Source organism: Sinohyriopsis cumingii, chromosome 9 (assembly GCF_028554795.1).
Source record: "Sinohyriopsis cumingii isolate HCF-2022 chromosome 9, ASM2855479v2, whole genome shotgun sequence".
NCBI lineage: Eukaryota > Metazoa > Mollusca > Bivalvia > Unionida > Unionidae > Sinohyriopsis > Sinohyriopsis cumingii.
Window position 1 is genome coordinate 44853648 of NC_142969.1, and position 144179 is coordinate 44997826.

Consider the following 144179-nt stretch of genomic DNA (forward strand, 5'->3'; position numbering starts at 1 on the left):
GAAAGTGCACCCTCAAGAAGTGCGCGGACCTCTGTTGTTTCGAGGCCAAGATTTTAAGGATGGAAAATACATTCACCTTTATCATCACGATGAACATTTCGATACCATTACCAGTATCACTGGATTCCTGGGATATGTTTATTATTGTGAGAAATGTGACCGTGGTTATAACAATCGAGAGCAACACAAGCATTGTGGATCGAAATGCCCAGGATGTTTGGCCTCTTCACCCTGTCTGAGCGAAGAACCAGTGCCTTGTTCAACTTGTCTGCGCACGTTTGTCAGCCCTACCTGTTACCAACAACATCTGAAGACGCAAGGTTCACAGAGGAAATGTGCTTGTCAACTCCTGAGATTGTGCCCTACGTGTGAACAAGTCATACGTACCAATAATACCAAGACACACGTATGTTCAGGAAAGAAAAAATGTCACATTTGTCACCACATCGTGGACTTGGAACACCAATGTTACATGCAAAAATACCAACCCCCACCAGAGAAAGAGGACGGTCACAAGAAGAAAGGCAATTTCATCTTTTTCGATTTCGAATGCATGCAAGAGACTGGCATTCACATTCCCAATTTCTGCGTGGCTCATCGAGCGTGCGAGAAGTGTATTCAAGAACCTATCTTCAGTCATTGCCCTCACTGCAGCAAGATTCCTGGAGGGCGTGAAAAAATCTTTCGGGGACCGAACACGTTAGCCGATTTTGCCCAATGGGTCTTAGACCCCGTCGACAAGACGTGGAGCAAAGAGGACATCGAACGTTACCGAGATTGTCATCGCCATGCCACGGTGATGGCTCACAATTTCTCCGGATACGATGGACAGTTTCTTTTGAGGTACTATACGGAACAAGGCACCGAGCGTCCTAAAGTGACTTTGAACGGAGCCAAAATCATTTTCATGCAAGTGGGACAAGTACAGTTTAAAGATTCGATGAGTTACTTGGCCATGCCTTTGAGTCGAATGCCTAAAACGTTTGGAATGACAGAAATGGCTAAAGGGTACTTTCCACACTTTTTCAATACGGAAGCCAACCAACATGCTGTTCTACCCCATTTACCAGAGGCTCACTATCACGACCCCGACAACATGCGTACCGAACAACGAGAAGCTTTCTACGCTTGGTACCAGGCTCACGCCTCGGACCCCTTCAACTTTCAGGAAGAAATGCTAAAGTATTGTCGTTCCGACGTGGACATTTTACGGCGTTGCTGTGGAAAATTTCGAGAACTGTTCATGGAACACGGAGGGGTCGATCCTTTGAAAGAAGCTTGCACCATTGCCAAAGCGTGTTCCTTAGTGTACCGCCAACGATTCATGCCTGAAAACACCGTGGCTGTCATCAGTCCTCAAACGACCCACTATGTCAAACGTCAATACTCGGTCAAAGCCCCACGTTGGTTACATTACTTGTGCGACAAGGAAGACAAGTGGATTCAGCATGCCCGCAACGGAGGGGGCGAAAAGACCATCGGAACGTATTCGGTCGATGGCTGGGACTTAGAAAACCCCAAGATCGTGTACGAGTTTAACGGTTGCTTATTTCACGGATGTCCCGTCTGTTACCCTGACCGTGACACTAAAAATCAGTTTTTACAACGGACCATGGAAGACCTGTACCAGGACACTTGTCAGCGGCGCCTAAAGTTAGAACAGCAAGGATACCAAGTGGTGGAAATGTGGGAACACGAATACGATCACCGTTTGAAAATCGATCCCGAGTTTAAACGTGCCGTGGAAAGTTACAAGCTGATGGACCCCCTAAACCCGAGGGATAGTTTGTACGGAGGAAGGACCAATGCCACCTGTTTGCTGTACCAAGCCGACGAAGAGAAAGGAGAAGAAATCAAATACTTGGACGTGTGTTCGCTGTATCCCTACGTGTGCAAATATTGTCGCTTTCCTGTAGGGCACCCGCAATTGCTGACGGAACACATCGACCTGAAAAACATTCGACAATACGAAGGCTTGATCAAGTGTAAAGTTTTGCCTCCCACGAACCTATACCATCCCGTCTTACCTCACCATTGTCAAGGCAAACTGATGTTTCCCTTGTGCCGTACTTGTGCCGAAACGTGCAACCAGGACCAACCTTGCCATCACAGCCAGGAAGAACGGGCCTTGACGGGAACCTGGGTCAGCGTAGAATTGTTCAAAGCTCTGGACATGGGATACCAACTGTTAGAAGTGTACGAAATTTGCCACTTTCCTAAGACACAACAATACCGCAAGGGTGACCCTACTCAGAAAGGCATTTTCGCCGAATACGTGGATGCCTTTTTGAAACTGAAACAAGAAGCCAGCGGCTATCCGTCCTGGTGTCACACTCCCGAAGACCAAATAAAATTCAAAGAGAAATACTACGAACAAGAAGACATCACTTTAGACCACATCGAGAAAAACGAAGGTAGGCGATCGTTTGCCAAAGTGATGTTAAATTGCTTGTGGGGTAAAATGGCACAACGACCGTGTTTACCCAAGACGGAATATTTGACAGAACCTTCCCGCTACTTCCAAATGATTCACGACAAAACCAAATACATGAAATACGTGGACGTCGTTCGCGAGAATTTGATCTTGGTCAATTACGAAGAAGATCTGGACTTTGTACAAGACGACCCTTTTGGAAATGTCATCATTGCGGCTTACGTGACAGCTCATGCTCGCTTAAAATTGTACGAAGCTTTAGAACTGTTAGAAGAACGCGTCCTGTACTTTGACACGGACAGTTGCATTTACATCCATCACCCGATTCAACAGCACCCTGACATCGAAGGAGACCGTTTAGGAGCCTGGACAGACGAGCATCCCGACGACAAGATTCTAAGTTTCGTCAGTGGTGGTCCCAAAAATTACGGCTACGAATACCGGGACAAACAAGGAGAAGTGCACACGACGTGCAAAGTGAAAGGATTGACTCTGAATCATCGTACCAGTCGAGTGGTCAATTTTGGGGTATTGAAAGAAGCCTTGCAATCGGGAGAGGATGGAAACTTTAAAGTGACCACCTATCAACCGAACAAGATTGTACGTTTACCCACTCACTACATCGTCAGTCGGCCCTTGGAAAAAGTCTATCAATCGTGTACCAGAAGCGAGTGCGACTTCCCAATCACTTTACGTTGCCGTACGGTCACGTCGGTATTGGTCTGTATATAAAAAAGGAACCCTAGGCAAGATCGATAGTTCATTGTGACTACCAAGACCGAGCGAACAAGATGAATACTTTGAAAGAGGCATCGTTCCAGTTTGGGGATTGTAAAAAAGTTGTATCTTCCTCTAGTGTGACTAATATTGGATGGATAAGACCCATGCATTGCGACGGAAAATGTCCGGAAGGAAACTGCGATTGTCCATGTGGTTACCATTGTAATTGCGTAACGGAGTTTGCAGATGAGTGCGATTGTGAGCCTTGCGATGGATACGATGCTGTACCTTGTGACCTGAGCGATGCCGTAAAGCATCATGGGAACTTTAGTGTCCCTACCCCTATCATGGAAAGTGATGCTGTGCGTGTCAAACCTGTGGGATGCGAAAGCGATGCCGCTCGTCCTCTTGGACATTTTACTGGGTTTCGTTTTAAAGGGGAATGTTCACCTTCACGTCTACCCCCCTACGGATGTCATCCAGCCCTGAGCAAACTCCTGCCCATGTCACTCAACCCTCATCGAAACGAACCTGTGAAAAACGAATATTCGTTTCCTGTGCGTTTGTCGGAATACTGCGACTTTGAAAATCGTCTTCAATCGTTCAAAGGAAAATGGCCTAAGTATCTGGGAGGACCGACCCCCGAAGAATTAGCCAGAGCCGGATTTTTCTACTTGGGCGAAGGAGATAAAGTCAAGTGCTTCAGTTGCGGTGTGTCACTTCACCACTGGGAACCGCAAGATTCGGCCTACGTTGAACATGCTCGATGGTCACCGAATTGTCATTACTTACCCTTAGTGGGACCGAGACATTGAAGTAACTTCTTACCATAATAATCTGTTCATGGATACTTTACAAGAGAACATTCGTGCTTTGCCTGTGGAGTTGAGAGAACGCATTTACCGAGAGCTGGTCAAAATACAAGTGAAACGTAAAGAACAATTGCATCCGTTACGTCACCGGTGTTTGAACCACTGGTACCTGAAGGCTATACAAGGATTGATTCAATTGAAAGTGTTCCATCGGACAGACATTGATCAACGATCCTCTAGTTTTAAAAAGGATTGGTTTGGTATGGACGATTGTAGTTACATCATTGTAAACGTACTGCATCGAATTCCAGAGGAAGAGTTAACGAATTACCAACATCTTGAACACAATGTCAACTTAGTGAAAGAGGAAACTTCTGAACGAATTGTAATGTGTAGATTAGTGACTCAACGATTTAAATTCGACACTGAAGTGAAACCATGTTTGTGCAAAGAGTACATTTCTTGTGTCAGACCAAAGAGGATTTAGTATGACCTATTCATGGATACTTTGCTAGAGAACATTCGTGCTTTGCCTGTGGAGTTGAGAGAACGCATTTACCGAGAGCTGGTGAAAATACAAGTGAAACGTAAAGAACAACTGCATCCGTTACGTCACCAGATCTTTAACCACTGGTACCTGAATGGTATAAGAGAACTGATTCGTCAGAAATTGTTTCAGTGGTCAGACCTTGTTCAATACTTCCAGGCCCCCGATGATTCACGTGTTGATCATTTTGGTTACTTCGAGATTCACCTAGAGCAACCCATTGAGGAAGACAAGGTAAAGGATTACCAACATTTGTTACGTGGAATCTACTTAACGGAAGAGGAAACTTCTAATCGAACTCTAACGTTTCGGTTACAGTATGCAAGATTTACATTCCCAACTGGAGAACGAAGATCTCTGGCTAGAAAGTACGTGTATTCTTTTCGAAACAAAGAGACTATAAAAACAGGCTGTTATGCCACGACTTATGTCGTATGTCATCCAACAGATTCCGTGGAAGGAACTCAATGACCATATTCAAACCGTGGATCATTACCATCAATTATTACAACAACTGTATCCATTCAATTTGGGACGACAAGTGGTGTGTGTCTTAGTGACTTGTTTTCTGGGATTTCGTTTACCAGCCGATTCTTTGTGGACTCTTTACGATCAGTACTTACCACCTCAATGGCCTTAAATGGTCACGAAAAACTCCTTTTGCTCAAAGCCTTGCGTTTTCATCTGGATACTTCTCGACCTCAACCGGAAAAAAAGATTCGTCAACTTTTAGCTACCCAAGACGTGTATGACGATGTGTGTGTAGCTTGTGACTTACATCCCCATTGGACAGATGTCCGTGCCTGGAAAGAATGGGGTTTTGAGGCTTGGACCCAAGAAGTGGCCCAGTATGCACGAGAGTTGTTCAAGGAAAAAAGTTACTTTTCAACCCGTGTTAGTGACGGTGCCAGAAGAACCCGTCACCCAGGACAGGACTGTCGTGGACAGGCCTGAAAGACCCTTTCGGGAGGACACTTGTGTGACCTTACCCCCTACTATAGAACTGGTTAGAACATTACCCAAAACATGTGATTCTTGTACAGACACTTGTGTTTATTCCACGTTCATAGTTATCATGTGCCTTTTATTGTTGTACTTAAGCCATTGGCTTTTATGTATTTTTGTCTTTCGTATTCATGTTTGAAAAAAACCTTCAATAAACGTGTTCTGAAAAAATATATAAACTCTTGTCTTGTTTGTTTTCGTGTCACAAGTGACATTTCTCACACCATGGCTACCTCTGCTGTCTCTGCTCCCTCTTCCTCTACTGTCAAAGTCATCGACGAACACTTAGATCGTGCCAGTTGGGAGGCTTTGTATCTTCGCCATCCCTTTAACATGCTCATTGCTGGACCTAGCGGTTCTGGCAAAACCGAATTCGTCAAACGTTTGATCGAACATAAACATCATTTGATCGATCGGCCACCTCAACGGATCGTGTGGTGTTACAAAGAGTGGCAATCGGCGTACAGCCTCTTGCGAGAAAGTCAAGGCGATTCCATTGTGTTTGTGGAAGGCATTCCTAAAGAAGACGACGGCATCGTCTCTGACTCCCGTCAAACCCATTTGGTCATCTTCGACGACATGTTAGGAGAAGACGAAGAAGAAATTAAATTGTGGTTCACGCGCAAAGGGCATCACCGTAATGCCAGTGTCGTTTACATCACCCAAAATTTGTTTCAACAAAGTAAAGCCCATCGCACCATCAGTCTCAATGCGCATTACGTGGTCTTGTTTAAAAGCCCTCGAGATAAATCGCAAGTGCAAGTCTTAGCCAAACAGTTAGGAACGCCTTGGCTGACTCAGGCGTACGACGATGCCACTCAAACGCCACACGCCTATTTACTCGTCGATTTGAAACCTACGACCCCCGAGGATTTGCGATTTCGTACCCACTTGTTTCACCACTGGTGCCAAGACGGAGGGCCTGTCCTGTACACGTCTTCGTCCTCGACTTCATTTCACTCCCCATGAAAAAAATCTATAAAAACCTCAGACCCTTTCCCGTTTGCCTCACACAGTGCGAACATGACGTCACTTCATTCGCATCTTCCCGTCAAATTGATTCGTGCCTTGTATGGCATCAGTCGAGAAAAAGATCCACAAACACGAGCCCGTGTCTTAGAAGCTAGTCTCAAAGAAGTCTTACGATGGTTCACGGTGACGGCACGTAAATTACTCCAAGGAATCATTCAGATTCCTCATCAAACCCAACGCTTTTTCGATCGAAACAAAGTCGCTTTGGTCCAACTGGCCGATCCCCGCATCGACACTCAAACCAAAAAACAAATCATTTTGAAACCTGGAGGGAGCGGTACTCTAGGAGGGGTCATCATTCGCTCACTCTTAAGATGGGATCCTAATGCCCCCAAAGTTATCCCCAAGACAAAAGTCCAACGAAGCCCTAAGAAGAAAAAGAAAAAGTCCCCAAGAAGAACTTCTCCAGTGGCAGGACCCTCCTCTTACCAGACACCACCCCGGAAAAAGAAAAGAAGCCCCCAGAAAAAGAAACAGAGAAAAAGTCCTCAGAAAAAGAAAAGTCCACAGAAGAAAACTAGTCGCAAGAGAGGCACTTCGGCCAGGACGCAACCTTACACTCGCAAACCACGACCTGCCACAGCGTCTCCGGCAGCCTCACGTTTGTCCACTTCTCCGTTGATGTCACCAGGAACTGAAGAGTACTTGGAGACGTTGATCACACCAAGAACTTCTCCGTTGATGACCCCCAAAAGAACTTCCCCAGTGGCAGGACCTTCCAATTTAGTGGCAGTGGCTGCTGCTCACAAAGTACCTTCTCCCAAAATCAAAGTCCATGAAAGATCGGGCATGTTACAAAGTTTGCTGGATTTGTCCAAGCAAGAACTGGCTCGATTTAGTCCGTTACGTACCCCTGCACGACGTGTCATGCCTGTCCTCAAACTGATAAAACGTAAAGACAATCAGTGGCGACGCGTTCCAGTATAAAAAAGGCCTGTGACCGAGTAGGGTATCAGTGTTTTTAGGTGCTCCTAAAGACTCAAAGATGTCACCCTCCAGAAAACCCCAAGGAAAGAAAAGGAAAGGACTGCCACCACGTTTAGCCAAACATGGGGACCTGTTATCTGTCCTGTCCAAAGCTTCTCCACCCCTACGAAAAAAACTCATTCAAACGGCCTCCAAAGAGGTCATCGATACCGTGTGCGAATGTTGTTTGAACGTTTTGAAAGGCACGATCCCTTTGTCCAAACACCAGAAACAATGCTTAGGCAAACATCGTCACGTTCTTCGGAAAATGGTTCAAAAGAAAGTTCCCATTCGTCAGAAAAAGAAGATGTTGGTCCAACGTGGAGGTATTTTCCCTCTCTTGTTAGGCCCCATACTGAAAGGAGTCTTGGGAACCATGTTGGGAGGACTGATGGGAGCAAGATAAAAAGGCCTTCGGAAGTCCCAAGATCTCAGAATCGACCGCTGACAACCCCATGGAAGGACGAAAACTAGCTTTAGTGCCTTACAAACGATGGATGGAATACCATCGGTGGCAAGAACAACGCACCCCGCATTTACCTCCCAATCCCAATTTGAGCGAGATGTCCCAGTTACAACACGAATTGCAGTCCTTGATGGATCGCCAAGATTTGTCCGAAACAGAAAAATCGCAAAAGTACGGTCAACTCTTGCAACGACTACAACTCTTTCACCAGAAAGCTTTAGACGAAACAGCTCTACCCACTTTGAAAGATTTTAAGACCTTGATGAAAAGTCCAGCACCATCACCAGTACCAGTACCAGTACCAGTACCACCGGTACCCGTGACCAAGACAGAAAAAGGAAAAGAAGAAGAAGAAGAAGGGTTTCAAACTCCACCAGAAAAAGTACGCAAGTTAACAACACCACCTACCTCCAGAATTGGATGGATTAAAAAGATGATGGCCACCCCTTCTTCCTCACAAGAGAAAAAGAAGGTGAAGACAGAAGTGAAACAAGAACCGATATCCCCCGCTCAGACATCCTCCTCCTCTTCGACACCTATTGCCGGCCGCACACGCAAAGCCTTGCAATCCAAGAAAATACCCCAAGAGAAAAAGAGTAGCCTCTTCCAAGAGTGGGTACCTTATTAACACACAAACACAAAAAATGGAAAAAGTCTTAGCTAGCATTTACTACGATCCCTCGCATCCTGCAGGTTACGCAGGAGTTCAAAAATTGTATCGTGCTGCCAAAACGCGACTGAAAAGTCTCCGTTTACCTCAAGTGCAACGATGGTTACAAGAACAAGCTACCTACACTTTGCACAAACCCATTCGACGCAAGTTTGCCAGAAGTCGCACCCGAGTGGAAGGCATCAATCATCAATGGCAAGCCGATTTAGCCGATGTCTCTCATTTGGCCAGCTACAATCGTGGCTACAAATATTTGTTTTGTGTCATCGACGTCTTTTCCAAATTTGCCTGGGTCGTGCCCTTGACTTCCAAATCGAGCAGCGAGTTAGTGCGAGCCCTGCAACGGGTGTTGAAACAAAGCGGTCGTCACCCTCTTCGATGGCAAACGGACAAAGGCACCGAATTTCTGAACCAAGCTCTCCAAAAAGAATTAAAGAAACGTGACATTCATTTTTTTACCACCGAGAATCCCGAAACCAAAGCCAGCATCGTGGAACGTTTTCAACGCACTTTGAAACAACGCATGTGGAAATATTTTACGCATCACCACACTCTGAAGTACATCGACATCTTACCGCATTTGGTGCAAGCGTACAACCAATCTTACCATCGAAGCATCGGACGTGCCCCGCAAGACGTGACCCCCGAGAACGAAGTGTTGGTGTTTGAGCGCCTGTTTGGTACGTCCCCGACGAGGGCTGTCCCCAAGAAAAGTGGAGAGTTGACCGTAGGAGATTGGGTGCGCATTGGCAAAACCAAACGCACTTTCGACAAAGGTTACTTACCTAACTGGACGACCGAATTGTTTCGCGTCACTGGACGAGTGCATGGCCGTCATCCTGCCGTCTATAAATTGGAAGACATGAACGGAGAAGTGCTCAAAGGAACGTTTTATTTGCCCGAGTTACAACGTGTCACCAAAAAAGAAGACGACGTGTACGACATCGAAAGCATTCTCGAACGCAGAACCCGTAAAGTGGGCAAACGACGTGTCAAAGAAGTCAAAGTACGTTGGAAAGGATATCCACCCAGTTTCGATTCTTGGATCGACGCTTCGCAAGTCATCGACTATAAAAAGAAGAAGTGACCATCATGCCCTTTCACACAGCAGACGCAGCTACGTCGACCACTCCTTCTTCCCCTAGTTCTTCTGTGCAAGATTTACAAAAACAACCCTTGTGGGTGTGGTGTGGAGAACGTGTGCCTAAAACGCAAATCGTCTTTTTCTGCCAAATCTTCGTGGTGTATTGTGTCATCGGGGCAGCCATCGCCAATTTGAGTTTGCAACAAGGAGACAAACAATTGTGGACCATTTTATTGAGCAGTTGCATCGGTTACCTGCTTCCCAATCCCTCCCTGAAATTCTCCTCGAACGGGAACCCCGGGAACCTTGTGTCCAGTGCCAGTGTCAGTCACAACCAGAACCCCATTTTGGGTGGAGACACGCCTCTGACGTCCAGTAATATCCCCTCGGACAGCCACAGAACTCTAGAATTATGAGTCACCAAAACCAATTTTACTTGACCTTACCCAGTGACAGTTCCATGGAGGTGTTTCCCAATAACACGTTGTGCTGTTACACGGCCAAATTACCTCAAGCCATCCCCTTAGATCACGAAGCCCATTGGGAAGTGGCTTTAGTGGAAATGATTCACCCAACCCAAGTCCTCAATGTCCTTCCCAATCAAAATTTTTTTGATGTGGAAGTTCATGACGAGCAAATGCAACAGTGGATGGATAGCAATGTCAAATATGACAAGAAAACCCGTGCACAAAAGTACACCATCTATCACTTGTTCATTCCCCCAGGCTATTATTTTAGTGGTCAACATTTGGTCAGCACCATAACCTCCAGGTTTAATGTCGTGTTTCTGAAAGCTTTAGAGCATGTCAACAAAAGTGTCACCATGGAGTACCACAAAGCAGCTCGTCGCTTCTTGATGAAATTTGAAAGAAGTAAAATCCTGTCCATTTTATTTTGTCCTGAATTGTTTGACATGTTGGGCGGAGACATGGACATGAGAAAGGCCATGCTCAAGAAAAACGAATTACCCATCGTTTACGACAACGAGTCTTTTAGCAAGTTATTTCGTGCCCCGGTAGAACTGAACCAAGGACTGAATTTGATGTTCGTGTATTCCGATGTGGTGGAGTACAACGTGGTGGGACACACATCCGTACCGTTACTGCGTGTCATTCCTTTCAAAGTGGATTCTGCCACGAACGCTGACGAAGAAGGTGGAAACACTTACCACGTCCACCGCGAATTTGTCCATCCTCACTATTTGCCTGTCAGCAAGTCGTATTTGGACACGGTCAACATTGCTATAAAAGGAGATTTGGGACAAAATATTCCATTCACCAAAGGAAAAGTCACGGTGAAACTCCATTTTCGAAAACGGTTCTCTCACGACTCTTAAGTCATGTATCCAGTGTACCGAGGAGTTGCTCGACAGCGAGGACACGGCTTAGGAGATATGTTAAAATCGGCCTTTCGTTCGGTGGCTCCGGTGTTGAAACCGATGGTGACACGCGGATTGCACGCCTTGAAAGATGCGGCACTGACGCAAGGCAAAGAATTTCTCCAAAATGTCATCATCGACAAACAAAACCCTAAAGAAGCCTTCATGAGGGCAGGCAAAAATGTCTTGCTGCAAACGGGCAAAGACATTTTGGGCCGACGAGACACACCTATAAATGCCCTGCACGCTACCGAGTCAGGCATTCAGCAAGGACAAGGCAGAAAGAGACGACGAAGAAAACACCCTTTCACCAGACTTCAAGCGAGAAAGGCCAAGAAAAGAAGAACCGTTCGAGACTTAGACGTTTTCGATTATTGAGAAAGAACAGAACAAAAAAATGATGCACCGAGAGTCATGCGCCTGTTCCAAGACGGAACTGGATCTGTTTGCCATGCCCCCCACCATGATGACGATGCAAGAATCCCAGTGGGTGGAATTTCACCCCGTCTCCTCATTGACAGCCTCAGCTCCCATCGAGTTTGAAATCAAAGGACAGCCCGAAGATTACATCGATCTGAATAGCAGTTACTTGTACTTGAAAGTCAAAGTTGTCGATGAGGACAATTCGACCCTAGATGGCGATGAGGTAATAGCTCCCGTCAACAATTTCATGCATTCCTTGTTTAGCGGAGTGGACTTGTACTTGAACAACAAACTGGTCAGCAGCAGCATGGATACTTACCCTTATCGAGCGTACCTGGAAAATCTCTTGACGTACGGAATAGATGCCAAGAACACTCATCTCAATGCCTGTGTGCTATGAGAAGCTGACGAAGCAGGCCAGTTTGAAAGATTCGAAACTGATGCAAGCAAAACACCAAACAATGACGGATTTGTAGAACGAAGAGACAAAATCAAAAACGGACAAAGTTTAGAACTGATGGATCGTTTACATCTGGACATGTGGTTGCAAGAGAAATATTTGCTAAACGGGGTGAATGTTCGCCTGAGACTGAATCGTAGCAGTGCCGCTTTCCATTTGATAGGTACTACTGTTTGCAAAACTGTCATCGAGGAAGCCAGGCTCTACGTACGCCGTGTGGAAGTGTTACCTAAAGTGGGAAACGACATCAGTCAGACGTTGAGCAGAACGACCGCCAAGTATCCCATACGACGCGTGGAAGTGAAAACGTTCACCATTCCCAAGGGACAGCGATCCATGATCGAAGATCATCTGTTCCAAGGACAGCTACCCAAACGTTTAATCGTTGGTATCGTCGAGAATACAGCCTTCAACGGAGCTGTCGAAAAAAATCCTTTCTACTTTCAACACTTTGGCGTGTCCAAGATCGAAGTCAGTCGCGATGGCAAGACCTTGTGTACCCGACCTTTCGAACCTGACTTTGAGAAGAAGAATTACTTGAGATCGTACTTGTCCCTGTACGAAGCCACCGGCCAGTTAGGAACCAACACCAGTCACGGCATTACGTACGAGGATTACGCAGGAGGTTATGCTTTGTGGGCTTTCGATTTCACTCCAGACCAAGGCAGCGACGAGGGACATTTCCACCCTATAAAATCCGGCCAGATTCGTGTGGAAATTCAGTTTGCAAACCGAGACCCTGATGTAACGGTGAACGTCATCCTGTATGCCGAATTTGATAATACCATAGAAATCAATAGTTTGAGAGAAGTCATTCTAGATTACTAGAAGCCATGGAAGACTGTTATCCCTCTTTACCTAGTGGAGAAACTTTGGACATGGAATGTAAGGAGACCGTGGAAAAAGAAGAAGAAGTGATCATGATGAAGTCCCGATGGCCAGAACAAGAAGCGCATTTAGTCTCCTGTTTTGCCAAACACTTGGTCGATAAAATGACGGAATTGATCAAGAAAAATTGTTATGGATGTCAAAACGATCATCCCAGTCAAATTCAACACGATAAATGCCTGATGTTGAGTCAAGAAGAAAAATTGGACGAGTATCTGGACGAAGCTTGGAGTCTCATCTCGAACAAAGACGTGTTGCACCAGTGGTATAAAGACTTGCGTGAACATTCTTGTCCACCATTAACCACTCAAGAGATCCATCGTATCGAAGCTCTCCTGAATCAGAGTGAGGAAACAGAACGAATAACCGTTTATTCGTCAGACATTTTCAAGCAAAAAGTCAGGATCGAATTGACGACTTATTATTACCTGTGAAGAAGAAAACAACACAAATGGATACCTGGGAACTTTATTACCTTTTGAACCACAGTTCGTATACGGCTTCTTGGAATCCTGTCGTCTGTGCTAAAGATGAACTCCCTCATCGCAAACCTAAAGACCATCAAGCTTACGTGATCAACACGGACGACAGTCATCTCCCAGGAACCCACTGGGTAGCCGTCTACTTTCCTCAAGAAGGATGTGTGGAATATTTCGATTCGTACGGATTGCCCCCTTTGGAAGACGATATCATTGACTTTATGAGAAGAAATGCTCAAACCACCCGATTCAATAATGTGAAATTACAAGGCACAGATTCCTTGGTGTGTGGACAATATTGTGTGTATTTTCTGCATCATCGCAGCCTGGGCTATTCCTTAGAACATTTAGTGACTCATTTCGATCCTCGTTCTTCTGCTAGAAATGATGTGAAAGTAGATAGATGGTTTTGTGACCATTATGCTTATCTTTTGTCTCAAGCTAGGAAACGTAGTGTCCATCAATGGCCTAATGATTTCCAACAGTGGAAATCACAATTTCATTCACAACGTTGTCAGCCCTGTTTAAAGTAGATGGTCCATTGAGAAAAAAAATGTTTGTGATTTGAAAAAAATTGTTTGATGTTATAGTGTTGGATTATTGTTAAAAATGTTAGAAATGTTGTTGTTTAGTGTTAAGTGATTTTTGAATAAAAAATGTTGTGTTTTGAAAAAAAATGCCTTTGTCTTTTGTTTAGCTATAAGAATGTTGGATTGATGCTCTTTCATTTCTTACTATCCCTCTCATGAACGTTGCGGCTCGAAAACCGTGTGGGATGTTTTCCTTCACGTCCGCGCTTTGACTTTAAGAACCGGGGTTGTTTCCAGTCTAACCATCCATTGTTGACTCATCCTCCTACGAAGATGTGCTCCAAACTAGCTAAGCTCAACGAAGCCTACGTGAATTTGCATAGGGTCAGACACAGTCTGATACCGAAGCCAGAAGAAATAGAGAATGTGAGAATGTTAAAAATCACTGAAGACCTGATAGAAGAGCTCTTCAGAGAAGAAATGAACAGGGAGAAAGAAGAATGGACAGAGAAGTACAGACTTCAGAGACAGCAGCAACAGCAGCAACAACAGCAACAGCAGCAGCAACAACCTGAAGCTGACAGAGGCTTTGTCGATTGTCGTATCGACACCAAAGAGTTCTTCTTCTCTTTCCGAAGAAGCAGACCTATCGCCAGAAAGTCAATCCTCAGAGGACATCGCATTCTTAGAAACTAAAAAAAGAATGCCATAGCAAAACAAAAAAACAGCCCTTTTCAGGGCTACCCAATACTCTAGAAAAGAAATAACGATCGATTTGCCAATGTGTGTAGGTAGAGTAGTGTGAAAATAAACACTAACTCTTTTTTAAAAAATTGTGAGGGTATGTGTTAGTGTGTTTGTGTTTGTAAGTGATAAAGTAGGTTGGTGTGGATAGTAGATTAAAATGATGTTTGTTTTTTTGGGGGCTGTTTGAGGTGTATATTTGGGGTTAGATTGGATTGCTTTGCGTATGTGGATAGTCTATTGAAGTGATTTATAAAAAATTTTAAAATAGTGATGGGTAGCATAAAAAGTGAGTGAGTGTTTCTTTTAGGTCCGCGCGTTGTTGTTGTTGTGTTTTGGTCACGATCTAGGTAAGATCAATTTTATGTTATTAGGGGGATGTTTTCCATCACGTCCGCGCTTTCACTATAAATTGAAACTCGCTGGGCAGTCTAGCTACCCTTGTTGATTGATCAACACAGCCAGAAGAATGAATAGCAGAATAGTGAAACTGTTAGAACTCCAGATGCACCTGGAATATGCCAGGCGCATAGTAAACGAACTATCAGCGGAAGCTATAGTAGAAGAAGCAAGAGTAAAGAAGGAAGAGGAGGAGAGAAGAGAGAGGGAAGAAGAGGAAAAGAAAAGAGAAGAGAGGATGTCGTTCAATATTCCCGAGACAGAGGATTGGGGTGTTGAAGCGAATCATCCTCCCTCTGCGCTCCCCAGAAGAAAGGTGAAAGAAGACTGGGGAAGAAGATGCGTGTGTGGCGCCAGGCCAGGAAGGTGCAACCATTAGATAGGTGCATCAGGAGTTCAAAAAAACAGCCCTTTTCAGGGCTACCCAATACTCTAGAAAAGAAATAACTATTAATTTGCCAATGCGTGTAGGTAGAGTAGTTTAAATATAAACACTAACTCTTTTTTAAAAAATTGTGAGGGTATGTGTTAGTGTGTTTGTGTTAGTAAGAGTAAAGGTATGTTTGTGAGAATAGTAGATTATGGGTTTCTTTATTGTTTCTTAGCAAATGTGGAGAGTATAGTTTGGGTTATATTATATGAAATGAAAAAAGTTGGGGGATGTTTTCCTTCACGTCCGCGCGTTGTTTGGTCATGATCTAGGTAAGATAGATTTTATGTTTTTTAGGGGGATGTTTTCCTTCACGTACGCGCTTTAAGTATAAGAACCCACAGTATTCGTCGTTCAAACCATTCTACATAGAAGATGGCTTCAAACCACCTGGATAAATTTCAATCATTGCAAGACGTCCTTGACAATTTGGGCATGATAGAACAAATGCTCGTACGACTCGTTGAAGACCACTATTCTTATAGTCCGCATAGAGTAAAAATGGAAATTAACAACTTAAGAAAAGCAAAGGACATGATCAGTGGTGTGATGAAGGAAATAAAGGAGGAGAAGGAGGATGAAGAGGAAAAGATAAGAATAAGAACATGGAACGAAAAAGTTGAAAAAGAAGAAGAAAATGAGAAGAGGAAGAAAGAAGAGGAGGAAGAGAAGAAAGAAGAGGAGGAGAAAAAAAGGAAGAGAAAGAGTGTTGGAGATAAAATAAGAAGTTGGTGGAGGAAAAGAAGAACTTAGAAGCAGAAGAAGAAAACCCAAAGGCCCTTTTCAGGGCCAGCCATATATCTCGAAAAGAGATAGCCTTTCAATTGCCTACCCCCCTTTTTTTTTTTAAAAAAAAAAATCCCATGTTCAATTTCCCTTGACGCTAATCAGACCCACGATTTTTTCCCCATGTTAATTTCCCTTGACGCTAATCCTACCCACGATTTTTCTCCATGTTAAATTTCCCTTGACGCTAAAGTGACCCAAGGGTGTTTTTAATGCTAATTCCCATTGACGCTAATCCTACCCCCCTTACTACTACCACCGGTTTTAATCATGTCCTTGACGACCTTTGGAGCGAAATAAAGTCGAGCTCCAGTTTTTGCTTGTTTTGCTTTATTGAAATGATTAAGTTGTGTTTTAGTCAACAATAGCTTATTTGGACCACCATAGCGATTTGATCACTTTTTAGTGTTATCGTTTCCCCACATGTGTTCGCGTTTTTCGATTGTAATTTTTTCGCCTGACCAGGAGTCAGAGTGACATTAACGTGACTGTATGACATTTTATTTAATACGAGATTGATCTAATTGTCTACACATTGCTTTGAGCAATGCTACATGTTTTCGGAAAACTACATGTTTTCCACTGGTGCATCAACGATCCTCATTCGGCCACTAATGCCTTCAAGTAACATTGCTTTATCACTGATGATGACCGCGACTGCTCTATAGGGGTCATATTCAATTGGCGGCCCATCTGCAATTTTAGGTAAGGCACCTACGCGAGCTCGGAAGTGTATATCAACAACAGACTGCTTGGATAAATCAAGATGCTCCAGCGAAAAGTAATAAATCGGGTACAAATTTGTAAAATCAAACTGTGATATTTGCTTTCCAGTATCTATATTTGTGTTACGCGACAAGAACGTCAGCCAGCGGTGATATGCGCGCGCCACATGATTATTTGTAAAACTTAATGATATATCTTCGGATGGTTCTTGTTGTCCGTTTATTCTCAACGAAACCTCGGTAACGTCAAGTTTGTCAAATATCATATGAGACCATTCCTGTTTACCCACCCGACGATAATCCTGCAGCGCAATAAAAAATATATCGTGGCGCAGAAACACCTTGCTGTGATGCTATATGCCAAGTAAACACATCTCTGACGGAACTTTGAATGGTGTCTGTGGTTACTGTAAACCACGATAACAATGATTTACCGCCATGATTCATAAAAGAGAGCAATCGCGGCTCTTCTGTGACCGATGGAGTTAATACCGGCATCCACAGTGAAAGTTTCGTTATTCTTACCATACCAGCATTGCCACCTCTTCGCCAAATCGCATCATTGTCATCAGTTTTTCTATGAAGCAAACTGTGTGTTTAGCTCCAAAGATAACCTTTCTAACATCTCTGCAAAATCCGAAGATGTGAGAGAATGGAATCGCACATGAAAAACTTCTATTATCTCCTGACAACATTGTTCGGCGTGTTGCAAATCCTAAGTTGTAAGTCGCGCTAGTACCAAAAACTACCGGCTCCACATCTGCGTCATCAGCAGCGGCAGTGACCTTTTTTGTTCGTCTTATAACATACTGAATATGATCAGCGTTGTCGGTAATATCTTTGGCAAACATCATTGATGGACCAGCCGATCTTGTGTAATCGTCAGAATATCTTTCTAGACCAATTATTGTTGTAGCAACATCGACATCATTCTGAATCGATTCGATGTTTTTTCCATCAATCATGTAGGTGGCGCTACTAAACAATGTCATGATCCCGTTGTTGACAAAACCAACTCGGTCATTGACATCGTAGTTACTACCATCCGCCTTTACAAGTTCGCCTTCTACTTCAATAAGCGCCTCAGATGGCAATAAATATCTACTTGTATCATGAACTTGAAGTTCGATACGCCCTCGTTGATCTGGTTTAACTGCATCATAAGAATAAAATTGATAATCACGCACTGATTTATCTTTATGGACCGGCACATCTATGTCAAATACTGAGTCGGATATGCGTTTGAACATTTTATACTATTGCGTATTTTTTCCAAATGGTGATTATCTTCGTCGCACACGAAGTCCACTTCCTGCTATCAAATTTGCTGTGATATTTCTTTGTGCGTCAGATTCCTGATCTATCAACACCGCTAGTTTCTGATTTGCAGCCTGATTTATCACCTTACTGACATCCGCGGGCATAATTTCGGTACTCGGTAATTTCACCGGTGAACCTCTTTGAGGTTTGCGCATTAGTCGCGCTAGTCTTTGTTTGATTGCAGAGAGCGCCTTACCAGCAGCACCAACAATTGCACCAGGAGCTTTCTCACCAACAACATTAATGGCTTTCATTGATAACTGTTTTGCAAGAGGACCCACTTTTGGCGCTATCCCCGCAAATAAACTCTGAACCACATCGCCAAGTCCGTCTCCGTAAGTTGCGCTATAAACTGGTAATCGTGAGTTTATTGCTCTGACCTGCACGGGTGTGTAGCGTCTGTTGTACATAACCATATTATGTTATTTGTTGTTATGTATCTAATCGCTGTAATAATCAACAAGCTCATCGACGAGTTCTTGATATATGTTAGCATCCATAACACCACCTTGAAATAATCGCCGACAAATATCAGCGGCTTCATTAATTATCTCTGGTGAGTTATTTCCAGCGCGTTTTCCTCCGATGAGAACTTCTAACCGTGACACGTCATTGAAAATATTTTCAGGGCAAGTAATTCCAAAACCACTGCCAGTTTTTTTAGATTCTTCCATTTTATTTATTTCCTGCTTTACATCTTGCTTAAATTTTTGATATCCAGGATCACTAGCATTAATCGGCGTTCCTCGGATATCAAAATACAACGCAGCAGTCCATAAATTAGGACCCATGAATTTCATATATTTGGGATGTATATATTTTTTTCTCCCTGTATAATTTTTCGCAGCAAATTCCACTAAATTATCCAGACTTGTAATTTGTTTAAGAGCCTCATCGGTATAAACTAACGCACGTGATTTTAAAATCTCTTGTTCTATCTGTTGGTCTGTTTCTGTCTGTTTGCAGCGGTGGAGGATGTGAAAAATCTATGTCCACATGTGGCACTATTATTTCTTTGGGTTTTGGTGGTCTTCCTCGTTTTTTCTTTTGCGGCGGCGGCGGAGATTCCTCAACTTCTTGCAGCGGCGAGGGGTCTTCCTGATGTTTTTTCCTCGTCGTTTTTTTTTTCATCCCTTTCTTTTTCTTTTTGTTCTCGTATTATATTTTGCCGTTCCTGTTTTTCCGCCAGTTGCTGTTGTCGTTGTGTTTTTATATCATCGCTATATTGTTTTACCGCCCGCAAATATATTGGATAATCAAAACTTTTTTTGTCTATAGAATCAACATTTTTATTTATTTTATACAACCAATCACTCCAAGTACTACTATTTATTTTTTTAGAATATCCGGGTTTTAAAAATTGATCTTTGCGACGATAACTATCGGCAGCAAATTTACCAAAGTCAATTGCATCGGGGGCAGATTCCGTGTTATATTTTTCAATTTCTTCTATACCCTCTTCAGTAAATCTTTCTCTGAGTTTTTTTTTGCAAAATATTTTTTACCAACAGCGCCTTCAGGTTGTGCGGCAGCTATTTTTTCAGCGGTTTGGTTTAATACTTGAATAAGACTTTCTTCCTTTTCCACTGGCTCTTTTTCAGGTCCCTTAATAGCATTTAAGACTTTTCCAGTAACCGCAGTGACCGGTCTAAATAATTGTTCCGCTTCAGCTGCGTACTCAACTTGTGCTTCCTGTTGTGATTGCACATCTTTTTTAAACTTCTCCTTTATAGGGATATATTTCTTAAGTGCTTCTTCTCGCTCTCTAGCTAGTGTAGCTGTGTAAGATTCTGAGTGTACCATTCTTTGGTATAGTAATTTTTAACTTATTTCCTCGGTCGGGTTAGATAAGATTTTTGGATAATTTTTCGCACATCGGTTTTCGAAAAGGGACGCAGGAAGCAGCAGAGAGGGCAACGACATCAAAGGGCAGCAACGACGGCGACAATTGCGTTTACATAAAGCGTTATTTCGGCATTTGGAACCTTTAGGATTCGCCCTCCATAAAGGGCTTATTTCGGTATTTGGAACCTTCTAAAAGTTGTAGGATTCGCCCTCCCTGCTAGGCCTCCACTTCCTTGTCAAATTCACCCATCTTTGAATGATTGATCGGCTCTTGCTACTCATGCGTTCAAAAATGTGTGAATTTGTGCTACTTAACGAAGGGCACAGCGACACTACGTAGAGAACGGCACAGCAACACTTGCAGGTTGCATCGTGCAGAAGCAAGTGGAATAAAGCACCTTGTATAATACACCACGGTTGCCGATCCAGGCTAATCCGATGGTGGGAATCGGACTGGCACCCTGCAGGTCATGAGATTAGCGCCTTATCCCCTGAGTGAAGGCGGATGTACAACCGGGGAGAGTGTGCAACCTACATACATTATCACGCGAATGAAGGAGGTTGACGAAAAGGACATTTGTTTTTAGTCAAACAAAAAACTGTTCAGTTGAAGTCGTTTTCTATTTTCACATGTACTCATCAAATAAAAGATTTTGCGAGTGACCGATTGAGTGGTTATGCGATTGTGACTTTAGAGGGGTGGGACGTGAGCAGGGCGGGATTTATCTGACTATATATAATGCTTTACATACAACAGATCTCATACTATTCTTTTCATAATGGCATTTAAAATAATAAAAATAATAATTGTATCATATACATAGATATGCATCTGTGCACATTCTTATATACTTGTGTAGACATACATGTTTGAGTAAAATGTTTTGTTTTCGGGGAAAAATATGATGTTCAAGCATATTCGCAACTTAAATTCCAAGCACAGTTCTTGAATTTATGTAATTAGAAGTTTAAAGCAAAATATCCGCATACAAAAGCCCTGTGCATCTTAAGAAATTAAACGATTCACAACACGTTTATGAAACGTACATAAAAATGTCTGACCTCATAATCAAAATGAGAAGGAAAATGACAAAACCAAGTTATCGAAGTATCACTATTTGGGACGGGTGTTTTAAATTTCGTAGATGGGTGGTGAAGGGGTGTGCACGTGCATTATTCTTTGAACTTATGGTTTTTAATTCTTTTTGGTTTTTTTTCTTTTTTTCTTGTTTCAAGATTTTCTAATGCATATAATTAGTTTGTGTCATAAACCAATGTGAGCAAGATTTTTTTTTCTCAAGTTATTTCAGGTTCAGAAATTTACAAACAAAATAACAAACAAAAATCCCAGTTGCATGGGTGAGTACAATGTCGTTACAAAAATTGTAATTGTGGGGGGCGTGTGAGCGACATTATCCATTCTCAAAGATAAATCAAAGGGAATCTGGCGTCTGATCAGAAATGTGTCGGCAAATCCTGATTGATGGCGTTTTAGATGCCCTGTTTGCCCATCATGATAACTCGGTGTAACTGATTGCAGCAACACCTAAGACTATGACAGACACGTGGCTTACAAGTCCATTTTACTTTTTACTTTGTCATTTCATGCCGTTGGTTATAACTCCAACTTCCGTCGCATTTTCCAGAGAGAATTAAACTGGCAACATTCTGACTGCTAGCTGACACTTATGCTATTAACACATTAACCCTTGGTGACGAGTTTAAGTGGCAGGAGGTAGTAGCCTACTGCCAAGCTCTGTAGCGTCAAAGTCATGTATGATACACTACAGTGGGTGGCATTATAGAAAGGTAGACAGATATAGCTCTACAATGATACCAACAAATATGGAATTTCAAGTTGCACTACAAAATACAGAGGGAAAAACCTCATTTTTTGGACCCGAATTTTTTCTACCCAAAATTTGCCGGTGGTAATAATCCGATTTTGTGTCCGGATTTTAGACGTTTTGGTCTCAGATCTAAAGCAGACCGGTATGAACTGCAAACAGACAGATGAACCTTTGCAAAAAGTAGAATAAGATGGGCATTTGGAATAAAGAGTGGTCTCGATACAAAAATAATGGGTCCGTTAAGCACCAAAACAAAAGAACTCCAACTTTTACCCTTCTGCTTATGCGCGAGCCAAAATAGCCAATGAAAAACGATGTTTCTAACACAACTAGGCAGTATGTGATTGGAAGATCACCTGGAAGTTGGTGTTTTATGATGTATTCAGAAATAACTTTCAAAATGTGATTCCTACTCGAATTTCAGACGAAAACGACAAAAACCTCCAGGGGTTACTGTGTTAAAACACTTAAAATGCTGCAGATTCGACGCCAGAACCCCAACATACCCATTTCCTACTTGTTTACGCTCCTCCTAAACGATGTTGAGAGAGAGAGAGAGAGAGATGGGGCTACCGTAGCCTTAAATTGGGCTGTTTGAGCCTTACTGTGAATTTATCATTGAGGCTATCTATGAAATTTGGTCTCAAATGGGTAGTTATGGAATAAGTGGGAATATAACCATAGTCCTTACGCTTAACAGTATAGGTCTGTATAGCCTCAAGAGTATCATATTGGATTGGATACGGCCACATCTTACATATATTGTTATGTATATTTGATTCAATTAATATTTGATTTGATTTAAGTTTTAAAATATTTTTATTTTTATTTCATTACATGTCAAAGTAATGTAATTTTGTTTACTGTGAATTTGAAATTAATTTGACCTGACTGTTTAGCTGAAAACACGTAAAAATAGAACTTTATCTTTTTGCTGACCTAGTTCCTGATCTTGATTGAGAATCAAATAAACAACTTATTTAAATTCATTCTTAATGTGTGATTGATAATAGTGAAATCGAGGCTGACTAGGACTACTGACTTTAGACGTAAATACTTCCACGCTGTTCTCGAAATTCTGGAGGGTCGATCCTCATCTGGGAATATGTTTTGCGTCTCAAGTTACTTATAACCTTTGTCAATAGAGAAATTAGTCAGTTTTTCCAGGGAAATAAATTATTTCTTAAATTTTTCAAAGCTTGTTTTCACACTTTCTTTGCTACTGTTTATTAGAGCCTAAACACATAACATTATACTAATAAGCAAACACACTTAATGACAAGCACATCATCTTACCGATAAGCACTCACATCAGCAAGCCAACACCAACATCTACTAACGAAAACAGTCCTACTGACCAGCACCCAAACATATTAACCAACTGTAAGGGGTGGTGGGAACTGATATATGACTTGTTATGGTGCTTTGGTTATCGTTATCTAGGAGATTATCGACCACGGTGCCATTGGCAGGATCGAGTAATTAATAAAATAACATATGAAAGTAATGAATGGAATAACAGGGATCTGAGCGAAGATGTAGAATAAAACAAGACAAGCCACCATATATAATATATAATTATTTTATCTATTACGTATTCAGAAGAAATTTAACACGACATTTGAAAGATACACATTCCCTTAGAGATAAAATTAGAAAGTTTATGTGAAACGCAGTCAGCCATTTTTATGCCTGTAAAACAAATTTCATCATGGTATCGAGTACTGATCGAACGACTCAAATTGTCAGCATGTCAGCATAACCTGATTGTTTCCGGTCCTTTCCAAATTACTGTTGGCAACAGGTAGCGTTGCCGTATTTCTTTCGCCCCCCCCCCCCCATATCTTCGGGACATCAACCATAATTTGATGTAGTCTGTACTCCTTCCCATTGTGTACTCCTTCCCTATGTTCGCGAGAGAGATTACTTAACACCTTGAATTTCGTATTGGAACACATACCCCTTTCATTTAGCATAGCCAACCAGGATTAACTTTATCTTACTGCAAAAATGGTAACACTTCTATAGAAGTCAGAATATCTCTCTCTAGTCCGCCTTTATTAATAACTATTTGTGGACAATTTCATTTTATGACACTTATGGCATAAATTGTCTCTGGATTGTCTCTACTTTGTCGTTTCCTCTACTTGATCCTACGTTAATATGTCCATCGGACCGTTATACTAGTGTGTCCTAATTAAAATCCAATCGTGCCACCAAACAGAGCATATAATATCTTTTACAGGCAGTAGTTTATTGCAAGCTTTGTTTATACGCCAACGTTAGAGGTTACGTGTAATGTTATGCATGAAAAAATGTACTTCGACATTACATGTACAAAAATTTTGCACCATTACATCAATATACCATCTTCCAAACCAGTAACCACAACTATTGATCAAGATAGTGTTACCGAAGGCCATTTATCCTTTGACATCCTTCGCAAGATCCACATCGCATACACTGACATGTCCTAAGGATTATCAGATTCATATTATGTCAAATTGTGTCAGACTCATATTTTATGTCAAATTGTGTCCTGCTAAACATACATTTACCAGAATTTTTGCTTTGTACTTATTTTCAAGGAAAGGAAACCAACAATGAACAGGATAAATTACAAACTGACACCTTCATGCAAACTGTAAGGAATATTTTCTTTCCTGAAGTTTGTAATGATGGATAAGTGGGACATTGTGAGTCAGATGTGGTAGAATACTTCAAAGTTTTGTAGTGATGGTGAATAGGAAAATACTTGAAAGTTGACCTAACAAACCATGGACATATGTGTAGTGAAAGTAATCGAAGTAATGCAACAGGACCCAGCTTAGTATCACTTCGATTACTTTTGGTGATTGAGCCTCCTGAAACATGACAAAAGCTTACAGGAGATAATAATAATAATAATAATAATAATAATAATAATAATAATAATAATAATACAAATTGTAACAAGGTGAAGCTTACTTGAGCCTGGATTAAGCTAACAAACTGAGAGCAACTTCGCCTGCTTATCGAATTTTGAAGCAGAATTACAGTTCACCATCACAAACACCGTATTCCAGCAGAAAGACAGCCTGAAAACTAATTTGACGCATCCTAGATCAAAACACTGGCACCTGATCGATTACATCATAGTACGTCAGAGGGACTTAAAAGATGTCCTTCATACCAGAGTGATGCCCAGTGCAGAGTGCCACACAGACCATCGACTTTCACTTCATGCCCAGGCCCAGCCAACAAGGAGGTACCCCGAAAAGGAAGCTCCAGATCAAAAACCTTTTGTGTGCAGACGTCAAGGCAGATTTTCAAGAGAGCCTGCAGTCTAGACTTGAAGAACTTAATTTTCCGCCAGATCTACCTCCGGAAGATATGTGGAATCACATCAAGGCTGCCATTCTGCAAACCTCAGAAGAAATCTTTTGATTCACCACTAAGAAAAACAAAGACTGGTTTGATAAAACTGCTTGCCAAAAATAGATCAAGGTACCAAGCCCATCTCGCACAGCCATCCTGTCCGCAGAAGAAAGCAGCATTCCGCCTTATGTGCAGCTCCCTCCAGTGCAGTCTCCGAGATATACAAAATGAATGGTGGACAAAGCTTGCAAAAAGAACCCAGCTGTACGGTGACACTGGTGACTACAGGGGGTTCAATGAAGCGCTGAAATCAGTGTATGGTCCTTCCTTCCAAATACAGAGATCTCTACGGAGTGCAGATGGTCAAGAGCTAGTCACTGACAGGGAATCTGTCCTGAACCGCTGGTCAGAGCACTTCCACACCCTCTTCAGCACTATCCATACAGTCCAGGAGGCAGCTATTGGTCACAGCCACCCAAGATGGAACTTGATGAGGCACCCACACTGCAAGAGACTGTAAAAGTCATACAACAGGTGAAGACAGGAAAGGCTGCAGGAAAAGATGGTATCCATCCAGAGATATGGAAGAGAGGAGGCCTAGCATTGCACACCAAACTCCAGGAATTCTTCGTTTGCTGCTGAGAGCGAGGGAAACTTCCACAAGACCTCTGAGATGCAGTCATCTTCACCTTGTACAAAAACAAGGGGAAAATTCTGACTGCTCAAACTACCGTGGGATAACTCTGCTCTCCATTGCAGGCAAAATCTTTGCTAGAATGTTGCTAAACAGAGTGGTGCCCACCATTGCAGAAGAACATGCTCCAGAGAGTCAATGTGGCTTCAGAGCCAATAATGGCACAACTGACATGGTGTTCGTCCTGAGACAGATTCAGGAAAAATGCCGAGAACAAAGCAAAGAACTGTACATCACATTTGTAGACCTGACGAAGGCATTTGGTACGGTGAGCAGAAATGGACTGTAGAAAATCCTTGAAAAGCTCGGCTGTCCTCCTAAATTCATTATCATGGTCATCCAACTACATGAAGACCAGCTTGCTTTGTCAAGTCAGAAACAATAGCGACCTGTCACAGACCTTCCCCGTTGCAAATGGCGTGAAACAGGACTGCGTTTTAGCCCCCAAACTGTTCTCAATCTTCTTCAGCATGATGCTCCAAAAAGCAACAGAAGACCTTGATGACGAAGATGGCATCAATATCCGATTTCGGACTTATGGCAACCTCTTCAACTTAACGCTACTTCATGCCTACACCAAGACCTTGAACAAAATGATTAGAGAACTTCTCTTTGCAGACGATGACGCCCTTGCTGCCCTCATGGAAGCTGCCTTACAGCGCGCAACATCCTGCTTTGCAGAAGCCGAATCCTGGGTCACCTACAGAAGCCACCTCCGCTTCCTTGAACGCTTCCATCAGAGCTGCCTCTGCACCATCCGCAACATCCACAGGAGTGACTTCGTCACCAACACTGAAGTCCTCAAACAAGCAGAGATCACCAGCATTGAGGTCAAACTCATAAAGATACAGCTTCGCTGTGCAGGGCACGTGTCCAGGATGGAGGATCATTGCCTGCCAAAGATCGCACTGTATGGTGAGCTCTCACCTGACCACCTTGATAGAGATATCAAGACACATTGATAAAGACCCTCACCACCTGTGGCATCGATCACCGCCAATGGGCATCACAAGCTGCTGACCGTGAAAGCTGGGGACTTAAAGTTCACCAGGCCGCTGCCACTTTTGAACAAACAGACGGGCCATCTTGGATGAAAAACGATGGCGAAGAAAAAGCCGGGAACCATCAGCAGCACCCACCACAACCCAGATATTTCCCTGCAGCCTCTGTGGACGGACGTGTCTGTCACGTATAGGGGTCGTCAGTCACCAGCGCGCGTGCAATAGACATAGACATACTCCTTCCTAATCTTCGCAAGCGAAGTCAAGCCAACATTTATCTGTCAGTACGGATGGTCAATGTGTAGAATTTATATATAAATATATTGATGTATGTATCTGTCAATACGGATGATCAATGTGCAGAATCTATACACAAATATGATTGATGTATGTATCTGTCAGTACGGATGATCAATGTGTAGAATTTGTACACAAATATCATTCATGTACGTATCAGTCACTATAGATGATCATTGTGTAGAATTTATACACAAATATCATTAATGTATGTATCTGTCAGTACCGATAATCAGTGTGTAGAATTTATACACAAACATGAGCAAATTATGATTTTATCACAAATAAGTAAACAAAGTGTAGGATTTATAAACAAATATAACCGGGTCCAGGGTGGTCGAGTGGTCTAAAGCGTTTACATTTTCTAATATTTGCCATATCACCTCTGTCCCCCTTGGAAGAATGCTTCCGTATGGTGGACAGCGTACAGACAAAACTTGTTGTTTGGGTTTTTTTTAAATAAGACAACCAGAATTTACACTGCCAGGGAACTCGATGTAATCGAGTTTCTTACTACAGGCAGCAAAGAGTAAACCGAACTCAATGTTTTGAAATACCTAAGAATAAAAATTAAACCACCTTCGGGCAACGATGCACTCAGCAAGAACCATCAACATTTTCGTTCACATATCCTTTGACTTATTAAGTAAACATAATTCCACGATAATAATAATAATAATAATAATAATAATAATAATAATAATAAACAAAATGAAGAATGTGTTCACTTACTTGCTTCTCGTGAATAAGAATCACAATCAAACATTTAACTTAAGTCCACTTTTTTGCGAGTGTCTCACTTTGAACTTTTTTGGAGAGAATGGATTTTTACTACTTCTATTTCTTCTTCTCTTGAAATCGCTTTTTTGTGCCCTCTATGCTTTCTTTCTTCAATTTACTTTTGTATGGAGGATATCTTGAAGGTCAATAGCCTTGCTAGTGACACAAAACATTTGGACTTGGCTCTTGTCTCGGGACATCTTCTCTCGGGACATCTTTTCTAGGGACATTTTGTCGAAGGACATGTATTTTCTATTCTTATGATAATAAGTTCTTTTTCTTTGACGCTGTGAAAATTCCGGACTCCAATTTCTTTTCTCTTCATACATATAATAGGTGTCTTTCATTTTAACTCGAGAGGAACTGTGGGTTTATTGAGGGTCCAAATAGCATTTCTAGGTTAGGATCAACACATTGTCCAGAACTCGCTTGTTTGTGACTGTTTATCTATAAGCATTCTTGTAAAACATGCTGTCCTTGGGAGACAATAGGTTTCACAATGAGTACCACAGTACGATAAACCTATATCAACTTACTCCCAAAATAAAGTCCTTTTATCTTAACTACTACCCGATACACGCTATAGATAATGTACACGTATTTTAGAATCGTCTTCAAAAATGCAGCATCCCTATGATTTTCTTTGGAGAACATAACAATTTGTCTGAGATCTCTTTTATACCAATATTCACAATGTCAAAATACTATATACAAGCAGGAAGATGAATGCAAAAATTTTGGTAAACGTGATAGATGCTTCCTTCTTCAACGTAAGCAACTAATGCAGAATTCATTTTAAAGTAAAAGACTCTAAGCAATAGAGCGCCTGTTTAATACTATACTCTTCTCAACAACATCGGTGTTGCAGAAACATAAATTTAAATCCGTCGTTCAGTTCGATGGTTAATTGTTGTTAATGTCTTCTCTTGAACTTTCCACAAAATTAGTAAATACACTTGGAGAAAATATGATTGACAGCGTTTTTCTGCAGAACAAAAAATTTTAACACGACGGGAAGATGGATGGTACACTATCAGTACACGTATGTTGGTCTTCTCGAGTGCCTTGCGAAAGGTACCATTCTTCAAGATATTCTAAATCGTGTAACGATAGGTAGCGCATTGAAATAATATTCAACAGGAATTCACCCACATTTAACTTACGGACTGGCTGTCGTTAGTATTTTATTTTCGTAACAGACATAATTAGTTTTTGTCCAAGTGTTATTGTACTTAGTATTTCGACGACAAAAATGGTTAGATCTTCTGCAGTGTTTAAGACTTGAGTAGGAAAAATTACTCTGCCAAAGCTGCGTCCCAATAGGCTTTGTTTTCCAGTTTCATAACATGTTATATCTTTGCCGTATAACAATGCAACTTACTGGGAAACGAATCCCGATAGCTGTAAGTAGGTAAATAAAATAAAATTGATTATCAACAGGTCAATCATTCTTGTCTCCATTGGTGATAAGATAATTTTCCAACGGTTCCAAGTGGTTGCTGTGATTTTAACTTTTCTGGTTGTGGATACTGCTACTGCCTTTCGCGCTATCCTTGTTAATGTCAGTTTATCTCATCGGGGGTTTGGAAGGAAGGTAACCAATACGAGTACTCAGTAAATAGTCCACATTTGCTTATCCACTCAAGCTTACATTAGCTGTTCCAATGTCATAACACACCACAAAGATCTGACAGAAAAATTATGGTGCAACTCGGGAAAGTAAAAGGCTCCTTTGAACACTTTTCTGTGCTTACCCTTCAGTTTAGTTGTTGTTGTTGTTGTTGTAGGGTTTAACGCCATTTTTCAGCACAAGATAGGCTATACATGGCGGCCAGTATAAATGGTGGAGGAAGAACCCTGGAAAACTCAGGGAAGAACCACCGACCCACGAGAAGCTACTGGCAGGCTTTCCCACATACCCACGCTAGCCGAGCCTTGGACTCGAACCCACGCAGACAGAGGTGAGATGGCAATGATCCGGAACGGTGAGCGCTTTAGACCACTCGGCCACTTCCATCAATGCGACACAATACATTTATGTCATCAAGTTTGGTAAATATTCTTTGTCAATAGTGTTTTGTTTTTCCAAAGTGAACCAATTGCGAAATGTGTTATGTAAAATTAATGTCTTAAAAATTTAATTTTGTAGCAAATATTTACAATTTTATTTTTTAAACAGTTTTTACAATCTGTAAAAATTTATAAGGAATTTTATATCTCTCTATTCATGTTAAATTTATTTTAGTACTAGTTTTAGCCTCCATCATATCTTCTTATTTTTAACGAACTGTCCTAGTCTCTGCTAAGTTCAATATTAGTGTCAAATGTTATTGTTACTACTAGTATCGAAGTATTTTTACATTTTCCAGATTTTTGAAGTCTCATCTTAATTCCGCATTTGCTTGTTGATTTTAGTCTATGCAATAATTATATCTTTCCGACTCTTTTTTAGTACACTGAGACAGTTTCGGAATTTCAATAATATGTTCTGTGTCAGCCATTTGGATTCAATGTTCTGTTGTTTGGTTATTTTAAACTTAAAAAAAATCTATACTCAATTCCGTGGCAAATTTACAATTTCAGCATTGATTTTATTAACGGAATACAGCTTTTATAACATCCGCATAATATTTGCACATTTAACAACATTACGAACATAATCTGAGGTAATGCTTTATATAACAATCTTTAACGTATGCATGTAGCCACAAACAGCGTTCTGTCCAAGGGACTTCCCTTCCTCTGTTTGTAAAAGGAGCATTGTTGAATGGTGATTGTTTAAAATTAGGTGTTAATCCTTATTATCATACCCCTCATTATACAAACAACCTTTACGTGTTTGTTTGACCGCTCTGGTGGCTAGTGGTTAGAACGTCCGTCTCGGAAGCGGGAGGTTGTGGGTTCGATCCCTGGCCGAGTCATACCAAAGACTTGCAAAAATGGTGCTAACAGTTGCCTCGCTTTGCGCTCAGCATTAAGAGGTTAGTGTTAGGACTGGTCGGCCTGGTGTCAGGATAATGTGAATGGGTGGGACATCATGCTACATGTCTGCAGCACGATGCCCCAGTGCTAGACATCACTATAAACTACCACACTGCAGACAGCGAAACGATATGACTGCAAAATTGTTAAAGCTACGTTAAAAATCCTAAGCACACACATACACACACCTGTTTGTTTGCAAGTGCGAGTGTTGGTCAATAGGTGTAGGTGCTGGTCAGTAAAAGTGTTGGTCAGTAGGTGTGGACCCTAGCCAGTAACTCTATGTATTAGTTATTATGTATGGGTGCTTGTTAGTAGAAGTTGGTGCTGGTGTGTTGAGGCCATATCCAAGTCGTATGCAGTTTATTTTGGGACCATATCCTGTCGACGATGATACTCTTGAAACTAAACAGACCCATAATGGACCAATGGACTTATATTCAATTCAAATAGAGACCAATACATCCCATTTAAACCTAATTTTCAGGCTACAGTAGCAACCTATACTACTAATGTTACTATATATGCCCTGTTTTCCACGATTTTTTCTGTTTTAGTAATTGTGTTATTTCTCAATAAAAAAGAGTAAACTATTTCAATTTTATGATTGAGCTACTTTTAAAATATTTTACTATTAAAACTGGCAATCCAAGATAAACAGTCTTACACTGCTTCATTCAATGTCCATCATCTCATGAAAAACTTGGAACAACTCAGCAAACCTTGAAAATACTTAGACACATTTTAAATGTAATGGTATTAGCCCCCAACATGGTCTGTACAGACCTGCTCTGATTCAGCTATAGTCTGAATTTGCCGGCAACCATCTTTCTGATGACTTCAGTGATGACACAGAAGAATAAAATGTGCATTATTCAAGACAACTGACTAGAATAACCGGACACATGAACCCTTCCTTTAAATTAATAATTCATGCACATTGCCATTTTATGTCTTAAAAACCGTTGTTTTATTGGTTTCTATTCTACTCTCTGATTTCTTCATTATTTTAACAATTAATACTTTCAGACTTTTTCTTTCATCATTTGGCTTTTCCACTTTCTTCTCTTACTAACATATGCATATGTGCAACTGCATATAATCCAAAAGAAAGGGTGCTGCATTGTGCTAATGTAGAAAGTATTGGAGGTAGTGATAGACGTAATACGAAAGGAAGGAATATTCATGATGCGCAATATTATGAAGCCAATAAAAATCAAGATGACAGAAAATGAAAGCCATATTTAAATCATTTAAACATTTTTCCTCTTGCATGGCATAAAGGGGTCTGTTCTTTTCCAGATCCCTCTCTCAATGACCTGTAGGATATGACATAAAGGGGTCCGTTCTTTTCCAGATCCCAATTTCAATGACCTGTAGGATAAACAAGAGAGTTTTTATTTTTAAAAAGCAAACTTTGAAATGATTCTTCATTCATCCGAAGTGGAAATTTGGTCCTAATCACTCATTGAAATCATGAAGATTTCAACTTCTTTGGCCGTGCAGACTGTCTGGTGCACAAAAGTAGTGACGTAAAGGTATTATTGATGGACTTTTCATTAAAAAAAAATGTAAAGATGCTCAAAGAGATTAAAAACGTATAGTGATGAACGTTTCTGTCAAAATATACCATATACACTCACAAGTCAAGTCAATCTGCAAACAATAAAGATCCTGATCCACTGTAGCATAATGCACCTGCAAACCAGGGTCTATGTTGTTTGTTCTACTTATTACTCCTAACAAACTGCACAGACCCAAATCTGCCAGCGCATTATGCAACGGCACATCTAGGTCTGTGCAGTCTGCAGACGGACTCGATTTACAAGCCAGTATATATGATATCAATAACATACCTGCCATATTTGCAGTGTTGGGGGCATTTAAGGACTCAAAAAATATGTTGAGGTCCCATGGGGGGGTCAGAACATGTGACCAAAACGAGCAGTATTGTTCAACTGAACCAGTTATCTTTCATATAAGCCTATAAAAAATTTACTCGAAATTCAAATTTGATTTTAAAACAAAGAATATAACATGGTTTACTTGAGAAATTTAACACATTGACAAAATCAAAAGTAGTTGGTAGCCTTTGTACTGTCCATTATCATCACCACACACAAGCACTGTCCAATATCACCACATACAATATGTGCCAACACTCACATAAACACAACTGCAGAGACATTAAATAAATTCTTTACAAATATTTGACATGTCTGTCATTAAATCCATTCAACATTGGAATATTTTCTTAATTAAATACAGTATTTGCTGATCTCAATAGTTCAGTGACGGCGGCGGTGATCAGGGAGAGGGTGTCGAATGTTGTGGAAATGTCATCGGTGCTCGTCTTGGCATTCATTTGAAACTGGATGGTACTGCTGCTCAAACTTGAATTTTTCTCATCATAAAAAATCATCTGCAGACATTATGATTTGTACAAGAATAGTGGTGGTCCAAAAATGTCTTTCTTTCCTAAAAGCATTAAAAACTGTATGTTTTGAAACAATGAGTCATGGGGTTTGGAAGTTTAAAAAAATCACATTTTTTAATGTGTTATGGTGGGTATGCAATAAAAACAAAATCGCCAACAGCACCGAATGAGGCCATTCTTAAGAGGGAGACAACAAATAATGGTTCTTGACAACGTGAAAAACCTGCCTACTGTAATAAAGAAATGAGTGGAAATAAATACAAAAGAAAACAAAGACCACTGCCAAAAATGTTAATTTATTCAGCTCCATTATACAAAACATATATTGGTGAAATGAACCTGTCAACAGTAAGATGTAATAAAATATAAATAAATACAACCCCATATCCTTAAGATCAAACGAATTCTTCAGTACTGTTGACATATGCATGAGCTGCTGGACGGATTCAATAACAAATAATGCACAGATTGTTTTTGTATATTGCAAACATCATATAGAGATAAAAATAATATTTCTCTCCTACACGGTGTTACTACATACATGTGGTTCTGGATGGAATCAAGTATAAATAATGCTGAATGTGCTTTTCACTACTACATCTTTTACAAGTTGAGCAAAAAATCAAGAATGCATAATCAAAAACTTTGCCCACTGATGTTGTTATGTCTTCAGCTGGATGGTCACCCGCATCATGTGCATTGCATTTATCTATGTGACATGAATGTTACAATAAATATGGTTTAAAATATATATTTGTGAATGATCGACGGTTTCAAATTTAAAAATGCATGTAATACAGTTTCTCGTCAAAAACTACATTAATAGAATTTTAAAATGAATTTAAAGTACTCATCTATAACTAAGCTGTCATTTACGTTTTTTTTTTAAAAATCAGCACTCGAAAGTCAAACTCCTAATAGCTCCTAACAGTTACAAAGTCATAACATTAAAAAAATTCTAACTTTTGTATCAACTTGTCTAATAAATGGCATAATTATAAAAAAATATTTGGTCATTTCTAAAGAAAGGCTATTTTGGTGCTACTTGAGTTTAATTGGACTAAACTACATACATGTGTTGTTCCATGACAGCATAAAGAACAAGTCTAATATTACATAGAAACACTTTAAGGCTGTCATGTTGAGACATTCATAAGCCATATAAAACAGTTTTTTTTTTCCCCAACTCAGAACCAACACAAATGTGGATTTGTATTTATTACATATCCCTCTTATACTGTTCATGTACATTTTTAGTTATACTATGTCAATGGATTTCATTTGCTATGATCAATGAAAACAATTACATAGTTCCATGTCTGGGCATACAATACCAAAGTTTTAACTGAACATCCATAACGCATGCCAAATTAACCACATAATATTAAGTAGGTATGTAATAAAAGTAGATAAAATTTTAACAAGATATGTTTATGAACAGTTTAAACAGGACGCCTATTAAAGTGCACGGTATACCTTAGTGCGTAACAAAGCCATGAGCTTAAATTGATTTCATCAGACATATAATTTAATTATGATATATGAATCGCTGTGTGCATGCAAATCTTCCAAGCAACTCCTTTCTCTAGGAATGGAAATTCATAATACTGCCGGGCTTAAAAATGGTTAGCTAATTACACAATTACAGATTATATGAAGGATGGATTACCATATACACTTGCTTATAAGACGAGCCAACAGCAAACTGCACAAACCCAGATCTGTCATTGCATAATGCAATGGCAGATCTGGATCTGTACAGTTTGTTAGGAGTAATCAGTAGAACAAACAACAAGGACCCTGATCTGCTGGCACACTATGCTACAGCAGATCAGGATGCATGTTGCTAGCAGCTGGTTTCACCTTATAACCTAGTACATACGGTACCACAGATGACATATCCCTTGATAAAAGAGTATCATAAAGTAAATAACTTGCTTACAATATGAGCAATAATGTTTTCCTGAAAAAACATATTTCATACACAAGATGAAGAAATAGATATCTCTCTGTAAAGAATGACAGCTATAGTTCATTCAGAGATGTAATAAATTCAAAATTATGGATTTCAAGAAACAGAGCCTTGTGGAGAACTTTATTATAAAATCAATACAGTAAACTGGTCATTATTAAGATGCTGATTATCTGCATTATTCATTCATATGGAATATTACAGTGGTTTCACATATTTTTACTTATTACAACAAACATTTATCAATAACAATAAACTAATTTGGCAATTATGACATCAGCATATAATAGAGAAACAGAAATCAGAAACAACACAACTGAATAAACAAAGTCGGTAAATCTAGGTGTAATATTACCCTTGATGTCTGTATTAAGTACAAAATACTGTCAATTACATTTTTTTTACATTTTAGGTCACTGTTCCCATCTATAGTGATTTAATAAGCAATAAAAGTTAATCACCTATCAGCACATGTGTGAAGAGAATCCCATATCAGCTTAGTTTAACTTGATCAATGCCCTTTAACACGTATCTTTACAATTGAAGCATCTTAATTCTATTTGTGTAAACCACACTACTATTTCTGCCCTTAAATATGTCAAAGGAGAAAAAAAAACAACTGATATTTACTTAACAGCTACTAAATATACAGCCATATATACAATTAATGGATCCAATTAATCCAGATACTCCCATTCACTTTTGTATGTTTTGAGAAACACTGAAGTATCTGGAAAATTAATTATCCAGACAAAATCAGACTCTTAATAGGTCCAGATAAACAATATTTTACAAAAATTTTAAAAAGTGAAGAAAAAACTTTTAGATTATTAATATACCTTGTAATAAAAACTTGCCTTAATGTATGTCATAATCCTCTGTACAATGGACACTTGTTGATGAACAAAAAAATGTAAAACCCCTTACATAAAGATTATCTAGATATTTCACTTGAATATTATGAACACCTCTCTATAAAGGACATAGTTTTATGGTCCATTATGTGTCCTTCATTGACGTGCTTCAATGTATTGTAATCTACACAATGGTAAATTCAGTAAAACCAGCTGCAAAATACATCTCTATACAAGGTACACATGTCTATCAAAGGCACGATTTTATGATGCCAATGCATTCTTCATTGACAGGTTGTACTGCACTGGATTCTAAAAAGAGCAAATTCAGTAAAAACCTGCTGGAATGGATGTCTTTAAACAAGGGACACCTGTCAATAAAGGACACAATTTTGTGACCCCTATGGATTCTTCACTGACAGGTTTTACTGCACTGGATTCTAAATGGTGCAGATTCAGTAAAAACTGCTGGAATAGTTGTCTTCAAACAAGGGACACCTGTCAATAAAGGACACAATTTTGTGACCCCTATGGATTCTTCACTGACAGGTTTTACTGCACTGGATTCTAAATAGTGCAGATTCAGTAAAAACTGCTGGAATGGATATCTTCATACAAGGGACACCTGTCCCATAGCAAGAATTTTATATGTGATGAACATCTTCATATGATTAACTGTCCTTTGCTCAAGAACACTTGCCTAACATGGACAAATGACTTAGGATAGCTAAGTTTTGTCTAAAGCAATTATGTGTACTGCACAGAAAGGACACTGCTCCTGGTCAAAAATTGGCAACTTGTACTGTCTCATATAAAATGAACTGTTTCTTTTCTTTTTGTAACAAGTTAGAAATCACCAAAAAATTAGTGTTGGTCTTAATATTCAAAGTTCTTATTTTTTTTTAAAAGTTCTTAGAAGAACAAAACATATTTTAAATACAGTATGATTTTTTTTGTGATCCATTGAAAAAAGGACACTTACATATGCTGGACGTTATTGTTTCTTCCATGATTTTTTGGGGTTTTTTTACACAGATTTTATTGCGCTTCATTTCACATTGTTTCACTGCACATGAGCAAACTTTACTGAAAGGATAGACCAAAGCAAGCCAGTACAACATCAGTAATGTCAAAAGGAAAAAAACAAATTGAAAATACACATAACTATGTGCGCAGTATGTGAGCAGATTGGATCACACATGACTTAAACAACTGGGTTTGAAACATCAAATACCTTAAAAATGGACACTTTCCTGTTTTGTTTACCTATTGTTGTGACGATTCCTTTTATTAAACAATAAAAAATTAAATTTCTCTATATTTTCCTTTCAGAATAGAAATACCATTTAAATGTATACAATTTTATTTTAAAAATGCTGTATTACTTCACACAGGGACATGCTGTACAAAGGATGTTAAGGTATGAAATAACTGACACTTAGCCATGCCATTTTCAGCAGGAACAGGCCAAAACATCTATAGGACAACACAAACATCAAACATGTAACAGCCCAAGTAAGCATCACAGAAAATGTTCTTACCAAGAAAAGCTGACTCTTTTCCAAATGAAAAGCAGAGTCATGAGCAAAACTGATCTTTGAACAAACTGTTTGAGATCCATGACATTTTATTTTCTGATCGTAAAAGCAATTACACAGTAGGTCCTTGCCATGAAACCCTGCAGTATACTGCTTTCTCTTTTACAATGTGGGTATGGTTATGGAATCCCATTAAATTTAGGTTACAAAAATTGTTTCATTATTGCTTCTTAATACATATCAATGAATTTTAGTTTTTTACATAGGAGAATCAATTACAGTGTTGCTTCACATCATTAAATGTTCAAGTTTTATTGTTTTTATGCACTAGTATGACACAGGCTTGGTATAATCAGGCCTCCAGATTTATGGGAGTGGACCATTCACTTTCATGGGTAATGAGGTATTTCCATCAAATATAATAAGGTCATTTTCAAAAAAGGCAATGGAAAGAAAAACTGAAATATTCCCATTTCAAATTATAATGTATGCTGACATTTACAGTTTTGTAGTAATGTACAGCCCAAGCTGGGAATAGAAAATTTGATTAAAACTGTCAACTGCTTCACCCCTACAACACAAATGGTTTTCTTCCAAAGCCACTGTCCAGGTGCAATATAGATATATGTAACCTAACAGAGCAGTACAATTTCACCCTGCCCATGTAAATCTTAGTGATATTCAGCAAACATCTGCATTTCTAGCCACATTTACCCCCCCCCAAAAAAAAAAAAAGGGAGGTAGTGGGATTGTCTGCAATTGCCTCGGATGGAACAAATATTGAACAGCAGACGACAAATTTTCCAAATCTCTAGTTGATTATCTCTCAGTACAGGTAGCCTCATATTAACAGATGGACTTTTATGTGTCTCATGAATAGGATTTACTAGGGTGTACTGTATTAGGACCAGTCATTAAATATGCAGAAAGAGGAATACATATTGCCCTTACTGACAATGAAAACACATTTTGATCTGGATAAGAGCAAGTTAAAGCAATAGGGATAAGGCTGCTGAAGATGGCTGAATGAATTGAAATCATATTGCACTCTTTATGAAAGAAAAATGAAATAGTTCTACAAGAAAATGAATTCTGGTAAGGTACTTTTCTATGTCAAGAATAACACAAATACAGAAATTTCCATGAAAATGAATGAAATTTTGGGTACAATGAAATAACTGAAGAGTTTCATATCACATTACTGAGTTGCCATGGTGAGATTACCATGTCAACATGATAGCATGGAAATTGATGTTACCATGACAATAATTTGTTTTTATTTACACAATATCACAGTCTTTGCTTTGATAAGCCTGAAACCACCTTGGTCATATAACCTTTATAGCATGGATAAATTTTGGCAGTGTTCAAATATCACAGTCATCGCCCATTGCAAAATCTATACATTTATATCTACCTACCCAACCTTATCCACAAAACATAAAAACAAAACTTTAAAAAAAGACCTTTCTTTTTATTTAATAAAAATAAATTGTGGGACAAAATACCAAAAAAAAAAAAATTCAAACTTTAAAAATTAAATAAAACAGTACAGTCAAGCTTGCAAGAATTGTTTTTTCCTTCAAGCAAGATTCTGTGGTATGTCATTACAACTCTACACTCCTTCTATTCATCTTTGATCCCATAATCATTTGACTCAACATTTCCATTTGCCATTTGTACTCACTCAACTGCAAACATAGATCCTGATCTGCCATCACATACTGTGTCAACATATCAGGGTCTGTATTGCTTGTTCTATTGATTAATCTTAACCCACTGCACAGATCCAGATCTGCTGGTGCATTATGCAATGACAGATCTTGCTTTATGCAGTTTGCAGATGGATCTGGCCTTTACACAGGTACATATGGTAGTCTTCCTCATACAAACACCAATCTCTGGCCAATGACATTCTGGGATGTTTCTGCATTATACAAATAATTTTATCATAAGAGGAGATAAAGATGGATGACACAAAAGCACAGATTTTCACCAAGATAAAGCTTATATTGTGAAACCGACTTCTTTTCAATTCCAGCATGTATATTTTACAAGCCATTCTTCACTTTTTAACTAAACACAACAGGTATTAAAAATTCTAATTCAATCAGTGAAGAATAGTCTAAAAAGGTTCTCATTGATGTAGAGAGCTATAAGTTCAAGGGAGATGAATCTGCAAAACACATTGTGCCAAATCCATTTTACAACAGAGAATATGTTGTCTATAATCAAACCAACAGAATGCATTTCAGAAAATTACTAATATAATATCCTCATTGTAGAGTAATGATTGGCATGTCTCAAGTCTTACGTCAACAATAATTAGCAATTTATGACTTAATTGATTTTCAGAATAAAATAATACAACCTGATCTCATCAAAGCTGAATGATACCATCTTCTGCTTACAATAATATCTGCACAGAAAAACATGACCCTTCAATTTTGAATTTTTATGCACATCCTAAGTTTACCAAGGTCATCTGACATTTTCAAAGGAATTCAACCATTCATTAAATCTTTCTGCATTTTGTAAGTCACACCTGTCCTGTCTTGCTTAAAACACGCTTGACTGTTTGAGAACTTGATCCATAAAACCAGTAAAAGGTCCAATATTAATATTTTGTGGATAAAAATGGGTGTCTTTCCTAAATCTCTCCTACAGTTGCCCTGTCATCCAAGACTTCTACTATGGGGATTCAAAGTTATTAAATCATCCATTGGTAGGGTTTAAAAAAAAGTTGGAATTCACATTTCCGAGTGGCAGGGCAAAACATTAAGCAAGATACAGATTATGGTTATTACAGAAGGAAACAAAATACATTAAGCACAGTGCAAGCAGAATTCACACTTTGTGGGTACACACTATCTACATCTGAGTCACATTTACAATTGGGGTAGTTAATATTTTAGTGATTTAAGAAGTAATGCTGAAAATATATTGTGCTCCCAACTAAATTATGGTAATCAATAACTAGAACCTGGATAATATAAATGTCATTAGTCTTATCTCCTTTTCCAGCAAATGCTAAAACAACATTACTGTTTTTATATTAATGACAACCGTTTGGTCTGGTTTGGTTTTCATGGTGCAGCAATAATTTGAAAGTTATATCAAGACAAGGCAATCAGAGTTAACTACCCTTCCCATGAACATGCCACAGTAGCTGATCCAGACTGACCTGGTGGTAGGAATTGAACCTACAAGATTATGGTCGAGTGCCATGCCTTAACCAGTGAGTTACTGTGGCCCCTACCACAAACAGTCATTAGTCATGTGAAATTGTCCAATCGTTTGCTATTTATTATATAATTTGAGCATTATGTGTATTTCATCAACTCTTAGACAAAAAAATAACTGTTCCTAAGATGAAAAGGTAAATCTTGATCTGACAAAGTTATTGAAAGCAATAGTTTCTGTTCACTAAATGCCAGCAAACAGAATTATTCACTTTTAAATAGCACACACCAAATTTATCATTAAAAATTCCAGAAAACGTTTATTAAAAATAACCTTATCCCAATTATACTAGTAACTCAATTAAACCAACCTCTATTATATCTAAAGCAAAACAAAAGCAAAACTCAAATAATACATGACTACATGAAAAGAACTGAAAGTGATAGGTTGAAATGACAACAATGGAAAATGAAAACAAAGATGAAAGCAAAGGTAAACAGAAAAGTGGGGAAATAAAGCAAAGTAGGAAGTCAACACAATATTTGTATCATCTACCAACTAGCAAGAATCAATTAAATGAAATGAAAATAATCTGCAGCTACTGACATAGAACAATACAGTCTGAATTACCTCCCTTTGTACAGCATATCGATTTCTATGTAATTACAGGCAAGTACAATTGTTACAAACACTCCTTAGACAAAATGGCCTGGCCTTTTAACCTTAATGAAAAACTTACCATTCACAAAATTGGACATAAAACAACACACTTATTTGTATCAAATTAACACCAATTTTCCACAGAAACTTACAGGTGTTAATTTTAAGGTGGCATTATTGGCTGAACTGACTTGCTTTGACCACAAATGAAAAACACTGCACGAGATGCTTTTTATCAAAAATGAAGTGAGCATCAGAATTTTGTCGCTTTAGTTCTTGTAGAAAGAAAAATAAATGCAAAATTTGCTCTTCTGTCCTATGCCATTACAATCATAACTTTGTACTAAAGTAGATATGAAATAATGGAGTAGAAAATGTTTTAAAAATGCAAAATGCAAAACAATTTTATAAAATTCAAACGAAATTCTGCCTTTCAAATTATTTAACCATATGCACAAATTCATACTATATACAATGTAATAACAATGTATACAACAAAATTTGAAGTAAATTTGTTTTTGAAAAAAAAACAGTCATGATCATTGCTTGAAATGAATACTTGTACAATGAATATGATTACATTTTTTAGCAACACAAATTTGACAATATATGCTTGCACATATATGAGCTTAATTTAGTCAGTTATGTAATTTACACATAAAGCCACTAATGGAAACAATACTGACTGTGAAAATAATTATATTCTCCAACCAAATGTTTAATAAAATAATTTGAAAAATATGTTGACTTTGCTAAACATTAAGCTTCTTAGACATAACATTTGAATTTGAGAAAATAATAATCATCATCATCATCACGGCTGTTACAAGTAAAAATGAGAAAAATGGCCTTTAGAAGACGTGAGGTTTATTTCTTCAATATCTTGATTTATTTAGACTCTGAAGCACATTTCTTTTAAGACAGATAATTGCCTAATACAGGTGACCTTTAAAGCATGTTAGATTGTACTATGTACCCATATGATATATAAAACGAATTTTTACAATTGACAGATTTGACTTAATAACATTATGCACACACATTAAGCCACAAGTTTTTTAAAATGAAAAATGAAGATAAATTCAACATATTTCTATTTCATTCCTAATAAGTCTAAAATGTAATTAAAATAAAACTGAAAAGAAAAACGATTGAGATAATCTACCCTAAATATGTAGGGTTTGTCTTCTGCAGAAAATACTAAAAATAGTAGTTGTCTGAGATTGCCCAACTCACAGAAGTATAATTATATGAGAAAAGCAGGTAAATTTATTTGTATATTTACAAAAGGTGAACCGCTTTCCAAAATACAATATTCAAACTAGTTCATTTATTTTATAGCTACATCATCTATTCATGCATATACTGAAAAAAGGACATAATGGCAATCTACTTTTTTTATCCTGAATACTAAAGTTTACTGTTTTCAAATGTCATGCAATTCTTTTGGTGATTTAATTTTGTAGATTTGTTACCATTCATCTAATTTTTTAGAAATACATATATTTTTTACCCTCCTGAAAAATTCCACAAAGATAAACAAAACATGTAAAGTAAGTCTACAGTAGTGAAGTTTAAGTTTAACATGGGGGTTAGCGCATGGTTACTTACTTGGTGGCTGTGTAGTGCAATATAATTTTCGAAGTTTCAAACTGTATCACATTAATATACTATCAACACAATAATATTCATTTATTTATAAACTGTTTTCACCCCATTTCAAAAAAAGGTTAGGTAATACAAAAACCTAAATAAATCTGACATATTCACTTCAACAAAAAATACATGCAAGTTAAGATTATTTTTCTTTGTTTTTCATACAAGATATCAGTCTTTAACACTGATGCTAAAAACAACTGATTCAAGATGAAAACTTTAATTTCAGTATACAATTTGTGTCCACTTTAAAAAATGTTTCAAACACATCATTATTTCAACACTGAAATAATCAATTTGCTAATGTTCTGACTCAAGTTCAAGAACCTTTTTTTTAAAATTAAATTCTGACTCACAGGAGCTAAATAAAGTCCTGATGTAATGTGCATGTTTTGTCATGAACCATCTTTAGTATACCATATATATAAAACAATAAATTATGCATTAATAACTGACATAGGAACGTCAAGAAAAATATGTACAAAATATAACCATACAGAGAATAATTCATTACCACTACATAAAATCAATTATATTCATGTCATTTACATCTGATTGTTGTGACAAAAATTTTCTACATCCAATATTGACAGTGATGTTGAGCCAACTTTAAAATGATATCCGTACAACTGGGCCAGCCAGTTATACCAAACTCCCAATGTTCTAGCATCAACCTTAGATTTGCATGTAAACATATAGTAAAGCAAGAGTATCTGAACTTATGCATCAACCTGAGGTCTTAGTACAAAGAAAAATGAAAGTAATAAAAGAGCAACCAGTCAATTTTCTCTTATCCAAGCTATAAGTGCTAAAACATGGATCTGAAGCAAAACAATATTTTCCATTCTGTAGTTTTAACCTTTTCCATTGTTTTCCTTAATATGCAATATAACATTAGACTGGCCTGCAAGCAATAGTTTCATCTAATCAAAGAAAAAATTAAAATTGAAGAAGATGTATAATTATATAGAATATCTCACAAGGTCTATTGATAAACATATATATAATCCCATATAAATTACATATATAATTAGCTTGCAGGTTACAGTAAAATACATGAAGAGGATTTTTGAGTCTTTTTAGAAGCTGACTCCTTTTTAGCAGCTTCTTCTTTGTGTTTCTTCTCCTCTTCCTTTCTTTTCCTCTCCTCCTCTTTCTTCTTTGTCTCTTGCTCCTTTTTATTTTTCTCCTGTTGCTCCTTTATCTTTTTCTCCTCTTGCTCCTTTTTATTTTTCTCCTCTTGCTCCTTTTTCTTTTTCTCCTCATTCTCCTTTTTCTTATCATCTTTATTCTTTTTGTCTTTTTCTTCTAAATCTGAGCTGCTGGAGCTTGAAGATTTTTGCCGTTCCTTTTGAGGCTGGGGTGAAATGATTGCAATTTTTTTCTTCTCCTCATCACTGTCGCTATCAGATTCATCATCATCATCTAGCAAATATACAGATATACACATGTGAATTAAGGTGAGCACATATATACACATCATTACTGACCCCAACAAATAACCACATTGGTTTTACTAATCACTCAGACTTCATGCCATATTTGACTATCACATGAAACTGACTGAAAACAAAAAAAAAACCTTGTGTTTTGATTGGTTAAAACTCTTATGTAAATGGGACAGTAATAAAAACATATCTATGAGCACTTATCACACATCAAAGAGTTGAGTCAAGCAGTCTAAGACCATACCCATGAGCACTTATCACACATCAAAGAGTTGAGTCAAGCAGTCTAAAACCATACCCATGAGCACTTATCACACATCAAAGAGTTGAGTCAAGCAGTCTAAGACCATACCCATGAGCACTTATCACACATTAAAGAGTTGAGTCACACAGTAATTCTGAAGATCCCTCAAATCACAATTGCTTTTGTTTCTTTCCAACTCATTTCAGTTTGATTTGTGAGTATGTATTCATTTTAGAACCATTACATTTATAAGGTAAATCCTCTTGGTTCATAACTAATTGGATATCTATGATGTTGTCTGTCAGATTGTTGATGAATTTCACCATTGTTTCCTTTTATGTTATGGTAAGAATCAGGCTGGAGTAATTTCAAGTATATTTTTGATGTATTTGTCAAACAATTCTTTAACTTTTAATGCACTGAATAAATCTGTATAATTACTACATACATTAACTTGCCACAAGTTGTAGAATTTTGTCTTTATTATGCAATTCTGAGTTAACAGTCATTTTGTAATTGCTGTTCTCTAATTAAATCTCAGGCAATGACATTTGAATTCCAATACAATCTGAATGCTCACTACTTCTTTTTGCTGTAATTTAATTTTTATTCTCAGCATATCACAAAGCTTTCAAACATGCCTTCTGTATTAATTATTATTGTAGTTATATTGTATTCTCTCAAACAGCTTTCTATCTTTTGTGAAAGACTTGATTTATTCTGCATAAACTTATGCAGTAAATTTTGAGTTGCCTTTCCAAAGATTAAACTGAAAGTTGTAAATATGTGTAGTTGTAATGCAGTGTATTTTTGTTTCCACCATTGTAATGACGCTCTTAACACTAGAATGTCTGTTCCAAAGCTGAATCTTACCAAAAAGGAATCTGAATTACTTTTTACAAAATATAGTCACACCTTGTCTTAAGCAACCACCCAAGGGGAAGGGTCAAACTGTCCCTGTGACACATGTTACTTCTAAGCAGAGGTTCAACTATTAGACTTGGTTGTCAATAAATATTGTGCACCAAATAAAATTATAATACCACTGTCCATGAAGACCAGAGAGTGTACGTTATGTATAATTACACTACTACATAATGAAATGGGATTGATGACAATACCCACCTTATAACAGGAACAATGTTATAATGATGGGCCTTATGGTGAGACTGTCATCAGCACATCCAAACAAAATGTGGGATATAAGACAACATTTGTACAAACAATTCATTTTCTACGCAATCTTGTGGCTAAATTCCAAATTTTAAAACAAAAATGGACAGATATTTTCTTAAATAAACTTTTATAAGCAAAAACAACCTTTTGACCTGGTAGGGGCCCTTGGGCCATATTTTCTTATTTTTGGAATGAATACTATTAATATAAATAATACGACCAGTTTACAGCAGTTCAGGGGCATGTGATTTGGAAAAAGTAATCAGCACAGCTGTTTCCAGGCATGTGATTTGATACAGTAATCAGCACAGCTGTTCTGAGTCATGTGATTTGATATAGTAATCAGCACAGCTGTTCCGAGTCATGTGATTTGATACAGTAATCAGCACAGCTGTTCTGAGTCATGTGATTTGATACAGAAATCAGCACAGCTGTTCTGAGTCATGTGATTTGATACAGTAATCAGCACAGCTGTTCTGCATCATGTGATTTGATATAGTAATCAGCACAGCTGTTTTGAGTCATGTGTTTTGATATAGGAAATCAACACAGCTGTTTTCAGGCATTTGACTTGATACAGTAATCAGCACAGCTGTTCTGCATCATGTGATTTGATATAGTAATCAACACAGCTGTTTTGAGTCATGTGATTTGATACAGGAATCAGCACAGCTCTTTCCAGGCATGTGATTTGATACAGTTATCAACACAGCTGTTTCCAGACATATAATCTGTTACAATAATCAGCACACAAAAATTGCCAACTGATCATATCAATTTGTTTTAAATTCATTTTATGAAGACAATGTTACATTTGATGATTTATAGTGTGACTAAGGGTCATATCATATATGCTCTCTTGTAATGCAAGTCCAGCTGCCAACTGTACAGATCAAGATCTGTTGTTGCATAATGTGCCTGCAGATCTGGGTCTATGCAGTTTGTTAGGAGTAATCAGTAGAACAAACAATAAAGACCCTGATCCAATGGTGCATTATGAGATGGAAGATCTGAGTCTATGTTGTTTGCAGTTGGTCTCAGCTTGCAAGCAAGTATATAAGGTGCACAGTTTGTGAATTTCATACATAGAACCTGAAAAGGTGAGGACTGAATATTACATTCTCACCCAATTTGAACCTCACTAACTACGCATAATCCCTACTACCAATTACTTTTGTTATAGAATGTAACTGCATGCACTCCCTCACTATAAGGCCCTTTATTATAACACATTATCTATAATAAGGTGGATATGGTCATGCATCCCATTTCATTTAATGATACTAAAATTATATGTATCCTGTACATCATTACAAGTTTATCTAAATATAAGGGAGCTAACTCTATGGCTTCTTCACATAGCATTGTTATGACTAAGTGTTGCATAACTACACGTGTTGAATAAAATTGTTGGAATTTCCTTGTGATATTAGTCAATAAAATTTCACTTGCACATGATTTCTTCCATGATAATCCCATTGTGCCCATCACTTAAAATGTACAAAAAGTAAGGGTTAAACCTATCATGAGAGATAAAAGTCTTTTCTTAAACGAAAATTTATAAGATGTTTGGTAAAAGTTGAAGAAGGGCGTATTATCAAGCATGGACCTTTCACAGAAGAAATATGGTCATACACTTTAAGTGTGTGAAATTGTATGTGTATGACACGTACCAATATTTACCTTTCTCCTTGGGGATCAAGGCAATGCATTTGTCTGCCTTGTCAGCAGTCTGTGCCATGTAAATATCCTTTATCAATTCTGTCCTAAGTCGCTTTTTCTTGTGCTGCTCTGCTACTTCAATCATCTTCTTCATCTGAGCCTGAAGCAATCAAGAGCATGCAGTTGATGAGTGTGATCCTTAGTTTCACATAAGTAATTCATATACATGTGCAATATATATGTGTCCAGATAGCAAATTGAACAAGAAAAAATATTGCAAACGGCTATCAAGCTTTGCTGTTGCTTAACCCTTCCCCCAGATACAAGTGAATTTGGACCACATTTATATGCAATCACCACCTTCCAATACCTATGATGTTTTTCAAAGTAACTGTTCAAACATCCCTGCCCTATCTCAAAATAAGAGCTCCTGGATGTCCATTGTAAACAACTGCAATTCCATTTGTATGAACAATTCATATATAGCACCATCCAATGGGAAGATCCCTTCTAGTAAAACAGGCTTTCTGAAAGTTTCTATGACATCATAGCATGTGCTAGTGTATTAGAAGAATTAAACAAAACCAATATGAGATAAGAGGGCATTGGAAATTTTATGAAAATGCAAATGGCTGCCACTGTGTTTGCAGGTAGAAGCTTAGCATGGACTCCACTCTATTTGATTGCTTTCTTTTTTAAATTAAATTTATTTCAAGATCTTGTCAGTAATCATGAGAAACTATTTAATTAAATCAGGAAAGAAAAATAACAAGATAAAATGATTGTAACACAGCAATTGACAATGACCACCAATTTTGGAGTCCAAAACAGAGTGGACTTTAACTACAGCACACTAACCATGGACTTGCCACTTCATGTACATCCAATTTAGTAAGCAAGAACACTGCTGTTTATCACTTTATTCAAAAAGAAAAAACAATAAGCACTAAATATTGAATCTGAAATCTTTAAATATGTTAAATGTGCAGCTTTTCCCAGCATTAAATCATACTTGGATACTCCCATTAAATCATACTTGGATACTCCCATTAAATCATACTTGGATACTCCCATTAAATCATACTTGGATACTCCCATTAAATCATACTTGGATTCTCCCATTAAATCATACTTGGATACTGTCAGCTGGTTGCATGCTGTTCTCTTTTCTCTTGATAGTAAATTGTACAACATAGCAAGATACAAGAATACAAAGCTGTAGCCAGGTTCCACACAATTTGGATAAAGGGTTAATGCAGTTATAGATATGGTTCTTTGCCATTCAAAAATGGATATACATTATTGACTTAATATGGTTGTCATAATACAGTGGTCCCTCACTTAAGGGAGCCATAAAAGAACACTGAAATAACTAGGCACAGTTATCTTATAATAGGTACACTATATGGGAAAATATAATTCAACCAGGGCAATGGGTTTTCTTGGCCATAATAACGTTATTTAAGGGATATTGTTATTGTAAGGAAATTTATACTGAGAGGTGGTAGGTCTGTTATGGCAAAGCACCTCAATATATACTTCCTACATATGTCAATCCACACTCAATTTTACACTTCTTGTGCTGCATTTTGTTTCCATGGTTACATAAAATATAATGAATGGGGGAAATTTTAAATATCAAATTGCATCAGTATATGCAACTTATATTTTTGCTTGACATATGCACCAACCTTGGTTAAAACACCATGAATGGTTTTAAAATTACAATCCAGAACTGAAAACATTTATATAAAAATAGACCGATCAAGGCAGACAGAGAGATGGACTGACATTAGCAGTATAATATATTACATACTAGAGTGGATCAAGAAAGGAAATCTAACTACCTATTCTGAAAACTGCCATTTTTAAACACACTCACTCTTGACTTATGGTAATAAACAGTATGAATCCAACTCATTCAGTTCTAGGCATTGATTCAAAGAATCTGCTTATTGGCATATTGAAGTGCATGTTTAAAATACAGTTTGCCTCACTGAATGCACCCTCGATGGATTTTAATTGCACTTTTGCATTGGCATTGAACATCTTTCAAAGATTTTGTCACTGAAAATACAGCCATGATATCAACAGTCTACATGAACCTGTAATATTCTACTGCATTCATCTTAGCAACCAATATCTTCATTTGATTGCAGTGGATTGAAGATTTAATATAAAAAAATGGGTACTTTTCATTTGACAGAAGTGGAATCCAGATTTTTGGTCAAATGTGTACTTTTCAGTTGATTGAAGATGATTGTAGTTTTAACATAAAACTGGTACATTTCTTTTGACTGCAATTGATAGCAGATTTAATGTGAAATGGACACTTTTCATTTGACTGTTGTTGATTATAGATTTAATGTCAAATGGGTGCATTTCATTTTACGGCAACTGACTGTAAATTTAATGTAAAATGGGTACTTTTCATTTTAGAGCAGATGATTGTAGATTTCATGTAAAATGGGTACTTTTTATGTATTTTTATGTTTTACTCATCTTAATGCATCTTAAGTGTGTACATATAAAATACAAACATTTATTTAGTCCATTAAGTTGCAAAAATAATAATAATGGGAGAATTTTATCATGAATTATTACTGCTATTCTGTACAAATCTGCAGTAATACAAACTATGGATTATATAGAGATATTATCAGAAAGCTCTATATGCATACAAATTTGTGTTCCAATCCCTCCTTTCTCTTCCATACATATTCACTTTGATTATCAATTTATAAAACTATAATCATATGAGAATTTAATCATAATGTTTTACTGCCATTCAGTAAAATGCACATCTGTAAAAAACAATCATATGGTATTAAAAATGTATTTAAAAAAAATATATATATACCAATTTTTGTTCTAATCTCTCCTGTCTCTTCTTCAGCATAGCAGTTTCCATCATGAATTTCACCTTCTCTGGATCAAACCTCTGATAAGAGAGAAAGAAAAAAACCCAGTAGAAATGTGTCCATATGACAAAGATGCCCCTATCAATCTAATGTAATTGTAGAACATAGTGATAAGTTAAACAAGGGCCATAATTCCATTGAATTTTATTCAAAAAGTGCAAAATTGAATCCAACCTGGTCTTCTTAATGAAAAGCTTCATAATAAATTTAGTTTCAATAGATGAAATCTTTCAATAGTTACTGAGCAGGAATAATGGATGGTACAGTAAAGTCTAATCCAGTAAAACACTCAATGCATATCACGTGTTTTGTATATCGCAATTGATGCATATCATGTGTTCTATATATCACAGTAGAACCCTCAAGGCATATCACGTGTTCTGTACATCACAGTAGAACACTCCATGCATATCATGTGTTCTGTACATTACAGCAGAACACTCCATGTATATCATGTGTTCTGTACATCACAGTAAAACACTCAGTGTATATCATGTGTTCTGTATATCACAGTAAAACACTCAATGCACATCATGTGTTCTGTATATCACAGTAGAACACTTAATGCATTTGTTCTGTCTATCACAGTAAAACACTCAATGGATATCATGTGTTATGTTCTATTAAGTAAAACACTCAGTGCATATCATATGTTCTGTATATTACAGTAAAACACTCAGTGTATATCATGTGTCCTGTCTATCACACTAAAACATTCAATCCATGTCATTTGTTCTGTATATCACAGTAAAACACACAATACATGTCATGTGTTCTGTATATCACAGTAAAACACTCTGTACATGTCATGTGTTCTGTATATCACAGTATGCAGAACACATGTAATTGGTGTATCACAAAATGGTGGGACTTTAATTCTTTTTTGTTGAAGGATATCTTGGCAGTCTAAATGCCTATTTGGACTATCTTTTTAACAAATTATGTGGAAAATTATACTTTAGAATTATGCCCCAAATTTTAAGGTCATGTTCACAATGACTGTAAAAGTCAGGGACCTGCATCATAGCCTCAACTATGCTTTTAATTATTTCCTTTGTAGATCATACCTTTTCATTGGTATTAACTGCATGAATAGCCTTTTGTCCTGGAACCAGGGACTGTTTTATCTTTGTAGCACCCTTCTTTGACTGGTCTTTCTGTTTTCCCCAGAGCTGGACAATGAAACCCTCATCTTTCAGATAGTCCACCAGCTGTATAAGTGAGAAGTCATGATTTAGTATTTAGCATATGGCCATGTTTTACTTTATTTTCTTCTCTTTTCCAACTTACACGGAAATAATAGCATTATTGAATTATTTTACAAAATTCTCGTTTTGAAACATTAGAATGTTTAATGTTTGAGAGTTTACAACTTCAAATGATTAAATTCTACCTCACAAGGTTAAAATTTGTTATTTGTCACCAGATCCAAAAAGTCAGATTCCAAAAGTTACAAAAAATTAACTGTGCCAAAATGTCCACATCAGTAACTGTATGCATTTTTACAGCAAAACAATATCCCTAAAATACCATTCTGAAATAAAACCGAAAAGGTTTTTCTTTAGTTCAAAGTCTCATTCACATATACAAAGGGGTTCATTAACTAATACAAAAAAGGTAATAAGTTTTCTTAATGTGATGAATATAACTAGCACTTCATAGCTACCATTGACTTTTAACATGACGATGTGGCAATGAGTAAATAATAATAATAAAAACGGACAACTTTATTTATTCTCTGCTGACTGATGAACCAAAGGCTCATCTCACACAGTGTTGACACATTCAAATACACATTTACATTGAGATTATTTACTATGTCTCAGTACAAACCAATACTGTTAATATCAAGATCAGGTTGAGCAGAACTTCTGCAATCGCTTATGACAGCATGAATCACAAAGCAGAGTTTCAACAGTTAATTCTTTTACACATTTTCTGAACAGAGTAAAGTGATTCAAAACAAAACTAAATGACCATGAAAAAATACTAATTCTTAAACCAGTCCAGTTGCTTGGAATGAAAACCTGATCAATTTTACCATATGAAAAAATGGACAGTTGTTGAGAAAGATCCACAGCTACTCCTTTCAGTTTGATGTCCTTACAAGGATTATGAAGGTGCATTATTACAAATCTCAGTGGTGTCACATGATGTCAGTCAGCAGTCACATGGTCTCACTAGAAATCAGCTGTGTTTGCACTTAGGCTTTGTCTACTTCATTTAAGAATTAAACTTCATACTTTACAGCATTCATGAAGTCATGACATTTGAAAATCATAAACACAATGCATGAATGGCCACAGTGAAACAAAGACTATTCCTGTCATCAATATTCAAGTCTCATAACTTCATGAATCTTTAAAACATGAAGTTCAACTCCTAATGCTACAAATATTAATATAAATAATGACAAATCACACAAAATAAATATCAGAAACTATATTTTAACCATTGTTTACAAACATTGTCAACTCACATATTAATGGTGCATGAATGAATAGTTTCTTTCTGATGTCATGAACCAATAACTTCTAGTTTTCTGCATCACATGATGCAACCTTAGCCAATCAAAAAGACTGTTACAAAGGCCTGGTTTACTTCTTCTGATTCAAAGTGTTCTGATAAAAAACAACACTGTGCTCCTTTTACACAATGCTGCTCAGGACAGCCATGCAAACAATTTGCATTATTAGGCCATTTTGTTTTACTGAGGAATGCCCCCCCCCAAAAAAAAAAGCTGTGTTATTAAGGTATTTAAGGATGAAAAACTGCTTCATAATCTGCTCTCATTAGCTATTGTTTAAATAAAGTGAACCAAACATAGCAGTGGGAAAAAATCACACAATTTGCTGGGCTCCATGTGTGATAAGTGGATCATCGGCATACTGAAGGATTTTATAAAAGGTTTCAATGTATTAAACTGAGTGTCTGATAAAGAGATCAGATCTATCTTACTTATCAAAAATACAGTCAAATCTCATTCATCTGACAGAAATTAATGGCACTAAAAATGTCAGAAATATGCAATGGTCAAATAAACACGTCTAGATTATGAATGAATTTGAGTGCATTGTTCCCATTCATGGCTTCATACAAAAATGATTGCTGTATAAAGAAGGCTACACTGTATTTGGATAAACAAGAATTTGTATGAATGAGGCTAAATACAGTCATGTGATTCAGATAATATGAATGAAAGAGTTTGGGAGAAATGAGGTTCTAGTGTCTACAGTTGCACAAACCTGTTGTTTGGCAGCAGGGAAATTGTAGTTTTTCTCAAAATTCCAGTCAGGGTTGCTGGTGTTTGGAATACTCTTGGACTGAGTGAATTGTTCCTCAAGGAAAAATTTGTACTTCACGCAAATGTCCTGAAATAAAAATGTATATGCCTTTTATAAAGAATAAAAAGAGAAATTACGCATGATAAAAAAAAGTCCAGTACTATATCAGGAATCATTCTAACAATTACACCAAAACAGACCTTAAAACTCATGATGAAATAAACAGTGTTTCGACTTGTGAAATAATGTAACAAACCATACTTTTTGTTGACTTTATAATTTTCTTTCATGGACTGTTATTTGCAATTCAATAAATTCTATCTTGAAAGACCAATTTTAAGAAAATGTACAGGCTATGTTCTTAGCTCCCATTTCTTGTGCATGATATAGCCAATAATGCATTAAAAGTGCCATTAAAACCAACATAAACTTTGTCATTATTAAATAAGAGACAGAAGCCGCAACCATGTCATTAGGTACCTTATTACAAAGTTCATAGTACCATGATACACTTTGGTAACAAATGACATCATATTGATGACAGCACAATTTTATGATCAGTTCATTTTGAGCTCAACAAAAAAATGTTGATTTTACAAAAGCAAACATTATTCCTTAAGAAAAATATCATGATGTCATACAAGTTGAGTGCATCACAACATGTAGTTACCAATGGAAAATTTGCAATGTTGGAAGAGTTTGAATGAATTTATCACTTAAACCATTTCAATTTGTAAACACTTTTGCAAAATTGTTTCTTGTCACATGATATTTATAGGTTCTTGCATGTTGAAATCCTCTAAAATTTATGAAACAAATATTGAATTTATCAAATCGTTTAAAATTGATGAAACTTGTATCAAATTCAACAAATCCTCTAATATTTATCAAACTGATACTAAATTTATCAAATCCTCTTTACTTACAAAAGTTTTTTCAAATTCATCAAATCTTCAAAAATTTATGAAACTGTTATTGATTTTATCAAATCCTCTAAAATTTATTAAACTAATACTGAATTAATCAAATCCTCTAAAATTTATAAAACTAATGCTGACAATATGAAATCCTCTAAAATCAACTAAGGCTGAGTTGATCAAACCTCTAAAATTAATAAAACCAACGTTGAATTTATCAAATCCTCTAAAATGTATTAAACACATGTCACTGAATTGATAAAATCCTCTAAAAATTTTCAACTAATGCTGAATTTATGAAACCTGTGAAATTTTTTAATTTGTTGAAATTATCAAACCTAAAACAAAAAAATCTTGTTTGAGTTATCTTTTGCTCATAAAAGAAATATCACAACATCACAAAAAAGATAAATGTCACTATATCACAAAAGTGATATATATTTCAACTCACTGCATAAATTGCATATGAAATCATCGTTCATTTACAATCCTATTTCCATACTTACAGTGAACTTGGCTGGCAGTCCACGGGCACTGGTGATCTTAAGTTTGAAATTTATATCCTTGCCCACAAGTTCATTAGGGTTTTCAACAAACACATTGTCCTGATCTCCAATCACCTTGCCCTTGGCATCACATGGTAACAGCTCAATCTGTACAATACAGAGACAAAAAGCATAAAGAATCAGGCCTTTGACAATTTTTTCAAGTTTCTGTGCCCAAAGGCAAATGAATTTCAGTAATATTCTTTACATTTTTTTCATTAAAGATCAAAGCTTTATTTCATCTTAAATGAAACAAAATTTAAATACAACTGCTCTTGACTATGTCTCATGGCAGACATATGTACAATGCCAAATATACGCAATGTACATCTGAATATTTGCTTGCCCAGATGAAAATTAATTTGCCCTGGGTTATTTGGAAATATGAATGTTTAAGGCCCGTGAATACCTTAGAGGTCTGGATGGTGGAGCAAAATAGCACTTACTTTACAGCTCTGGAGTCCTGAGTCCAATCCAGCATATGCAAATTTAATTGGTATTCCATTGATGGTCAATGGCTTCCTGTTGGCCCTCCAGGTTTCTCTTTCTTATCAAAACCCACCTCATACCAGCATTAGACCATGGAATGTGTCATGTCTAATGCACACACAAAGTAGACTGAATGTTACACTAGTGTGAGGTGCAACCAAGTGTAATGGAGTGACATATGTTGATACTACATTCTGGCACCTGACTGTACTATACTCACAAATGTCAATAATACTCAGTTGGGGTCTATTAGTGGTACTTTTTATAGATTAATTGCTCCCAGGCAGTACCTGTTGTAAATTTATCAAAGTCAAACACTTCCCAACATAGTGTAGCTTGGACCAGACTCACTTGTAAAAGCTGGATATTACAAAGTATAGTGGTGTGTAAATCAACTGTTAGCTACAACAAGATCATGTCTTTGAGTGGAAAATGGTCATCTTATACTTCTTTGGAAATTAACACAGTCTATCAGGAATCTTGGGATGCACTCTAGTTTAGTCTAAAGTCAACTGTAACAATCTTTTATCTTGGTTTTTTATTAGTCATTTTTCTGAGCCTTATGGGCACATTGGAGGGAACTCTCTTGTGCCATTGATGAAAAATATAGGTCATTTGCACAAGAGCACAGCCTAAAATGAAGCATAATTAATGATCTCCAGTGGATCCCATAAATTCATCCCCTGGATCCCACATAATCTATTAATGACCTTAAACAGTTTGTTACACATATACACATTAATGGTCTCCATCAGCCTGTTATAAATGTATCCACATAAATCACTAATGGCCTCCAATGTCACACAATAAATGTATCACATATCCCAATAAAGATCTCCAATAGCTTGCTATTAATGTATCCACATATACCCATTAATGGTCTCCATCAGCTTGTTATAAATGTATCCACATAAATCACTAACAACCTCCAATGTCACACAATAAATGTATCCACATATACCCATTAATGGTCTCCATCAGCTTGTTATAAATGTATCCACATAAATCACTAACAACCTCCAATGTCACACAATAAATGTATCCACATATACCCATTAATGGTCTCCATCAGCTTGTTATAAATGTATCCACATATATCACTAATGACCTCCAAAGTCACACAATAAATGTATCACATATCCCAATAAAGATCTCCAATAGCTTACTATTAATGTATCCACATATATCACTAATGGCCTCCAACAGTTCACCATAAATGCATTACGATATATTTACATATAGTACTAATGATCTCTGATAGTTCACAATAATATATCCACAAAAACCACTCACAACCTGTAATGCTTCACTTATAAATGTATCCTTATATCCCACTAGTAACCTCCAATAGATTCCAGGGTTTCAAGCAACTCTTTGTAAAATTGTTAGGGATAAAGTAGTGCTATTTTGTTTTTAAAAGCAGGAAAAATAGGAAAATGCAGCAGAAAAGCTGAGCATAATCATTTGATTCACTTACCCTTTTCTAATTCAATAAGCCATATCTGCTTACAATTTTGCTCTTCTAATCCACAAGAACTTTTTTCCAGAAATAAACAGGTTCCAAAATGCAACAGTCAGCCTTTATCAGAAACTGCAGTTCAGACAAGGCTGACATGTTGCCAGTACCACTCATGAAGCTCAACAAATGGCTGGATCAGGCTGCCTAGTGAATGCATAACATCACAGTACCAGAAATTTGCTTAAAACTACATACATTACTGGAAAAAAACCACCATGAGGCAAAGAACCCTCTCCGCAATGGTTAACACACTAAATGGATGAATGGGAATCTTCAAAATTAAAAACGTGGGGACTGTAGGGCTTTTACAAAGATGTAAAAGTAGGGACAAGTAGGAAAGGAAGGGCCACTCAAAAGATAAAGTTTGCATTAAGTGTATCCACATTTCCCATTAATATTTCCAACAGTTCACTATGAATGCATCCACATATAACCTTAATGACTGACCTTCAATAGTTCACTATGAATGCATCCACATATAACCTTAATGACTGACCTTCAATAATTCACTATGAATGCATCCACATATAACCTTAATGACTGACCTTCAATAATTCACTATGAATGCATCCACATATAACCTTAATGACTGACCTTCAATAGTTCACTATAAATTCATCCACATATAACCATAATGACTGACCTTCAAAAGTACACTATAAATTCATCCACATATAACCATAATGACTGACCTTCAACAGTTCACTATAAATTCATCCACATATAACCTTAATGACTGACCTTCAATAGTTCACTATAAATTCATCCACATATAACCTTAATGACTGACCTTCAATAGTTCACTATAAATTCATCCACATAATAACCTTAATGACTGACCTTCAATAGTTCACTATAAATTCATCCACATATAACCTTAATAACTGACCTTCAATAGTTCACTATAAATTCATCCACATATAACCTTAATGACTGACCTTCAATAGTTCACTATAAATTCATCCACATATAACCTTAATGACTGACCTTCAATAGTTCACTATGAATGCATCCACATATAACCTTAATGACTGACCTTCAATAATTCACTATGAATGCATCCACATATAACCTTAATGACTGACCTTCAATAGTTCACTATGAATGCATCCACATATAACCTTAATGACTGACCTTCAATAATTCACTATGAATGCATCCACATATAACCTTAATGACTGACCTTCAATAGTTCACTATAAATTCATCCACATATAACCATAATGACTGACCTTCAAAAGTACACTATAAATTCATCCACATATAACCATAATGACTGACCTTCAACAGTTCACTATAAATTCATCCACATATAACCTTAATGACTGACCTTCAATAGTTCACTATAAATTCATCCACATATAACCTTAATGACTGACCTTCAATAGTTCACTATAAATTCATCCACATAATAACCTTAATGACTGACCTTCAATAGTTCACTATAAATTCATCCACATATAACCATAATGACTGACCTTCAAAAGTACACTATAAATTCATCCACATATAACCATAATGACTGACCTTCAACAGTTCACTATAAATTCATCCACATATAACCTTAATGACTGACCTTCAATAGTTCACTATAAATTCATCCACATATAACCTTAATGACTGACCTTCAATAGTTCACTATAAATTCATCCACATAATAACCTTAATGACTGACCTTCAATAGTTCACTATAAATTCATCCACATATAACCATAATGACTGACCTTCAAAAGTACACTATAAATTCATCCACATATAACCATAATGACTGACCTTCAACAGTTCACTATAAATTCATCCACATATAACCTTAATGACTGACCTTCAATAGTTCACTATAAATTCATCCACATATAACCATAATGACTGACCTTCAATAGTTCACTATAAATTCATCCACATAATAACCTTAATGACTGACCTTCAATAGTTCACTATAAATTCATCCACATATAACCTTAATAACTGACCTTCAATAGTTCACTATAAATTCATCCACATATAACCTTAATGACTGACCTTCAATAGTTCACTATAAATTCATCCACATATAACCTTAATGTCCCCTCCAATTGTTCACTATAAATGTATCCACATCCCAATTATGACCTCAAAAAATTCACTACAAACTCTGTCACATTTTTTAACATTTTAAAAATGTAAAATCTCACATTTAGTTTTCCAATTTCTTGGCCTCTGTAGTCTGTAATGTCCAACTGTTCATTCGAGTCAATCTGAAAAATACAACTTTATCAATAAATTTTGGTGTCATGATATGGTGATGGAAATATTTTCTGTATGGGTGAAGTATTACAATGATCTAAGTTTTCTTCCAATTAGGGGTTACCAGATTTTGTGACTTTTAAAATAATACAAATTATAAAATTCAATGCCCAATATAAAATGTCCTTCTATAAGAAAAAGGGAACATCTTTTCACATTAAAGTATTCAACTACTGAAGAAAATGGAAATTTTTGCCACAAACAAAAATGAACAATCAGTATTGCACCTACCTCAAGTCCAAGCACCCTGAAGATAGTTTTCTCCAGGCACCAATCAGATTATTTATAATGGTAATGAATAAGATAGTATTTGCATGGAGATATGGAAAGTTAATTTCAAAATTCAAACTATTTGAAAGAAATGAATCAAAAATGATTCATTTCTTTCAAATATTTTGAATTTTGAAATTAATTTGAGCAATATTGCGTTTTCTTTTAGATCAGATGCAGATGGGAGTACAAGATGGATATAATTTATTTTATAACATAATTTATTCTATAATGTAAATACAGAAGAAGTTTTCTAAGGATTATCATGTGAATTAGACATGTGGATCTACAGATATGTGGACTTACCAACCAACTACTCTGCATGTATGATTTTGGAATACTGTTTTGGATATTTAAAATTTCCAATCCATATCATATTTGTACAAAACAAATCAAGAAGAATTACAACAATTAAACCATAATATTCCTATTCCTGTGCAAAATTATGCTGACTAAACAGAATATAAATATCAACTGTACACCTGATAAGTATTTTACGCCAATCCAAATTACTGTATTTATGTCTTGCTTGCATTAGCCAATTATGAGGCACTGTATTATGTGCAAGCACTCATCAGAAAGCTGTCCACAGAAGCCATGGAGTATAGTGTCTTATAATTTGACTCCCTTATAATGAAGGATATGACACTTGTAATTTAGCTACTGGATAGGCAAGAGAAACCATGGAGTATAGTACCTTAGAATGAGACTGCCTTATAATGAAGGATATGACACTTGTAATTTAGCTACTGGATAAGCAAGAGAAACCATGGAGTATAGTACCTTAGAATAAGACTGCCTTATAATGAAGGATATGACACTTATAATTTTACTACTGGACAAGCAAGAGAAACCATGGAGTATAGTACCTTAGAATGAGACTGCCTTACAATGAAGGATATGACACTTGTAATTTAGCTACTGGATAAGCAAGAGAAACCATGGAGTATAGTACCTTAGAATAAGACTGCCTTATAATGAAGGATATGACACTTATAATTTTACTACTGGATAAGCAAGAGAAACCATGGAGTATAGTACCTTAGAATGAGTCTGTCTTATAATGAAGGATATGACACTTGTAATTTAGCTACTGGATAAGCAAGATAAACCATGGAGTATAGTACCTTAGAATGAGTCTGTCTTATAATGAAGGATATGACACTTGTAATTTAGCTACTGGATAAGCAAGAGAAACCATGAAGTATTGTACCTTAGAATGAGACTGCCTTATAATGAAGGATATGACACTTATAATTTTACTACTGGATAATGAAACAGAATCCAAGAATATACTTTTCTTTTAACACGTTAACCTCTAGCGACAACTTAACGGGGCATGAGGTAGTAGCCTACTGCCGAGCTCTGTAGCATCATGGTCATGCATGATACACTAAAGTGAGTGGTATTATAGAAAGGTAGACAGATGTAGCTCTACAATGATACCACATAATATGGAATATCTAGTTGCACTACAAAATACAGATAAAAAAAACTCATTTTTTGGACCCGACTTTTTTCTACCCAAAGTTCGCCCTTGGTCGGAATTTGATTTTGTGTTCGGATTTTAGACTTTTTGGTCTCAGATCTAAGACAAACTGGTATGAACTGCAAACAGACAGATGAGCCTTTGCAAAAAGTAGGATAAGATGGGCATTTGGAATAAAGAGTGGTCTTCATACAAACAAAATGGCTTCGTTTAGCAAAAAAATATTTTTAAAAATTTAAAAAAAAGAACTCCAACTTTTGCCCTTCTGCTCATGCGCGAGTCAAATAGCCAATGATAAATGATGCTTCTAACACAACTGGGTAGTATGTTATTGAAAGATGACTGGGGATTTGGTGTTTTTGAGTCTATTCAGAAATAGCTTTCAAAATGTGTTTCCTACTCGATTTTCAGGCAAAAATGACAAAAAGCTCCAGGGGTTAATGTATTAACTGGTACCATGTTCTAATCAAGGACCTTACACTGAGGAAGTGCTTTTCTGAGAGTCAACAAGATAAGGATTTCTTTGTTAACTGTTTTTCAATTCTTTGAAAGTCATAGAGCAGATGTTATAGTACTTTTCACAAATATAGTATAGTTTTCTGTGAATCCATTTTCACCAACAGTGGTTCTTCATCATAACACTGTTCGAGAATCCATAAAAGTATAGTGTGATTTAGGTCATGTTGTCTTATTGTGATGTACATCATATAGAAAGTATAACTCAACCAGTATAATGGGATTCATGACCATACCCTGGTTATATCATGGACAATGTCATAGTGAAGTGCTTTATAGTGAGGAACCATTGTACTAAGTGAACCAATGACTAGAATCAAACTTCGATACTATGCACATATAAAAAAAATATTATCAACTAAACAAACTATGAATTATAACTGCATAAGAACTGAAACCTTCAAGACCAAAAGCCTTAAGGACCAAATTCAATTTCAGTTTTGTGGATGGGAAGCAGAAAGTTCAGTTTTAATATTGATGTTCACCTAAGAGTGAAATGTGATCTGGTATTCTCCCATGTATGAGCAAATATTTATGTTTCGATAAAACATCAACTGACTGACAAATTGCCAAAGAGACATCTGAAATAAATAGGACTCAATAAAATTTGTACTTTATCTGCACACTTATAAGCCCAACTGCAAACTGCATAGACTCAGATCTTTGGTCACAGAAAACACCATCAGATTTTACTCTATGCATTTTGTTAAGAGCAACCAGTAGAATAAACAGCACAGACAATGATCTGCCAGTACATTATGCAACAGTAAATCAGGGTCTATGTTGTTTGCAGTTTGACTTGACTTGTAAACAAGTTTAAATGGTATGCATTTGCATGTTGGGTTCTGTTTTTACTCTGAATGGTTTAATGATATTTAAAGACCAATGACTAGCTAAATATTCTGAGTAAGTTTCTTTTTTATAAGGTCCTTTATAGTGATGACTAGACATGCAGAACTGAGAATTTCTTTGGGTTTTTTCAGTATAGAGGAGATCTGATTTACGGATTTAAACTACTGAAATTACAGAAGGAAATCATCTGGGACCATCAACATGACTCATTTTCAAGAATATTTCAGTTTACTGAGGTTCTGGTCAGCATAATGTAAAGGATTTCCAATCACAATACATCTTGCCTCTAATACTATTCAGGGTACCATAAAAGCAGACTGCCTTATATGTGAGGTTATCTTATACTGAGGTGTCTTATACATAATATTACTATCAAAAAATGAAATGGGATCGATGACCATACCAGGTTTATTAAAGGGATCACTTTATACTGAGATACCTTATAGTAAGGGAGAACTGTAATTGACTGTATTTGTACATACCAAAAATGCAAGTGACTTCAGCCAGACCTTTACACTCCCAATGTGAGAATCTGCTTTGTAATCTTCAAAGAATGGGTCTGTCTCCTATAAAGAGAAATAAATGTGTCTATTAGAAATACTATACTGTCTCTTATTTTTTCTACCCTCTAATTTTGTGTATTCCATCAACCACAATAAATCCTAATTATTATTATACCTGACTTTTTAAAGTTAATTTTTTTTTCTTATTCAAAATAAGATTGTTTTCAAATTTGAAAATGAACTGACAATTATACCTATTTCTAACCATCATTTTTGTCACAGTGTACTACAAATTAATGGTTACATGTCCATCTGATGAACAGAGACAGCCATCAAGAACATAAATCATAATATGGGTTTACATTGCACAAGCACAAAAATTTATGTTACATTGATATTATCACTATTAACATCTGATGAAGATTTTAGTATTATAAATATATAAAAATAATTGTATTTCTGTGCATTAATTAACCTTTACACTGACATTGAATTTCTTTGGTTTGCCACATAAAGCTTTTTTATCAATACTCTTCAAAACATTACTCTTCCAGGCAGTGTATTTTTATCACCAATCCTTAGTTCCTTGTTGCAAAACTTTTGCTCACAGGCAAAGCCTTCAATACATATGAACCAGTCTAGAAATCCCCTAATACACTTGTGCTATTTAGTGGCAGACAAACACGATGGATGAAATCAAATTTGGTTCATTGGTAATACACATATATCACTAAAGATTAGTTGTATTGTTTAAATTACAAAATTCTTCAGGTAAAATCTGGCATTTTACAGTAAATAATGATTAAATAACACTTACTGGTGGCAAGTCCCATGGATCATCTCCCTCAAGGGAGTCAGTGTACATTTCCTGCATTACGAAAAATCTGTTGATAAACTTGGTCTTATCCCAGATCCACTCGTGTTTTGTTTGCAGATCTGTCACACGCACCATCACCTAAATAAGAAAAGAAACAAAAATTAATAAAGAGACAAAATAAATTTGTGCGCAGTTCCTCATAAGTTGTCCAAATCTTGTTTAACTAAATAATTTTTACAAAGATTGTAGTTAGTGATCAGCAACTGGAATTGCTACACCTTTTAACATAACTATGACAATTATAGCTAGTACAGTCCTCCCTCAGTGTAAGGTCTTTCATTATAACATGCTTTCTATTATAAGGCAAATTATAAGGCAAGTATGGTCATGGATCCCCTTTTTATGAAGTGGTAATAAAATAAGGGTATCATGTAGTTCCTTATAAAGTGGTTTCAATACAGTATGGTATACTCTAGAGCCCCATAAACAGTGTTATAATGAGGGAGAACAGGACAGGCTTTGTCCAACATTGTCAAATGATGAGTCACCAAACACACATATATTGTTATATCTCCAGTGTTTGTTGGAGCCCATTGCATTCTTATTTGCCAATTTTAAGTAACCTCCAGCACTCCCACACATCTACCACTCTCTATCAATCACTGTTTATCTGAAATTCCATTTCACCTCGAGCCAATCTTGTCTTGGGCAATATGCAAGCTCGTACATAATGACAAGTGTCATGTAAAGTTTGCTTGACAAAGAAAGCATAAGCTGCCTTTATGAAAAGACACTTGAAGACTTTCCACTATATGACAAGTATAAATTCAATTTGTGAAAACTTCATTACTTTTTCATCTAATTTCGCATGAAAATTTTGCTAACAACAAAAAATAGCTCTAAACTTAAATGGTACAAACAATTTTCAAAATAAAACATTAGTGTGGACATAAATTGTGAGCTAATGAAAAGGTCTGGCTATCTCAGTTCTGGCCCTTGGGTAAATTATTTTGCAGTTTTATGTATGCAAAATTTTTCATGTCTAATCAGCTGAACAAAATAGTCTATAAAAGCAAGATTGGCACTATAATTTTACAAGCAGTCATAAAAATATTTCAGACAAAACCAAAAGACATGTTGTGAATATAATGTGTACCAGGACAGTGTCTGCACTTAAGGAAGGTTTCTCCATTCCTGCTCCTGCACTCATTAAATTTTTATCTGTACGGATTACCAATCAGTGTTTTTTCTTTAATAATTAATTACTTTTTTCATTTCAAAATAATGCTAAATTCATCCATAACTGAGCATTTCTGCAAGTTATCAGGTGAAGAAACAGTTTCTCTGATGTAATTTATACAACCTCAAAAGCATGTTTCATTAACAGTTGGCCATAACCATCAGCATCCTGAGACATGTTATAACCAAACAAATCCAATAACAAAGAAGCATGATATTCCAAATGAAGATGTAGTTATGACAACCAACTGGGACTATGTTTAGTTTCGTTCTAAGCCTTCATTCCACAAAATGAAGGAGGCAATTCACCTTGGACTGGGTACTAGTAACAGGAAAAGTGCAAGTAATATAATAATAACAGGTAATATATTACTGCTATTTTTTTTTTAAATTCCAGCTTAAAAGCTGAATAAACAATTAGGTTTTCATGAAAGCATTTGTAGGCATTTGGTGTAACAGCCATATGACCCTTTTTACATTTAAATATATTTGCAATAATTATACTGAAACTTAATTTTATAAATATTAAAACAAGAATTTCACATTCACTTGATATTTCTTACCTCAAGTGTTGCCACCAGTTGTCATTTTGCAAAATTTCTGTTTGATCAATATTTTTGTTGCTTTTTTTATTAAGAAAACATTTTTGTTAACACATTAACCCCTGGTGACAAGTTTATGTGGCAGGCAGTAGTAGCCTATTGCTGAGCTCTGTAGCATCAAGGTTATGTATGATACACTAAAGTGGGTGGTATTATAGAAAGGTAGACAGATGTAGCTCTACAATGATACCCAATAATCTGGAATTTCTAGTTGTACTGCAAAAAGTAGGATAAGATAGGCATTTGGAATAAAGAGTGGTCTCAATACGAAAATAATGGGTCTGTTAAGCAAAAAAAAAAAAAAAAGAACTGCAACTTTAACCCTTCTGCTCATGAACGAGCCAAATAGCCAATGAAAAACAATGTTTCTAACACTACTAGTCAGTATGTTATTGGAAGATCACCTGGAAGTTGGTGTTTTAGGATGTATTCAGAAATAGTTTCCAAAATGTGTTTCCTACTAGAATTTCAGACAAAAATGACAAAAACCTTCAGGGGTTAATGTGTTAATGGGTGCATTTTGATGAAGTCACCAAATTTGAATATTCCTTGCATATTTAATCATTTGTGCATTGACACTGCAGATAAATTACAAATTTAGTGATTCCTTGATGATTTGTAAACAAATTCAAAAATCCTTGTTAACACATTAACCGCTGGTGATGAGTTTACATGGCAGGAGGTAGTAGCCTACTGCCGAGCTCTGTAGGATCAAGGTCATGTAGGTCACACTAAAGTAGGTGGTACTATAGAAAAGCAGACAGATGTAGCTCTACAATGATACCAAATAATCTGGAATTTCTAGTTGCACTACCAAATACAGAGTAAAAAACCTCATTGTTTGGACCAGATTTTTGCTACCCAAAATTCGCCCATGGTCGGAATCCGATTTGGTGTCCGGATTTAAGACATTTTAGTCTCAGATCTAAGGCAGACTGGTATAAACTGCAAACAGACAGATGAACCTTTGCAAAAAGTAGGATAAGATGGGTATTTGGAATAAAGAGTGGTCTTGATATGCAAATAATGGGTCTGCTAAGCAAAAAAAATATTAAAAAAATTAATAAATTTATTTACAAAAACTCCAACTTTTACTCTTCTGCTCATGCGCGAGCCAAATAGCCAATGAAAAACTATTTTTCTAACACAATTAGGCAGTATGTTATTGGAAAATCACCTGGATGTTGGTGTTTTTGGATGTATTCAGAAATAGCTTTCAAAATGTGTTTCCTACTCGAATTTCAGACAAAAACGACACAAAAACCTCCACGGGTTAATGTGTTAAAAAAAAATCTTACAAGATGTATGCTTTCTTCTTAAAATCTACAAACTTCATATGTAAATTCCAAATTTCTACACATTATCTGCCATTCTCAACAATAAAACAAGCTTTCATTTACCAATTTTGATTGCAATCTTCTTTAGTTAAGCAAGTATAAGCTAACACTTTTGTCTTTTCTTCTGGAAACAATGGAATCCACATCTAACTCCACATTTTAAGTGGGTTCACACGTTAGGGCACACTAAAATGAAGGAGCTGTGTTACATTTATAATGTCTAACTTTATATCTAAACTAGCCTTCATTTTTATCAGTTATTAACATTTTCATTTTTATTAAAGCTGAATCGAAAGGGACTCAAAATTCTCATTCACACCATTGGTAGATATCTGTATGTCCTGAAATGTTCACAGATTGAGTGCATCTGTGCAGTAACATAAATAAGCATTTTATTTTTAAAAATTACCTCTGTTCGACCCTTTAGTTCTCCTCTGGCTTCAGGAGCCACAATTATCATATCAAATCGCTTGTTTTTCTCAAGCTCATCAGAAATGGAATTGGCTTGCTCAATTTTAGACATAATTTCCAGCATGTCTTCCTGTAGTAATGTTTCATCTGTAAGAAAATTTATCAATTTAAATTCAAATAAGACACAATTTGAAAATAACATTATGTCAATAGATCTGAAACTATACTGCACCCACTCTGTTTATCCACAATTGAAAATAATGTATTGCCTAAGCTTGAGACTGTGTTTTAATGACATAATAACTTTTATACCATATTCCATGAAATTACTAATCCTATGTGCACAATGGAATAAGTCTTAACATTTCTTCGGATATATATCATGTTCCATCAAACACAGGGGAAACCTGCAATAATGCATTGTTATAACACAGCTCTGTATACAAGTTCTATATCATATTCCATAAAATACAGCAGAACCCTGCAATAACACATGAAGTTTTAACACAAATTGGGATATATCTTTAATATCGTATCCAACAAAATACAGGGAAACTTGTAATAACATGCTTTGTTATAAAACAACTTAAGATATAACTTTAACATCATATTCCATTAAATACCGGGGAACCTAACAATAATACACTTTGTTATTACATAAGCTGGGATAAAACTTTAATATCATATTCCATCAAATACAGGAAAACACTACAATAAGACAATTAGTTATAACACAAGTTTGGATATAACTTGGTCATGTCATGGTTTTTTATTTTTTTCTGTTGTCTTAGATGCTCCTTATTCCCTGACACTACTCAATATATCAGCCAAGCACACAACAAAAAGATTTTTTAAAAATTCAGCTAATTTCAAAAACTTATAGATTACAAGTCAGAATTAATGATTTTTCACACTGATGATTAGGTTCCATCAAGCATTGGTTATCTTAAATCTTGATTGTTATATAAATTTGCAGGTACTAGAATTATTGTTACACATTTTACTAGTAGTTACTTTATTTAAACACAACACACACACACACACACACACACACACACAGAGTCCACTTATTAATATATTCATCACATTTACAATCATTCACATTATAAAATGTACCCAACTACCACATTAAAGAGGGGTACCACTGTACTAATTGTATGAACAAAACCAAGACAAATGTTGAGGTTCACACTCAGATCTGAGAAGTAAATTTTTTGCTTTTAAACATACTTGTCAACATCTTGTCCCCACTGTCATTTTAGTGTCCTTTAATGAGACATTTCTATTTTGTCTAAAACACAGAACACAATTTGTTTGTAAAAACCAGTTTCATGAAGAAATATGGATTATAAGTTAAACCAGCTGACCATGAATTCCTTATTTCGTGGGGTACTAATTTTTTTATTTATTCTGTGATCCCTGTAAAAAGTGAATTTAATTACCAAACAATAATCTTTCCGTGGAAACCAAAGGAATCCTTTTCCAATGCATGAATTTCAAATGAAAGTATCATTTTGACAAAACTATTAAAATTTCCAACAAAAGCAACTGAACTTAAAGTATTTTATCTCTTAATTTTGAGCCTTCAGTCATCTCCCTTGGGCCTTCAATCTGGTAAATGCTGACACCATTTTATAAGCTTCAAAGAATTGCCCTTTGGTGTCTTGGGCATTTACAACTGGGTAGAGACCCCAATAAAGACTGAATTGCATGAGCTGTGTCATTTTCTTGCTTGCTGAAGTAAATAGAATTCTAAACAGGAACAGATATGTCAGTTACATCTCTACATATATATGAGTGTTATAACATATGGGTCTGGCTTCTCAGTTGTAGAGTACCAACTAGTCAGTTTGAAAACACTTTCTTTAAGCCTGCTTGCCAGATGACATATACTTTCTTTGATCCTGGATGGTAATGTTGATCCTGGTTTGGTGCTTACATGCACATTAACACAAGTAGGTCATTTAGTGACAAGGGAATTAGAGTAAAATGTCTTACCCAAAGATGCACCACAATGGCCAACCCGGGCTGATTTAATGGTAGGATTCAAACTCTAATATCTCTGCCACAATGGCTATTGACTCCATTAGTCACTTCTTACAATATGCTGGTATGCATCAGACCTATTCTTCATCCTGAAGCTGACAGGTGGCTGGCAGTGTTGGGAATTGGTAAATATGTCAAGATGATTCATCTGTTCCTGCCAACTATTTAAGGATCAACTAATAACAGATTAATCCATCAATATAAGGTCTTGCCATAACCAAGAGCATTCTCAAAAAGTCTGAAACAGTGGGAATGGGTCAGAACTGGATTTCAACCAAACTCAATCGGGGGAAAATGGTGATCCATTAACAGGACATTTCATTAACAATGATCAATGCTCAACCAATCAGATTAATGAGAACCACACTAATGACTTGTATTATCCATACAAAATTATAGGTATGAGACAAATTGATACTGTATAATTATCTGTTACCTGTTGTGTCTTGCATATAACTGCCTTAATCTAACACATATGAACTAGACTACCTACCTTTACTCTTGTTTTGCCCGCTCACATCAAATCCAGACTTTTTGGCCAATTCCTCTTGAGCAGACTCAAATGTGACCTCCGGGAATTTTTCTTTGGAGCTATCTCTCTCCTTGGGGTTCACAAAAACAAAATACTGGGTGGTCCCAAAGATCAAGCTGATGACAGAAAATAGTTTTCAGGTTGAAACTTTTTGTTTTGCATGTCTGCTACACAGTACACAAAGTTCTAAAAACTCGTTATCTTCTAGAATTCTAGCATTTATTACCATTCTTAAACAATCTGATACAATTTTGTCAAAAAATATCCTAAAATGAAATTCTCAATGGTACTACATCATAGGAAAAGTCGAGACATCACATAAGCACCAAAATTTCTTAAGTCTATTATCGATTTAGAAACTGCAAATTCTGACATGGGCCAAGTCAGAAAGATGAGACATATACAAAACAAAACTTACCGATCATTGTGATGTAACTCAGTCTCAGCAGTAATTGGTTTGCCGTTTCTTATAATGCGTGCATTTGTCTCTGGAACAAGGCTGAATATTCCATTGTTGTTCTTCACTGTGGCATGCTTAGCCATCAGACTGAATGAGTAAAATAATGACACATTATATGATGTTATTGATATCACATGTCATACAACCAAATTATAATTTTGATATAACACAAATGTAATATCACATCCTGATATTACACAGGGTATATGCACAACATATACCTGAGATATCTCGATAAAATTTGAAGTCAAAAGCCTCATCTTCTGTCAGTACTTAATTAATGGAATAAATAAATGTTTTGTTCCATGATTAAACTAACATTTCTTCATATTTCATATGTAATTTATGAAACTCAGCAAGATTATTTCAGTTTTTCTGCAATGTTTACAACATATTAAATTATTTAATCTGTGTTATAAAATTCATCCAAATGAATTGCTTTTGTAAGATCAATTATTCTCTGGTATATTTAGGAAAATTAGAAACTCTTCTTTTGCAAAAACGTTATGATACAATTGCTGTAAGATTTTGGGTGTACATAAATTTATCTGGGTGTTCATAAATCTTTTTGGGTGTTCATAAATCTATTTTGGTGTTCATAAATTTCTTTGGGTGTTCATAAATCTAATTGGGTGTTCATAAATTTATTATACCAATACTAGCCCAATCTTACTCTCTTTTGTGAGTAATGTTTTCTGAGTTGAAAATAATCACTATTACAAAATTACTAAATCACAATACTTGAACAAATTCAGTCAGCTCAACTTTGTGAACAGTTTTACAAATTAAAGTATTCCATGGGTGTACTGCTAATTAGTAAATTAGAAAAATGATAGTACTAATATGTTTAATTTTCTAAATTTAGAAAAATCTAAATGATGACTAAATAGTGATACCAGTCTGTAAAATATTCAAAGGACCAGACAATTTTGTCCTTATCAGACAGGTGTTCCTTATAGAGGTGAAATTATAATATTCCCTTACTATAACATTTTTCTGCTTATACCATACTCCCTCACTATAATGCTGTTTACATGAGCCATAAAAATTAACTGCCTTAAAGTGAGGCCACCTTATACTGAGGTACTGCATACATAATATTACTATTAAATACTGCATTGGGAACCATGACCTTACCTGTCTTATACAAGGGGTGTTTTCATTCATAGGATCCTTATAGTGAGGGAGAACAGCATATATTAAAACCCCAAAACTGGACCCATAATGAAAGTGTCCACTAAAGTAAGGTTTCAATGTACTAAAATGTACAGGATTCAGCCACTATTACTCTTTGTTCATTTCTGAAGCCATATTACAGTTTATCCTCACAAGGTAAAGATTTGTGGGTATGGAATTCAGCAAAACCTTGCTTTTGTCTGCAAATTCAGGTCCTCAACTGGGACTTCCCTATTCAGCATTAGTGCATGTGACTGATTTTATAACTCTCACCTGGGTCCCTTGAGTCGAAACTTGCAATCCTCTGCACTACCAAGAATGCTCTCTGGCTGCTCGAAGAAGTGAACAACATGACCTGTTAACATGGGGTCCATGTTGAGATTGGAAATATGAGGAATCTTCTTCTTCTTTTCCTGCATCTCAGCTGTCCCTAAACCATCATCCTGAAAAAAAGGTTATAGATCAATAAAGTAAACTCTTTTTATGTTATTTACGGTACAAGTTACTTAATACAAATAACACATTAATATTTATGTTGATTACACTTGTCAGAAAAATTTATTTGAAATCCGTTAAGGAAAGCTTATAACATATACCTTTCCTTGGAAAGTAAGTCAGTGTGACTTTTATTTTTTTAATTACCATTTTATCCCACAAAACACAAACTGCAACTTTTGCAGCAGCTGGTGAAGATGTATTCAAACTAATCAGAAATCTTTACATCACTTTAAATCAATTTAAATACATCCTGGATAATAGTTCACTGAAACCCATTAAAATACAACACACAAGAACCTTGATTAAATGCTGTATCCGTACCACAACTTTGGTGTCAATTAATTTCTAACTACTTGCATGCACAAAATTCACAGACAGACTCATGAACAAAGTGAACCATTCGGATTGTGCATTCAAAACATGTGCATTAATATAGATTAAAGGGGCATCTGCAGATGGAAGTCATGACTGCATACTTTACTTGCAAAGAATACTTGCAAGGCACCAATTTCCAAAGAAAAGGCAAGCCATAATATTCTGTCAATTGATCCTTGTCCTACCCTGCCCAGACTAACATTTGTCTGGTTTAGGATTTCACTGTTTAGCAATAAAAGCCAAAGTAAGCCAGCGGATCGAAACTAATACCATATGTATCATATAGTATTAGCAATATTCATCACATAGAAATATTTCAAAACTTGTTAACAAATAAGTACTGAAACTTTTTCATTTTTTGTGTCAACCTCAATAATGTTAGACATTCAATGAATTCAATTAAATGGACATTTTGTTCTCACATACATACACATGGACAGTGAAGTGATTACAGAACACTCTTCGTCTGTCATAGTCAAGGTAAATATTACAAAATATCTATATTTTGCTTACATCACTTTGTGCCTCTGCAAGCTTTTGCTCAAACGTCTTCTTCATTTCTTCCATTGCTAAGGCATTCTTGTCCAGGAGGCTTTTGTACTGCTGCTCCAGTTCTGCCTTCAATTTGGCTTTCTCTGTGGATTTAGAGAATTAAATTATGTCAAAATATTTGAATTTTGTTGATTTTCTTTTTAAATTTAAACAAAAATATTCTTATTTAAATAACCAATTTTATATGATTTGTAAACCAAAGTTATATTTTTACTGTTACTACATATAACTTTTGTTGTGATATACATTAATAAAGATGACCAAATGAGTAAATGTTGAGATATGTTGAGTTTATAAAGCATAAAACCATAAAAACAAGTGACAAGACCACAAAAAAGAACAGGTTCCAAGAAATAAAACAACAGTTGTGCAAAAACAAGCCCTCTAGGTAAAAAATCATATGGAAGACTGATGATCAATGATTCACAAAGACTGAACAAATCTTCAGGTACAACTTGTATCCAACTGCAAATGTAACTCCTTGCAATCACACGAAGTTTACAATTAGATTTTTAGGGCAGTTGAAAAATACATAATTGCAATGATTAGATTTGCTTATTTACATATAACCTAATATAATTCTGGTCTGTATTTCATTACTACACACATATTTAACACCTGAGCTGAAACTAATAGTTCTTTACCTACACCTCCTTAATCAACACCAACATTTTCATATTTTGTCTTTAAGTATACAGCAATATGTTTCTACTAAAAATGCTTATTAAATATTTTCATATCTTTACAATAATGTATGTATAATTTTATTTAAACATCTCATCTGCTTCTTTCAATGCTTGCAATTCGCTGCAATCATCACTAACATCAGCCACATTATCAAACTAACGGTTATTGCCAAAAAGAGAGCTCAATATTCAATACTTTGTTTGATTTTTACGCATTTTCCTGATAACTTCTGCAAATAAATAGTTTTTAACAAAAGATCATGCAAATGGTTCACATCTAGACTATGTGAGGGTAAATATGGAGGAAAAATTAACAACATGACCTGAGAAAACATCATTCATTGATTAACACACAATAACGAAATTCTGTATGTACTTGCTCACAAGTCACATCTAACTGCAAACTACACAGACCCACATCTGCTATTGCATAATGCACCAGCAGATCTGGGTTTATCTACTCTGTTAGGAGTAACCATTAGAACAAACAACACAGACCATGATCTGTCTGTTAAATGCAATGTCAGATAGGGTTTGTGTTGTTGCAGTTGGATCCAACCTATAGGGCAAGTATAAAATTGCACATCTCAAAAAAAGTGAAAGAAAACTTCAGGCTTTTGATGTAATGAATAACATTTTCAAAATCTTACCCTTATCTTATGTACCTTTTACAATTACATTTATTCAGGACATTTCATTTAAAAAAAAGCACTTCAATTGTGTTAGTATGACCTGCACAAATACCTATCTGGATTAAATACAGTGTATGTATCGATGTCTTAATAAGCTTCCTGTTTCCAGGATGCTGTCATAGCCATTGTTTTTCACTCTCCTAGATGTTCTGACAAGAATTCAAAATTGGAACATAATAATATCATTTCCTCTCAAGTTCAATGGCAACTTTTTTAAATCTCCCAAGCTAAATGCCCTGGGCAACTATTTTATATCTCTCAAACTGAATGCCCTGAATGTCCTGTGTAAAGGTACATACATAGCCATTGGTAGGTGGTGTATTTTGTATGTTAACTTTCAATGATAACACAGTGATAATTAATTAAATAAATTAATTTCTAATACCTTAATTTACACAACAGTTTTATTTTTTTAAAAAAAGCTTGCAAGATCATATCAACTTCCAACTGAAAGAAAACCTAAAGAATGAGATCTAAGCCCATTTGGAGGGGTGAGGGGATAAAAAATACATCATGAAATTTTGCAAATGCTTAAAGTAAAAAACAAAAGAAAAATTTGGTCTGAAGACCTGGAAACTGGAAATTTTACTAATTTTTCATAAAACTCTTAGAAAATTTAGGAGATATCACATGTCAGTTGATCTGTCTCTATCACACAGTTTTTCAAAGACTGGAAATTTTTACACATAATAAATGAGGCAGAGTCACAGTAAAGATTGTTAAAAGCAAGATTAGGTTTAAAATTTTTTTATCAAGGAACCACAAAAATAAAACAAGTTCGATATTTAAGTAGTGATTTCAAAATCAAATCCAGCAAAACAATGGGATCCAACAGCATAATTATGTTATATGATGGACTGCACCGTAATAAACAACTTATTCAGGGGGAGGGGGGAGGAGGCCACTCTATTCATATAACAAGTAAAAAGTAATTCAACTTGCATCATAAACAGAGGATCTCAAACAGGTAATAATTTCATATTGAATTTGTAATATTCAATTTGTGAAATGAGTTGAATAATTTCCAGTTTCTGTGATACCTTTGCGAGCAAAAACTGGAAATTATTCAATGAGTTCCATAAATTTAATATTAAATCATCACCCGTTTGAGATTCTGTTTATCACTAGGTTTATTTTAAATGGAAACAGTTTAGAAAGAAAGAAGAACTAGTTTAATTTATCTGTCTCTGCATCTTTCAATTGTTTTTGCATAAAACTATAGTCCCAGATCCTAGTTTTATTAATAATGTGTAGTTCTATTTCTACTAGTGATATTTAAAAGAAGATCTTTCTTACAAATTATAATTCAAAAAGCAATCATACTTCTGAATCAATACAACATCTGACACAGACAACATCAGTTTTCAACACTGGATCTCCAATGGAAACTCCTCTGTGATGTCACTAAGAGGTACCATATACATTGATTCTGATGAGAAGTTCTACAATGTTTCCACCAAAGGTGTGCCAATTCCATAACTATTGTTGAAGTATTGTATACAGCAGAAAAAGAAGCATTTCAGTTTTTGGATATTCATATGAAGAAATGATTACTGGATGAAACAAGTTGTAATAAACCTAGATATGTTGCTCAGTATAGTAGTTCCAGATTTTTGTACTATTTGATTTTGAAGAATGATATGATTGGATAACTTTTTGTCAGTTGGGAGACTGGTATTTGTCAACACTCTTATTCTTCTCAAAACAGTTAATTTACTCCAGTAGGTTAACATTTAAACCATGCTTGTCTTTGGGGTAAGGTGGTATGGTGCAAGTTACAAGTTGTTCCCACCCCTCTGTCCACTGACCAATATCTGTATCTTTATTTGTAAACAAGGCCCTATGGGGTAAATTGGCACACACTATATGTATGTAAAGTGTGCTATCTATCTGACAATTAAGACACATTAAGTTTTCCATGTTTAAAAATAAAAATTTCAATTAAATTAATATAATCCTCGAACAATGGAATTACAGATGCTATTTAAGTGCAGGTTTTTTTCTCGGTATAACATTTCTTTATTGTATATTACTGATAGATCATTTACACATTTAGTGATGGGTCATTTAAGAATAATGATTATACAGGGTTGGCTGTGCACAAACATTAGCTAGAGCACTAACTGAAACTCTGAACCCTTGGACTCAAACTCTTCCTTCACGATCAGGCAAACAATCTGAACTTAACCAACTCAATGTATAATTCCTCTATATTTCTTTTCAAAACACTTTCTGCATAAAATTCAAACACCTGAACTCAACCAAAATCCCCAATAGAGGTACTACTATAATTTCATAGTGTTATCGTAGGTACCAATTTTTGTGGATTTTGCAACTGCAACAAAATACCAAGTTTAAAGACACAACAAATGCCAATCAATGAATTTAAATACCAACAACAATAACATTTTTCACAATGGAGAATTATGGAATGCTAAAACCTACCTTCTTCTGACATATCATCATCCATTTCATCGTCACCCTTTATAAGCTCCATCTTGCCAGAAGACAGCATGGCCTTGAGACGTTCATTCTCTTCTTGCAATTCTCTGATCAACTGTGCTGTTGGGTCTTCATTGACCTTGGCTGAGTTCTTAATCTGTTTGGCACGGTCAGCTGTAATCAGAAGAAACAAACTGATGTACAAGACTATGTGGGGTGTGAACAAGGTTTTAATTGTCATTTGCCAGGTAGAGGAAACAACTGTGCTGTTTATAAAGAAACCAGAAATGTGTCCATATAATGTGGTTGCTTCTGCTAATATGATACAATTAAAACCAAACTTTTTAAGTCAAACAAGGGCCATAACTCAATAACATTTAGCTGAATAGCAACTAAAAAAGAAATCTGATTACAGTTCTGCTCATCAAAAAACTCAAATCAAATTTGGTTTCAACCCAAAAAGTCCTTTAAAAGTTTGAGTGGAAACTGAAAGGCAAAATTCTAAGTCAATTAGGAGCCATTACTCCATAGAAATTTATCAGAAAATAGTTAAAATCATACTTGTTCTAGGTCTTCTACAGTGGCACTCTACAGTTTCATAATCTGCATAGGATTAGAATTTTAAAGAAAAAGAATTTCCCTGGGTTTCCTCACTTGTTATATTGGCTATTTAAAAATGACCTTGTATATTTGAGATATTATTTAAAAAACCTTTAATTCCCTTTATTTTGGTATATGATTGATGGGTGTAATATGGGTTAAAGAGTATACAGCTTGGCCTTACTCTAGATGTGCACTTTCAAAAAACTGCTAGCTCCACTTGGTCATTTTCAGATCCTGGACTTCAGAGGAAAATTGTAAACAAAATGGAGCCAATAACTTTTTTTACATTTTATATTTCTGTTATTTCATTCACTGCACTTTCAGAAGCTGGTACATGTATTATCTAGTTGGGCAAAATTCATTTTCCCTATTTTATTAGGTGCTACGGATAGTGTATTTTAGACTAATTCAGGCTACTCTTTTGAGCACAAGGGAGCAGTCATTTTAGTTACCAGTGTGCTTAGATCATGTACAATTTCCAAAAGTACAATATTCAAAGAAATGTCAGCCATATTACATTAAAGTAGCCTAGAGGAATGCCAACATTCTCTCTTACTGTGCATGTTTCATATGCAAACAACTTCACCTTACATATGTTACTCTCTCAAAAGTACATAATAACTGGCAAGTACCCCATAAATGTAATTTAGCATAACACCAAATCTGATTTTAATTCATGCCATCCCTTAAACGTTACTGAGTAGAAATTGAAGAGCAAAGTTTTCAGTCAAACACTGGGGCAGTAAAAATGAAGCTTGACACAGGTCTTCTAAATGTAACAAATACTAATTCTGAAGGCAATCTCCATGAAATGCTTTAAACATTTGTTCAGCTGAAACCAAAGTGCAAAATTCCAATTACAAGACAAACAATAACAATAAAATTTGGCTGTAAAAGTTTCAAATCATATTTGACCCTGATCTTGTTAATGTAAGGCCTCATACCAAATATGGTTTCAATCCATGGAACCTTTCAAAACATATTAACAAGAAACTAAAGTGGAAGGTTGCGAGTCAAAAAAGGGCACATAACTGCACACAACAAAGCCAGAAAATGCTGAAAACAAACCTTGACTTGGCTGTTCTTAATGTAAAGCCTTGAACCAAATCCGTATTAATTCCATAGTATCCTTCAAAACTTATTAAGCAAACACAAATCTGGAGACAGATGTGACATGAGTAAACCTACAGTACATGATCTGAGGCCAGTTTAAACTGGTTTAACTAGCAATTTTTTAAAACCAACTGCACACAAACATTGAAATTGCATGTGGCAACTGAGTACAGGTTTCTTTTGTTCTTATTAAATTTTTTAAATATAATTTTAACTGATCATGTGAAAAAAAAGATCATACACATTTTTCCGTGCACAAATATTTGCACTCAATACAAAGAATTATGAACCCTCCAACTAAAAGTTAACATTTCTCTCATGATCTATCAAATTAATGCACATAGAAAAGTTAGCATAATCACTGTACATAAACACAAACATATTACAGTACTTCCCTCACTATAAGGTCTATCATTACAACATGGTTCCTGTTATAAGGTATGTATAGTCATGGAAACCCATTTCACTAAGTAGTAGTGTAATTATCTGTATCATGTACTTCATTATAATACAGTTTCACCATAAGGCCCATCATTATAGGATGGTATAGTCATGGATCCCGTTTCACTAAGTAGTTGTGTAATTATATGTATCATGTACTTCGTTATAATACAGTCTCACCATAAGGCCCATCATTATAACACGGTATAGTCAAGGATCACATTTCATTAAGTAGTAGTGTAATTATACGTATCATGTGCTTCATTATAATACAGTCTCACCATAAGGCCCATCATTATAACACGGTATAGTCAAGGATCACATTTCATTAAGTAGCAGTGTAATTATATGTATCATGTACTTCATTATAATACAGTTTCACCATAAGGCCCATCTTTTTAACATGGTATAGTCATGGATCCCATTTCACTAAGTTGTAGTGTAATTATACGTATCATGTACTTCATTATAATACAGTCTCACCATAAGGCCCATCATTATAACACGGTATAGTCAAGGATCACATTTCATTAAGTAGTAGTGTAATTATATGTATCATGTGCTTCATTATAACACAGTCTCACCATAAGGCCCATCTTTTTAACATGGTATAGTCATGGATCCCATTTCACTAAGTAGTAGTGTAATTATATGTATCATGTGCTTCATTATAATACAGTCTCACCATAAGGCCCATCTTTTTAACATGGCATAGTCATGGATCCCATTTCACTAAGTAGTAGTGTAATTATATGTATCATGTGCTTCATTATAATACAGTCTCACCATAAGGCCCATCTTTTTAACATGGTATAGTCATGGATCCCATTTCACTAAGTAGTAGTGTAATTATATGTATCATGTGCTTCATTATAATACAGTTTCACCATAAGGCCCATCTTTTTAACACGGTATAGTCATGGATCCCATTTCACTAAGTAGTAGTGTAATTATATGTATCATGTGCTTCATTATAATACAGTCTCACCATAAGGCCCATCATTCTAACACGGTATTGTCATGGATCCCATTTCATTAAGAGTAGTGTAATTATATGTATCATGTGCTTCATTATAATACAGTTTCACCATAAGGCCCATCATTATAGGATGGTATAGTCATGGATCCCATTTCACTAAGTAGTAGTGTAATTATATGTATCATGTGCTTCATTATAATACAGTTTCACCATAAGGCCCATCTTTTTAACACGGTATTGTCATGGATCCCATTTCACTAAGTAGTAGTGTAATTATATGTATCATGTGCTTCATTATAATACAGTTTCACCATAAGGCCCATCTTTTTAACACGGTATTGTCATGGATCCCATTTCACTAAGTAGTAGTGTAATTATATGTATCATGTGCTTCATTATAATACAGTTTCACCATAAGGCCCATCTTTTTAACACGGTATTGTCATGGATCCCATTTCACTAAGTAGTAGTGTAATTATATGTATCATGTGCTTCATTATAATACAGTCTCACTATAAGGCCCATCATTCTAACACGGTATTGTCATGGATCCCATTTCATTAAGAGTAGTGTAATTATATGTATCATGTACTTCATTATAATACACTCTCACCATAAGGCCAATTACTATAACATGGTATAGTCATAGATCTCATTTCATTAAGCAGTAGTGTAATTATATGTTCTTCATTATAAGACAGTCTCACCATAAGGCCCTGCTATAAGATGTGTATAGTCATGAATCCTATTTCATTACATAGTAATGTAATCATATGTAATATGTACTTCATAATAAGGCAGTCTCACCTAAAGATCATTATGACATGGTTCCTGTTATTAGGCAAGTATTGTCATTGATTCCATTTCATTAAGTACTAGAAAAAGTGTAATTATATTATTGCAGCTGTCAATCAAGCACCAAAGAACAGTAGTTCCATACTTACCAATGAGTATTAATGTGTAAATCATTATGTAATTTCATCTGGGTTAGTAGTTTTCTAGCAGCCAGATAAAAGCATGCTAAACTGAACAGAGCACCACAATAGAATTTACTATGGAACAGTTTCAAACCTCTGTGGCTGACATTTTTTGCCCAATTTTCATCAAACTTTCAACATACTGCATTCTCTCATTACAAGTCCCTGCAGTATTAAACAGCTCCTATTATAAGGATGGTATGATAATGGATTCTATTTCATTGTCAATTAATAAATTATTTGCACCATGTATTTCGTTATTAGGCAGTCTCATTATACAATAGTATAACTCTATGGTTCTCATGGCCAGGATTATAATGCACTCTGGCATACTCTACATTCTCCTTTCCTTCTACGGAGTCAGTTATCTTCTACAAAACTTACCGTATCTTAGAGTAGACAGGGTTTCTTCATAATTGATATCAGCAGGACTGAGAGCTGCAATCTAGAAAGAAAAAAAATTAATAGGGAATCTATTCAATCAATTCAAAATATCAGCCAGTTTTCTTATACCTGTAAAATTAACATTCATCAATCTGTTGTTGAGAACTTCAAAATAAATTAAACAACTCTCAATAATTTATTCCCTTGTTTTCATAACAGAAATTATGTGAAATGCTTTTTTTGTTGTTATAAAATAATCTTAATCTACTTGTATAAGTAAATGTATGGAATAAGAAGTTGATGAATTTGTATAATTACACATTGCAGTATTCTGAATGATTTAGGATAGATTAAAACCATTTTATACGTTGTTAGAATAAAGGAACAGTTCTCGTTTAAGTCATTAGACAACAAAATTACTCGACAGAAGCCACTTTCAACAGAGACCACTCCAGTGGCCTAGTGGTTAGAGCGTCTGCCTCAGAAGCAGGAGGTCATGGGTTCGATCCTCGGCCAAGTCATACCAACGACTTAAAAAAATGGTACTAACAGCTGCCTCACTTGGCGCTCAGCATTAAGATATTAGTGTTAGGACTGGTAGGCCTGGTGTCAGGATAATGTGACTGGGTGGGACATCATGCTACATGTCTGCGGCATGATGCCCCAGGGCTAGACATCACTATAAACTGCCACACTGCAGACATCATAGTGATATAACTGAATTTTTTTACAGCTACATTCAAAATCCTAATCACACACACACATGTTCAAAAGATAACAATAACTGTTTGCAAGTTCTCAAACTTTTCACAATAAATGTTTTACTTCAATTGATAATCTATGACTGAAAATGTATTTACGCTCATTCCTAAACTTTTCTATGTGGCATCTAGGTTTCATTACAACATGTTTGACTTTACATTTCTCTAGTATCGTGATTAATAAGAAAACAGGAAAGGAAACATGTTACAACTTAAAAATTATAGATAGTGCTACTCTTTTCTAATAGAATATCTAGACTTGTTGCAATGTGAATGAATTTTTAGACTTAACAAATTCAAGTTTCTTTCCACCCCCAAAATGTCATTAAAAATGAACTGTATAATTCTCTTTTAATTATACAATACACCTTCCTACATGCACCTTTACGGCATGGGATACCATGCAACTTCTCATATAAAATTAAAATATAATGAGCACTTATTTCACAAACTGAATCTCCGATGAAAATGATAATGTATGATCCTTTTTACGGAACAAGGTTCCTCTCTAAAAAAAAAACTTAGTATCCTGCTTGCCTTTGTACACCACTCCCTCGATAACTCGCACCCTGATAACTCGCAAACCCGCTTATAATGTAGGGTCAGGCGTGGATCCCATTTTTTTAAAACCAGAGAATACCAAAAAAATATTGATCCCTATTTTTTAAACTTGGATAAAAATCGCATTCAAAATTGATAACTGAAATGTTGATATATCGCTCATTTTACAGTTGAAAACAGTAGATATGACCTGGAAATTTTAATCAACATTTTAAAATTATCAACTTTTAATAAGAAGTCATATAATTGGTTACATTTTCTTTTGAAACAACATTTTACATACACTATAATTAAAGATATTCAAGGAAATTTTGATCAATGAAAATGTCCCTTATACCTAGTGTAGACAGTACATTAATATTTAGATGAAAACTAAATAATTTTTATTAAATGAAATTTGTGTTTTAATTCTATCTTTTAGTTCCACTTAAGCGTAACCATCATAAATGCAATGTGTATTTAAATGAAAAATGTGTCAATCTATTATAACAGCTATGTCCGCAAGCATTTATCTGAGATCCTAATTAAGTGCTGACCGTGTTTTGATACCTGACTTTCAGAAGTATTTGTTATATTGTTGCACTAAATCAAAGCTGGTCTCTTGTGTATTATCACATCAATTATGTCTTTTGAATCAAATAAAGGAGGTGGAATAAATATTAAAAAAAGTTAAAAGGCACGCAAATCCTACATACTTAAATCTAGTGGCCCCAGGTATATGTTGGGTGAACTTACTTTGGTTGATCATTCGAACACTGTTATAAATGTTATTGTGTATGTAACATAAACTACCTTAAATTAACTGACTCCTTCATAACTGTGATCAGAGATAGCAAGGCAACCAAGTGAAATGAATACTTCATAAAATAAAGAGCATGGTTTCACAGATACGGACCGTTGTGGGCAAGCAAGTTTCAGAGAACTCCTGAACTGGCACTTAGTGATATCCCCAAGGATGATAAGAAATTTCACTATTACTTTTAATGAAATTACAACATCATTATTGTACTAACTGAACAATACAAAAATTAAGTTTCGACACAGGCGATTGTATCACAAAATAAATGTCGCTACTTTTTGAAAGAAAGGATACTTGTTTGGTGGTGTATCAACAGATAGTCTACTTCCGGGCCAATTTGACTCCCGACTTGGCAGTGTACTATTAAATACCACTTCACAAACCAGACTAATCAACAAAACAAAAAGCAGTGATGTAATACACAGATGTTTTCGCGTACAGGTCATGGTTGTTGGAAATAGCTGGAACAATCTTTCACATGTCGGAAATTTGAAATTAATGTTATTTATTCAGAATAATGAGCAACTTTATTAGAAAAAGCATGTTATTAACAATTATTATCTACATGATTGTAAAAGGAGGATTCAGTCATTAAACAGCCCAGTTCCCTACTCTCCCCCATTGTTTTCTCGATGTATAAGAGGATATTTTCAATTTTTGGAGATCCCTTGGAAACTTGTGCACTCGCTTATGGTGCAGTCTATGTTTGTGGAACCCACTGTGTGCAAGTTATCGAGAGAGAGGTGCATAATGTAATCCATTACATCCAAACAAATTTGTTATCATCGCTACCAAATTTATTTCATCTAATTCAGATTATGGCTTCTTATAACCAATAATAATGTGATTTCATACCATGAGATATCCAATTTTTGTGTTTTAATGCATTATTATGACGTAGATTTGTTGGTACATCCCTCAATATATGGTACCCTCACTTATGACACAGACTGCTGCTAGGACTCCAATCAAAGTGTTACAATGAGGAATCCGAAAGTACTTACCATAATGGTTTTACTGTTGCCTCCCAGGGCATTCTTCAGCAGCTTGGTCAACACAGAATCTCTGTAAGGAACTGAGAAAATAGAAAAAATAAAAGTTAATGAAAGAACAGTTAAAATTTGTGATTTATGGGTTGTAAGCTGACAAGACAATGCTTGTTAAGTTATTCCCAATCCCTGATACACAGAAAAAAGGATGCCTGATACACAGAAAAAAGGATGCCTGATACACAGAAAAAAAGGATGCCTGATACACAGAAAAAAGGATGCCTGATACACAGAAAAAAGGATGCCCGATACACAGAAAAAAGGATGCCTGATATACAGAAAAAAGGATGCCTGATACACAGAAAAAAAGGATGCCTGATACACAGAAAAAAGGATGCTTTTGTATCTGGTACCAATACTGCCATCCAGTTTACCCAAGATATTTATATTTTCATTGTGAAATGAAATGTTTTCAGTTTACTGAGAGTTTTGCAGATGTGAAAATGTGTCTTTTTAGGCCAAGAAAGATATGTGTTTAATGTATCACTGGTTTTAAAATTAGGGTAGGCAGATAGGCTGGGGTTTGATACAACATAATATACATTATAATGAATAGTATATATATATATATATATATATATATATATATATATATATATATATATATATATGTACACACACACACACACACACACACACACACACACACACACACACACACATATATATATATATATATATATATATATATATATATATATATATATATATATATATATATATATATATATATATATATATATATATATATATATATATATATATATATATATATATATATATATATATATATATATATATATATATATATATATATATATTATGTGCTAAGCACTTTAAAGTAATTTGCAAAACTGGCTCGATAACATGCACAAATCAATTTCAGGAATTTTTTTTACCATGGGAGGAGAAAGTGCTAGAGTGAGCGATGAGAAACAGATAATTGGCTGACTGGAAACGTGCATATTTTTATTTTTATCTCAATAGCACTTGTAATGTTAGCAATTTTAACAAGTGAACTTATTTTTGCTTACAATTTATTCATATTAAAATGTCTTGTCTAAAGGATCACAATGTATATGCTTTAAACCAAAATGACAAACCTAAAAAGCAATGGGTGTCATAAAGGAAAGCAGCCACCGTTTTATACTTTGAATTGCTATTTTTTTCTAAGAAATACTATGACTGATGTCTTTGCCTGTAAGTTTCATTGAGCATCCTTTACTGTCTGCAGTGATTCAAGTTATTTGCAATCTGATAGCATCCTTTACTTCTGCAGTGATTCAAGCTATTTGCAATCTGATAGCATCCTTTACTGTCTGCAGTGATTCAAGTTATTTGCAATCTGATAGCATCCTTCCCTTGGAATAAAACAATGACATAATTTTCTCTTATTTTTGCTGACATAGTGCTGAAAGCAAACATGCATCATAATTGTTCAAAAAACATGAAAGATATGGTGTATACAGTGAACCTTGTCATGAAAAAGAAGAAAAAACTAATACTGATAAACATTTTTTAACTATTGCAATTTATTCATACATGTAGTGTGAGCAACCTTGAATCAGTTATGCCAAAATTTAAACTTAGTTTCTGTTTCAATAGAAAGTGTCGGAGTTGCATGACATCATGCAGGATTTTAAAGCAGAACACACAAACTGTGTGACATTTAACTCACAGATTTTCTCTGAAATGTACAGGAAAAAACATATTAAAAACTAAATTTAGTTACAATACCTCGAGAATCTTTGCCTGAAGCTTTGTCAGCGAGGGCAGCAATACAGTTGCCCAGGCAAGAGAGAGACTGGTTGATAGCAGCACCCTCTTTAAGTCTATCGCCTGTGGCTCCAGTACTTTCAGCACGCTCACTTAAAAATGAAAAATTGAAGAATTTATTATGAGATACTGACTATGCCCAGGATAAGTCAAAGGGTAACAATACAAAATAATAATTACATCAATGTGATCAGTATCAATTTTGATTTGAGACGCTCGTATCTTCACTTAAAAATTTTTGTTTTATACAAAGCATCTGTTCAGAACAGAGCGATTGCTTTAATTATGAGAAGAATATCAAAGTTTATCATGGGTTTTTTTCTTCAAATTCAGTTTATTCTGCATTCCCATTAATTTTCCATCATGAAAAAAAATGAAATTCTTTTGTAGGTTTTTCAGGATTGTAATGAACTGTGAAAAATATGAAATCCTCACTTCATAACAGTAAGATGATAACAAGACCAAAATACAAATTGCAATAATATACTTCATTTCCTCTTTTTACTGTATACTCAACTGTTTTCCCCTAATTTATTTGCTCCATAACTTTCTAAAATCTCCCATGCATACCTTCCAGCCAAGTCCACCAGGTTGACAATGGCAGATCTTGCCATCTCCTCTCCTGCAGCATTTTTGCTTTTCTGAATAAATGTGATCCCAACAATTGTATGGGCACGACTGAAAAAGATAAGACATATCACAAATATAATATTAAGTGACCCTTTGCTATGATGAACATAAATTGCCTTTACAACTTAATTATTCCTGATTAAAAAGAAAAACAAAGAACTGGTCACTCACAAAGATACATGCTTCCAAAAAGTACTTTGTTTCTCTGAACAACTCTCATAGCAAAATATATGAAAAGGACAGCAAGTCATATAATTTATAGCAATGAATCTAGCAATGAATTGACATATTATTTAATTACATGGGTTGTGCTGTGTTTGACTAGAAGGATGGGGGCTACCTTAATAGTTAGACACCTGGACAGTTTCCTCCATATGACAAGTATAAATTTAATTGGCAATGACTTCATTGTTTCTTATCTAGTCGTAATGAAATTTTCACCATTAACCTTAAGTGTCCATCTAATAAAGTGGTACAAATTTCAAAAGAAACAAATTGGTTTTATAGAAACTTCTACGCTAATGAATGGGAATGGTTATCTAGACTCTGACAAGGATCCAAAGTAACAAACAGTAGACAGTCTCAGAATAATACTTGGACACAGACAACTGCTCTGTATGTCCTAATTCAGGGGTCTCAAACACGTGGCCCATGGGCTGCATACAGCCTACCTAGCCATATCATGTGGCCCACAAAATGAGTGGCATCACAATGTGACACAAGAGATAACAAAGGTGGTGTGACCCTTGGGTCATCAAAAATGCACTCATGTGGCCCTCAAGGCGGTTTGAGTTTGAATCTCCTGGTCTAACTGTTTGGTCCCCTTCTTGGCTCTGGGATTAGAAGGGTTTCCCATATGACCAGTGCAATATCTGGTGCCAACTATGACATGTGCTGACTACTTGTGCCCCTAACAGTCAATGAGTTTAAGAACCTGTTTAAAAAGCAATGAATGCAATCCACTACTTTATTAATTTATAATTAAAAAATCACTTGAAGATCAAATCTGTTAATAGCAAGACAAGCATAAAAAGATAAAACAATACCATTAATTAAATTTTTAATGATTAAAAGTCTCTCTTTTCCATAGCCATATCCAGGTAGAGTGATAATATTGTCACAATGGAACTACAAGCTCAAAGTTTTATTAACTGATAAATAATGTATAACTGGGGTGGGGGTTAACTTCTTGGACTATTGTTACATTCTGAAAAGAATTCACTAAAGAAAAGTAATCCTACTGAAAATGAGACATAAAAATAAAAGTACATGTATGTGGAAAATGACATTTACAATCTGATCATTAGTTGATTCTAAACTGTATTTTTAACTTAACAAGCAAATAGCTGGCCACCTAGAAATCAAGTTCAGTACATCCTTCCTACAAAAAAAAACTTCCAATTAAAAAAATTGTGGTATATTAAACTCTTCTTGGACCACAAGAGACATGTGTAAATTGAAAACCTGCTGAAGCAAACATCTCCATATAAATGACCTAACCCTCACAAAGACTATGCTAACAAGTCACAATTATCTCACAATTTAACCTCCATATAAAGAATACCTCTTAAAACTTAAGTCTAGAATCCATTGATCTGACTGACTGAAATCTTGAGTCTGACTTAAAACTGATCAATAAAATGTCTTCAGTTCAGGTTTTTAAAAACCATTACTTATAATCAATATCACAATGAACAGATTTCAAAGTTTATAACTCCAAACGTAAAGTAAACTTACGGGACAATTTCATTCTTTGTATTATCCCTGATAATTAAAGTTGTGCAATTTAACAGCTGATTATTTACATGCCTACATGTACACAGTCCTGGTAACAGTTAATCCAGGTCTCCACTGAGTCTGGATATTATTCTAATGCACACATTATTGTATTTATACATACACAATAGTCTCCCCACCTAACCCCACACCACCCTCCACCCCTACATGGCCCTTTTTAAGAAAGACAACCCCTTTCAGAAGCCAGCATCTGCTTGCCAAATTAGTACATTTTTATTTTTTTGTCCTCTTAAGAGAGGTTATCTCTTACGAAGCCACCTTTTGATCAAAAAAAAGTGGCACTTTAAAAGAGACCAACAGTTTTATTAACATTAACATGCAGGAAGGGATAAGTGTTTCTTAACGGTGGGAGCCATGTGAACTCAGCTGGTAGAGCATTAGACTTCTAATCCAAGTTCAATACCCAATCTGGTCAGCTGCCTCAGCATAACCTTGGAAAGGCACTTAGCATGATATGGCCAATAATGTGTTAAAAGTGGTATCAATTATAACCAACAAAAAAAAAGTTGAATGAAGGTGACCGTTATGGATGCCTGAAATTAATGGAAATCTATTAATACTACAACAACACACAAGTCCTATTTTTATGCTACCTGCTAAAGCTCTAGATTCCTGTTAATGCAACTAAAATCTCTTGTCAACAGGAAGTCTACATGTATCTCCTGAGTCCTTTTTTGTATATTCCTACTCCATTCAATACTAAATGGCCATCAATAAAATGTTTGCCTATACAATAAAGTTTAACATAAACAATAATTGAATCTGTGTTTTTAATTCAAGTACCAACAGAGTACAACTTTTGATATTCTGTGCTTAGAGATTACAGGATATGTTGTTGTTGTTGTTATTTGTTCTCCATAGTTATCAGAGCAGTGCATTCCTTGCACCAACGAATAAAGCTGGCCTAGCATGCTAAAACTTAGATATAGTCATTTTGGCATTGAAGGACAAGAAGTCAGGCTGGTCCAATTTAATCAATGAAAAGTAATTATTTGATTCAAAATAGCAGTTTGTAAACCCTCCACTCCAGTCTGCCTCCTGTCTGCATTCTGTACATGCCAAGTTTTAGCATGTTCTTGAATAAAAATGTTTCTTTATTAAGTTTCGTATATAAATTTAGCTTACTACTGCTTACTTCTGCGTGCCTTTTTTCTTCAACATGAACTTTTATGTCTGTGTGTGTGCGTGTGTATGTATGTTTTTGTGTGTGTGTGTATAATAATTTCCATCTTTATATTATTCCTTTATTTTCACATGTGAAATATATATCCGTATATTTTCACATGTGAAAATATAAGATTTCCCATGATGCCATGCAATGCCTGATTGTGTATCCCAACAAAAGTTGTACCTGCAGCAACAAAAAGGCGTACTTTGTGATCAAGAACAAACAAATAGAAACTGCTTTACATTACAGACATGGAAATCAATCTTTGATAAAGAAATCTGACCAGACGCATTCACATCTTTCTGAAGTTATTTCATCTTACTTCCTTGGCAACAAAGATAAACACACTGTGATGCATTGCTAAATCATACTTGCTTTGTTTTCAGACAGGGCCAAATAGTATATAAAATGACAATAATATAATTGAATGCAATAGGTTAGGTCAACCCAATCCTACTGCTTTTTTAAGTCAAGTATATTTATTTGATGAGGCCATGAAAGTGAGGTGAATTTATGAAAAGGGGGGGGGGGGTTTAGCATGTTGTGCAAATGATTGAGTTTAATTACCAAACTTCGATTATATAGCAAGTTTGGTATATAATAAAAAGAAAATGGTCTTTTCCTATGTTAGTACTGGATACATCTCATCTTGTAGTACCAAAAACTATATATTTTAACTCGTGCTTTGCCACTCATTAAAATATAACGTTTTTGGTACCACATGATAAATTATATCCAATATTAAAGTAGGAAAAGAAAATATCATATATATATATATATATATATATATATATATATATATATATATATATATATATATATATATATATATATATATATATATATATATATATATATATATATTATTATTATTATTATTATTATTATAGAGAGATAGGTGGATGAACACACATATAGATGCCAAAGTGATATATCACTCTGCTGAACTTTTCCAAGGTGGGATCAACTAAAAGTAGTGGCACAGGCTTATTATCAAATGAAGAAATCCTCAGTAAATATTTGCCAAAACTGGAAAAATACAGTTATATTTTGTATTGTAGAGTGGCATATAGTATATTATTACCTTATTTAATTATTCATAAATTTACCTTCTGGTAAACACAAGTTAATAAGTTAATTATATTACATAACTGCAAAATTATTTAATAGTTCAAGTTGCAAGGTGTTATGAAAGAATATGGCATGTAATATTTATAACATGATTTTAACTTACTAATAATTTCTTGTGAAGAAATAATTTTGATGGCTTGCAGAGATCTTTTGCTGGCAATGTTAACACTATCAACATGGTATGGGAGAAAAGTAACAAGAAAGTGTGTGTGTGTGTGTGTGTGTGTGTGTGTGTGTCTGTGTGTGTATGTCTGAGTGTTTTTGATTTTTTCACATAGCTTTAACAATTTTAGTCATATCGCTACAACATCAGCAGTGTGGCAGTTTATAGTCATGTCTAGCAATTGGGCATCTTGCAGCAAATATGTAGCATCATGTCCCACCAGTCACATTATTCTGCCACCAGGCTGACCAGTCCTAAAACTAACTTCATAATGCTGAGTGCCAAGTGTGGCAGCTACTAGTACCAATTTTATAAGTCTTTGGTATGACTAGCCAAAGGTTCGAACGCCGCGACCTCCTGCATCTGAGGTGGACACTCCAGTCACTTAGGCCAGTGTAGCAGCCAATGTGAAATTATATTATAAAAATTGCTTGATCTAGCAAACAACTGAGAATTAACACCATTCTCATTCAGATAGGGTATATCTCCCATGAGTGTTAATGAAAACTGGCAAAGTACCAACATTTATGAAAAGATTCCAGTGCTTAGAGAATTCAGTATGTACCAAATAGCTGCGCAGATTAGTCCTAAAAATTTACATAAACTGGAACATTTATTGATGAGTAGCCAATTAAAAATACCACTGAAGCTTTGAATTTCCCCTTATCAGAGACTTTAAAAAAAGATATTACATTTTATTTGAACAAATGCTTAATTTGTGTGCATGAGTTATCTGAATTTACCGATGTCACAATAATCATACAAATAGATCACTTTATGATTAAGGTCAGACTGTAACCATAATATAGCCTTGGTTGGGTCTAAATATTTACCAACTACCATAGCACCAGTCAAACATAAGAACTAAAGCATTGAACAAATATAGATCCAACCTACTAATCAGGACTATGTGCAGCCAAGGGTATAGGGAATATGATATTTCAACTCTGTACAGTAGAAATATGTTTTACCATATCTATCCATATATTGTATATAACAACTGTGTACAATATAGAACCAAGTCACTGAGCTCTCTAGGCCTTTGACAGTTTGAGTCCTGGACTCTCAATCCACATGAAGGATCATGTAATATTCAATCTTCAAGTACCATTTTAAACCATTATTTCATAATGTTTGATACAGCTATACAAGTTTCACAGATAAAATGCACATATAAATATGCCAGTTCTCATCTTCACAACAAATCTTTTCTCATGCACTAAATTTTGTTTCTTCAAATTGTTAGAACATATTGCCCTGTAAATCAAAGAAAATAAATTTCCAAATTTAATCAAATTCAAAATGTTGAGTTGTTTTTACTCACATTACTCTGTATTTCTTACATTTTAGTCATTTATGGGAATAAGTCCTAGTGGCACAGTGATCTACATTAAAAAACATCAGGTAATTACAGGTAAATTCTGCATACTTCACAACAATATTTTGTTTTCTTTTTACTCTTTCTCTGACAACTTTTGTACACTCCATGAGAGACATTGTGCTCTATGAAAAGAATGTTACATTTATGTACCCAAATGTTCTGTTTTATTCTGTTCCCTTCACACACACACACACACACACACACACCTCCAACTGACCACAAGTATGAATGAGATAAGGACATGTTAATGGAGTTGACTGACCTATTGGAACTATCAATTCCTAAACTAGGGTTGACTGACCTATTGGAACTATCAAATGCTAAGTAGGTGTGATTGACCTGTTGAAATTTTCAATTCCTAAGTGGGGGTTGACTGACCTGTTGGAAGAATCAATTGTTGAGTGGGACGATTGGCATGTTGGAGTTACCAATTGTTAAGTGTGGCTGATTCACGTTTTGGAACTATCAAATTTCTTACATTTATTTATCTTACCTAGATTCATCTGTTGCACATGAGAGACAGACCAAGACATTTTAAAACAACCCATATATAATGAATATGAGATCACATGCACAGGTGTTGTCACACCATAATGTTTATGAAAACAAATTCATGGTCACCAGTGTCATGGGCGAGTAATCCAAACTTTACAAGCTTCTGGACCTTATCAAATTTTGGCAAAGTTCTGAAAATCAAACTGTTAAACTGCTAAGTTATTGCTTTAGTGACAGTTAAGTTAAATATTTGCACCTCCATGTGTATCATATCAACAATGTAACACAGGTTCTCCTATCAGTCATAAATATTTATAATGTATAGATTCTGATGTACTCATCTGAAGTTATATGGCTAAAATACATGGTGAAATTCCCCAAAAATGGCACATAAAAGTGTACCCTGTTATATAAGTGTGACCAGCTCATACTAATGTATATTACAAGCAAACCTATTTAAATACATCACATGACATATACTAAAGTTTTGATTGGCTCACTACTGTGATGTATTTTAGGACAATATGCATTTTCCCCTGACAATCAGAAGCCATGGTTTGCATACGGTACTAAAAGGGTATCATTAGATCAGCATAAGACAGCAACAATGGCGTAACCTTGGGCAAGGCACTTTACTCCAACAACCTTGGCACTAAATAACCTACCATACTTATGTTGCTGTGCTACAGCAGTCATCAACATTTTTCCCTTAAATATGACAATTCAAGTGTAAATTATGGAGAATGCCATACACTAACTCTATCTGACATCATGTGATGTACTAAACTGATTATCATATGACATCATGTGATGTACTAATTTTATTATCATATGACATCATGCGATGTACTAAATTTATTATTGCCTTTTCTGCTGAGAACTATCCTCCTATAGTGTCTTTTAGTGAAGTAAACTAAAGGAAACTATAAAAAAACATTTCCCTTGGGAGAAGACAATAACAGAATAATATAGTAATCAAAAACAAACTCATATAAATCTTGGTTACATATGATGATATAAATCCATATTATGTATTTTCTCTCTTCACTTATTTTAAAATGAAATCAAATAAGTAGCAATAAGTGAACTCATATTAAGCCAGGTAAAGTATCACATGCTGATATATTTGTTATAGGAGGGTTTGTTATTATTCAAGTGTTTTAAACAGAGGACTGCACCATATTCTGATATTTGAAAAACAAATTTAAGCCGGAAGTGGCTTCATTAAGTACAAATCTCTTTCGAAGCACATATGATACAACTACAACGAATTCCATCAAGAATAAAAAGTTTGTAAGACTCACTCCACTTTTTTTGTCTGATTAATTTTTCTTGTTTGCATTCCTTTCTTTTACTTTTCTTATCATTTATTTCCAATGATCATAAGCATGAGTACTGCAGGTTGTTATAACTTGTATATGTGTATTAAACAATATGCCAGGTATCTATGACACAGGAACATTTTGCCAAATTTCATTGTTGAGGGTATGATTTGATTTGCACCACTTAATCAGCACATTTGAGAATAATGAGTAATATTTATTGGGTAGTTACGATCTGGGAAAATTAGGTTTTGTGGGTTTAATGCCATTTTTCAGCACATGATAGGTTATACTTGGCAACCAGTATATTTGGTGGAGGAAGAACCTGGGAAAACCCTGGAAAAACTACCAACCTACTGGAAGCTACTGAAAAGCCTTCTCACATATATAGTTTGGCCAAGCCAAGACTCAAAGCCACGCAAACAGAGATCAGATGTCGATGATGTGTAAAGGTGAGTGTGAGTGCCTAATATACCACTTGGCCACCCCAGGCCCTTGGAAATTAAGGATGTTTTAATTTTCACAAATTTTTTCCATCACAGATCTGCCCCGTGGGACCCGGGATGTAATAGGTTTATTGGACCCTCCTGTATATCATGAAAGGTGACTATTAGAAACAAACATTTTGCCATGCACTGCAGAGGATGATGTTCCAGCTTAGGTTTTGGATTGTTTTTAAGTGCAGTTTATTATACATGTGAACCTACTAACAGAGAGGATAATTCTCCCAGTATTACCAATACCAGTTCCTGTCCCTCCTGTCAAGGTCAAATGAAATCATCTTCACATGAAAATGTTTATGTGATCACTGAACTCTACATTTCCAAATTTTTAAATGCCAGGAAATCATCAACTATTCATCAAGCACATGGTCCTATCCTAAAATAATTATTATCCTTTACTGTTGGACCAAAAAACTATAGGAATCATAAACCCTGTAAAACTATACCACTCCTAGCTGAACCAGGTTAAGTCAATGATTTTATTTGCACTACACTTATATGGTACTTCAAACTTGTGTTAAATATGGGACCAGACCAAACAGATCACTTTTGAGTAGTAATCAATAATAAACAAGAGCACAGGGAATGAAAACAAAAACTATTGTATAACAAATAAGGGGGTCCAGTAGACTTGTCCTATTTTTTATTCAGCACAAAGAAATTTACCCACATGATCTATGCTTTGTATCGATGGTAAGGTAAATAACATTTTGCCATTTGTTTTAATTATGACTGATCCCTCTACCAAGCTTGATGGGGTTTTGATAAACTATCACATCACAGATATTCTAATGACCCTCAGACCAGTCTTAAATCATCCAGCTTGGTGACATTGTTTACCTTCCTACAATATGAACCCACATTTTGGGGTCTGTCAGACTGTCAGACAAGAGCCTGGTCAGTAACCTGCTGTATGCTCTTTGTTCTGCACAGTACATATGATTTCAAATCATTATAAATTTATTATTTCTTTTTTTTAAAAAGTTTACACTCAGAAGTTACACTTGAAATCCTATGTCAAATCAGCATGAATTCTTTAGAAGAAAATTGTTGTCTGTAAAGAAAAAATATGTTACAGTATTTTTTTTAATACAGGGCCAGACGTCCTGCCTAATCAATTTGTTGAAAGGAAGAGGGCAGGCTTATTATCAGACAAAACTATCCCTGCTAAATATTCTCAACATTGTGTTAAGTTGGGGAGTGGTCTTCTCCTCATATATGGGCTTAACATTAGATAAATATACATTACCATCTATATCCATGTATAAGTCAATTTTAACTGCAAACAACATGGACTTTGATCTGCCATTGCATAATGCACCCACAAACAAGAGTATATATGTTGTTTGTTCTCCTGAATACACCTAACAAACTGCACATACCCAGATCTGCCAGCACATTATGTAATGGTAGATCTAGGTCTGTGCAGATTCAGTTAAATATGATCTATAAGTGAGTAAAGACAGTAAGTGAGGCATTATCCATTTTTGTGAATGAAAGATTATTGGGTCTTTCTGTTACAACAAAGGGCAATAAGATGAAAACTAGTATCTATTAGTGGTTACACAGTGTTACAAACATGGTAAGCATGTGGAAATTGGTCCAACAAACTGAAAAGTAATATACGAAATCCTTACTAAGATTTAATATACCATAAATACTCAGTTATGAGTTGAGTCAAAAATGCATACAACATTGATCCTGATCTGCAATCACATAATGTGCATGCAGATCAGGGTCTATGTTGTTTGTTCTACTCATTACCTCTTACAAACAGCACAGAACCATCTGCCGGCGCATAATATGATGGCAGATCTGGGTCTGTGCTGTTTGCAGCTGGACTCATCTTATATACAGTAAGAAGGCCTGAAACACTTTTTTTAATCACAATTTCACCTGCAGAACAAAAGACCATAATTTTACAACAGCTTCTTGAAATTTTCATTTCAAGAAAAAGTTTCACCCCTTGTCAGATGAGTAGAAGAGCCGATTTTTCAAACCACTTTAAGTCGTGTCATAAAATTATTGCTTTGATTATATATACTGTCATGTTCAGAATGGAATTAATTATTTGCATATGGCTGGAGAAAAATACAAGTATTGTTCACTCAAAACTTGTTTTAATATCTGTGGATTTTCAGGCTGCAAGGGCCCAAAAGGAGGTCCACAAATGTACTACATTTGAGGTCAGTCTTTTAAATTACTTTGATTTCTAGATTTTTGTTTTCAGTGAACAAGGTTTGTTGTTTTCTCTCTATAATCATAACATAAATTACTAGCTATTCTGAATATCAGTGTCTGGCTAACCAAAACAGGACCTATCTGCAAATTTATGCTGAGACACAAGGACAAAACCTGAGATAACTGTGAGATAAAATATTCAACATTGGATGGTTTATTGAGTCTACCTCTACATAAGGCTAACCCCTTTAAGTGACAACCAAAATGATTTAAAAGCGACTGGTGTGCATTTTACCAAAAAAAATGGGGAAGATACATCCCTTGTCTTTTTTACATTTAAAGTATGATGGTTACATCAAGTTATGTAGCACTCGCTCATCAGAAACTATCCATGGCAGCCCTCAAGTATACTGCCTTATATCAAGACTGTTGTATAATGAAATATTCTTAGTATGGTACCTATGTAGCAACTTTATTTTGAGGGTACTTATAACAGATGCATTCTAAGGGGTATCAAATTTGAAGGTACCAGTGTCTGTGTGTGTGCATGTGTGTGTGTGCATGTGCATGGACACGTGTGTGTGTTTGTGTGTGAGAGAGAGGGAAGGGGGGAGAGAAAGGAAGGAAGAGAGAAGTAATGAGAACCAAAATTGCAAACAAGTTAAAAGAAGCCTTACATTTTACACATTTACTAACATTTACTAGTCCTATATAAAACATGAAACAGGAATACAGCATTGATTCAAGTTACATGGGAATGTGTAAAATCAGTATAGCATTAGTATGAAGTATATACTTTTAGTATCAGTATGGAACCATCTCACAATTATGCACAAATATTTGGTGACTTCCTGGACATAACTTTTTACTTAATAGCATTTGGAAGGATATGATCACTCTCACAGTAGCTGCTCTGATTTATATCACATGATCTGTCCTAATTCATATCACTATCACATGATCTGCACTAATATATATTGCTATCACATGATCTGACCTGACTTATATCACTACCCCACAATCTGCCCTTATTTATATCACTATCACATGATCTGCCCTAATTTATATCACTACTACATGATCTGTCCTAATTCATATCACTATCACATGATCTACACTAATTTATATTGATATCACATGATCTGCCCTGATTTATATCACTATCCCACAATCTGCCCTTATTTATATCACTATCACATGATCTGCCTTAATTTGTATCACTACCACATGATCTGAAAGTCAAATATCAAATTTGGTGTCTGACTACCAAAAATTCTTTGTATTGTTAATTCAACAATGAAAGGAAATATCAGATTTATTTAGTGAATAAAATTAGTCTTTAATTGTTCTATAGCATGCAATGAATAAGAGTTTAACATTTACTCATACTATTGTTCTGCATAACTAATTAAAGGCAAACAAATACAGCAAACAAGCTTACCGCATCCGCAGCAAGTCACCAATACATGACATCAATTATACGGCATTACCATTTACATTTCTGAGTGTACAGATATTACCTCTTTCTTATATTTTATGGATTTGAAAGAATGAAATAATTATATTTTTACATATGCAGAATGAGTTTGTCGAATTTTGGTTCAATGTCAATTCTGGGAGCACATATACATTACAAATAAACTAATTTTGATAAGAAATTTTGGTGCCATCTTTAGGGCTGTGCCTAAATTAGAATAATTATGGTAAATAATGAAATGGGATCCATGATCATATCCTCTTTATATCAGGAAATGCATTATAATGAAGGGTACAATAGTGAGGGAGTGATATATGGCTGCTTTGCATGGCAAGTGCCATCTTATGTGATGGAATATTGTATATTTCCGATCCAAAAACTGTGTCAAATCCCTATGGTTCTATATATGATTGCAAACATAAAGAGCTACGATGGCACATTTACAATTATACTATGGCCCATCTAAATTTATACTGTATTCATTAGTCGGCATACATTATGCAGCGAAACCACCCAAAACCAAAACCCTTTGGACCTAAATTAATTTTCGGTTTTGAGATATTTTCAGTTTACTGTGGGTTTCACAATGTGACAAAATGTCTTTTAATAAGTACCCATGTGACTTGAAAGAGAGAAAAAAAAATGTAATTATGGGAGGACATATTTGTAGGAGTGCACAAATTAAGATTTGTCTTTTTAACATTTAATGAAAAATTAGCTGAACAATGTATGTTCCATCCAAAAATCACATCTGGTCATGTGAATAAGTAGAAATACACCCCATTTCTCAAGAAACAATGAAGGAATGAGATACCTCTATAACTTTACTACAGGTCCATTTGAATTATAAATAATAATCCAGAATGTCTAAACGCTACATTTAATTCATATAGATCCCATGCCAAATTCTTCTCATTTCTTTAATGTAGCTTTTGGCACAGATTCATATTCTTGGATCAGACTAATTTTATCCTAAGGACAGTTCAATTCTACAATGCTTAGATGGTCATTCTAACAATTTGACATGCGAGTAAAGACAAATGACACTCATTGCAAATTAAATATATGTATGTCATTATTTTTCACCTTGGAAAATCCTTAGAACCTGACTTTTACAATCCTGTTTTGTTAGTCTATTTCTGACAAGCATCAGAAGTGAGGCCGCCTTTTTCGTTAATATACTCAGGTATTTAAATCCAAAAAAACAAACAAAAGCTGTTCTATGTATCATTTACACAAACAAATATCATCAATCACAATTGGATAATAAGAATCAATATTAACAATTTTTCTTAAATGGCTTATTTACAAGCATTTAGTTATTAATAATTTACCTTAAAAGCTGCATGCCAGGTATTGTTGTAGCCTAGTAATTCCTTAGGACATTTTTCTCACTAATAAGCTGACCATAAATAATCTAGTCCAGTGTGTTTCTGGAATTTAGCAGCTCAAATACAATTCCAAGTTTGATGTGAGTTTCGGTTTCATGGGTTATTTTTAGTGCAAAATTCAAATATGGAATGAATTTTTTTTAAAATTCTAACTGTCCAGTCTTGAGAGGTTTCACTGTATATGAATAAATCTAAGATATTTCACTAACCTGCTAGTGGCATTCATGTTGGTGGCAGCCACAGTTCGGTTTCTTGTTCCCTCATCCATCTTCTTCTCGATTTCGGAATAATTTGCCACTGGTACAATGATCAGTCCATCAGCTATAAATAAGAACTTGTAAGTATTAACAGTCTCTTCAAGTTTTATTTACATTTGTTCATAAAGAGAAAAGATAAAAAATGAATTCTCATTAGATCCCTTCCTATTGTCTGCTCTAATGAAGACAGAGATAACCAGACGGCCATTTTAATGTTCGACCCAGGCATAGTAAAGCATCTAGTGTAACCCTTGCCCAACTTTTCATCTTTCCTTTAATCTGTCCGTCCATATGTATGTACATCCATCACACTTTAGTTACACTATGAGTTTCTGTCAGTTTTCAGCCACTGTGGTGTGGCGTCAACGGCCTATTAACACATCTTCAGCTCAAACTACTTCATGTACTTGAAGCATAAGTTTCTACTTGGACCTCTTTTTGTTGTACAAAATAGGAAGAAGATCTGGTCCATTGGGCTTCAATTTCTAAACTGTTGCTGATTTTAAATGACTTTGCTTTCCAAGTCAAAGAAATGGTGTGAAAATTATGATACATTTATTCTGTTTATCCTGGGACAGGTAGGTATATACAGTCAACTTCATTGGTTGTTGCTGTTTTGGGTTTAATGCCATTTCTTAGTGTAAGATAGGCTTTACATGGCAGCTTTTATAACTAGTGGAGGAAGACTCTGGAAAACCCTATTAAGAACCACCAAAGTTATTGGCAAGCTTTCTCAAATACAGACATTGGTCAAGTCCAAGACTCGAACCCAAATGGACAGAGGTCAGATGGCAGTTATCAGTGAAGGTAAGCACTTGAGACCACTTGGCCACACAGGGCCACCAACTTGATCAGATAACTATAAATGAATCCACTGGTTCAAAATCTCAACAAGAATATTACCTTTCAAAAATAATTTTTTTCTGTACCCAGGGTCAAAATTGTGAATAAAATCAAAATCATCCTTTCCAATGGTAATAAAATGAATGGTCACATGACTATATTACACTGTGTGCTCCACTCCCACTAAGAGTTACATTTGTTTATTTTCTTATTACAGTACAACATAACTATAATGAACCTCAAGGGAACTCAATATCATTTTGCATACCTATTATAGTATATAGTATTCTCTCACCATAACACCCATCAAAATAATATGATTCTTTAGCTAATTGTGTTACCCTCATTAAATAAGGTCATTATTATTATTATTATTATTATTATTATCATTATTATTATTATTATTATTATTATTATTATTATTATTATTATTATTATAAGGAAGGTATGGTTATAGACCCCATTTCATTATATAGTAGTAAAATAATATCTTTAATGCACTTCATTATAACAAAGTCTCACCTATAAGGCTATATTCTCTATGGGTCCCATGAACAGCATTATAATGAGAGTACCATATATAGTATACATACATGGGTACCATATATACTTGCTGTAAAGTCAAGTCCAACTGCAAACAATATAGATCCTGATCTGTCATAATGCACTGACAGATCATGGTCTATGCTATTTTATTCAACCAATTACTTCTAACAAAATACATAGAAACAGATCTGCTGGCACATTATGCAATGGCAGATTTTGGTCTGTGCAGTTTGCAGTTGAGCTCTACTTATAAACGAGTAAATATGGTATGTAAATTCACTATTTACTTCATTATAACACAGTCTCACCTATAAGGTTGTATACTGACTCTCATGAGAAGCATTATTCAGTACTGGACAACACAGGTTCATTGGCTATATGAACTCACTATATGCTAACCTTAAAGTCGCTGCATCAATATTTGTACTAATTGTGTTTAAATGAATACAAGAAGTTGACTATGGCGATCATATCATACCCCACCCTCTAGCTTTTGATATAATAGTGTTGTACACATCATTATATAGACACATACCAAGTAACCTAACCATGTGTGAAACTGCTCTTGAGAATATGACCACATAAAAAAAAAATAGAATTTGAGGCTAATCTAGGGTGTGGACATATGAACGGATGGTGGTCAGTTCAATGTGGATTGTATGGCTGTATAGCACCAAAAAAGAGATTATATGATAAAAATGTATGTATCAAAAAGGTTTAATACAATGAGTGACAAAAGTACCCAAAAAACACAATGATGAGATGGTGAAAAAGTATGGATACCAGTCAACGGGGGATGTAAATCATGTTTATAAAGGGTAATAAGACAAAATAAGATAAATTACATGTGATTAACAGTACACTTTTCGATTAAAAATATTCAAAGGAAATAAGGTTGCACATGAGTTATATCTGAGAATAAATGTTAACTTTCTTCTAGAAATTTAAAGAACTAATCACATTGAACATATCAGAAAGTTTCTTCATGTGCTGAACATTATAGTAATATTCTCATGTAGTTTGGACGTATCACTGGAAATACATAAGAGATTTTGGATGGAAATACTGCATGATCTTGGGATTGCAATATATTCATCCAACAAAATGAGTTCATATTTTCCCATACAAATGCAGTAACCTTTTTTATTATATGCTCATTTTTTTTCTACCTAAGGCTTAAATATGTAAACAAAAATACTCTGCACGAAACAAAGTAACTGAATGTATGTCATATTCCGAACTAAATACACAAGTGCAGATTCATCATTACACAACAACAACATTATTAATGCACACATAACTCTGCCCAAATAAATTTAAACTTAGTTGCACACTAGCAATAACTTTCAAAGGAAAATGTTATTTTGGTCTACTTAAAATTGAAATTTGGAGTCATATTGTGAATGAACATGCATTGCAACAACTTTTCCATTTGATCTGGAATGAATAGATTTTGGTATTTTTGTCATTTCTACGAAATTTCGTGATTATGGACTGGATTTATCTGTGCCAATTCTACATGAAGTGCATCATATTTCAGTGGCGATGGAGCAGCATGTTGACATCTGCAAGTGTGTTTCTGTTTTGTCACTGAATGCTTGAAATCATAATGTGGGAAAAATATGAAGTCTTTCAATTGCAATTATCAAAAAGACGCTATGGAATATATTATTTCATTCTGAGTGCAGTAAGGAGGATGTATTTGCACTTGGAATATAGTAAAAATTATAGTACAATTTTGAAATGTATAATCAAGCTTTAGAACCCATGATATGGCTCACATAATTCGGATTTGCAGAACTAAGAAAGTACATTTTGAGGAAATTTAGGATGTAAAACTGTAAGTATATTTTTTGCCATTCTTATTACCAGCTAAAGAAGACAGTTTATGCCTTGTCACTTGCATGTTATTTGTAGGGATTCAGCAATTTTATGAAATCTGACGTCTATCACCCACCTAAATACGAAACAATGTATTAAAAAAGTTAATGCAGAATGTAGCAAAGCAATTGGGATGTGGCAGTCCATGAAACATCTGCTTTAGTTCATTCAGAAACAAATTTAATCATCCAAAACGTAAAGTGCCTACTACGTCAGTGTACATGATTTGTTTACAAATCAAAAGTGCTGGTGTCTGCATCCATTGTTTGTTTACAATAGAAAATAGTTCCTTTAAGAGTATAATATGAAGTGCATGCAAGTGCAATATTGTAAAATACTGAACAATTCTGACAATGTAAAGTTAAAGGAGAAAAATAATGAGCATATAATAATATTGCTTATTCAATAAATATCACAGTCATGAGGATACAATTTAGCACAATTCAAGAACGTCCTTTTATTTATGCTTACAACAATACCGTTACACAACATGTACTGGTACACTGGCAATGCAGACACTGCAAAAACACTATAATGCAAAGAATGACGACTTTGCCGATATTTCCTGATAATAATAATTAATTTTGATTTTTGTGATATAGTATATATTAAACAAAATAATACATCTTTTCTTACCATAGAATCCAGTTTTTGGATGCTGTCTGACCGCAAGACCCCCTTTACCTTTGGGGTGTGGATCCAACAAATCTCGAACAGCCTCATTGTAGATCTCGAGCATACTGAACGTCACCTACAAAATATGCGAAATACAATTCCACCTTATTAAATTAAAGATCAACAAAGCTTTTAGATGGAAAACCTGCCATAAGTTGCTCCAGACATAGGGTAAAATAATCAAAAATAATCATGAAAGCTTAATGTATATACTGCATTAACAAGTATACGCTTTATAAAAGAGTAAGCATCACTACAGTAGGTAGGGTGACAGGACATTTGTTTCAAAAATGTTTATTTTATTTCAAAAAGAGGTTTACCTTGCTTTAAATTACAGGCGTTCTCTTTTTTCCTTGAAAAAATGTACAATTTTAACTGGAAAATGGGTCTTGACTGAACTCCACCAATCAAACCTAACTATGCACCACTCCAATATGCAAATTATCACTAGCATTTTACACTTTTCATGGCATAAAAGGCTTATACACATGAATTAAAAAAACAAAAATTCAAAATGTTCATGTACTGATATTTAATATTTTCAGTCAATTCAGCTACTGCATCTAACTGGCTGAACTTACAGCTGTCATAAAGTCCTGCCTAATTTCTTTGACCAAACTTGTTCCTTTGATAACAGTGGGTATAACCAGAAGTTAGATCGAAACAAAAATGTATTTTTTTATATTAACATTAAATAAATTGTCTTCAAAACAAAACTAAACTACTTTAAAGCAAATATTCATAAGTTTGATCCAGAATGTTACAGACATTGTTCTTTCTGTATATGACATTTATGATCAATAATTTGCATTATGCATGGGTTAAAAGCCTTGTTTTAAGGATCTGAGGATGTTAATGATGGTTTTATTGTCACAAATTGAGTTTAACCTGGGAAGGAACAAGGAAATTCACCAAACTTTGTACACAGGTTGCTGCAAAAAATTATTTAGGGACCCTCTTCTGGTCTCCTGGGGAGCCATGATAGCTAAGCTGGTAGAACACTGGACTTGTAATTCATGGGCCGTGGGTTTAATACCTGCCCAGGCCATCCAGAGTCATCCACCCTTTTGCCTCAATTTCCTGGACATAATATAGTCAATAATGTGTTAAACGTGGATATAAAATACATTCATCAACCTCTTTGGTCCATGAAAGGGGACCAAAATTCTCTTCATTTGCCTATTTCACGTGATTTTTGCTTACTCATGCAAAGTTTTTGTCAGAAAGTTCATAAATGTGCAAAAACATGAAAAGAAGGCCACATTCTTTGGTTCTACTCAAAGTATCTGAATTTCCAATTTTTCCTGGCATCTGGAGACATTTTGCTTACAGGAAGGTTTAATAGATGAATGGACAGAGAGAGTGGTGGTGGGGAGATGTAATGTTGTCTTTACCTCAAATTCTTCAGTAGCTCCTCCTGCTTTCTTTTTCTCAATCTGTTGGAAGATATTGTCGCAGAACATTGGCACAATACCTGCAGAACAAACAAACTTATTAAAATAAGAAACCTTCTTTAGCATATGAATGTAGATGGTGTGAAGGGGCAATTTGTACATCCCTTTTCCAAACACTCTCTTCTTAAAATTAAACACTCTTCAAATAATACCAGACCTGTTTTCATAACTCTAGAACAAGCAAAGGGTTCTCTGCAACACTGTGCACAAGTTGTGAGCTGGGCTAAGATTTATCTGACCCTATATATTTGTGTATACCAGTAAGACATATACAACTGCAAATAGCACAGACCTAGATCTGCCACTTGATAATGCACTGAGTTTCTGGAATGTTAATTATTTGCAATAACTAAATTTAAATCCCCAAATGCCTGCAATGTAATCAGCCTGACAATCGATTTTGAGGACAAAATCATTATCTCTCTTGATGGAACCAGAATATAATGAAAATAACATCTGTGTTACAAAAAGAAAATATTTTTATCTCATACAATCTATCAAACCAGGTGAGACAAAAACAACCCTGGGGTTCAAATTCTAACATCAGATCAGCCAAAATCAACACTATAATATGTCCTCGGGCAGTGTACTTGACTCCAATTGCCTAGGCACTTAGAAACCTCCTCATGTTGTTGTGCTGTACAACACCTAACCAAACCAAATGTAACCAAACCAAGCTCTGTAATAACACATCCAAAAATGTCACATGCAATACCTGCTGCCAAAAAATGCAAGTCATAATATCTTCAGTGTCCAAGCCCTCATGAAATCATTCATTGCTTTCCTAGAATTTCGCAACAACTGACAAAATAATTCATCTCACTAATTTTGCAAATTATGTTAAAATGAGAAAAACATTGCATTTAGTGATTTAAGGGCAAATCTGAAAATCTGACTATTAAAATATGTGTTTCCATATCAATATATCAAACTTTATTAATATGTCAAAATTTATTAATATGTCAAAATTTATTAATATGTCAAAATTTATTAAGTAAATTCAACATATTATCCTCAAATCCTCATATACCAAACTGTCATCTCCAAAATCGAAAGCCTCTCTTTGACAACCCTACAACATATATCAATATGGAGATTCCTCTATATAACCCCCCTCTGAATATTACTGCCCCTCATAGAGCATTAGTATAGTCATGGATCCCATTAAATTGTTTGAATTCTGTTTTATTACTCTATTTAAATTGTTAAACCACATTGTCTTGCCTAAGAGAACTCATTTTAATTTGATCTCACATCATTAAATACTCCAGTTTTGTGTTTGTATGTACAAATATGAAATGGCCTTACGTGAGATTTAATTGTTATAAGGTGCCCTCACTTACAAGGCATGTCAGTTTTATTGCTCCCATGAACAGTGTTATATAGAGAATAAACTGTACTTTGAGCAACAATTTCTTTTCATGGCTGCAATATTCTAGGGAATTACACCAGAAATACATATTTTGAACTTATCAATATGACAGGGTGCTAAAGATTTGAGATGTCAGTATGCTACAGATCAAAGATATCAGTATGCAACAGATGTGATGTCAGTATGTTAGAGCTCTGAAATCAGTATGCTACAGATCTGTTATCAGTACTACAGATCTGAGATATCATATGCTACTGCTCTATCAGAATGCTACAGATCTAAAATATCAGCATGCTACAGATCTGATATCATTATGTCACAGATCTGATATCAGTATGTTGCCAATATGAAATATCAATATGCTACAGATCTAAGATATCAGTACTATAGATCTGAGATATCATATGCTACTGATCTATCAACATGCTAAAGATCTGATATCAATATGCTACAGATCTAAGATATCAGTATGCTACATATCTGTTATCAGTACTATAGATCTCAGATATCATATGCTACTGATATATCAGTGTGCTACAGATTTTAGATATCAATGTGTTACAGATTTGAGATATGTCACAAAGAATACTTCATCTTCAGTGGCCATCACAAGACCAGAAATAACATCAGAAACACCAATCAGTGACCACCAGAAACACCAGCAACAAAAGAAATACCATTGGAAATATCAGAGGCTAACAAAAATACAAGATTTAGGGACCATTTAACAGCACCAACAACAAAAAACTAGCTTTGGTGATCAATTTGCATGCATGTATTTGTACCTACTGGTATTTATCACACACCACCTGTTCATAACTATTATGATCAGGTGTGGCTGTATTGTAACTGATGCTGGAAGTTTTGGGGGGATTCAGTCAACTCCACATCCCTATGCATTTTCAAAATAACTGTACAGTTATTTCATTTAAAAACAATGTTGGCCTTTTTAGAGAAAAATGAACCATCCCTCCTCAAAGTTAACTCCTATCTAGAGAAAATCCTGGATACGCCATGGTTGTAAAAAAAATTCTTTACCTTTTCTTTAACATGTGATAGGGTAAAAATTAGAGTCAAAAACATCACAAAATCTTGATTCTACTGTTATCAGGCAATGACTGAAAACATCTGATTACTAATCAATCAAATCAATTAAAGCTGATTTCAAAACCTAATAAGGAAAATAACTGAGTAGGAAAATGATTATTATCTTTAATTGTTGTTATTTTTGACAGAAAGCAAATTTAATGAAAATAAGAACAGAATTCTGTTTTTTAACAAACAATGTCAATGTATGAGCCTTGCTCTGAAATATATAACAGTGAATGTCAAAACTGATTCTAAAATACATAGCCCATATGGTTAAAAACGTAAATTTATCTCAGGAAAAAGTTTTCAATATCAGCAATTAATTATAAGAAAACATTATTACATGTATTATGAATACAAAATGAGAGTGTTAAATGTTACATTGTTTTTAGATGAGTGTGGTAATATACCAGTAGATATTACAGTTTGACGGACATCTAATATTTAATGACAATCAAATGACTGTATTAAAAAGGAATAATCCATGTCAACTTCAAAAATTATATTTTTCAAAACAACATCTTTTTTAAATGGGCACCCAAGACCAAGGGTATAAATGTACTTCCCATCAGTGAACACACTCACTTGTAAGTCATCCAAATGCAAACAACACAGACCCTGATCTGCCATCACATAAGGGGGTGACAGATCTGGTTCTATGTTGCTTGTTCACATGATTACTCCAGGCATACTGACCAGGATCTGCTAGCACATTATGCGATGGCAGATCAGGATCTGTGTCATTTGCACTTTGACTGGACTTTTAAGCAAGTATATATGGTAATAAAACACTTATAGTTGAGAATTGACATTTGCCAGAATCATATTATTATTATTATTATTTTGTAGAATAGTGTGAGTTTATTTCATTTTTAAGGTTTTTCAAAACAAAGTACATTTTTTTGGTGTTTAAATTCATAGAATGGGGTAAAGGAACTGACTGTTTCCAAAGAAGGATAATTGTCCATGGAGTATATACATTGGTGGGTTTTTTAATTATCATAAAAATCATGAAGAATGTTGGCCCTAAAAAATTAGTGAATTTAAAGTATTGTACAAGATGCTGTGTTACCTTTGTTAACTCCATAGCCAACCATGGACCAGGACTTTCCCGATCCAGTTTGGCCATATGCAAAGAGTGTAGAATTGTAACCCTCCCAGGCATTCTTCAGAACACCAACTCCTAGCTCATCGTATACCTTTTTCTGGAAAGAAAATGAAAGGATTCTAAGTACAGTAAAAGTGAATTCTTCAGAAAATATTTTCTACAGATTTCGATGGATTTACTTTGGGAAACAAATTCAGTCGGAGTGTCTTAATGATGATAGATCGCATCTAAGTACATGATGACGTGATCATCTTTATCACTTACACGATTTATTAAATCGTCAATATGTAATTAGAAGGTTTAACTGACTAAGATTAATTAGTCCAACTAAATTTTACAACAGACTCTGAAATAGGGTAAAATTTAAATCTGTTTATATATGCATATCAAACTCAACATTTGTTCACATGAAGCAAAACTATTTCCAGCGGTTTCTAATGTAAAAATTTCTGCAATGTGACACTTCAAAAATTACGTACAATGCCCTAATGGTTAACAGAGACTGACGGTTAATAGGGTGACAGATAGTCGAAGTTCTACTGTACACTTCCATGCAAGATTTTAATTTAAACATAATCACTTAATAATGAGTTGATCATGTATACTTATTAATATTACCTGATCTGCAAATTTCTTCCCATTAGGATGTGACAAATCTGGAGAACAATAACCACTGCTCTCTTCTTTGCATCCATCATGTGACCAGTAGCTATAGTCAAATGTAAATTTCTTTGGCTGTTCCTTACTCGATGGATCTGTGATCGATGTTGTGGACCCTTGCATGTCAAGAATAAGCTGAGCATTTCTGTCCTTCTCTCTGCGGTTGTGGGAATCATTAAGGAATCTAATATGGCAAAAACTTTATTGTCTGGTCCTAAATACTGTAACAAAGTTACATATACAAGGGTGCATATATGCATGCATAATACACCATGTTAAGGCACTGTGCACCAAAGCCTATCAGCTAAAGTAAGGTCACTGGTAACATCTCTGACAATAAATAAATTTATTAACCTAAGATCTTGTTATAAGAATTATATTTCATATATTACATGGTTCGTGATCTCATTAAGTTTAAAATAAATAACTAAACTATATTTTACCCTTGTTTACAAACACTGTCATAGCAGTCACAAGAAGGTGCACATGAATACATGCCGGTAAGTAGTTCCTTACTGGTCTTATGAAGAATCAACATCTATTGGTATTAAAGTATGTCTGTGTCACATGATTTGATTTGAACAAATCTAAATGCTTCTTACAAAGGCTTTGCGAAACTGTATAATTATTAGCTACTGAAATGGGTAATAGAAAATAGCAGAGGTTTTTAGTACTGGATAAATTTTGGCCACTTAGATTACCAAAATAAATGCAAAAATCAGTTTTTACATATATCTTATATACTCACTCATAAACCAAGTCTAACTGCAAACTGCTCAGACAGACCCGGATCTGTCATTACATAATGTGCTGGCAGATTTGAAATTATGTACTTTGTTAGGAGTAATCAGTAGATCAAACAACAAAGATCCTGATCTGCCTGCACATTATGTGATCGCAGATCAGGATCAATGTCGCTTGCATTTGGACTAGACTTATATGGAGTATATATTGTATATAAATATCTACATGTAACTAAAACACTTCCACTATATATTAAGATCATGCCCAACTTTTTACTATTTGGCCAAGTAAGATTTAAGAAAAAACAAATCGTTGAAAGAATCCACCCTTTGCCCTCTTTTCGACAATTTTATGAATTTATTACAGTCCATCTATCTGTTAGATTTATCCATTATTATGTCTCATCTGAAACTACTGGATGGAAAGTCAGCACATCTGCAAAAATAACAACAGCAGACTGGATATGTTTTTTGTTCAGGTAACCATGGAGAACTGGCAACAGTGAAACAGTTTAGGTCACAGAATCACTTAATAATTAATTTTAATACATACACCAGCTCAGGTATTTACACATCACACAAATACAATATTGGTTCAAGCTGAATGCATGGTAGTATGGCATATGTGGATGTTATTCAAATATAAAAATATGTATCTCCTACATCTTTAACCTACAAAAATAATGAATACGTATAGGATTTATCGGACGACAAAATAATATTAATGTGCTGATTGATTTTTGCCTTGTAAAAAGAAAACAGGCCATTGTAAGAAAAACCTCAATAGCAACCAGTGCATGGTTCAATAAACTAATGAATGGGCAACCATGTATTGACTTTTCCTTATCAACCACCATACATTCTAATCAGCAATACAATAATGGTACTTGAAGCTACTGTGAGAAAATTGTTATAGCATGAAAGAAAATTTTATTAAAATCTAGATCTCCGACATAATGTGGACCTGATGGAAACCAATATGAGGTCATGTTTTGCTGACCTATCGATGCACCAGTCAAAATACAGCTTTCACAGTGGCAAAAATGAAACATTTTTCATTCAAAATAAGTCTGTAATGTTTCAAGTATAAACATCTTAAGATTAGTTTACTGTCTGTAAATGTTTACAAACTGGTAAAAGTGTAAGCAACATAGCATGTGGTTGTCAATGATACAAGAGCTATCCATTTAATTTTATTTATATATTTTCAACTATCCATCTATACTATATTGATATGTTTTCAGATATCATAGGATTTTTCTTGGAATTCATTTTATAAAATATCAATGATTTTCACGCTGAATTTGGCATATCATGGAAAAAGCCAAAGATTAGAAGAACACACAATACAAAACATAATACAACAGGATGATTTACTAATAATGCTGATAACATTTTTATTAAAACTATATTATTTACCTTTGAAAAACATGTTTCTTAACAGAACCTTTGATTAGTAACATTTTCTAAAAAGAAATATTGTTTCATGTTTTTAAAACCACAGTACTGTGTTTAAGTTGTTGTAGATAGTGCAGAAGTAGTCCAAACAGTACATCGAGTTGCATTGTCTCTTTGATTCATCATGTACATTTATGTAACTGTAGGAAATGATGTTACAACAATCCTATGGTTGACTGACCTAAATTGTCATATGTCATCAACAAACACACATCTTACATATTGAATCATGCCATGATAAACAGTAAATGGTGCACAGCAAAAATCAACAATCACAAGTCCAGTAAGGCATGATATGCACACTGTAATAGTAGCCGACTGTTCAATAAGCAGGGAAATGATTTTGCAGTATTGTTGGTTTAAACGGTCATTTCATGCAGACTATGTAGACCCTAAACTGCCAGCAAATAAACTTAAATTTCTTTCCATGTACAATAGGGACCTGGAACAAATTACCATCAACAATTGCAGAAGCTCCTGACATTGTATATCACAAGCAGGAGCTTTCTAAAATCATATTCTAATGAACTAGTCAGTTACAAGTAAGCAATGGAGATTCTCAGGCTGCCAAGGTAGCCAGTTTTATCCAAGTATGAAGGGACAAAAATGGAGAGTGACACTCTTTAACTTACTTCTGCCCTTCCTATCATTACTCTTCTGTCCTATCACTAGCTTCTTTCCTATATTCTTGACCATGCACCACCCGCTGCTTAACAGTCAAATGTGACTGTGTCAGCATATTCATAGACAGATAGCCACAGTAGGGAATACAAAAATGTATGGGTAAATGCAATACAACTTCAGAAGACTCACAATCAGATAGGTATGGATCAATGGATCATCCTGGACTGACTACCATGGTGTATCCTTGGGCATGGCACTTTACTCTAGTTGCTTACAATTTGCTGATGTGCCATAAAATCAATTGATCTTCTCAGAGTGTTATGCAATTAGACTGTTTCAGAAATGATAGACTCTGCTGACTTTCAAGACATGGTTAACATTTCCAAAACATATTTTATACGAGGTTTGTTTGGTTTGGCAATTCATGGCACAGCAACACAGAGATCAAAATTTACTTTTTGGTCAATAAATCAATTTATATTGCCCAAGCTCATATCACTATATTGTCTGTACATCTTTTGTGAACTTTCATTTTATTTTTGTCAGTATCTAAATAATTATATGTTTTTAGAAAAAAATATTTTTGAAGGACCTACAATTTGTACATTTTTTAACAACAAAGCAGTTACCTGTAAAAACAACAATGTAGATTTAAAAAAATTCCATGGTGTTTAGAAATTACAGTACTTTATACTACGGGGCCCCGAGTGGCCGAGTGGTCTAAAGCGCTCTTCGTTACGGATCACTGCCATCTCACCTCTGTCTGCGGCGGTTCGAGTCTAAGATTCAGCCAATGTGGGCATGTGAGAAAGCCTGCCAGTAGCTTCTCATGGGTCGGTGGTTCTTTCCGGGGTTTTCCAGGTTCTTCCTCCACCATTAATACTGACCGCCATGTATAGCCTATCGTGCTGAAAAATGGCGTTAAACCCCACAACAACAACAACAACAACAACAACTTTATACTACAGTCTAAATTCAAACAGCTAAGGGAGCCACTGTAGCTTGGTTGGTAGAGTACTGAGCTCACAATGGTTCAATACCAATTCAGGCTGTCTCCATTTTCTTAAAATAATTGTTTTCAACCAAAATAAAGATGAAATTGCATGAATCAAACTGAAAAAATACAGCTACACTCTCTTTACATATATCATCTACAATACTTATCACGCACTCTGCACACAGATAACTCTGTATTCAAGAAAAATGTGCAAGAATGCAAACAGTTTCCACTCTTCTGTGTTGCCTGAGATACTGGAAAGAAGCTGTATTTGCATTTTTGACTGGGAATTGCATCTGTTTCGGTACAATAGATGCAACCCTGATTCAAACGAACATTCTATGTTGCCAGTTTAGCCTAAAAATCATTAAGCTGACGGCTTTTCCAAGGTAGGTTAATTAGATTCATTTCAGTCGTTATGGATTGTACTATTAAAACTGGCAAACAAGCAATATTCTGAACATCAACCGCCCCCTCCAACCCTATCATTCTCCGAAAGTACAGGTTCCTCCTCCCGTATCCTTGACAGGTCAGGTCATGCTTTACAAATGACGCGCACCTACTGACCGAGGTACTAGCCTTAACAAAACTAATAAATTGTCCCTTCAACGATACTGCAAACGAGAAGTCAAATAGTTAACGCGGCAAGAATAATCTCGCAAATGTATACGCTGTTACATTACTCTGCTATGAAATATGCAATTATTCCAATTGCTGAAAATTAATTCTTACGAATAAATTAATCTCATAATAATCATGTTGAAAGTTATTTTAGCTCATACCTACTGTACTGATGATCTTTCGCAAGTTGGTTAACTGACAGAGCGTTCAACGAAAAAGGATATGAAAGGGCGAACCCTCACTGCAACCTTAACGTTTTCCTCCGACATAGTTGGAAGTATTCAACTATCCTATCTGCACTGATTTGGAGGATGCCTTTAACTTCTAGAGCTGGTAAATTCCCAAACTATTTAATCTCTTGCCCGTCAGATACCGGTATCAGCCATTTTGAATAGTAAACTGTTTGGGCGAGTATGATTGGTTGCTAGGCGCGCGCGTTTGTCAATACTTGTAACCCGTAACGAATCGCTTCATGTCAATGTCAAGAATAGTAACTCTGTGTGGGGTAACTCCCGCACACTGTCAGTGAAGTTGTGTATCTGGTACAATTTTCATCAGGTTCTATTTACGTGAAAGCGATTTATATACAGATTAATTACGTTATCAGAAATGTTAGCATATAATCAAGGAAACGAGGTTGTTGTTTGTTTTGTGTTTGTTTTTTTTTTGTGGTTTTTTTTTTGGGGGGGGGTAGGATTTTATCATGCAGGTGTGTCACCTATATGTATTCCAACGTTACTTTAGATTAATTTGCATCGATTCAAGGATGCACACACATTAGAAACATTGAAAAATCGCATTTAAGAACTTATACACACACTTTTGTAAAAGTGTTAATGACATATTCTACTGTTTTAACAATAAGTCAAATTCATTAAGTTTGCCAAAATATAGCTGTATACGGTATACAGTTTAAATTGTTTTAAACTCTTTGATAACAGTACTTCAGAACAGCATCCTCAACATTTACATTACGTCTCAATGTGTGTCTTGTAACAGTTATATCAGTCTATATGTCTATCCGTTCCATACGGATGTGGAGGGGATGGAAGCTTTTGCTAAGTTTTTATTATATTTCACTGGTAGCAAAGTCGGGAGTAACTTATAATTTAGGGATTCCTTAAATGAAGGAAGTGTTTACAAAACCAATAGTTTCGTTGCTTGAATAGTAGGACGTTAAAATAGGTATGTTTATATCAGCTGTGGTTACCTACCAGTCAACGGTCAATGCATAGACATTTAATTCTTCAAAGACAATGTGTCGTACCTTGAGGTACTAGATATACTAAAGTGATATTTGCGTCAAACGCACCAAAACGTCATGCACCTCTTTATGAAGGATTTTTGCTTGAACGGATAGTTTTATATAGATCAAATTTTGAAGGTTACAAACTGTATCATTCCTCTGCTGTACAGTACGTGTATGTTAACCTAATTAGAAATAACTATTTGGTCTTATCTTGAAAATTAACCATAATTGCGAGCCTCCGCCTCATCCACTTTTCCACCCCATCGCGAACAGCGGGTGAAGATTCTCGATTCGATATAATCTCCATTAAATTAGTTTTGAAAATTTTAATCTCCATTAAATTAGTTTTGAAAATTTAAGTTTTCAATTTTTCGTTTTAACAGAGACTGACCATATGGTAGAAGAATAAACATACATAAATTTTATCTTGCACGAATCACCGCATTTGATTGTTGGTACTCATTCTTTAATACCAAATTTGAATGTGAAGTCGCTTGTGTACATTAAAATGTGTGCCTATAATAAGAACACAAATGATAATATACGTAGGACGTTCACAATGTTTTTAAGGGAAGATGCAAGATAGTATGACTGTATTTTAATCGATCATGCCTGCTTAATGTTTCTAATTCCGAAACAAGCAATAAGGCAGATATTTTTAAAATCTAAATCTAAGGACGAAATTCTCAAATGGTTTATGAAACCTGGACCTGGTCACATATGTAAAAATTGTATAACTAAATGTTCGATTTAGTGTAATTAAATGTCATTATAGTATATTAAATGATAAACGTTATAATATATATATATTGCTGTATTAGAACTTAAATCTATTTTAAAAACATAATCCACCCCTCGTTTTTTCTTGCCGGGGGTCGGGGGCAGGCGGAGAATAGGTCTGGGGCCCAATGTGACTGTTGGATGAGATTAACTGAGTAGGAGAGAAAACGCGATGGACATGCTGATTCTGACAGACTATGATGAGATCTAATAAAGCTGGCAAGGAAACAACTCACATGTAATAAGATTTCGATGAATTACTCACACGAACTAGCATGAATATATATATATATATATATATATATATATATATATATATATATATATATATATATATATATATATATATATATATATATATATATATATATCCTATCATAGGAAATTGCAGGGGTGGATCAGGTCAAATTGTGTTGTTTTTTTTTGGGGGGGGGAGATTACAAAATTTCGAAAGGGACCTAATTTTCTTCGAAAGAGCACCAAAGCAAAAGTCTATGTGTTTATTTACCCAGAGTGTGCCTAATGCCCAATAAACGTGCGTAAGAATAAAACCATGGTAAGATTTCAAACGACAATTGACTCTGTGTGTGTGTGTGTGTGTGTGTGTGTGTGTGTGTGTGCTAAGAACACATGAACTTCGTGGTAAAAAGAAGAAGAAAAAAGAGGAATACCTTGTTTAGCCCACCGGTCCAAAATCACATACATACATACATACATACAGGGTCACAAAAATCTTTCTCATACATGTCTCTAAAACTGTCAGAGGGACTTCCATTGATGGATTAGAGTAATGACAGATTTATGTAAGTTTTGGTGTTATTGAATCCTATACATTCCCGATACCTCCGATGCATGTTCTGTGGGGGGATGGTGTTGGAGGGTTAACGCACAGGCGGTTCGCCCGTATTGACCGCTCATTATGATGGGCCTGTCCACAGACATAACACAATACTGAATATGGAGCAAAAGAAAAGCAATACACGGATCACATTCTTACTTAATTCTTTTAAATCATTTAATAAATAAGGTGAGTATTGATTTTGATTGGCTGACTCATTGGGTATTCTATAGGTGAACTATTCCTGTCATATGTTTATCGATATAGTGATCACCGTATGATGCACGAGAATCTGGTAACCGTGTACCTACCAATATGTAATTTAACCACTGTATAGTACGTATCTATATATTTGCCATAAAACATGTACCAACCTGCTTACCTATATATCCACCTGGTTACTGTAAATACTTACTCATCTACCCAAGTCACTTCAGTTAAACGTTTCAACATTAACGATTTCGTGTTATGGCTGGTGATTACTAAAGTTACCTCAAATAACAAGGTTGGCCCACAAAAACGTATTTAATATCAATTAAATGTTGTTTATGCTCTGTTCTTGTATGCACCATAATTGCGAAATCGCCGCATATATCCTTTGCTTCAGCTATCAAATCTTGCCGAACTTCTCGCTTTTTAAAAACGCGGTTAATATTACGAAGTATACTCTTGTATAAATTGTCATAAATTTTTCATTGAATTTGCTTTTGTTTCTTTTTGTTGCTGTTGTTTTTGATAGTTTTTTGGTTGATTATTGTTTGTTTGTTTGTTTGTTTGTTTTGTTTGTTTGTGTTCTACCCGATTCATATTATCAGACAATATTAAAATAAAGATTGCGATGATTGTAAAAAGGCCGATCATCATGTTGAAAGAATGTCAGATTTAGACTTACAAACGGGTTTCAACGTCTAAAAGAAAAGAACATGATTACAAGTAATATGGTCACGTGGCGCCTCAATGTGAAGCTTCAAACGCGAATCGCATGTTGAGTAATATGGTCACATGACGCCTCAATCTGTTGCTTCAAAAACGCGAATCGCATAAAGACATTGAACTAGTTGGACTTTAATTTTAGTGGTAATAAAAGAATATTTACTGCAGTAGCCGATCGGATGTAATTATTGTAATGCATATTAATGTATTTTTTCAGGAGTAAAGCAGTTTTGATCCACATATTTTAGAGACATTTATAGCACAAATCATTTGTTGTGTAATAGGATTGTGGAGGTCATTCACTGTGTTAATGATATAACGTTCTCTTTCTTTCTTTCTTTCTTTGCTTCTTTCCTTCTTTCTTTCTTTCGTTGTAGTTAGATATATACATAATCATAATTGTTTTAGCAATGTAAGCAATATACTCTTTATCGCTTTTAGCTCTGTCTCCTGGATACTGTTGCAGGCATGGATATGCAGTTGTGTTATTTTCGTGTGTGCCTTCACGATTCTCGTATATGTTAAAACCATAAAGTGTTGATAGTGCTTGTAATCTAATTTTCTTGATTAACTGGCAATGTCAAGATCTTGTATACACTGTACATGCGACGCAGCCAAGATATTATTCCACATAATTTAGTGTTGGTTCATTCCGGCTTTGATACTTTGTTTCGGGTTTCGAATGACAACCGTGTTCTTGTTGTTTTTGTTATAACACCAAACAGCTCCTGTATTCATGTCGATATAAGATCTTTCCCATTATAATTTGATCCTTAATTTATTTGTTTATTTCTCTACCACCTTGGTCATGTTACCAAATGGAAGACGATAAGACTGAATGAGCAATTTATTGATTTACTTGATATAATTTTTTTTACTTTCTTGTAACACTCTTATATTTATATATTCTGTAATACGTTAAAATAACCCTTTGAACAACGTTCCCTGCATACAGACTATAACTATGATTATGTTCGTTCCTTATCATAAACAACACACTGAGAATGATCAATATTGATTACTGATAAAGAACAATTGGTTTGTATTCTATCATTAAATAGTATTATAAACTTTTGTGTGGGCTAAATTTACCGAGTCACCGCTAGAGAGCGACTGTCGTAAACGTACAAAATGTGTGTTCAGTTTTAAATTTTCATGCAAATTGTACCATTCTCGATGACATCAGGTATCGAAAAGTATTATATGGATTGACTTCTTATTTGAACAGGGTTAAAACGATTTCGTTTAGAAATATCAAGTAAATATTATTTAACTACGGTATAAAGGTACACTTTGATGAAATCTCATTTTATACTGCATTTTCTGCGATCGTTTTTCTACAATGGTTTTAGTTCAGAATGTGAAGCTTTTACGTAATATGTAGTAGGAAACAGCCAACTTTTCATAACTTGCAGATTAGGTATAGTAGACCTAATGTGGGGGGGGGGGGGGGCTAGGATAGTAATATGGGGGCGGGATAACCAGAGTACAAAATGGGCCGGTCTGGGAACATTAACATTAGGTCACCATCGAGAGACTGATCGATGTCAGGGTACAGTGGAAAACCCATATTAAAAGGTCCATGTGAGTATGAGTCAGGGTACGAGGGGAATTAAATGGAAGTCTAGGTTAAAGGGAAAATGTAATGTTAAAACCACATTTACTAATCAACACGCCGTTTTGACTGATGAGTAAAATGTACTGTGTTCAAAATGATCGTCTCTGAATTGTTCAGCTTACTGTTAGTTTTAACTGGAACTTCTGTTCTCAAAATGATTGACGAAAAGTCCGATCGTCAGAGTTCAGGACACTGTATTTTCACCATCTCTTTAGCATGTTGATTTCTGGACCGAGTGATTCAAGCAAATCCTAATTTGTCAAACGTTTGATTAAACACGTTAATTTTGTTCACTCATTCTCCAGAACATATAGCGTTGTGTTACAAAGAATGGCAATCCGTTTACACGTTACTCAAAGAAAGTTATGTAAAAATTTATCTCGTCTGCAGAAGGCATTCCTTGCGAAGACGATTGGACCGCGGTCAGAGTCTGGTCAAACGCATCTCATCTTCGACATGCTTGGAGAAGAAGAAGAATTAAGCTTTGGTTTAAACGAAAAGAAACATCATCGTAATGCCAGTATTGTTTGCCTTACTCTACATTTATTCCAACAAAGTAAAGCGTCGTACCATCAGTATCGGTGCTCATTATATGGAATAGTTTAAACGTCGAAGAGATAAATCTCGAATTCAAGTTCAAGTGCTAAACAGTTAGGAACACCCTGGCTGAATTATGCTGATGATGATGCCACTCATTTGTCACATGTGCATGTTTTAACCTCGAAAGAACGTATGTGGACATATTTTGCACATGAACATACTCTCAAATACATCGACGTGTTATTATGTATGGTAAAAGCTTATAGTCAATCGTACCATCGCATTGTTGAATGTACTGCAGAAGCAATAACGTCCAAAATGAAGCGACCGTGTTTAACAGATTGTTTGGAACGTGGGAGACCAGAAAAAGGAAATAAGTGCTAAACACCGGCGATAGAGTTAGCATTGAAACACAATTTTGACAAAGGTTATTTACAAAGTAGACGACAAAATTGTTTCGTATCAGAAGAAAATTGCGTGGACGTGATCTATATAAAAAAATTTCGAACATAGGAAACGTAGAAATATTGAAAGGAACGTTTTACTGTCTGAGTTACGACGAGTGTCAAAGAATGACGATCGAAAGAATTCTCAATCAAAGAACATATAAAGTGGGAAAACACCGTATCAAAGAAGTCCGTTGGAAAACATTTTCTCTCGAATTCGATTCTAGAGTTGTACTTTCATAAATCATTGGCTATAGTAAAATTCACGAAACTATCGTTAAGCACTGCGCCGGACTCTCCAAGTTCATCTCTCCAAGAACTACCCAAAACATAACCACGGTGAGTGTGGTATGAAGAACGTGTTCCTAAATATCAAATCTTTTTTTGTGAGGTAATTTTGGTGTATCCTGTCATTGGAGCAGCAATTGGAAACTTGAGTTTGCAACAAGGACTATGGAATATTTTCCTCAGCAGTTGCATTTGCTATCATCTTTCCAATCCTTTGTAGAAACCTACCGACAATATTAACAACGGTAGCTACGCCAAATCCGGCCACAGCTCTGTCTCTAATCACATTAATACTCTAGAATCATTGGGAAATCATTCTTGTTTGACACCGAGGGACTCCAGGGATACAAGAACCATTGAAATATGAATCACGAATTTTATTTAACATTAGCTAGTGACAGTTCTTTCGATGAGTTTCCCCAACAACATATTTTGTTGCTTCACGGACAAATTACTTCAGTCCATACAGTTAAACCACGAATAGGCTTTGGTAGAAGTTATTCAGTTCACTCAAGTCTTGAATATTACCGCAAATCAATCCACTTTCGTTATAGAAATACTCATCGAAAAGGTTTAATAACACTCGGCCAGAAATGATCCTGGCTATTACGGGAAAGAAAAACAATAGCTCCAGCTAATCGCATGTGGATATCTATCCCATGGGAATTCCCGCAGGATATTATTTTAATTTGCGACATCTCGTCAAAACGATTTTAAACTGGTTTTAACGATCAGTTTGGCAAAGCAATGAACAAAATTCACCGAAGTGTACTGATTGAGTATCATCAACCTTCTCGTCTTCGCAAATTGCAGGAGTAGCTCGACAGCGAGGACATGGTTTTGGAGATATGTTACATTGAACCTTTCTTAGAGTGGCATCCATCTTAAAACGTCTGGTTACTCGAAGGTTGCATGCTTTAAAAGATGCGCCCTTGTCGCAAGGAAACAAATTTCGCCAAAAGCGTATTCATTGACCAGTTAAGACCTACCAAAACCTTCATGCAACCAGGAAATAATGTGTTGATCCAAACAGGAAAAGATCTCTTTGGTCGCCGAGACACCCCTATCAATTAACTTAACGATACCATCAACGGCAAGCGCAAGCAGAAAGAGACATCGAAAACCCTTCAGACCTGATGGACACAAAGAGAAAAAGAATAAGAAAGGAAGACACAACCAGAAAATGGAAGAAGAAAATAAAAATCGTCAGAGATTTGGATATTTATGATTACTAAAATTGATACCCCGAGATATCTGAGCTTGTTCCAAGACTGGACTACTCGATCTTTTTGCCATGCCACCGATAATGATGATGAGAGAATCCCAGTGAATAGAATTTCATTCCATGCCGTACTTGACTACCTCAGCTAGGCGAAGTGACACCTTGAGTGTATTCGACGAGATAGAGTTGACAGAGGCTGTCGATCATCACAGTGTAGAATTTAACGATCGCCAAAAGAAACTTCAGCATAGACATAATTTAGAAGTGACAAATCGTTTACAATTTGACACTTGGCTGCAAGACGTATTTGTTGAATGGCAGCAATTTCTTCTGATATCGAACCGATGTTGTCCTAAAAAAACCCACTATAGATAAAACCCCTTTCGAGTTCTAACAGTTCAACGTGCCCAATATAGATGTGACCTGGGCGACTAAACGTTGTGTATGGGATCCTTTGAGCCTAACCTTGCCGAGAAAAAATATACTTGAGATACTACTACTTGTCTCTGAAGCCAGTGGACAGTTAAGAACCAGGCCAACACCGTATGGAACTTCAGTTTACAGTGGCCTTCCTAACATATTGAAGGTGATCTTGTATGAAGAATATGATAATACCCTCGAAATCAACAGTCTGAAAGAAATGAAAATAGAATATAGAGAAACTTGGAACACATGGACATAACTGAAGATGTGTTCCATCCTGAACCGAAACCACAACAGTGTCCACAGACCCATATACCAAGTTAAGAAGAAGGGGAAGAAGTTGAAAGATATAATCTTGATGTCACGAAAAGCAGGAACAAATATTGTTTTGCTTTGCTCTCCATATGGCTAAAAGAACCATACTGATGACCAGAGAAAATTGTTATGGTTGTTAAATCTATCAACCTTGTCAAGTGCATTAGTGTTTGATAATGAGTCTAGAAGAAAGGTTGGAAGAATATCTGGGAAAAGCATTGACACCTAACCCAGAAGAGATTGTTTTGAAATAGCGGTATAAGTAACGATTCTTTACTTCCACTGACTTCGTTGTAGACGAAATATATCGAAGCTGTCTTGCAAGATAGTACCGAAATTCCCCTTCATCGACTAACTTAACAGATCTTTTTTTTTTTAAAAGTTAATGCTTATCATAAGCTATGAAGACGAAGATCTGGGATAGTCATTACCTTCTGACCCACAGGTTGTACACAGATCATTGGAATCCAGTCGTGTTTGCTAAAGATCAATATCCTCATCGAAAACATAAAGACGCTTTAGTTTATGTGATCAATACGGACGACGGTCATCCAAAAAGAACCAGTTCGAACACGGACGACAGTCATCGCACAAGAACCAGTTGGGTAACCGTCTACGTTCCCAGCGACCACGGTGTGAGATAATTTTTGACCTATGGATTACCTTCTCTCGAAGACAATATCATAGCCGATATCGATAGCGAAGACGATATCATATGAAACGAGATGCTGTATGTACTCAATTCAATAACTGAGATTACAAGGATCGGATTTGTGATGTATGTGTGGTCAATATTGTGTGTATTAATTCTTCCCCAATGCAGTCTTGGATTTCCATCAGAACATTTCATGACTTGTTTTGAATGTGATTTCTCTAGAAACAATACCAAACTAGAAATGAAGCTTTGCGATCATGATGGCTAACTGTTTTCTTTGCCTCAAAAACTTAGTGTCCATCCATGAGAAAATGACATTGTTCCAGATCATTGAAAGTCAGGTCTTAGTTATCAACGTGATCAACTTGTAAATACGTTCATTTAAAAACTGGCATTTGTTGGTTGTACCAGAAAAGGGAGGAACTAATCCTAATTCACCCTCTTCATTTGTTGATGATTGACTTAGCGAGGCTTATTAAAGAAATATTAATTTTGAAAATTGGTATTTATTGGTTTATGACTCTTTTGATGTACCCTTTCTTTCTTTCTGTCTGTCTGTCTGTCTCTCTTTGAATGTTTTAAAAGATCTCTTCTTTTAGTTCTGCACCACATCTTTAGATGAATGGTTTCCTTTACGTTCGCTCTTATGAATATAAAGCGGTGCGTTCGCAAGCCTTGCCGTTCATCGTCGATCCTGTACAGAAATACGAAGAAACGAGAATGGCTGAATTCCTTAATGTGGGACAACTGAGCACCGCTACGGCACACTTGGAGTGAGTACAACACCTCCTGGACATGGTGGAGGAGATGGTATCTTGCTCCCAAGCCGTCATTTTCAGAATGAGATAGTCTACTTAAAAATTGTAAATGGATGGATCGGAGAAGTTCTAGATGAAGATACGGACAAGATTAAGAGGATTTGGGACTAGAACAATAGGACACGGGAACAAGAGGAGTGCGAGCGAATTCCCATGCCTCAATGCAAGGTGGAGGATGGTTCAATAGAGGGGGAAACACTACGAGGAAGAAGCAAGGAGAGAAGCTCAACGGCAGCGATTACTGCCGTAGAAACCAGAATTGTTCCTAATTCAGGGCCACCCAGTTCTCTCAGAAAGAGAGATACTACTCAAATGATTGTCAAAATTATATGCATTAAATGTCTGCATATGTCTTTGCCTATGCGTTTTTTTTTCACAAATAAAATATTTCCACCTCTCCACTCTTCTGTATTCTGTGTGATACATGGACATGGAACATATCGTAGAATTATTAGAGAATATTACGTCCTAGTGTATATTTGAATCTATTAGAAAATGGAATTGGGATGTGTATTTGCATTTGTCAGTATATAGATTTAGAAATATGCATATGTTTTTACGTATTTTTTTTTGTAGCATTCCATTATTCACAGGACACAGGCAGTGTGAACGATTACCGCAACAACGGTATATTTTTGTCAGAATATAACATTTAGACTGTGTGCGTGTATCACGGAACTTCGTAAGTAATATGATCTGTGTGTGGAGCAAGGCGTATATGAAAAAGTTGTTGTTTAACGCCATTTTTGAGCACAAAACAGGCGGCCAGTATGAATGGTGGAGGAAGAACCCGGAAAGAACCATCGACCAACGAGAAGCTACCGGAAAACTTTCTTACATACCCACATTGGCTGAGCCCAAGAGTCGAACCCACGCAGACAGAGGTGACATGGCAGTGATCCGTAACGGTGATCGCTTTAGACCACTTGGCCACTCGGGCCCCCTTGTATTAAATAAGTAGACGTTAGTGTGTGACAAGGGCCTGGTAAAGTGTTTGCCATTTGTCCGATGAGAAGTCCTTGAGAGAGTGATAGATTACGAGGATATTTATAGGGAAAACAGGATGTACGTCCCTTATATTTTGTATAGAAAGCTCCCATGGTGCACGTAAGAGACGGTACTAAATTCTCAAGAGAGGGAAGGAAAAATTACGAAAATAGTACAGAAGGGGTGCGCAAGGGAGGAGTATAAGGAGTAGCACAGGAAGGGTGCAGGAGAATGTTGTTGTAGGGTTTAACACCATGTTTCAGCACACGATAGGCTATACATGGCGGCCAGTATTAATGGTGGAGGAAGAACCTGGGAAAACCCTCGGAAAGAACCACCGACCCACGAGAAGCTACTGGCAATCTTTCTCACATACCCACGTTGGCTGAATCAGGGTGCAGGAGAAAGAGAAATAGTACAAGGCGCGGTACAAGAAAAGTGCAAAAGGGAAGAAGAAGGGAGAAATGAATGCAGATGAGTTCAAGGGACTACAAACTGAAAGGAGACTCTCACATTAGGACGTAAACGCTCATATGATGGAATAAAGAAAGGCATTTGTTAACATACCAATTAATGTATTAATTTGTAAGTGAAGTGTAATTTGAAGATTTAAATCCATAAATTGCTTGGATAGTTTTATTTATTATTAATGATGATTAAATTGTAATATATTTTACCTTAAGTTGTTCATGTATTTAGGCTGTCGACTGCGAGGAGCTCGTGAGTCATTCAAAATTTAAACGTCCTCTTTTCTGCCGTATTAGCCCTAATACTGTAGCGAGGTTGTCACTATATATACCAGCGCTCCACAATTTCAGGCCGATATGCGAGTTATGGAATATGAGTAAACAGCTGAAGACTGGACAGAGCAGCAATTATAATATCGCCTTGAAGTATGTTTAAAGAAGTCGAAAAAACACAGACTATGATTGAGTGAAGGGAGGCGACCCAGCTTCCTGGCTCTTTTATAAGTGTACCGCCAAGCATCACACCTGTGACTTTCGGCATTAACGTTAGGTGTGTGCCCCGTGTGGTTCAATTTGTCTGTACTACCCGCAAACCTGTGAAGATTATACGTCTTACCTATTAACCACAAGACACCATTAAACTGGAGAGCACGCTCTATTTACTCCCACCTATTGAAAGCAAGTGCGAAAAGACAAATCAAACAAAATCTTGAGAGTAAAATATGTCTTTGAAAGATATCTGGAATTGCATTTGGTAGTTATAATGGTACAGTTTATAAACAATACTTTAGAGATGTATTATTTGAGAAAAAGAAGAAAAAATTTTACGGCAATATTTAATTGTCTTAATTTTAACAAATGCCTTTCACTGAATAATTGCACATTTAAAACATTCTAGAAGATGAACTAATCTAATTCCATGTTGGTTTGACCATGACCGTCATCACACTGGCCTTTAACTATGTTTGGAATGTATTGACCACTCTCTATCTGCAGATATAAACTGATCAAACAATAATATCAAGTCTTCAGTTTGCTGCCCAGTCAATACCGACATGGCCAGTCTAGTTAGCGACGAACTTCAGAACTACGCCCCGGCCTCGAATCTACTGCAGAACGAACGGATCCGGAATTTGATGGAATCCGGTGTAAGGATATACCATTTCGGATTCGGACAGTCCCCTTTTCCGGTAATGAAAACAGCGGTAGAAGCTCTACGGGAAAATGCTGGGCAAAATGCGTATCTACCAGTGACAGGTAAACACCGCTGAATAAGCGGTAATTGATTGACTTTCCACGTGTCTTCCGGTCTATCTATGTCTATATATTCTTTTCTGCTTTAATCTATCTCCAACTTTCTGAGAATGTATGCACACACGCAGACGCGAGCGTGAGCACACACACACATGCACACACAAACACTGAACAGGTAAAAATGTAGAGCATATAGAGATCAATAATGTGGGTGGAGGAGCGTCAAATGTTAGACAAAGAGTTTAACATAATCTAACAATACTTAAGCAAAGGTACACTTTTGTCTTAATAAGTAAAAGTCGTTTATTTTCATCTTGAGACAAATGTCGAGTCCGGAAAACTAGATCGGAAAAGGAAGGTAAGAATTCGCAATATAAGGACATGTAAAGTGAAACGTCCCAGTAAAGGCCTTTCAGGGGGCCACAAAGTTTTGTCCTTGATAGATAAATGTCATTTATACAAAATCGGGATATTTCAGAATATTTCAAAATGGGGTTTAAGTGTTGTCCATTCAGAGCAAGTGTTCTATGAAGATGTACAATAATTCAAGTAAAAGTGTATTTCTTTAGGAATATTTGTCAAATTGTATATGTTTATCCTTTTAGCGACTTATACACTAGGTATTGAGGGTGTGGTCTCTTCGTGGAGACTGTTAATGACCACAATCTCAACATTTCTTTCAAATTACATAGTTTTAAAATGACGTTCTCCTCGGTGATATGTCAGGATTCACCGATAATGTTCACCTGAATGAAGACGTAAATAGTATGTTTTAGAAGAACTGTTCAATTACGATTCACTTTTAATAGGTTTTATTTTAAACGTGTTCATCTATTTATATGTTTATAGTTTCGCAATATTATAAAGTAGTCCAGTCTTTATTTTTTATGGTATCATGTAGGTTTGCCGGAATTACGTCAATGTATAGCCGACTTTCACGTCAGATATGACGGCATCAGCGTGGACCCTGGTGACATCATTGTCGGCCCTGGAAGTAAAGAACTCATATTTCTTCTGTTGCGTGTCTTCCAAGGAGGTACGTGTCGGTCTGCTTTATTCATGGACCAATTTATTCATCTTCCGTGTTGGACGTTAGTGAGTTGAATGGCGGGGAGGTTTTTTTTTTTTTTTTTTTTTTTTTTTTTTTTTTTTTTTTTTTATTTGACTGCCCTCTTCTCCCTATAAGAAAATAAATTGTTGGGTTCTGTGCATATTTTTTTTGTATACGTAGCATTTAATCACGTAAAAACTTCTCGCACTTAACAATGGGAGAAAAAATCTGGCTTCAACATCCTCTCACCCGCCAGCGAAAAATTATTATTTTGATCTTTTTCACAATTTATTGGAGATCATTAACCAAATGGACGTTTTTCATGTCAGGTTATTTTCCAGAGGCATAATTTGCGTCAAATGCACTCAAGTTCAGACTCTCACCTGCTGCTTCGGCAAGCGTTTGCACACTTCAAACCATGCATTATCCCTATATTCTGAATAAATTATCAAATAAGCGGGCCTAAGTGGGATTGATAACGCCCACCTGTCTGAGATCTACCTCCAAACCAAATGCAAGGGAGTTGGTGAAGAAATCTGGGTTAAAATGATGTTTTCTGACATTTAATGATTTGTCGTTTTTCTTAGTAATGGAGGCCATGTTGGATGGCAGATCGGCATCATTTGTGCAAACTTGAGACCGTATGATAGGATTATTTATATACATCTTGTTGACGAATTAAAGTGTTTGTTTAAAAGTTTCTCGTTTGATAGTAATAAGCTTTTAATTGCTAAAAAATAAATCAAAGGTCTGTGGTAAGATTGAACCAACATAAAGTTCTTTTCGAACAATATTTCTTGCCTGCTTGTCAGGTACATTATCCAAAAGTGCCTCAAAAGACCCTTAACTAAAAAAAGATTGCAATGACATTGTATTTGTTAAGTATGCTAACATAAGTGACAAAATGAGAACGCGCACTAATCTTGATGAAAATACATGTAACGGTGTATAATAAATCGTTCTACGTGTGTATGAAAAAATATAATAAAAGGAGCCTGAAAAGGTACATGCACCATCATGTCACTTCTACTTATATGTTTATTCAGCCTGTATATTCAAAAGTAAATGTGGTCATTGCTGATCTCCTTTAGGTGATAACTAGCCATACGTAGACACATGACATAATGCAGTCGAATTTATTTTTTTTAAATTAAAATTTTATTTAAAAAATTCACTCTGTGGGTTCAGGAATTGAGAATAGGCCCGACGCGCGGCCCTGCGTGTTACAAGAGAAGCCTTTGGAGACGAGAACTGTGGCAGTACTTGCCAGATTCACGATCGAAAGGATACGGGTTCGAATCTTAGGATCAGCCCAAGCTGGCTACCGTGGTGTGTCCATGTGCAAGGCACTTTACTCCCTTTGCTTCAGCAATAAAAGACCTACCTGTGTTGATGTTCCGTAGAAAATAATATCAACCGGATATAAGAGTTTCTGGCGTACTTTGCAAGATATTTTAGGTGCTTACAATTAAAATGATTTTGCCACAAATCAGCAGATGACTGCAGCACCTACCAACCCTACACAATCCGACGTAATATCAAAGCTAAACAATGTTCTTTGTACCTGAACAGCCATTACAAAAATGCACGTCGAAGTTGAGAAGGATATCCAAAAAGCGGATAGAATCACTAATTTTAATATTGATGTCTTCCTTTTAGAATATGCATTGTTTATAAGACGTTTTGCACGATTTTGTTGATCACTCCTTGCTTTCAACTACTCAAGCAGAAAAAGCGGAAGTGGGCGTGTTATCGTTAGTAAAGAAAAGAAAAAAGATTCTTTTCTGGTACATTGTTTTTGCTATACCGTAGGTATCGGGTCGATTGTTCTCCTTTTTATATTTCACCATTCTCTTGTAATGAGCCAAAGAAAGATGCCAATATTAGATAGAGCCATTCAGTCCACAAATACTTTAGTTCATTAAGTGTTACAGTGGGATTGGGCTACCAATTCTTACAACTTAGTTAAAGCATTTCCCTACAAAAAGTTGTAAAGTGCAGATGGATAGCGGCAGATGATTGTTACAATTAAGATATTTCTGGAAGAAACAACAAAGAGAGAGAGAATTTGACCGTGGGAGGGACAACCAATGTACGTTATTGTGAATGTAGCTATTAGAATGTTGGAAGGGTCCTGAAGGATTTAAAAGGGGGTCAGTAAAAAAAAAAAAAAAGCAAGACCAAAATTTTCCAATGAGGCTCAATCAGATGTATAAAAATGAACAAAACAGAATGACTGAAGGAAAAAAAAATTTTATTCGCTTATTTTACAGAAAACTATCTTAAATATAAATTGTTAAAATTTCAACAACACCAGTTGATTCATATTTTCTTTATGTTTCCTTAAAAATATGATTTACAAAATACAATTATACGGGGGAAAATGGTTGAAAATTGTATAAGTAGGTGCATTATTTTGCGATAATTTCACATAGATTTAATTCAAAACATTTTGCTTCTTGCTATTATGAGTTTTGTATTAAAAAACGAGAGATAAATATGGGTAACGTAAAATGTTTCTTTACAAAACTTACTCATATTTTCATATAAATAGATAATAATGAATATTCAAACATTAAAAACATTTTAAGTTTTCAGATTCTAATCTTATAAATTTCCTGTTCAAAATATAAGCACGAAAGGTTTAAAATGTTTACAGATTTGTAGTCACTTCAAAACTAGAACGTATGTGTAAGATAGATACGACAAGAGACCAGTCATTAAATCTTTAATTGTTTTAACTCAGTTTCGTTGTTTCCCTTTTGGTCATGAACATATGGTATGAAATTGTTGCTAATATGTTTTGATTAACCCTATTAAACACATGCATTCGTGATTTTTGTATTTTTTTCTGTATGTGACAGTTGAATATCATTATTATTGATAGGATCGTTGATTTAACAATCAGTATGACTTATCTTTTATATGAAGATAAAATGGTTACATTTTTATGGTTAATTAAGTGAATTCACGAAATTTTAAAAATAAATAATGTACTTTATGAAATTATTGGTAACATAGAATGGTGATATATGTGTCGTTGTGTAAAACACGGAAATTTGTTAAAGTTCAAACAACTGAAATTGACACTTTTGTGTACAATTAAATAGACCTAAACGTATATACAGTCTCACAAATAGAAAGCAACAACTTAGCCAATGAAACAGACGGGACTGTTCACGTGTACTATTTAGGTAACTTATGTATTTCATTAACTTGAAGCGAATGCTTTGAAAACTAATTCATTACGGTATCGGATACTTTTACTACTCTTTCCAGATGGAACAAGAGATTCGACTTTGCAAAGGTTATTTTGTTCGTCAATCCGTACAAGATCAGGTTGTTCCTGCCATTGGAAGAATCATCTTGTTTGTTTCATAAAGTTAATCTCAAAGTCTTTGTCGTCCATATCAATTTGTTCACTCTTTCTAAGGTACCATTTTCCGTTGTAAACGGCAGCTACGAAGTCTCCTTCTTTAAACTCAACAAACGCAGGTGATGAGGTGACTGTACAAATGGATGAGTACTGCTTGTTGGGTCACTGACAGAGACTGACGAAGTACTCTCCTCTGGTGAAGTGGCAAGCTGGCTCCAAGAGAAGCTCTAAATGTCCCAGCTGCTGCAGTAAGAACCCGTAATGCACACCGAACAGTAGCAGGAGGTTTCATGGGTCATCAGTTTGTTTGGGGTTATCAGTGATGCCGACTGCGCTAAGTTTCATTGTGTTTCGCAATGGTTTTATCTTACTGAATTTAGTTCACATTGTTTCAGTATGGCTGCTTCACTGGAGACGGGGATGAAGCGCACCCCAGCTTACTTGATTTTGTTCACCATGTATGAAAATCCGAAACATCCTGTATTACAGCATTTCCTGTCATCTACCATTCTTTCTACTGTTCCCTCCCAATCCATCACATGGCCCTTCCCCATGCCCCACTTCAAAGTAATTCCAATGGGCACCAATGGAGTACAGGTTTTTGTGATTAGCAATCAAATAGAATGTATAAATCTGTTTCTGTACTGGCTTGACGGAGAATCTCTCCAATAATGGATAAGCTTAAGATTAGGTTTCACCGCATTCAGCTCCGGAATGAGCGGGTCTAGAAATGCAGCAATTGTGCCAAAAGACTGTGACATTTCATCACTGAGAAAAACGAAACTTTTGTGTTTTAGTTCATCGTTCTCTTTGTAGTATGCAACGACTGGATGGAGGTAACCATAGACTGATTCCAGTAGGCCGTCTGTATTTCATCCAAAGACCTATTAAACAATTTCTTGCAAACTCCATCTGTACAACAATTTCATCTTCTTAAGGGATCCTTTAGTTGCCTTTTGTGTTCGTATTGCTCACGGACTCTGTGTACTTGCAGGTCTAAAAGCTCTCACTACTTTTTCAGATCTTCTTTCAAGCTCTCTTATAGACAACATGGCTGGGCATAGTTCTGAGAAGTTCATGAAAATCATCTGTAGACCGCTCAGATTTTCATGATTCTCGCTTATTTTGACCCAGTTCTTCCTTAGAGTTTGAACTTTGAAGGCCAAGTTTTGATGGTGTATACATTAACAATTGTTTTGTCAACGGAAGTGAAATATTATGATACAAGTCTATGGGCTAGAAAATTGTTGATCGTAGTAACGAGATAGGTATGTAATTGGAAGGATCACTTGCGTTACCCTTTTTGTACACAGGCATTACTTTTGTTGTTTTTCATTAGGTCGGATATGAATTTGTATCTAAAGACACAGAGTAACTTGAATACAGGTATAGCAGTTTCTTTGAGCATCTGTTGAAATTTTACCTTGACCATTAGCTTTGTGTCTGGACAAGATATGAATCGCATAACGCATTTCTTGTTCAGTGATGACAAAATTAGCCAATTAATCATGTGTTCTTGGTTGGATATCTTCTAAACTAATATTAGCATCATCAACATTTTTTTTCTTTGTGTGAATAATAGGTTTAATCAGTCAGCTTTTCAGCATCAGAAAAGCAATAAAATTAGAAACCATCTGCAGTGGTACACGGAAAAGAAAGACGCGTTCTTGTGATGAATCCTTTTACACACTGGGGAATAGTTTTCCAGCAGTCTAGTTTAGTTGGCCAATCCATACCCGAAATTAAAGCATTAGTTTGACTGTCTGAACTTGGATTGAAGACAAGTTTGGCAATTAGGCAATGTACGTCTACTTGTTGGGTGGCAATGGATCCACTACCCAGCAAGATTTTACCCCTAATCTGCGTGATTATGGGGAGGGAGTGTAATGACATCAGCGTTACATTGTTTATGGTTAACGTTTTATAGCACCAGATGTCTCGTTTATAATTGAGAAGCCTAGTGGTAGTGTAAGCGTGTAAGAATAAAGGTGTCTTTGTGATCAATTATTATCTGTTCAATTGTAACTACAGAGCATAAGATCGCAATAGTCTGAAAAATGATATAGAATCTAGCAGAGCTGACCAATGATTGGACACTGTGGTCGGCTCAGTGATGATGTTTTGAAAGTCATTTAGGCAAAGTCTTTAAAATCGCCCAAAATTAAAATGTTAACAGAAATGCATAACTCTTGCTCATATTTGACGTTTAATATGCCCCAGCATTTAATTTTAGTAACTGTGCGAGGTATGTATGTATGTATGTATGTGATTTGGACCGGTGGGCTATATTCACTAAAAAAGATATTTGTCTTTTTTCTTTTTCTTTACCACGAAGTTCATGTGTTGTTAACACACACACACACACACACACACACACACACACACACACATCATATAGGGCACCAGCCCAACAGGGGCACCAGACAAAAATTAATTGTTGATGATAAAACTGAATGAATTTTATATGTGACCGTTTTCCATCTGCATGTAGGAGTATTTTGATTTGGAATGATGGAAACACTGGTATGTTCCCACACTTTTAACTATTAATATTGTTTTTTGTGGGTTATCTTTTGCTAGTTACACATTTTGTAGGATGCGGGGTACCATAATATTTTCAGTGCTTAGGACCCTGGAGGGCTTTAATAAGGCACTCATATATATATATATATATATATATATATATATATATATATATATATATATATATATATATATATATATATATATATATATATATATATTCTTTTTTCTGAAAATAACTGTTTTCAACAATAGCAATCCGAATAAGAATATTTCTTCAATCAAATTTAAGACACACAACCCCCGCCGTTAAATGTCAGGGCTTGATTAGGGGATGGAGGTACAGGGTTTCCAGACCCCCTTCCCAGCTATAAAAAGAACGTACACACACACACACACATGCGCGCGCAGGGTCACTTGTCGCTTGAAACTTTACCGTCGTTTTATTCTTGCGTGCGTTTATTGGGCATTATGCACACTTTGAGTAAATAGACAGACTTTTGCTGTGTTACCCTTTCGAAGAAAATCAGGTGTCTTTCGAAATTTCGGACCCCCCCCCCCCCAACACTTAACCTGATCCGGCACTCCAATTCCCTATGATAGGAATTTGTTTTAAATATAAAGGAATAAATGAACTTGTTAATAATACACCAGCTACACTTCAAGGGAAGGGAATGTATGTATGTTTGAATGAACGCACATGTACATGTACGCAATTGGTCAATCTTAACACGTTGGCTTATCTGTCCACGTATTTCTGCCAGCACACCAGTAACGATATTTTTAATTGCTGGAGTAGGAATAGTGATCGATTTCCTTGTTTTATTCACATCAAGACAAATCTTCTGGTGCTAATAAATACTTGCCATGAAAGACCACGTGATTCAGGGTAATTCTGACAGTTTTTATAGACGGAGAACGAGTACTGGTTGATTTAGGGATGTGATCTTTTTATAAGTATGGTTTTGTATTTTTTTTAATTTAAAATAAAAACTATTGAAATTGGTCACTTGTCTCGAAATAATTTCGGAAAATAGAAAGTCTTTGTTGAAGCTGAAAATTTGTCTATGCTGTCGTCGAAAGTTTATTTGTTTTATAGACAACCTTAATTAATTATTACGGAAACTAATGATCAATGTTTAATCTTGTAGACATTCCGCGTGGCTGTTACCAACAGCATCATCGCTGTCTTTCTAAGATGAAAAAAAAAAAACAACAAACAACAACAACAGAGAAATCGGTCTCGAAGCGTCCAACGTTACTCGTACTTCCACAATGCTTGTCGTTCTCTAGGCGTGGAAATATTTTTGCCGGTGCCTTATGATTGAACATCGTGGTCTATGAATGTACGAGCATATCGCTTTTTACTGTAACAAAAGAGAGGGTATATTCTTGTAAGTAATATAATGAGATACTGTAAGGGGAAATAGAAAACTATATGGACAATGGGAAGTTAACATTAGGTTATAGGAATAACATTATCGGCTCCTTTACGGACAAGGGGAATTTAATATTGGCCCATAAGAATAACACGATAGGCCGTTATACGGATAATATTAGCCTCCATGATTAACATTAAGAGACTAAATACGGACAAAGGAAAATGTCATGTTAAAAGTGTATATATGATTAATTGTATAGGACTATACAATATGACACCTGCTGATAAACACAGACGTACTGACCAAAACCCACCTGTACTAACGAACACATAATACGTTTACTAACCAATACAAAATATTACTGACTAGCATCCACATCTACTGACTAGCACATACACGTTCTGACCATCAAACACACGCATGATCAGCAACTCAACGACTGACTAACCATAACATACATATACTGTCCATCACCCAGATCTACTGAACAACGCATCCTTACTGGCCAGCACCCACGTCTACTAACAGAAACCCTCACCTACTAACCAAGTCAATCGTTTAAATGAGCATCTATGCATACTAACCAATACATCGTCTTTCTAACCAGTACCTATTCTTATTCACAACCATCCACACATATTAACTTATATACAGTGTTACTGACCAGCATCCATACCTACAGACAGACGGGAAAGGTAAAGCATGGAGTTAGGGGGTAAATTAATGAGGAGTAACACCTAATTTTAGAGAGACAAATCAGCCACAATCACCACCCAAAACTCGCCTTTTTACAAACCAAACAGAAGGGAAGTATAATGGACAGAATGCTGCCTTGCAACTACATCTTCGATTTACGTCGTTTGTCGCCAGATACTGGCATGCATCCATACATCTCATTTTGTGGCGTTATTTTCAGTAATTTTGCATATTTGTTTTGCTGATGTTATAAATAGCTCTATTATATATTTCATATTGAAACATACAAATATATCAGTGTGGAAAAAATTATATCGCGACTGCTGCGAAATCACTGTTCTAACTGTTATTTTCCTATTTAGGAAAAATATATGTCCTTACGTATGTTATTTAACCTTGTATTTCCATATTTAGTTTTTTTTTTCATTATTCTTCTGTTGTTCTTTCTCTCTCTCTCCATCAGGATCAACAGATCTTAAAATTTGTGAAAACTTGTGGGGGGGGGGTTGTTGGTGTTGGGTGGGTGGGTTGGCGGATTGTAAATTCTAACAAGGTGTCCGTTTTATTTGGTTATCATTATTTAGAGGATGATCGCCCTCGGTAATGTGGCCCGGATCGAGTAAATATTAATATAAAGTGTGAAACTTATGGATGGAATAAATAGATATCTGAGCAGATATATAAAACAGAATGACACGAGCCCCGTACATGAAATACAACTATTTAATCAATTACATAAACAACTTTGATAATACGTTACATTAGGAAGATACACTTCTCTTTTAAAATTAATCATCCACCGAATTTCAAACACAAATATCCTTATATAAATAGCCGATCTGTTTTAAAGATAGAATCGATTCACCATAGAATCGAGTGAAGAATCGAAGTCATTGCCTTGTACAACTTCATAACCTGTTTATATCCGGTTCACTCCAACTTCACTATAGCTGTTCTTCTTGGTCCTTTTGCTTTTTTCTTCTCCAGACTCTTTATTGTCTCGACTCTTTCGGCCCTCAACTTTGTGTGGATATGTGGATACATAAGCACGTAGATACGTAGATATTTGGATAAGTAGGTACGTGGATACGTCAGTGAAGCTATTTCCCCTTTCAAAATAAACAGAGAAGCAACCTAAATCTTCTGTCAGATATCTGTAAACAAATAAATTCATGCAAATAAAAGCAAATGAAGCAAAGCATTGTATTGGTATCAACAAATTACATGAGATCGACGCAAATTTCTTTTGCTTTCAAGCTTTGCTCGCTTTTACCGCCAAAATTGTGTCCGTCAACTTTCCAGACATCCGGTCTCTCAGATAAAAGTTTTACGAAAGAATTTCTTCCAAATTCAGTCTCGGAGTCTCCTGTATTTTTGGGTCTTGCAGGAAAACGTAGACTGACTACAATAAGGTAGATTAAAAACCAAGAAATTGCGTGTAGGAAGCATGCCCCTTATTTAGCGTAACCAATCAGGATTAAATATATATATATATATATATATATATATATATATATATATATATATATATATATATATATATATATATATATATATATATATACATATACATATACATACATATATATATATATATATATATATATATATATATATATATATATATATATATATATATATATATATATATATATATATATATATATACTGCCCTTTTATAACCAGTTGCTAAAATTGCTGTATGCCTGCCTTCTAGATTTACAAATAACCGATTCTGGACAATTCCAAATCTGACATGTTCGAATCAAAGATCGAAGTTAACCTTTTTCCTTCCAGTCCGTCTGACGGTTAAATAAACAAAAGCTTAATTAAGAATCATTTCCTCTCTCGACACAGACATTAAAAATCATTGCAGTATAGTGATTTAACATGCACCAGTCCCCATAAATCTAATTAATTGTTCTCTGGCCCAAATTAATGTGCTTTTTATAGATCAACAGAAATGTGCACCCTTACAAAACTGTATCACTTTATTAGTCATTTATTTAATCGGTTTGGTGGTGCCATCATTAAATACCTTTGAACGAAAGCCAAGAATCAATATGGTATCATCCTGTATTAATGTTTGAATAATTAGTTCCACATGAATCATACAAATTGTCAGCGACAGAACGGACATAACTTGTTTCCATGCAATATTTTATGCCGTATACGTCATACACTCTATGACAAATGGTACACATTTTAACGAAAACTTCCTCATCAGTTGCAATAATTATATTGTTTTAGTAGTTATTTCAACTCTCATATTAATCATAGTCATATTTGAAAATGATGGTAAATCGGGCATTGATAACTGTTGGTTGTAAACTGAAATTAAGCGACATCAAAATGCAGTTGCTGCAGCGTATAGTACCTAACTAGACTGTAGATTTGCCAAGGCCTCACAAAAAAATATGTTTGAATGCAGAAATGAATAAAATAAAGAACCAAAATCCTTACAAGTAAACTCTGAACCAGTTATGTCTTTTTCTATAAATAAAAAAAATTCCTATGCTTAGAAGTATGTTGGATATGATCACTCAAGAAAACTGTTAACAAAACTAAAAGTCTCATTTCATATGAAAACAGTCATTAATTTGACAAATACGTAATATTAAAGTATTATATTAACAAACTAAATTTGTAAAATGTCACTGTCCTAAAATGATGGTAACATACTGGATTTTCTTATTTTCAATCGCACCTGCACATAACTGAGAAACTGATCCATACATAGAGACGACTTTTGATTTTAAAATGTGTAAAAAGAAGAACATCTATGTTCTTCTTAGTAGTTATTGGGAAATATTTCATAAGTGAAGTGAAAATATTGTTTTATGGACACTCGTAACAATACAATGATTCCTCTTCACTTGTAAAATATCACTAAAACACGTTTTTGTTTTTACATACATTAGATCCTAGGTGACCTTAAAGAGATGAAGCTTATGCAAAACATCTTTGGCAAAGTCTGGGGGGTGGGACTTACCTTGGTCACCCAAATACATGTCATCATCATCATCAGCTGCAGCAATTAAAATTTTGTGACTATGACTGTTGATGTCCACATTTTGGATATTTTTTTCCTTGAACAAGGGCAGCATTTTGTAAAATATGCAGTCTTTGGGAGACACTAAGTTTCAACAAGGGTTTCATAGCTTGGTCGAATGTTAAATTTCTCTTTTCCATATAGGACACAATAATGTTATTCCTATGGTCTCTTGTTAAGGTTTCCTGTTCACATAGGATATGATAATATTATTCCTATGGTCTAATGTTAAATTCCAGTTGGCTGTATAGTGTCCCATAATGTTATTCCTATAGTCTAATGTTAAATTCCCCTTGTACACATAAGGTATGATAATGTTATTCCTATTGTCTAATGCTAAATTCTCCTTGTCCATATTGGGTATAATAGTGCTATTCCTATGGTCTCATGTTAAATTTCCCTTGTCCATGTAGGATATGATACAATTCCTATGGTCTAATGTTAAATTCCCTTTTTCCATAAAGGGGCCAATAATGTTATTCCTATGATCTAATGTTAAATACTCCTTGTCCATATAGGGGCCAATAATGTTATTCCTATGACCTAATGTTAAATTCCCTTTTTCCATATAGGGGCCAATAATGTTATTCCTATGATCTAATGTTAAATTCCCTTTTTCCATATAGGGGCCAATAATGTTATTCCTATGGTCTAATGTTAAATTCCCTTTTTCCATATTGGGGCCAATAATGTTATTCCTATGGTCTAATGTTAAATTCCCTTTTTCCATATAGGGGCCAATAATGTTATTCCTATGGTCTAATGTTAAATTCCCTTTTTCCATATAGGGGCCAATTATGTTATTCCTATGATCTAATGTTAAATTCCCTTTTTCCATATAGGGGCCAATAATGTTATTCCTATGGTCTAATGTTAAATTCCCTTTTTCCATATAGGGGCCAATAATGTTATTCCTGTGGTCTAATGTTAAATTGCCATTGTGTTTATAGAGTCCCATAATGTTAATCCTATGGTCTCATGTTAAATTCCCATTGCCTGTATAGGGTATGATAATGTTATTCTTATAGTCAAATGTTAAATTCTCCTTGTCCATACAGAGTCCAGATAATGTTATTCCTATGACCTAATGTTAAATTCCCTTTTTCCATATAGGGGCCAGTAATGTTATTCCTATGATCTAATGTTAAATTCCCTTTTTCCATATAGGGTCCAAATAATGTTATTCCTATGGTCTCATGTTAAATTCCCATTGTTCATATAGGTCCCATAATGTTATTCATATGGTCTGATGTTAACTTCCCATTGTCCGTATATGGTACCATTGTCCCTATAGAATCTTCCTATACTGATCTTGAATACAGGTACAAGGAGTTTTTGAAAAGCCCTGAATATTTTTTTCCAGCTCAACAAAGTTTCATATTAATGACCACACTGTGGTAGTACATCAATGTATCAAAGTACTTCCATGCACATTTTCACACTTTCTCAAACTGATTATCAAATTATTAAATGCCATTTTTATATTCACTTTGTTGGTATGTTATTCCTAGACCAGAAAAACAGCCACTAATTGAATTTCACGGTATTCAGCCAAAAATCACTAAGAGATAAATCAGGGAACTGTATTGCAGATGTAGCAGAGATTGGATGCTGTTTTCCTTTTGGAATTCTGTCCTGATGGCAGATTTCTTTGCTTGTGCATTATCATGTAATAGTTTCCTGCCTTGGTTACTGGTGCATTGAAAGGCAGTTTGGTATTGTGTTCCACAGCTTTTGACAACACTTTCAAGGCAGAAAAATACCTTGTAACACTAGAGGCACAGGTACTTGGACAACAGGATATTTTGCATCAAGAAATAACATGTATACAACTCTCCTGACATTCAGGCTACATAAATGATTCATGGCCACTGTTAGTTTTCTCAGATCCAGACTTGATTATTTTCTCTTGTATTAGGTTTGTCAAAGGAATTAAATATTTGATCACTTGTGATGATCTCATTTACAAGTATCTGCTCTTTGGTGATTACAACCCAAGTCTGATTTTAATCAGTTGTCAGGACCTAATCTGCATAAACCTTTCTCAGCTTCAAATGATTCTTCACTATATTACAAAGAGTTATTACAACAACAACAAAAAAACAGTTAATGTCCATGATAATTAAAAGACCTTTCCACTGTGCCTTAAGTATCTTTATTAATTATGCCTTCATTCTGGCCACTTCTTGCTCACGATTTTACCAGACAAAGGTCTTCCGTGATGTGTATCATCTTCCATTGATTTGCTGTGTCTATCCATGACTATCTTTAAAATAACAAAACAACATCAGAATTGTAAGATAAGAGAATTACACCCACCAACTTCATACAAGATAGCCTTAATATGAATTAGAAAGTGCCTGGTTTTTGCTGTATGCTTTTTGCTCAAAAAGTGTTTATCCTTTTACGTCATTTTTAATTCACTGTTTGTTTTGTGTTACATAACAACCATATATTTGCAGGTACCTAGTGTAGTGTACATAGTACACAGTTTTATAGAATGTTATTGTTGACTATTGGCAGGAAATTTATTGACAGGTTTAAAACAAACAAAACCAGTTATAATAAAATATTCAGATAACCCTCATATGTTATAACACTGGTAGTATGTTGGTTTGTCTAACTTTTGTAGTATGTTGTATGTATGTTGGTTTATCTAACGTTTTAGTATGTTGTATGTATGTTGGTTTATCTAACTTTTGTAGTATGTTGTATCTATGTTTGTTTATCTAACTTTCGTAGTATGTTTTATATATGTTGGTTTATCTAACTTTTTTAGTATGTTGTATGTATGTTGGTTAATCTAACTTTTTAGTATATTGTATGTATGTTGGTTTATCTAACATTTTAGTATGTTTTATGTATGTTGGTTTATCTAACTTTTGTAGCATTTTGTATGTATGTTGGTTTATCAAACTTTTTTAGTATGTTGTATGTATGTTGGTTAATCTAACTTTTTAGTATGTTGTATGTATGTTGATTTATCTAACTTTTGTAGTATGTTGTATGTATGTTGGTTTATCTAACTTTTGTAGTATGTTGTATATTTGTTGGTTTATCTAACTTTTGTAGTATGTTGTATGTATGTTGGTTTATCTAACTTTTGTAGTATGTTGTATGTATGTTTGTTTATCTAACTTTTATAGTATGTTGTATGTTTGTTGGTTTATCTAACTTTTGTAGTATATTGTATGTTGTATGTATGTTTGTTTATCTAACTTTTGTAGTATGTTGTATGTTTGTTGGTTTATCTAACTTTTGTAGTATATTGTATGTATGTTGATTTGTCTAACTTTTGTAGTATGTTGTATGTTAGTTGGTTTATCTAATTTTTGTAGTATGTTGTATGTTTGTTTATCTAACTTTTGTAGTATGTTGTATATATGTTGGTTTATCTAACTTTTGTAGTATGTTGGTTTATCTAACTTTTGTATGCATTTAAGGTAGATAATATGTATTTACATAAATCATAATGTAGAGTGTGTGCATGTGTGTGTGTGTTCACTACTTTATGCAAGCAAATATTTCTGCCTTACATACATACATCATCATCATCATCATCATTGGCGACTCTGTCTCGAAAGACCATGTGAATAGCGCCCTTGGGGTGTTGCCTGTCTCTGTTGGCAACGTCTGCTGTGGCTGTGCAGGCCTATACGTGAGTGACAGTCCCTACTGCAGTTGGTGCAGACATACTGGGAAGTCTGCATTACTGTGGTTGCTGTTGCATTCTTCTTTCTCTTACGTTTCTCTGCCACCAACTGGCCTCTCCTCGCATCAGCGACTGATATGCCATTGTTTACCATCAGTCTCCAGGTGCCTCGGTCCTCAGCCAGCTCTTCCCAGCCATCGGGTGAAATGTTGCATGCCTTCATGTCCCTCTTGCACACATCTTTGAAACGGAGTGAGGGGCATCCGACTCTTCTCATGCCAGTGGCCAGCTGTCCATATAAGATGTCCTTTGGCAGCCTTCCATCCTCCATGCGTCGGACGTGACCCAGCCATCGAAGGCGGCGTTTAATTAGCAGGGAGTACATGCTGGGGGTACTTGCACGCTGCAGGATCTCGCTGTGTGGAACACGGTCTTGCCAGCTGATTTTCAGGATGCGTTTTCGGCACCGTATATGGAAGGAGTTGAGCCGGCGTTCTTGCCTCATGTAGGTACTCCACGTCTCACTTCCATATAGAAGGGTGCTGAGAACGCAGGCCTGGTAGACTCGGACCTTGGTGTGCTCTGTCAGCGCGTTGTTTTCCCAAACCCTCTTTGTTAATCGAGCCATGATGGTGTTTGCCTTTCCAAGCCTTCTGTCCAGCTCCATATCAATCGAGAGAGTGTTGCTGATGGTTGACCCTAGGTAGGTAAAGTTGTTGACTGCTTCCAGGGTGACACCGTTGATTTTGATTGAAGGGGCAATGGTGCTATCTTGCACGCTGACATTTGTTTTTTCCAAGCTGATTGTGAGACCAAA

General features: G+C 35.6%; 2 protein-coding genes across 3 annotated transcripts in view; one reads left to right on the forward strand and one right to left on the reverse strand.

The window, feature by feature from the left end:
* Nucleotides 1-33821: 33821 nt before the first annotated feature.
* LOC149791709 (kinesin-like protein KIF28) lies at nucleotides 33822-110514 on the reverse strand. Of its 2 annotated transcripts, none has more exons than XM_089970217.1 (24): nucleotides 110313-110514; nucleotides 109659-109791; nucleotides 106066-106145; nucleotides 104633-104747; nucleotides 100679-100790; nucleotides 87401-87508; nucleotides 86792-86922; nucleotides 85010-85080; nucleotides 81885-81945; nucleotides 77391-77561; nucleotides 73529-73650; nucleotides 72416-72585; nucleotides 70925-71053; nucleotides 70468-70622; nucleotides 67927-68075; nucleotides 64340-64477; nucleotides 63502-63585; nucleotides 59781-59843; nucleotides 55563-55709; nucleotides 54101-54226; nucleotides 51923-52066; nucleotides 50795-50875; nucleotides 47956-48094; nucleotides 33822-44829 (listed from the first exon to the last, which is right to left on the reverse strand). In XM_089970217.1, exons 1-24 carry the CDS (start codon nucleotides 110475-110477, stop codon nucleotides 44447-44449), a joined length of 3177 nt encoding a protein of 1058 aa, XP_089826343.1. In that variant the 5' UTR covers nucleotides 110478-110514; the 3' UTR covers nucleotides 33822-44446. The 2 variants fall into 2 exon arrangements, with proteins under 2 accessions (XP_089826343.1, XP_089826344.1); XM_089970218.1 differs by having other exon boundaries at nucleotides 44692-44829; nucleotides 47946-48094.
* Nucleotides 110515-127373: 16859 nt separating this feature from the next.
* The window catches only part of LOC149791710 (uncharacterized), a 56617-nt gene continuing 39811 nt past the window's right edge, over nucleotides 127374-144179 (forward strand). Inside the window, exons 1-2 of the mRNA XM_089969243.1 lie at nucleotides 127374-127633; nucleotides 128532-128666. Of these exons, the coding sequence (XP_089825369.1) occupies nucleotides 127432-127633; nucleotides 128532-128666 (337 nt within the window). The 5' untranslated portion in view covers nucleotides 127374-127431. The remainder of the gene's footprint in view (nucleotides 127634-128531; nucleotides 128667-144179) is intronic.

Excerpts from the sequence above, each read along its gene's own strand:
- LOC149791709 (XM_089970217.1), bottom strand. The coding sequence starts at position 110,477 with ATGCAAGGGTCCACAACATCGATCACAGATCCATCGAGTAAGGAACAG. Across the intron at positions 72,586-73,528 it reads TTGCAGAGGCACAAAGTGAT|GATGATGGTTTAGGGACAGC; the intron begins GTAAGCAAAATA and ends CCTTTTTTTCAG. Across the intron at positions 52,067-54,100 it reads TCCCTGCTGCCAAACAACAG|CTGGTGGACTATCTGAAAGA; the intron begins GTTTGTGCAACT and ends TCACTTATACAG.